Below are 144179 nucleotides of genomic sequence, written 5' to 3' on the forward strand. Positions count from 1 at the left end.
AGCAAGCCTATTTTTTTTTTTTTTTTTTTTTTTTTAATATTATTTGGTTTCTAAAGTCTCCCTGAAAAAAAAAAAAAACCTAAAAAAACAGTGGGAGAGTAATATTGCCCTTTCAGCTTGTGTGCCAGTCTTGACTCCTGGGTGTGCCACCTCTCTCCCTCTCATTCAGTGGGCCATAGAAAGCCTATTTATTTTTTTTTTTAAATATTATTGGGTTTCTAAAGTCTCCCTGAAAAAACAAAAAATACATAAAAAAACAGTGGGAGAGTAATATTGCCCTTTCAGCTTGTGTGCCAGTCTTGACTCCTGGGTGTGCCACCTCTCTCCCTTTCATTCAGTGGGCCATAGAAAGCCTATTTTTTTTTTTTTAATATTATTTGGTTTCTAATTCTCCCAGAAAAAAAAAAAAAAACCTAAAAAAACAGTGGGAGAGTAATATTGCCCTTTCAGCTTGTGTGCCAGTCTTGACTCCTGGGTGTGCCACCTCTCTCCCTCTCATTCAGTGGGCCATAGAAAGCCTATTTATTTTTTTTTTTAAATATTATTGGGTTTCTAAAGTCTCCCTGAAAAAACAAAAAATACATAAAAAAACAGTGGGAGAGTAATATTGCCCTTTCAGCTTGTGTGCCAGTCTTGACTCCTGGGTGTGCCACCTCTCTCCCTTTCATTCAGTGGGCCATAGAAAGCCTATTTTTTTTTTTTTTTTAATATTATTTGGTTTCTAATTCTCCCTGAAAAAAAAAAAAAAACCTAAAAAAACAGTGGGAGAGTAATATTGCCCTTTCAGCTTGTGTGCCAGTCTTGACTCCTGGGTGTGTCACCTCTCTCCCTCTCATTCAGTGGGCCATAGAAAGCCTATTTATTTTTTTTTTTAAATATTATTGGGTTTCTAAAGTCTCCCTGAAAAAACAAAAAATACATAAAAAAACAGTGGGAGAGTAATATTGCCCTTTCAGCTTGTGTGCCAGTCTTGACTCCTGGTTGTGCCACCTCTCTCTCTCTAATTGTGGGCCATAGAAAGCCTTTTTTTTTTTTTTTTTAATATTATTTGGTTTCTAAAGTCTCCCTGAGAAAAAAAAATAAATAAATTAGGTGGGAGATTAATATTGACATTAGTGCTTGAGTGACAGTCCTGCGTGTGTGTCATCTCTGTGATTTTGTGCCACAGAAAACAGAGTGTGTAACATTGTGCCTGATTTTCCTTGTGGTCTCACCAACCTGTTAAGGGATATTGAAATCATACTGAAGTTATAGCTCACCGTGTAAGTTGTTTGATAGCAACAAATAAAGTTACTTTGGTTAAGATTTTAAAACAATGAGGAAGTCTGGTGCAAGAGGTCGTCGTGGGCGTTCATTGTCAGCTGGTAATGATGGTAGTGGTAGTGGAGCATCAGGTGGTCGTGGGGATAAAAATATTCCACCTAAGTCTGGAGCTGTGGAGCCAGTTTCGTCGTCAGGCTACACAAGGCCTCGAACGCTCTCTTTTCTGGGAGTAGGAAAACCGCTTTTAAAGGCGGAGCAGCAACAGCAAGTTTTGGCTTACATTGCAGACTCAGCCTCTAGCTCTTTTGCCTCCTCTTCCGAAACTGGTAAATGTAAAAGCAGCGCGTCGCTTGTGGATGTTCACGGTCAGGGACAAGTCGCTTCCTTGTCCTCCTCAGCAAAAACTACAACAAGAGAGAAGGATGCAGCAGGCGACACAACGGGTCACTCCATGGAGCTCTTTACACATACCGTCCCTGGCTTAGAAAGTGAAACATTTAACAGGCCATGCCCATTACAAGTATATTCTGACATGGAGTGCACTGATGCACAGCCACAGCCAGAGTACTATGCTGCTCCTTTGACTCAGACCACCACATTGCCCTCTCAGGGTACAGATCCACAATCAGACCCTGATGAGACTATGTTGCCCCGCCACGAACGCTATACCACCGACCGACACAGTGACACAGACGAAGTTGCACACGAGCTCGAAGAGGAGGTAATAGATGACCCAGTTATTGACCCCGATTGGCAGCCATTGGGGGAACAGGGTGCAGGCGGCAGTAGTTCAGAAGCGGAGGTGGAGGAGGGGCCGCAGCAGGCATCAACATCGCAACAGGTTCCATCTGCCGGGCCCGTATCTGGACCAAAACGCGTGTCAAAGCCAAAACCTGTTGGAGCACAGCGTTGCCATCCGGTTAAAGCTCAGTCTGCAATCCCTGAAAAGGGATCAGAGTCTAGGAAGAGTGCAGTCTGGCATTTTTTTAAACAACATCCAACTGATCAGCGCAAAGTCATCTGTCAAAAATGTTCAACTAGCTTAAGCAGAGGTCAGAATCTGAAAAGTCTAAATACTAGTTGCATGCATAGACACTTAACCACCATGCATTCTCAAGCCTGGACTAACTACCAAACGTCCCTCAAGGTTGTAGCACCCTCGGCCAATGAAGCTAGTCAGCAACGCAACATCCCTTCCGTCACTGTAAGGCCACCATTTTCCGCACCACCGGCAGTATCTGTGCAGGTTTCTTTGCCAGCCAAAAGCAGTCAGGGTCAGGGAATCACCAGTTTTGTAGGAGGAAATATTGCATGTAGGGCACCGGCGGAAACAATACCGTCTCCAACCGTCTCTCAGTCTGCCATGTCCACCGGCACACCCGAAAGTTCCACGATCTACAGCTCTCCAGTCCAGCTCACCCTACATGAGACTCTGGTTAGAAAAAGGAAGTACTTATCCTCGCATCCGCGTACACAGGGTTTTAACGCCCACATAGCTAGACTAATCTCGTTAGAGATGATGCCCTACCGGTTAGTTGAAAGCGAAGCTTTCAAAGCCCTGATGGAGTACGCTGAACCACGATACGAGCTACCCAGTCGACACTTTTTTTCCAGAAAAGCCATCCCAGCCCTGCACCAGCATGTTAAACAGCGCATCGTCCATGCACTCAGGCAATCTGTGAGTACAAAGGTGCACCTGACTACAGATGCATGGACCAGTAGGCATGGCCAGGGACGTTATGTGTCCATCACGGCACACTGGGTGAATGTGGTGGATGCAGGGTCCACAGGCGACATCAATTTAGGGACAGTTGTGCCTAGCCCACGGTCTAGGAAACAGTTGGCTGTAGGCGTTCGCACCCCCTCCTCCTCCTCCTCGTCCTCCTGCAGAAGCTACAGCTCTTCCACAGAACGCAGTCGGCCAACCACTCCATCGGCAGATGACACTGTTGCACACCAGTTGTCCCATTATGGGCCAGCTACTGCCAAGCGTCAGCAGGCTGTATTGGCTATGAAGTGTTTGGGCGACAACAGACACACCGCGGAAGTTCTGTCCGAGTTCTTGCAACAAGAAACGCAGTCGTGGCTGGGCACAGTAGATCTTGAGGCAGGCAAGGTAGTGAGTGATAACGGAAGGAATTTCATGGCTGCCATCTCCCTTTCCCAACTGAAACACATTCCTTGCCTGGCTCACACCTTAAACCTGGTGGTGCAGTGCTTATTGAAAACTTATCCTGGGTTCTCCGACCTGCTCCTCAAAGTGCGTGCACTTTGCTCACATATCCGACGTTCGCCTGTACACGCCAGCCGTATGCAGACCTATCAGCGGTCTTTGAACCTTCCCCAGCATCGCCTAATCATAGACGTTGCAACAAGGTGGAACTCAACACTGCACATGCTTCAGAGACTGTGCGAACAGAGGCGTGCTGTTATTTATTTGTGGGAGGATACACGGGCAGGCAGTAGGATGGCAGACATGGAGTTGTCAGGTGTGCAGTGGTCGAAGATACAAGACATGTGTCAAGTCCTTCAGTGTTTTGAGGAATGCACACGGCTGGTTAGTGCAGACAACGCCGTAATAAGCATGAGCATCCCCCTAATGCGTCTGCTGATGCAAAGTTTGACGCACATAAAGGAGCAGGCGTCTGCACCAGAGGAAGAGGGAAGCCTTGATGACAGTCAGCCATTGTCTGGTCAGGGCAGTGTACAGGACGAGGTAGCGGGCGAAGAGGAGGTGGAGGACGAGGAGGATGATGGGGATGAGTATATTTTTAATGCGGAAACTTTCACGGGGGCACAGGAAATTGGTTGCGTGTCACGGCCGGGTTCTGGTTTTTTGAGGGACACAAGTGACGTAGATTTGCCTGCAACTGCCCCTCAACCAATCACAACCGGAGATTTGACAAGTGGAACTTTGGCCCACATGGCGGATTATGCCTTACGTATCCTACAAAGGGACACACGCATTACGAAAATGATGAACGATGACGATTACTGGTTGGCCTGCCTCCTTGATCCACGCTATAAAGGCAAATTGCAAAATATTATGCCACATGAGAACTTGGAACTAATATTAGCAACCAAACAATCAACTCTTGTTGACCGTTTGCTTCAGGCATTCCCAGCACACAGCGCACGTGATCGTTCTCACACGAGCTCCAGGGGGCAGCAGACTAGGAGTGTTAGGGGTGCACACATCAGAAGTGGCGTTGGACAGAGGGGTTTTCTGACCAGGTTGTGGAGTGATTTTGCTATGACCGCAGACAGGACAGGTACTGCTGCATCAATTGAAAGTGACAGGAGACAACATTTGTCCAGTATGGTTACTAACTATTTTTCATCCCTTATCGATGTTCTCCCTCAACCGTCATTCCCATTTGATTACTGGGCCTCCAAATTAGACACCTGGCCAGAATTGGCAGAATATGCATTGCAGGAGCTTGCTTGCCCGGCAGCAAGTGTCCTATCAGAAAGAGTATTCAGTGCTGCAGGGTCAATATTAACCGAAAAAAGGACTCGTCTGGCTACCCAAAATGTTGACGATCTAACATTCATTAAAATGAACCACAACTGGATTTCAAAATCTTTTGCCCCACCTTGCCCGGCCGACACCTAGCTTTCCTATGAAAAGCTCTTGCCTGTGAATTACTTTTCTAATGTCTAATTTGCTGCTGCAGATTGTACAGCATACGACATGTTTACACCTCCCTAAATGGCCAAACTCCCCACACGGGGCCGTGGTATCGCGACTTGGCGCAAGCACCCGTGAGACTGCTGTTTGTCTGAAGAGGTGGGTGTGCTCGCTTTTGGTTGACGGCATTGCTACTGGGTCCCTCATAGTACAATGTAGTGTCTCTGGCGGTGGTGGTGCGCACCCAACGTCAGACACACCGTTGTAACATGAGTGGCCCTGGGGCGGTCCCGCCGGCCTCAAGAGAGTTCCCCCCTACCCCAGCTCAAACTGGGCTCTACTACGTGCAAAATTATGTCGCACAGCTCCACCAATCTTTAGTCTATTCGCTGACATCATTCAATGTCTGGCACTGACAATACAAATTTGTAGACATCTATGATGCAACTTAAAGTAGTCTGTGTCTGTGTCCTATATTGGCACCATTAAATAGTTACTGCCAAATTACTATGTCAGAAACACAGCAGATGAGCCCACCCCTGTACCTAAGTATGCCATCTTTTTTTTTGTTTTGGTTGTTTTGCGAGACATTAACATCTATTTATATTTTGGGAGTACTGGGACAGACACTCCTTGCACTACTCCTCCACTCAGCACCAAGCTGCCTGCCCGTGTATCCATGTAACCGCTGTAAAACTGCCATGAGCCTATTGTTTGTTATTTTAGGCCTTTGATAGCCTGTCTGCGGTCCCTACTCCTCCACTGACCACCAAGCTGCCTGCCCGTGTATCCATGTAACCGCTGTAAAACTGCCATGAGCCTATTGTTTGTTATTTTAGGCCTTTGAAGCCTTTCTGCGCTCCCTCCTTCCACTAGTCCTCCACTGACCAGACCACTGCTGCCCGTGTACCCCTGGAACCAATTTTAAAGTGCCTACAGCCAGCCCATTTTATTGTGTTAGGCCTTCGAAGCCTGTCTGCGGTCCATACTTCCACTAGTCCTCCACTGACCAGACCACTGCTGCCCGTGTACCCCTGGAACCAATTTTAAAGTGCCTACAGTCAGCCCATTTTATTGTGTTAGGCCTTCGAAGCCTGTCTGCGGTCCATACTTCCACTAGGCCTCCACTGACCAGACCACTGCTGCCCGTGTACCCCTGGAACCAATTTTAAAGTGCCTACAGCCAGCCCATTTTATTGTGTTAGGCCTTCGAAGCCTGTCTGCGGTCCATACTTCCACTAGTCCTCCACTGACCAGACCACTGCTGCCCGTGTACCCCTGGAACCAATTTTAAAGTGCCTACAGCCAGCCCATTTTATTGTGTTAGGCCTTCGAAGCCTGTCTGCGGTCCCTCCTTCCACTAGGCCTCCACTGACCAGACCACTGCTGCCCGTGTACCCCTGGAACCAATTTTAAAGTGCCTACAGCCAGCCCATTTTATTGTGTTAGGCCTTCGAAGCCTGTCTGCGGTCCATACTTCCACTAGGCCTCCACTGACCAGACCACTGCTGCCCGTGTACCCCTGGAACCAATTTTAAAGTGCCTACAGCCAGCCCATTTTATTGTGTTAGGCCTTCGAAGCCTGTCTGCGGTCCCTCCTTCCACTAGGCCTCCACTGACCAGACCACTGCTGCCCGTGTACCCCTGGAACCAATTTTAAAGTGCCTACAGCCAGCCCATTTTATTGTGTTAGGCCTTCGAAGCCTGTCTGCGGTCCATACTTCCACTAGGCCTCCACTGACCAGACCACTGCTGCCCGTGTACCCCTGGAACCAATTTTAAAGTGCCTACAGCCAGCCCATTTTATTGTGTTAGGCCTTCGAAGCCTGTCTGCGGTCCATACTTTAAATACTCCTCCACTCACCACCAAGCTGCCTGCCCGTGTATCCATGTAACCGCTGTAAAACTGCCATGAGCCTATTGTTTGTTATGTTAGGCCTTTGATAGCCTGTCTGCGGTCCTTACTTTAAATACTCCTCCACTCACCACCTAGCTGCCTGTGTATCCATGTAACCGATGTAAAACTGCCATGACTGCCTACTGTTTGTTATTTTAGGCCTTTGATAGCCTGTCTGCGGCCCCTACTTGCAATACTCCTCCACTGACCACAATGCTGCCTGGAGTGCCTGCCTGTGTATCCATGTAACCGATGTAAAACTGCCATGACTGCCTACTGTTTGTTACTTTAGGCCTTTGATAGCCTGTCTGCGGCCCCTACTTGCAATACTCCTCCACTGAGCACAATGCTGCCTGGAGTGCCTGCCTGTGTATCCATGTAACCGATGTAAAACTGCCATGACTGCCTACTGTTTGTTATTTTAGGCCTTTGATAGCCTGTCTGCAGCCCCTACTTGCAATACTCCTCCACTGACCACACCAATGCTGCCCGTGTACCCCTGGAACCTATTTAAAAGTTCATAGAGCCTAGTTATATATTTTATTTACTATTAATAAGGCCATGATGGACTACGCTGTACCACGCTACAAGCTAACCAGTCGACACTTCTTTTGCGAGAAAAGCCATCCCAACCCTCCACCAGCATGTAGAAGACCGCATTGTCCATGCACTCTGGCAATCTGTGAGTACAAAGGTGCACCTGACAACAGACGCATGGACCTGTAGGCATGGCCACGGAAGATTACGTGTCCATTACGGCGCAATGGGTTAATGTGGTGGATGCATGGTCCACAGGGGACAGCCTACTAAGTCTGTCTGCAGTCCCTAATTCAAATTGTCCTCCACTGTCTAAATCGGAACTTCCACCTTCTGGCTTTCGGCCTATAGTATCAGAAATTAAACTGCATTTGGCCTTCAACTTTGGTTAGGGCCTACTAACGGCTTCTGCCCCTCCCTGGTGTTGCCCTCAACTAAATAAAGCTGAGCTTCAACCTTCCGGCTCTCATTATGTGGTTTTAAAAAAAAAAATGGTGGTTAGGGCCTACTAACGGCTTCTGCCCCTCCCTGGTGTTGTCCTCAACTAAATAAAGCTGAGCTTCAACCTTCCGGCTCTCATTATGTGGTTTAAAAAAAAAAAATGGTGGTTAGGGCCTACTAACGGCTTCTGCCCCTCCCTGGTGTTGTCCTCAACTAAATAAAGCTGAGCTTCAACCTTCCGGCTCTCATTAAGTGGTTTTAAAAAAAAAAAAAATGGTGGTTAGGGCCTACTAACGGCTTCTGCCCCTCCCTGGTGTTGTCCTCAACTAAATAAAGCTGAGCTTCAACCTTCCGGCTCTCATTAAGTGGTTTTAAAAAAAAAAAAAATGGTGGTTAGGGCCTACTAACGGCTTCTGCCCCTCCCTGGTGTTGTCCTCAACTAAATAAAGCTGAGCTTCAACCTTCCGGCTCTCATTATGTGGTTTTAAAAAAAAAAATGGTGGTTAGGGCCTACTAACGGCTTCTGCCCCTCCCTGGTGTTGTCCTCAACTAAATAAAGCTGAGCTTCAACCTTCCGGCTCTCATTAAGTGGTTTTTAAAAAAAAATGGTGGTTAGGGCCTACTAACGGCTTCTGCCCCTCCCTGGTGTTGTCCTCAACTAAATAAAGCTGAGCTTCAACCTTCCGGCTCTCATTAAGTGGTTTTAAAAAAAAAAAAATTGGTGGTTAGGGCCTACTAACGGCTTCTGCCCCTCCCTGGTGTTGTCCTCAACTAAATAAAGCTGAGCTTCAACCTTCCGGCTCTCATTATGTGGTTTAAAAAAAAAAAATGGTGGTTAGGGCCTACTAACGGCTTCTGCCCCTCCCTGGTGTTGTCCTCAACTAAATAAAGCTGAGCTTCAACCTTCCGGCTCTCATTAAGTGGTTTTAAAAAAAAAATGGTGGTTAGGGCCTACTAACGGCTTCTGCCCCTCCCTGGTGTTGTCCTCAACTAAATAAAGCTGAGCTTCAACCTTCCGGCTCTCATTAAGTGGTTTTAAAAAAAAAATGGTGGTTAGGGCCTACTAACGGCTTCTGCCCCTCCCTGGTGTTGTCCTCAACTAAATAAAGCTGAGCTTCAACCTTCCGGCTCTCATTATGTGGTTTTAAAAAAAAAAAAAATGGTGGTTAGGGCCTACTAACGGCTTCTGCCCCTCCCTGGTGTTGTCCTCAACTAAATAAAGCTGAGCTTCAACCTTCCGGCTCTCATTAAGTGGTTTTAAAAAAAAAATGGTGGTTAGGGCCTACTAACGGCTTCTGTTGTGAATTTGGATTCTGGGCTCCCCCGGTGGCCGCTTGTGGAATTGGACTTGTCATCCTCTTTCCTGTTTCACCTGTTTCCATCAGTAGTGGGTGTCGCTATTTAAGCTCATTTCTCTGGTGGTTTCTTGCCGGTCAACAATGTTATCTGATGCCTCTCAGTGCTTGTTCCTGCTTCTGACAACTACTAGATAAGTTGGACTTTTGTCCATGTTTCGTTTTGCATATTTGTTCCAGTTCACAGCTGAAGTTTTGTTACTGTGTCTGGAAAGCTCTCGTTGATCAGGGATTGCTACTCTGGTGTTATGAGTTAATGCCAGAGTTTAAGGTAATCTCTGGATGGTGTTTTGTTAGTGTTTTTCTGCTGACCATGAAAGTATACTATCTGTCTTCTGCTATCTAGTAAGCGGACCTCAAATTTGCTAAGACTATTTTCCTGCTGCGTTTGTTGTTTCATCTGAACTCACCGTCATTATATGTGGGGGGCTACGGTCTTCTTTGGAATATTTCTCTAGAGGTGAGCCAGGTCTTATATTTCCCTCTGCTAGTTATTTAGGTCTTAGGCCAGAGCTGGGCATCTAGCAATAAATAGGAAATGCTACCTGGCTATTTCTAGTTGCGCGGCAGGCTTAGTTCATGGTCAGTATAGTTCCATCTTCCGAGAGCTTGTCCCTCTATAGGCTTGCTATGATCTCTGCCTGCAGAGATCATGACAGTTTGACCGGCCAATAAAGTGTTAAAGACCCAGGTTGAGAAAGGAGAGTTATAAGAAGTCTGCTGGAATTTTTTTTTTTTTTTTTTTTCCTCCAGTTTGCCTTGCTGCAGTCTTTTTTCTCTCTCTCCTCCTAATCTCTGTATGGCTCTGTGTGCACCTGACAATAATGGATCTTCAGAGTGTAACTGCGGGTTTGAATAATCTCATCACGAAAGTACAAAATTTACAAGATTTTGTGGTACATGCTCCAGTATCTGAGCCGAGAATTCCTTTGCCGGAGTTCTTCACAGGGAATAGAGCTAGCTTCCAGAATTTCCGAAATAATTGTAAGCTTTATTTGTCCCTGAAGTCTCGTTCAGCTGGAGACCCTGCTCAGCAGGTTAGGATTGTGATTTCCTTGCTCAGGGGTGACCCGCAAGATTGGGCCTTCTCATTGCCAGCAGGGGATCCTGCGTTGCGCGATGTGGATGCGTTTTTTCTGGCCTTGGGCTTGCTTTATGAGGAACCTCATTTGGAACTTCAGGCAGAAAAAACTTTGATGGCACTATCTCAGGGGCAAGACGAAGCTGAGGTTTACTGCCAAAAATTCCGTAAATGGTCTGTGCTTACTCAGTGGAATGAGTGCGCCTTGGCGGCAACTTTCAGAGAAGGTCTCTCTGATGCCGTTAAGGATGTTATGGTGGGGTTCCCTGTGCCTGCATGTCTGAATGAGTCCATGACAATGGCTATTCAGATTGATAGGCGTCTGCGGGAGCGCAAACCGGTGCACCATCTGGCGGTGTCTATGGAAAAGACGCCAGAAAGTATGCAGTGTGATAGAATTCTGTCCAGGAGCGAGCGACAGAATTTTAGACGGAAGAATGGATTGTGCTTCTATTGTGGGGATTCTACTCATGTTATATCAGCATGCTCTAGGCGTACAAAGAAGCTTGATAAGTCTGTTTCCATTGGCACCATTCAGTCTAAGTTTATTTTGTCTGTAACCCTGATTTGCTCTTTGTCATCCATTGCCACGGACGCCTATGTTGACTCTGGCGCCGCTCTGAGTCTTATGGATTGGTCCTTTGCCAATCGTTGTGGTTTTGATTTAGAGCCTTTGGAGACTCTTATTCCTCTGAAGGGGATTGACTCCACCCCATTGGCTAATAATAAACCACAATACTGGACACAAGTAACCATGCGTATCAATCCGGATCACCAGGAGATTATTCGTTTCCTGGTGCTGTATAATTTACATGACGATTTGGTGCTGGGATTGCCATGGTTGCAGTCTCACAATCCAGTCTTGGACTGGAGAGCAATGTCTGTGTTGAGCTGGGGATGTAAGGGTATTCATGGGGACTTACCTTTGGTTTCTATTTCGTCGTCCATTCCCTCTGAAGTCCCTGAGTTCCTCTCAGATTATCAAGACGTCTTTGACGAACCCAAGCTTGGGTCGTTACCTCCGCACCGTGAGTGCGATTGTGCCATAGATTTGATACCGGGTTGCAAATATCCAAAGGGTCGTTTGTTTAATCTGTCTGTGCCGGAACATGCTGCTATGCGGGAATATATAAAGGAGTCTTTGGAAAAGGGACATATTCGTCCATCTTCTTCTCCCTTGGGAGCTGGGTTTTTCTTTGTCTCAAAAAAGGACGGCTCTTTGAGACCATGTATTGATTATCGGCTTCTGAATAAGATCACTGTTAAGTACCAATACCCATTGCCATTGCTTACTGATTTGTTTGCTCGTATAGAGGGTGCTAAGTGGTTCTCTAAAATTGATCTTCGTGGGGCGTATAATTTGGTGCGGATCAGGCAGGGGGATGAGTGGAAGACCGCATTTAATACGCCCGAGGGCCACTTTGAGTATTTGGTCATGCCTTTTGGTCTTTCTAATGCCCCTTCAGTTTTCCAGTCTTTTATGCATGATATTTTCCGCGATTTTCTGGATAAATTTATGATAATATATCTGGATGATATTCTGATTTTTTCTGATGACTGGGACTCTCATGTCCAGCAGGTCAGGAGAGTTTTTCAGGTTCTGCGGTCTAATTCTTTATGTGTGAAGGGGTCTAAGTGCGTTTTTGGGGTCCAGAAAATTTCCTTTTTGGGGTATATTTTTTCTCCCTCTTCCATTGAGATGGATCCCGTCAAGGTGCAAGCTATTTGTGACTGGACTCAGCCCTCCTCTCTTAAGGGTCTTCAGAGATTTTTGGGCTTTGCCAACTTTTACCGCCGATTTATTGCTGGTTTTTCGGATGTCGTTAAACCACTGACTGATTTGACCAGACATGGCGCTGATGTTGCTAATTGGTCCCCTCATGCTGTAGAGGCCTTTCAGGAGCTTAAGCACCGTTTTTCCTCTGCCCCTGTGTTACGTCAGCCTGATGTGAATCTGCCTTTTCAGGTTGAGGTTGACGCTTCGGAGATCGGAGCTGGGGCAGTGTTGTCGCAGAAAGGTTCCGACTGCTCCGTCATTAGGCCTTGTGCCTTCTTTTCTCGCAAATTTTCGCCCGCAGAGCGGAATTATGATGTTGGGAATAGGGAGCTTTTGGCCATGAAGTGGGCGTTTGAGGAGTGGCGCCATTGGCTAGAGGGGGCTAAGCATCGGGTGGTGGTATTGACTGACCACAAAAATTTGATTTATCTTGAGACTGCCAGGCGCCTGAATCCTAGACAGGCGCGCTGGTCTTTATTTTTTTCTCGCTTTAATTTTGTGGTGTCATACCTACCGGGTTCTAAGAATGTTAAGGCAGATGCCCTTTCTAGGAGTTTTGACCCGGACTCTCCTGGTAATGCTGAACCCACAGGTATCCTTAGGGAGGGAGTAATTTTGTCGGCCGTTTCTCCTGATCTGCGGCGGTCCTTGCAAGAGTTTCAGGCGGATAGACCGGATCGTTGTCCGCCTGATAGACTGTTTGTTCCGGATGATTGGACCAGTAGAGTCATCTCTGAGGTACATTCTTCTGCATTGGCAGGTCATCCCGGAATTTTTGGTACCAGGGATTTGGTGGCAAGATCCTTCTGGTGGCCTTCCCTGTCACGAGATGTGCGAGTCTTTGTGCAGTCATGTGACATTTGTGCTCGGGCCAAGTCTTGTAGTTCTCGGGCTAGCGGACTGCTGTTGCCCTTGCCTATTCCTAGGAGGCCTTGGACACACATCTCGATGGATTTTATTTCAGATCTGCCTGTTTCCCAGAAGATGTCTGTCATCTGGGTGGTCTGTGACCGTTTCTCTAAAATGGTCCATTTGGTTCCTCTGCCCAAGTTGCCTTCTTCTTCTGAGTTGGTTCCTCTGTTTTTTCAGAATGTTGTCCGATTGCACGGTATTCCTGAGAATATTGTTTCTGACAGAGGTACCCAATTTGTGTCTAGATTTTGGCGGGCATTCTGTGCTAGGATGGGCATAGATTTGTCTTTTTCATCTGCTTTTCACCCTCAGACTAATGGCCAGACCGAGCGGACTAATCAGACCCTGGAGACATATCTGAGGTGTTTTGTCTCTGCTGACCAGGATGATTGGGTTGCTTTTTTGCCATTGGCAGAGTTCGCCCTCAATAATCGGGCCAGCTCTTCCACCTTGGTGTCCCCGTTTTTCTGTAATTCGGGGTTTCACCCTCGATTTTCCTCCGGTCAGGTGGAATCCTCGGATTGTCCTGGAGTGGATGCGGTGGTGGAGAGATTGCATCACATCTGGGGGCAGGTTATGGACAATTTGAAGTTGTCCCAGGAGAAGACTCAGCGTTTTGCCAACCGTCATCGTCGTGTTGGTTCTCGGCTTTGTGTTGGAGATTTGGTGTGGTTGTCTTCTCGTTTTGTCCCTATGAGGGTCTCTTCTCCTAAGTTTAAACCTCGGTTCATCGGCCCTTATAGAATATTGGAGATTCTTAATCCTGTTTCTTTCCGTTTGGACCTCCCTGCGTCCTTTTCCATTCATAACGTTTTTCATCGGTCGTTATTGCGCAGGTATGAGGTACCTGTTGTACCTTCAGTTGAGCCTCCTGCTCCGGTGTTGGTTGAGGGTGAGTTGGAGTACGTTGTGGAGAAAATTTTGGACTCTCGTGTTTCCAGACGGAGACTCCAGTATCTGGTCAATTGGAAGGGTTACGGCCAGGAGGATAATTCTTGGGTCAATGCATCTGATGTTCATGCTTCTGATCTTGTTCGTGCCTTCCATAGGGCTCATCCTGGTCGCCCTGGTGGATCTGGTGAGGGTTCGGTGCCCCCTCCTTGAGGGGGGGGTACTGTTGTGAATTTGGATTCTGGGCTCCCCCGGTGGCCGCTTGTGGAATTGGACTTGTCATCCTCTTTCCTGTTTCACCTGTTTCCATCAGTAGTGGGTGTCGCTATTTAAGCTCATTTCTCTGGTGGTTTCTTGCCGGTCAACAATGTTATCTGATGCCTCTCAGTGCTTGTTCCTGCTTCTGACAACTACTAGATAAGTTGGACTTTTGTCCATGTTTCGTTTTGCATATTTGTTCCAGTTCACAGCTGAAGTTTTGTTACTGTGTCTGGAAAGCTCTCGTTGATCAGGGATTGCTACTCTGGTGTTATGAGTTAATGCCAGAGTTTAAGGTAATCTCTGGATGGTGTTTTGTTAGTGTTTTTCTGCTGACCATGAAAGTATACTATCTGTCTTCTGCTATCTAGTAAGCGGACCTCAAATTTGCTAAGACTATTTTCCTGCTGCGTTTGTTGTTTCATCTGAACTCACCGTCATTATATGTGGGGGGCTACGGTCTTCTTTGGAATATTTCTCTAGAGGTGAGCCAGGTCTTATATTTCCCTCTGCTAGTTATTTAGGTCTTAGGCCAGAGCTGGGCATCTAGCAATAAATAGGAAATGCTACCTGGCTATTTCTAGTTGCGCGGCAGGCTTAGTTCATGGTCAGTATAGTTCCATCTTCCGAGAGCTTGTCCCTCTATAGGCTTGCTATGATCTCTGCCTGCAGAGATCATGACAGGCTTCTGCCCCTCCCTGGTGTTGTCCTCAACTAAATAAAGCTGAGCTTCAACCTTCCGGCTCTCATTATGTGGTTTTAAAAAAAAAAAAAATGGTGGTTAGGGCCTACTAACGGCTTCTGCCCCTCCCTGGTGTTGTCCTCAACTAAATAAAGCTGAGCTTCAACCTTCCGGCTCTCATTAAGTGGTTTTAAAAAAAAAATGGTGGTTAGGGCCTACTAACGGCTTCTGCCCCTCCCTGGTGTTGTCCTCAACTAAATAAAGCTGAGCTTCAACCTTCCGGCTCTCATTATGTGGTTTTAAAAAAAAAATGGTGGTTAGGGCCTACTAACGGCTTCTGCCCCTCCCTGGTGTTGTCCTCAACTAAATAAAGCTGAGCTTCAACCTTCCGGCTCTCATTAAGTGGTTTTAAAAAAAAAAAAAATGGTGGTTAGGGCCTACTAACGGCTTCTGCCCCTCCCTGGTGTTGCCCTCAACTAAATAAAGCTGAGCTTCAACCTTCTGCTCCAAATTACCATTTTAAAAAATGCAATAGGCTTTTCCGGCCTACTAAAGGTGTCTGCCCCTCCCTGGTGTTGTCCTCAACTGAACAAAGCTGAGCTTCCACATTCTGGCTTTCGCCCTATACTATCAGATATTAAACTGCATTTGGCCTACTAGTGTGGTTAGGCCCTTGAAACAGTGTCTGCTGCTCTTGGGTTTGCTACTCCACTGAACAAAGCAATGCCGCCTGTTTAGTCCTGTTACCAATTTTGAACTGCATGTAGCCTACTTTATTCTTTGGCCCTATATCTGTTTCCTCCTCATCCTGCCCATTGCCCAGCCACTGCTAAATGAGTCTGCTGGTACATTGACCTAGACCACTACATTCCCCTTGTACTCTACACAGCCAGAATCTGTCCCTGCTGAAAGTAAGGTTCCCCTTCCCGCATGTTATACCACCTTACACAGGGACAAAGAGGAAGGTGCAGATGAAAGTGCAGGTTCCTTCATCAGGTGGGGGGGCATACTCGTTGGCGACGTCACTGGCACAGGGCCCCTCAGAGTACGCAAAAGTGTCGCTGCTGGTGGGAGGCGCCCCCGCCATGCAAACACACCGCCGTACTTTGAGGGGCCCTGTGCCAGTGGCAATGCGAACGAGTGGGCCCCCCCTGCTTGCTCAGGATCACAGCACTTGCAACTTTTAAATACTTACCTTTCCCTGCAACACCGCCGTGACGTAGTCCGCATTTCCTGGGCCCACGAAAAACTTGAGCCAGCCCTACTCCCCCCACAACTTTCCCCCAATTCCCTATGCCCAACTATTATTATACAGTTAATTAAGATTGGCAAGCTTCAGAAACAAGAATGGATGTTTTTGGCATTAAAATGGGCACTGTAGGTGTTTTCCTGGCCTCCACTCACTGCCGACTATGCTTCCCCATTGACTTGCATTGGGTTTCGTGTTTCGGTCGATCCCCGACTTTTAGCGATAATCGGCCGACTGCACTCGACTCGACTCTGGACAAAATCGGGTTTCCCAAAACCCTACTCGATCTTAAAAAAATGAAAGTCGCTCAACCCTAGTCACCATTCTTTTGTAATTCTGGGTTTCATCCTCGTTTTTCTTCAGGGCAGGTTGAGTCTTCTGATTGTCCTGGGGTGGACTCTGTGGTTGACAGGTTGCAGCAGATTTGGGCTCATGTTGTGGACAATTTGGTGTTGTCTCAGGAGGAGGCTCAGCGTTTTGCCAACCGTCGTCGGCGTGTGGGTTCCCGGCTTCGGGTTGGGGATTTGGTCTGGTTGTCTTCTCGTCATGTTCCTATGAAGGTTTCTTCCCCGAAGTTCAAGCCTCGGTTTATTGGTCCTTATAGGATTTCTGAGATTATCAATCCAGTGTCTTTTCGTTTGGCCCTTCCAGCCTCTTTTTCCATCCATAATGTTTTTCATAGATCTTTGTTGCGGAAATATGTGCTGCCCGTGGTTCCCTCTGTTGATCCTCCTGCCCCGGTGTTGATTGATGGGGAGTTGGAGTATGTTGTGGAGAAGATCTTGGATTCTCCTTTTTCTAGATGGAGGCTTCAGTATCTTGTCAAGTGGAAGGGTTATGGCCAGGAGGATAATTCTTGGGTTGTTGCCTCCGATGTTCATGCTGACGATTTGGTTCGTGCCTTCCATTTGGCTCGTCCGGATCGGCCTGGGGGCTCTAGTGAGGGTTCGGTGACCCCTCCTCAAGGTGGGGGGGTACTGTTTTGAATTCTGTTGTGGGTTCTGCTCTTAGGCTCCCTCCGGTGGTTATAAGTGGTAGTGCTGCTGTTTGTCCTTCACAACAGTCATCAGCTGCTTCCACTTTGGACAGGGCTATTTAGTCTGGCTCCTTCCTTTATTGAGTGCCAGTTGTCCATTGTTTTCTAGGGATCCACATCTCTGCTTGGTTTCTCCTTCTGGATTGTCCAAATCATCAAAGATAAGTCCTGGCTCTGTTTTTGCAGTCCACATGCGGTGGACTCAGGTACGGACTGGGGCTGAAATTCATTCCTGGCATTTGGAATCACACAGGCCCATGTTGTCCCCGTCCCCATGAATCAGATGGGATATATTACTAATATTATCCTGCATGGAGGAAAGGAAGATTTTCTACAAGACCAATATTTCTGATGACACCCGTGGCCTGGTGGGGTGATTGACGGAGTCAGCGACTTTGTGCTCCATCACAACTAGCAGTATGGGTGTCTGGAGCACACCGATTCTGTTAACAATGTAGCAGACAAGGCGGCCCATGACCAGACAGGCCCTTCTGGCATTTGCCAGAATTGCCCAATGGCCAGTCCGGCCCTGGGTGGACTTAATAGTTCTGTGAATTGCTATGTTTTTTCTTGTCCAGCTTTGTCTGTGTTAAGATTTACTCAGCCAAGTTGGAAGCTCTGGAGTCACAGAGTTACCCTCCATGCCTTTAGTTAGGTGTGGAGATTTTTGTATTCTCTGTGGTGGATTTTGTAGTATTTTTTATACTGACCGCACAGTACTCTTTCCTGTCTTTTCTTTCTAGGTAGCGTGGCCTCCTTTGCTAAATTCTGTTTTCAGTCTGCGTTTGTAATTTCCCTCTCCTCTCACAGTCAATATTTGTGGGGGGCTGCCTTTCCTTTGGGAATTTTCTCTGAGGCAAGATAGTATTCCTGTTTCTTTCTTTAGGTGTAATTAGTCCTCCGTCCATGACGAGGTGTCTAGCGAGTGACAGGAACATCCCACGGCTACTTCTAGTTGATGTGTTAAGTTCAGGGTCTGCGGTCAGTATAGAGGCCACCTACTCCAGAGCTCGTCCATGCTGCTCCTAGGCCACCAGTTCATAACTGAGCAAGCCCCCTCCCATCAGGCATCAGAGGCACGAGGACAGGCTCGAGGTACCCCCCTGCGAGGAGGAGGCATCCAATGCTGGGAATGTGGAGGACGGGGGCACCTTGCCAGAGACTGTCGGAACTATACTCAAGGCCAGCGGAAGCCTCCGTTAAACTACCAACCCCTGCAGTAGTGTGGCACTCTGTGGGGGAGGCGAGAAGAGAGGCCGCTCCATGTCATAACGAACACTTGATTGCTGGGAGCCCCATCCTACGTGTTGAATTCGAAGGAGTTCTAGTGGATTGCCTGGTAGATACCGGGTCACAAGTGACAACGATGCCAGAAGCATATTTCAAGCAGCATTTCCAGGACCTGGCCAAACCAGAAAAAGAGACATTGATCCGGTTGTTTGCTGCCAACCAACAACCGATTCTGGTCACAGGGGTCATGTGGATGAATATTCGAATCTGTGGGCAAGAAGTTGGGAGAAAAGGGATCCTGCTAGTCCCTGAGCCTATCAAGGAAGATGGGCCTGTAGTACTGGGAATAAATATCCTACGTGAACTCGATCAGATTATGTTTACCAAACGGGGACCTGGATATTGGAAGAAGGCTACTACACATCAGCCTACTCAAGAAGCCCTTCAACGACTGATCCGCTTCCGTGGCTATAATTAGAGTTAGGCATCCCTTTAGGGATACCAGTATACTCGCAGTTTGCCTCACCAGTATTGTTTTACTTACATCTATTATTTTATGGTGCATGGCTTATTTCAGATCTGATTTGCAATTGTGTTATTATATATATCAACTGCTTAACAGTGGCAGTTTATGACACTATAAATAATATGAGATACAGTTCTGAATGGGCATTAGGGCAAGCTGTTACTAATATGCCTTATTTCTAGCCATGGTGGTACATACCCCAGATGGATTGTGGTCCCTTTTGGTTCTTTGCTGATATACAGTCTGTCTTATTCTCCCCCTATTTTTAGGGTATTGTTATGTAATTGTATGCACATTTATATATTTTTTGCTATTTAGTGCTTGTATACATTGATATATGTGTGTTTAATAAATTTATACTTTTTTACATATTTTGCACCTTCCTTATTCTCTATTGGATCCATACAGGAAAGTCAATGCCTGCACTGTTCGAGACTCGTATCCATTGCCCCGCATCGAGGAATCCTTGACAGCATTGGGGAAAGCCAAGTACTTCTCCACCCTGGACCTAGAAAGCGGATACTGGCAAGTAGCCGTGGCAGAGAAAGACAAAGAGAAAACCGCCTTCATCCTCCCTATGGGGCTGTTCGAGTTTAACCGGATGCCCTTCGGGCTCTCCATTGCTCCAGGCACATTTCAACGGCTGATGGAAAAGTGTTTGGGTGACTTAAATTTTGAGGCTACCCTGATCTATCTGGATGACATCATTGTGTTTTCGGCCTCATTCGAAGAACACCTTGCCCAGCTTGGACAGGTACTTGGAAGACTGCGGGCTCATAACCTGAAAGTGAAGCCAAAGAAGTGCCACCTCTTCAAGAGAGAGATCGACTACCTGGGCCACATAGTGTCACAAGATGGAGTTCTACCCTCGCCAGAAAAAGTGGCTCCTATCCAGAAGTGGCCTGTCCCTCAAACAGTGAGAGAAATCCAGGCCTTCCTGGGACTCGCTGGGTACTACCGCCGGTTTGTTAAAGACTTCGCGAAGGTGGCAGGTCCTCTTAATGAGTTGTTGAGGGGGACCGCTGGAGTGCCGAAGACCCAGTGCATCCCCTGGGCACAGGGACAAGACGAGGCCTTCCGGGCTATAAAGAATGTCCTTACCTCAGCCCCGATTTTGGCCTACGGAGACTTCGATCAACCATTCCTGTTGTACACAGATGGTAGCCTTCATGGACTCGGTGCAGTACTTTCTCAGATACAGGATGGACATGAGAGACTCATCGGGTATGCTAGCAGGTCCCTGCGAGACAGCGAAAGAAACCCTCACAATTACAGCTCCTTCCGGTTCGAGCTCCTGGCCCTGGTGTGGGCCATGACAGAAAAGTTTGCAGGCTTCCTGACAGGTACCAAGGTTCAAGTTCAAACAGACAATAATCCCCTAGCCCACCTTGAGAATGCTAAATTGGGGGCCTTGGAACAACGGTAGGTGGCTCGCCTAGCCAAGTTCGACTTTACCATCCGTTATCGCTCCGCTACCGAAAACACAAATGCTGATAGGCTGTCAAGAGTGACTGTGGAGACTCCAGTGGGAGATCTTGATGAGCAACTCGAAGAGGAAGAAACCCCAGACTTTCATAAGTTTAAGTCCCCAATGGTTGCGGCCCAGTCAAGAAGGGAGGCCTGCGCATTACCCCGGTCCCTGGGGAGAACCAATGAGGAATGGGGACACGTTCAGGATGAAGACGAAGGGCTGAGACAGATGAAATGGTGGGTAACTAAAAAGCGGAAGCCTGGCAAACAAGAGAGAGATGATCTGGACTCTGAAATGAGGAGTGTGTTACACCAGTGGGATAGAATGGAAGTGCGCGAGTCAGTGCTATATCGTAAGAGGCAACAGCCGAAAGATATGGAAGTAAGGTGGCAAGTGGTCATCCCAGGAAGAATGGCTCAAGAAGTAGCTAAAGAAGCCCACGAATTTGGAGCACACTTCGGCCCCACAAAGACCTACCAATGGTTACAGCGATATGTGTATTGCCCCCGGTTGGAGTCTGTGGTGGAAGAGGTTTGCCGGCATTGTCGAGTATGCGACCTCATTAAGAGTACCGAACAGAGAGCACCCATCCAGACCATACAAACTAAGGAACCGCTAGAAGTCTTGATGATTGACTATCTCCTCATGGGACACTCGTCCCGGGGGCTACAGTACTGTTTGGTGATGACTGATCATTCGCAGTAGTTACCCCTACTAGAAATCAGACTGCAGAGTCGGCGTCGTGAGCCATCTGTCAAGACTTCATCCGGGTGTATGGGTGCCCAAAGCACATCCACTCCGACCAAGGCGCTTGTTTCCAAGGCAAGGTGATGGAAGAACTGTATCGTATGTATGGCATCGAGCGGTCCCATACCACCCCTTACCATCCTTAAGGCAATGGAGCATGTGAACGCTTCAACCGAACCTTACAACAAATGCTGAGAATGTTGGAGGAGGAGAAGAAGAAGGCGTGTTGGCCAGACTACCTGCCAGAGTTGGTCTGGACCTACAACAATCGGGTCCACTCCACCATGGGTTATACCCCCTATCTACTGCTGTTTGGAAGAGCTGGACGGGAGATCATTGAGCTGAATTTGGAACAGCCAGAGGAGCTGATGGAGTGAACGGTCACCTCATGGGTGAAAGAGCATCGGCAATGACTACAAACGATAAGGCGGTTGGCGGGTCAGCAGCTGCAAGAAAAAGAACATACGTGCCGCAAACCGACACAAGAGTTACCCCTCCAACCTGGAGACCGAGTAATAGTCAGAGAGAAACGCCCCAAGGGAAAACTAAGTGAGAGATGGGAAGTACAGGTGAGTGTATGCTAACAGCCCTGTCTACAAGGTACAGACTGAGAATGGGGCATCCGCCCCTAGAGTACTTCACAGAAATATGCTGCGGCCTTGCCGGTCTGAGGTCTGTTCTACGCCATTGTCGCCTGAAGGCGCTACTCCACTTCCTGAATCTGTCATGCCTGATGGTGAAATCGATGATGAGCGGTGGACTGTCCCTGACACAGTAGGGGGTCCTCAGCTGCACAGAGACGGTAATCCCATGGATGTACCAGTACCGCCATGTGAGGACAAGACCAGACAAGAGCTCACAATGTCTCCTGCAACAATTGTTCCTCTGGAAGATAGTCAAGCCTTGCCTGACAGCCAAGAGCTTCGGAGATCCCAGAGGTCTAATGCAGGGGTTCCACCAGTCCGATATGTAGAACAGTGTGCTCTGTCTGTTTTTCCAACTTTGTTGCCTCCTCTATAGGGGCTGTTTCCGCATTGCACGTTCCTTCATTACGCTTCGACCTTGATGCTGTGATGGCCGAGGACGACCATCATTAAGAAGGGAGGCATGTAATAGGGTGGTGCTGTTATGGACAGTAAGGAACACGCTGTCACTTTATGAGGCTGCACCCCCTTGTCTGGCGTGATGGAATGTTCTTCTCCCCTGCAATAGTCGGTGTGATGAACTAATCTGGCAGAGTGCAGGTGTGGAGCTGGAGCAGCGTGTGTGAGCTGAGTCTGCTGCAGAGAGGACTTTTTGTGCTGATAGCTGAAAGAGAGAAGAACTGTGTCCTGATATAGCTGCAAGAGAGCCACGAAGATACAGAGAAAGGGATTTACAGTTTCCAGGAGCATCCCTAGGATCCAGAAGCAAGGAGAAGACCACGTTTCACAGAGCTGACAGAAAGCCGTGCGCACCACCATATTAGACTGCTGGGGGCCCCCCTGGGACTGGAGCTGATTCTCCAACATCACCGTGAGTTTGTTCCTGTTTGGTGCACCTGTTAGGGCCCAGTGTAGGCTTCAATAGTCAGTACACGGGACCCATGTGGCCTGCTTAGTAAAGGCCAGGGAGGTTATACGTAGAGTAGCATCATCACCTGTTTATTGTTTACATTTGCTGGTAGACATATTTTGAGTCTGTAATAGTTGGAGCACCGTGCTATTTTACGGGAAAGATAACGTTTATAACTCTTGTAAATTGTCTTTTGCCATTGTATACCCCTATTTGCATCTTCCTCATTCACTTCATCCCTTGCCTTCCAATAAATCTACCCTTTGTTGTTTGCACCTTATCTTGTGTACAGTAGTCTTCCTGCACCGTGGTGGTCCCCCGGCCATCGCTTAATAACTCAGGATCAAAAAAGAAAAATTAAATAAACTGTCACCTAAAGACCGTGTTGATAAAAAAAAGTACTAGTGGGTATACCCTGTCCGGGAACTTATCATACATAAATTATGAACCATATACAAAAACGGAGTTCAAGTCCAAATTAGTATGTAAAAATATTAATTTTATTAATATTAAATACTAATAACTAGGGTTGAGCGAAACGGGTCGGCCATTTTCAGAAGTCGCCGACTTTTGGCAAAGTCGGGTTTCATGAAACCCGACCCCTGTGTGGGGTCGGCCATGAGGTCGGCGATCTTCTGAATCTGGTATCGGAATTCCGATACCGAGTTCCGATATGTTTGCGATATCGGGAATCGGTATCGGAATCAATATTTAAGTGTTAATTAAAGAATCAAAATAAAAAATATTGATATACTCACCCTCGGACGCACCCTGGTACTAATCGGCAGGCTTCCTAAGAATGAGCGCGTGAATGACCTGCGGTGACGTCGCGGCTTGTGATTGGTCGCGAGCGATCACATGGACAAGCCGCGACGTCATCTAAGGTCCTTCACGCGCTCATTCTTAGGAAGGAAGGCTGCCGGAAAGAAGCAGGGCACGTCCGAGGGTGAGTATATACATAATAGGAATATACTCACCCTCGGACGCGCCCTGCTTCTTTCCGGCAGCCTTCCTTCCTAAGAATGAGCGCGTGGAGGACCTTAGATGACGTCGTGGCTTGTCCATGTGACCGCTCGCGACCAATCACAAGCCGCGACGTCACCGCAGGTCATTCACGCGCTCATTCTTAGGAAGGAAGCCTGCCGATTAGTACCAGGGCGCGTCTGAGGGTGAGTATATCAATATTTTTTATTTTGATTCTTTATTTTACACATTAATATGGATCCCAGGGCCTGAAGGAGAGTTTCCTCTCCTTCAAACCCTGGGAACCATAGTATCCCATTGCACTGCATTGGGTTTCGTGTTTCGCCCGACCCCGACTTTTTTATAGGATCGGCCGATTTCACTCGACCCGACTTTTGAGAAAGTCGGGTTTCGTGAAACCCGACCCGATCCTATAAAAATAAATGTCGCTCAACCCTACTAACAACAATAATTATAAAATACCATATACCTAACATTACATGCTCAGCAAGGGAAAGCACCAACAGTGCCAGACCTGTATGACCTAGCTGTGCTGTGTGACCATCCGCTGCCTGCTATATGGGTAAGGAAACGTGCCAGGTGTATTATATCATGCTGATGTTAGATAAATAATGATACTTGATCCTGGGTCTCTTTTCCTTGTCCCATCAAATATGACAATAGCACTATGCACTTTATTTATGTTATGGCAGTGAGCAGTAGGTCATACAGGTCTGGCACTGTGGGTGCTTTCCCTTGCTGAGCATGTAATGTTAGGTATATGGTATTTTAAAATTATTGTTATTAGTATTTAAGATTAATAAAATTGATATTTTTACATACTAATTTGGACTTGAACTCCGTTTTTGTATATGGTTCATGCTTTGAGTATGGAGTGTCCTATTATGACTTGGTGGCCTAGTGTTCATTATTCATCTATGGTATGATGAACGAACATAGGAGCTGGATTGTATCCATTATGGGATTTAGTCATACATAAATTAGTACTCATTAAGGATTTTTTGTGAGGACACTAGCAGTGATCCAGTGTCCTATCACTCTACCCAAGGTACCTAATTTAATAAAGATAATGCCTATAGAAATACCATTTATCAGTGCCAATACAAATAAACAGGTAACCTTGGTTGCATTAATATCAGCAGTTATCACAGAGTAAAGGGGTAAGATCAATTGGAAAAATTATAAACACATATGTCATATTGGAACAATCTCACCAATTGCCGAGGATAGGTAGGGTGGAGCCACAGTTTGCTGAGGTGGAGAAATCCTTCAAGCCACAGCATCAGGAGACAATTCCCTGTCAGTCCCTGGGGGCTATCAATAAATCTAGATCCCCGAGCTCCTGCCCTTACAAGGACAGTCCACATCTACCCCTGAGGTACAACATGCCCTGCACTCTCCCTATTTCAGTGTCCCAACGCATTTCTTTGCAAGCAGGATCATCAGGGGACTAGCATGGGAGATAAAGTGCTTCAGTGCTACATATAGAGCTGCCACCCTCTATACTATACTGCAGTATGGTTATACATTCAAAGTTATGTTTTAATTCCTGCTTATGCTATGTTCTCAAGATTTTGGTGGGATCATTTGATACGTTGATTCTATTATATATTGCTGTTTTTGTATAGCTCAGGATCAGTAATGTAATGTATGTACACAGTGACCTCACCAGCAGAATAGTGACTGCAGCTCTGGAGTATACTACAGGATGTAAATCAGGATCAGTGATGTAATGTATGTACACAGTGACTGCACCAGCAGAATAGTGAGCGCAGCTCTGGAGTAAAATAACAGTATGTAATTCAGGATCAGTACAAATAAATAAATAATTCATCTAATGATCACCACACATCCCATTTCCTGATGTAATACTGAGGCTTTTACTGTCCTGCTCTTAGACATTTCCATTTTGTCTATCCCCTCCCTTCTCTGATTTTAATGGTATAACATTTTTAATCCAACGCCCTGTTATAAAGTAAATCTGAACACAGACATCACCGTAAAGTACTTGTTTGCAGATCATCCTCCGGGAACTCCAAAGTCATGAAAAGCTCATGTCTCCTGTTCTTCTGCATCTTATGGAGCATCTCATCTACAGGTGGGTACCTAGACAGGGGGATGATGGAGTGAAGTGATCTCAATGGTCCACAGCTATTATGTATTATTTGTTTTGTAAATCCAGTCAAAATCTTTGATTTATGTTAAATCCTAATAATAATAATGGCAGTTTAGTAAATAAATTTTTGAAATAAAAATAAAACATTTGCTACACTTCTAATCTTCTAATATTATACAGTTAGTAGTGTGCAGTCTGTTTTTTTCATTTTTTCAGTTTACTGATGTTCTTTATTATATTTATAATATATTCAAAATTGTATTGCTTTACATATTTCTATTATCAAAAAATGGAGATAAGCAAAAAAGTTTTTATACAATTCAAAATTGTTTAGAATCTCCCTCCCTGAAAATGGTGGTTGATGATAAAACTGCGTTCTCAGGATAGATGCAGGTCCCATTGATAGGACTTACATCTAATAAACATTTATGGTATGGGATTATTGGAATACATATTTAAAATAGTTATGGATTGGCAATGCTACCGGAACGTAGCAACGGGTGGAGGTATGATTCAGGAAAAAAGTCTAAGCCAAGCAGAACCAGAAGCATCATCGAAGATAGCAGGCTTAGTATCCAAAAAACAAGACAAGATCATATACAGTGGGGGAAATAAGTATTTGATCCCTTGCTGATTTTGGAAGTTTGCCCACTGACAAAGACATGAACAGTCTATAATTTTAAGGGTAGGTTCATTTTAATATTGAGAGATAGAATATCACAATAAAATCACATTGTATAAATTACATCAATTTATTTGCATTTTGCAGTGAGAAATAAGTATTTGATCCCCTATCAACCATTAACCCCTTAAGCCCCAAGGGTGGTTTGTACGTTAATGACCGGGCCAATTTTTACAATTCTGACCACTGTCCTTTTATGAGGTCATAACTCTGGAACGCTTCAACAGATCCTGATGATTCTGACACTGTTTTCTCGTGACATATTGTACTTCATGATAGTGGTAAAATTTATTTGATATTACCTGCATTTATTTGTTAAAAAAATGAAAATTTTGCAATTTTCCAAATTTGAAATTTTATGTCCTTAAATCACAGAGATATGTCACACAAAATACTTAATAAGTAACATTTCCCACATGTCTACTTTACATCATTGGACCCCAAATTTTTTTTTTTTAGGGAGTTATAAGGGTTAAAATTTGACCAGCAATTTCTCATTTTTACAACACCATTTTTTTTTAGGGACCACATCACATTTGAAGTCATTTTGAGGGGTCTATATACTAGAAAATAACCAAGTGTGACACCATTCTAAAAACTGCACCACTCACGGTGCTCAAAACCGCATTCAAGAAGTTTATTAACCCTTCAGGTGTTTCACAGGAATTTTTGGAATGTTTAAAAAAAAAAAGAACATTTAACTTTTTTCTCACAAAAAATTTACTTCAGCTCCAATTTGTTTTATTTTACCAAGGGTAACAGGAGAAAATGGACCCCAAAAGTTGTTGCACAAATTGTCCTGAGTAAGCCGATACCCCATATGTGGGGTAAACGACTGTTTGTGCGCATGGCAGAGCTCGGAAGGGAAGGAGCGCCATTTGACTTTTCAATGCAAAGTTGACTGGAATTGAGATGGGACGCCATGTTGCGTTTGGAGAGCCCCTGATGTGCCTAAACATTGAAACCCCCCACAAATGACACCATTTTGGAAATTAGACCCCCTAAGGAACTTATGTAGATGTGTGGTGAGCACTTTTACCCACCAAGTGCTTCACAGGAGTTTATAATGCAGAGCCGTAAAAATAAAAAAATCATATTTTTTCACAAAAATTATCTTTTCGCCCCCAATTTTTTATTTTCCCAAGGGTAATAGAAGAAATTGGACTTCAAAAGTCGTTGTACAATTTGTCTTGAGTACGCTGATACCCCATATGTGGGGGAAAACCACTGTTTGGGCGCATGGCAGAGCTCGGAAGGGAAGGAGCGCCATTTGACTTTTCAATGCAAAATTGACTGGAATTGAGATGGGACACCATGTTGCGTTTGGAGAGCCACTGATGTGCCTAAACATTGAAACCCCCCACAAGTGACACCATTTTGGAAAGTAGATCCCCTAAGGACCTTATCTAGATGTGTTCTGAGAGCTTTCAACCCCCAAGTGTTTCATTACAGTTTATAACGCAGAGCCGTGAAAATAAAAAATCCTTTTTTTTCCACAAAAATTATTTTTTAGCCCCCAGTTTTGTATTTTCCCAAGGGTAACAGGAGAAACTGGACCCCAAAAGTTGTCCAATTTGTCCTGAGTACGCTGATACCCCATATGTGGGGAGAACCACCGTTTGGGCATGGCAGAGCTCGGAAGGAGCGCCGTTTGGAATGCAGACTTAGATGTAATGGTCTGCAGGAGTCACATTGCGTTTTCAGAGCCCCTAATGTGCCTAAACAGTAGAAACCCCCCACAAGTGACCCCATATTGGAAACTACACCCCCCAAGGAACTTATCTAGATGTGTTGTGAGAACTTTGAACCCCAAGTGTTTCACTACATTTTATAACGCAGAACCATGAAAATAAAAAATCATTTTTTTCCCACGAAAATGTTTTTTAGCCCTCCAATTTTTTATTTTCCCAAGGGTTGCAAGAGAAATTGGACCCCAAAAGTTGTTGTCCAATTTGTCTTGAGTACGCTGATACCCCATATGTTGGGGTAAACCCCTGTTTTGGCACACGGGAGAGCTCGGAAGAGAAGGAGCACTGTTTTACTTTTTCAATGCAGAATTGGCTGGATATGAGATCAGATGCCATGTCACGTTTGGAGAGCCCTGATGTGCCTAAACAGTGGAAACCCCCAATTCTAACTGAAATCCTAACCCAACCACACCCCTAATCCCAACCACACCCCTAATCCCAACCACACCCCTAACCCTAATCCCAACCCTAACCACACCCCTAACTCCAACACACCCCTAACCCTAATCCCAACCATAACCCTAACCACACCCCTAACCCTGACACACCCCTAACCCTAGTCCCAACTGTAAATGTAATCCAAACCCTAACTTTAGCCCCAACCCTAACTGTAGCCCTAACCCTAACTTTAGCCCCAACCCTAACCCTACCTTTAGCCCCAACCCTAACTGTAGCACTAACCCTAACTTTAGCCCCAACCCTAACCCTAACTGTAGCCCCAGGCCTAACCCTAACTTTAGCCCCAACCCTAACTGTAGCCCTAACCCTAGCCCCAACCCTAACCCTAGCCCTAACCCTAGCCCTAACCCTAGCCCTAACCCTAACCTATACCTAACCCTAGCCCTATCCCTAGCCCTAACACTATCCCTAGCCCTAGCCCTAACCCTAATCCTAGCCCTAGCCCTAACCCTAACCCTAATGGGAAAATGGAAATAAATACATTTTTTTAATTTTAGTATTTTTCCTACCTAAGAGGGTGGTGAAGGGGGGTTGATTTACTTTTATAGCAGGTTTTTTAGCGGATTTTTATGATTTGCAGCTGTAACACACTAAAAGACGCTGTTTATTGCAAAAAAAATAGTTTTTGCGTCTCCACATTTTGAGAGCTATAATTTTTCCATTTTTTGGTCCACAGAGTCATGTGAGGTCTTGTTTTTTGCAGGACCAGTTGACTTTTTTATTGGTATCACTTTCAGGCACGTGACATTTATTGCTTTTTATTCCGATTTTTGTGAGGCAGAATGACCAAAAACCAGCTATTCACGAATTTCTTTTGGGGAGTGGGGCGTTTATACCATTCCACGTTTGGTAAAATTGATAAAGCAGTTTTATTCTTTGGGTCAGAATGATTACAGCGCTACCTCATTTATATCATTTTTTTATGTTTTGGCGCTTTTATACGATAAAAACTATTTTATAGAAAAAATTATTATTTTTGCATCGCTTTATTCTGAGGACTGTAACTTTTTTATTTTTTCGCTGATGATGCTGTATTGTGGCTCATTTTTTGCGGGACAAGATGACGTTTTCAGCGGTACCATGGTTATGTTGTGTTATTCCACTTTTTGTTCGGCAGTATGATAACAAAGAGTTGTTTTTTGTCTCTTTTTTTTTTTACGGCGTTCACTGAAGGGGTTAACTAGTGGGACAGTTTTATAGTTTTATAGGTGAGGTCGTTAAGGGCGCGGCAATACAAAATGTGTACTTTTATTTTTTTTTATTATTTAGATAGAGAAATGTATTTATGGGAACAATATATTTTTTCTATTTAGGATTTTTTTTTTTTTACACATCTAAATATTTTTTTTTTTTACTTTATAACGTTGTCCTGGGGGGGACATCACACTATAGGGTCAGATCGCTGATCTGACACTCTGCACAGCACTTTGTCAGATCAGTGATCTGACAAGCAGGGCTGCAGGCTCATTTTTTTTACAATGCTCCATCACATGCCTCCAACTACTCCACAGCGTGGCTGGCCAGTAAAGGTCTCAAAGAAGAAAAAATAATGACATGGCCCCCTTGTTCACCTGATCTGAACCCCATAGAGAACCTGTGGTCCCTCATAAAATGTGAGATCTACAGGGAGGGAAAACAGTCCACCTCTCGGAACAGTGTCTTGGAGGCTGTGGTGGCTGCTGCACGCAATGTTGGTCGTAAACAGATCAAGCAACTGACAGAATCTATGGATGGAGGCTGCTGAGTGTCATCATAAAGAAAGGGGGCTATATTGGTCACTAATTTTGGGGGGTTTTGTTTTTGCATGTCAGAAACGTTTATTTCTAAATTTTGTGCAGTGATATTGGTAAACACCTGGTGAAAATAAAGTGAGATGGGAACATATTTGGTTTTTACTAAGTTGCCTAATAATTCTGCACAGTAATAGTTCCCTGCACACACAGATATCCTCCTAAGATGGCCAAATCTAAAAAAACCCACTCCAACTTCCAAAAATATTAAGCTTTGATATTTATGAGTCTTTTGGGTTGATTGAGAACATAGTTGTTGATCAATAATAAAAATAATCCTCTAAAATACAACTTGCCTAATAATTCTGCACGCGGTGTATGACTCGATCATCTCCTAGTTCGAGAGAACACGCTGTGCTTTCTGTGACACACGAGCCTCGGTTTCAAGACTTTTTTTCAGTAACAAAATTAGAACTGAGATTTTTTTTTATAATCCCCTCCTTGTTTCCAGGGTGTGAAGAATAAAAAAGTGTTGTTACTGCAGTAAATCACAAATCAATCAATTCTTATTCTGTTACTCTATGGAATGAGCTGTATGCCCTGACTTTTATCCTTCTGCTGGAAAATTCTAAATTAGCATTCCTTGGCCTACCCCATATTTTTTAATGAATGAGATGGCCCCCTGATTGGCTGGGCTAGACCATGTGATGTGACCGCTGCAGGGAATTAGGGAGGATGCATGCCTTGCATCATTAGCCCCCCTCTCTGAGTCTTCACATTTGTTTGAAAGTTCACCCTCCTTAGAACGATCCAGTCATCTCTACTCACTATGGTAATACTGCCCCCTTTGGATAAGATCATCTAATTGCAAATGAAAAGGTTTCTCAAATATTTTGACATTTTTGCATTCATCCAATTGAAACTATGCCTGAACTTTCTCCGCGTTGTGTTGTCTCAGCTGTGTGACTCTTCTATCTGTTTTAGATGTGCCTATCTCATGTGTAACGTGTGTGGGAGAAAATGTAAACTCCTGTTATGGAAATGTACAGACATGTTCATCGGCCACTGAAGAGTGTATCTCAGTGTTTGAGGAAGCTACAGTAGGTAAGATATGTGTATATGTGTATATATTTAGGGGCTCATATAGTGGGTGGGGGCCCACCGGGGGATTCCCCCCTTCCCCTGTGGGCCAGTCCAAACCTGTATATTCACAAAAATACACCCAAATAATAAACATTAATAATACACATAAATACATACATACGTACACACACAACACATACCTAAATACATAAATGCAAATAAACACAAATATACGGTAAATACACAAACAAATATAAACGTGTAAACGCATGCAAACAGATCAATAGATAAGTATATACATGCACACACAAATACATGCACACATAAGCAATATATACTTATATACCTATATACTGTACATATACTGTATATAAACAGATACTTTACATACATATGTGCAGAATGATTGTGTATGTCCGTGTGCGTATCTGTGTGCATTTATACATATACATGTTTCCATTTTTCTGAGTTAATTTGTAGGACTGTATGTCTAACGGTATATTCATAACTGTATACTCAGACTTTACAGCACCTATGTTTAGATCCTGACCTATAGATCAGACCACCTAAACATCTACAGACCCCCCCAAAACCAGGCTCTGTATATTTATATACACCTCAGGACAAATGTACTTCATACTCCCCCCCAGACCACTTTTATAAATTTACTAGATGGCAGCCCGATTCTAAAGAATCGGGAGTCTAGAATCCATATATACTTTATTTATTCAAATGTAAGAATAATACAATTAATAAATAATAGTAAGAAAGAACAAAAAATGGCTGCACTCACCAGCTCTTGACAATTCTTGACAGTACGGCACATTTCTGATTGGTCGCTCGCGGCAGGCGGCAACCAATCAGAAAAGTGCCGCGCACCACGAAGGCATATATCTTTGTCCACCCTGAGCGGGTGTAGGACGCTGGTGACGTCACTTATCTCCGGACATTATCTCCGGACAAAGCCACGGAAGTTGGCACAAATTGCCGGAAGTAGTATTCTAGGCAATTATATATTAGATTTTAATGTTATCAGTGTTTACCTTTGAACGTTTATATTGTATTGTCCTGTCACCAGCCATGTGTACGATTATCGGCCGAAAGCCTCTCTGGAACCAATAATCACCCCATGTAAAGGTATCTTTATAAGTTAAAGATTCAGAATACTATGACTTTTATCATATCCTGAACAGTCAAGTTTTTTATGAACCGTTAAGGTTTTCTGGTTGAAGTAAAAAAAACTCTGAGTGTTTACAGTTTGAAACCATAAAATGTTGAAAAATTATGTCATTCTTGAGTATATCACTCAATGGTGCTCATAAACGTGTCAAATTTGATCTATAATATACTTTAATATATGTTACTTTAATCTTTAATATACTTAAGAACAGGGCCCCAGACATCACACAGGGGGTCTGAAACACCGCACAGTGGTCCAAAATATCGCTGTGCTCTGCCTGGGGCCCCATATGCTGCCTGGGGCCCCTGTGCTCTGCCTGGGGCCCCATGTTCTGCCTGGGGCCCCTGTGCTCTGCCTGGGGCCACTGTGCTCTGCCTGGGGCCCCATATGCTGCCTGGGGCCCCTGTGCTCTGCATGGGGCTCCATATGCTGCCTGGGGCCCCATAGGCTGCCTGGGGCCCCTGTGCTCTACCTGGGACCACTGTGCTCTGCCTGGGGCCCCATATGCTGCCTGGGGCCCCTGTGCTCTGCCTGGGGCCCCTGTGCTCTGCCTGGGGCCCCATGTTCTGCCTGGGGCCACTGTGCTCTGCCTGGGGCCCCATAGGCTGCCTGGGGCCCCTGTGCTCTGCCTGGGACCACTGTGCTCTGCCTGGGGCCCCATATGCTGCCTGGGGCCCCTGTGCTCTGCATGGGGCCACTGTGCTCTGCCTGGGGCCCCATATGCTGCCTGGGGCCCCTGTGCTCTGCCTGGGGCCCCATATGCTGCCTGGGGCCCCTCTGCTCTGCCTGGGGCCCCTGTGCTCTGCCTGGGGCCCCATGTTCTGCCTGGGGCCCCTGTGCTCTGCCTGGGGCCACTGTGCTCTGCCTGGGGCTCCATGTTCTGCCTGGGGCCACTGTGCTCTGCCTGGGGCCCCATAAGCTGCCTGGGGCCCCTGTGCTCTGCCTGGGACCACTGTGCTCTGCCTGGGGCCCCATATGCTGCCTGGGGCCCCTGTGCTCTGCCTGGGGCCACTGTGCTCTGCCTGGGGCCCCATATGCTGCCTGGGGCCACTGTGCTCTGCCTGGGGCCCCATATGCTGCCTGGGGCCCCTGTGCTCTGCCTGGGGCCCCATATGCTGCCTGGGGCCCCTGTGCTCTGCCTGGGGCCCCTGTGCTCTGCCTGGGGCCCCATGTTCTGCCTGGGGCCCCTGTGCTCTGCCTGGGGCCTCTGTGCTCTGCCTGGGGCCCCATATGCTGCCTGGGGCCCCTGTGCTCTGCCTGGGGCCCCATATGCTGCCTGGGGCCCCTGTGCTCTGCCTGGGGCCCCATATGCTGCCTGGGGCCCCTGTGCTCTGCCTGGAGCCCCTGTGCTCTGCCTGGGGCCCCATGTTCTGCCTGGGGCCCCTGTGCTCTGCCTGGGGCCACTGTGCTCTGCCTGGGGCCCCATATGCTGCCTGGGGCCCCTGTGCTCTGCCTGGGGCCCCATATGCTGCCTGGGGCCCCTGTGCTCTGCCTGGGGCCCCATAGGCTGCCTGGGGCCCCTGTGCTCTGCCTGGGACCACTGTGCTCTGCCTGGGTCCCCATATGCTGCCTGGGGCCCCTGTGCTCTGCCTGGGGCCACTGTGCTCTGCCAGGGGCCCCATATGCTGCCTGGGGCCCCTGTGCTCTGCCTGGGTGTAGGACACTGGTGACGTCACTTATCTCCGGACATTAGCTCCGGACATTAGCTCCGGACATTATCTCCGGACATTAGCTCCGGACATTATCTCCGGACATTAGCTCCGGACAAAGCCACGGAAGTTGGCACAAATTGCAGGAAGTAGTATTCTAGGCAATTATATATTAGATGCCCTAGACGAGGCTTTGATAAATCAATACAGACCTCACGCCAAATCTAAAACAGTTGATATATTTATGTTGTCTGTATAGTGTATATGTGTATGTTGTATGTTTATAGTGTATGTATGCTATTAGAATAGTGTATGTGTTCATGTATAGTGTATACGGGTATGTTGTGTGTATATGGTGCGTGTATACATTGCATGTATAGTTTATGTGTATATGACATGCATATATATAAGTATATGTGGGCATATTGGTGGCATAGTATATATGTGTATGTATAGTGTATATGTGCATGCAATGTGAATATGATACGTTTAGTGTATATGTTGCATATGTTGGGTGCATAGTGTAAGTGTGCATGTTGTATGTTTAGTATATATGACGCGTGTATAGTGTAGGTGTATTTATTGTATGTATTATGTAACTGTGCATTAATATGTACAGTGTCATGAACTGGGGGTGTTTGGTTGCCCCCAGTTCTTCATCTGGGAATTTATTGCATCCCATTTCCCAGTTTCGGTTTGGAACTTGCAGCTCTCTGGCGCCTGGGGCCAGGTCAGTCAGGGAACTGCACCTAAGAAAAATAGTTGCCAGGAAGGCTGCCTTGCTATGTTCTAGCTATTGGGCATGCTGCAGTGAGGGTGATATAACTACTACCACTCAGGCAAGAAATACAATTATCATACATCGTCTGTTAGAAGTCGAGTTCCTGCCGCTGCACAGGGGGAATCTCTAACCAGGTCTGCTGCGGTCTTTCATTCTGCATCAGCCGCAGTGGAGCCTGCTCAGTGGAGACGTTGGTCCCTGTGTCTCGCTCAGTCTGATTCTGTGCAAAGGGTTACTGCTGCCTTTCCAGGCTCTGCCGTTGTAGCCTGTACTGATCAGCGGTGAGCAGACGTCTCTGGGACTAAGTCCTGCTTTTCCTCTTCTGAGCATGTCCGAAGGAATACCTCTCTGTGGCGGTCTGGGGTCACATGCTCAGGCACTGCAGTAGCTCCTATTGGTCCTCTAGGAAGGTCCTGAAGTTGCTCAGTTACTGTAACAGTTCTCATTGGTCCTCTAGGAAGGTCCTGAACTTGCTGCAGCTATAAAAGGTTTGCATGGCTGCACGGCCATGCGCTAGTATACACTTGTTTATGTGTGTGTGTTGTGAGTGAAAGTTGCTCTTTAATCATCCCCTCCCTTGTGTTTGAATGCTCGTGTAAGGAGGGTGATTGTAATCTAGCGCCCGACTTCTTACCAACACTGGTACACAAATAGCGTCTATTGCTGTGACCGCCAGTGCGGCGCCATGCGCTATCACCGCGCTTTCCAAACCCAAGTCTAGGTGGTTAGTGGCGTCCGTCAGTGCGGCACCGCATGCACTCTCATGCTACTTAATTATTATTTCTGTTGCGTGCGGTACTGCGGCCCTGTGATGCAACAGAGTTCGCTTCTTTCACACAGGGTGAAGCTAACCCGTGTGTGTATCCTCATTGTACCGCCATATAGTCCGTCATTACTCAGCAGCAGGTTCCATCTCTGCACGGTGGACCCCGGTCTGCGAACGCACCTTATTCCTTTTCTCTAATTATTTGGTGCATTCCGCTAGCCCTAACACCATCTGTTGCTGCCAGTCTCCCCAAAAGCTCAGGACACTTCGCTGCCACCAGCTCCTATTTCTTATGATTAACCCCTTTCTGCCAGCTGATGGAATAGTACGTCAGCTGGCAGAACCCCCGCTTTGAGGCGGGCTTCGGCGGTGAGCCCACCTCAAAGCTGCGACATGTCAGGTGTTTTGTACAGCTGACATGTGCGCGCAAGGAGCGCGAGCGGAATCACGATCCGCCTGCACCCATTAACTAGTTAAATGCCGCTGTCAAGCGCTGACAGCGGCATTTAACTAGCGCTCCCGGCCGTGTGGCCGGAAGTGCTCGCACCGCTGACCCCTGTCACATGATCGGGGGTCATCGGTGCATTGCCATAACAACCAGAGGTCTCCTTGAGACCTCTATGGTTGTTGATGGCCGATTGCTTTGAGCGCCACCCTGTGGTTGGCGTTCAAAGCAACCCTGCATTTCTGCTACATAGAGGTGATCTGTGCTTCACCTCTATGTAGCAGAGGCGATCGAGTTGTGCATACTTCTAGCCTCCTATGGAGGCTATTGAAGCATGCCAAAATTAAAAAAAAAGTGTTCAAAAATATAAAAAAATTAAAAATATATAAAAGTGCAAATTATCCCCCTTTCGCCCCAATCAAAATAAAACAATAAAGAAAAATCAAACCTACATATATTTGGTATCGCCGCGTTCAGAATCGCCCGATCTATCAACAAAAACAAAGGATTAACCTGATCACTAAATGGCGTAGCGAGAAACAAAATCAAAACTCCAAAATTACGTTTTTTTGGTCGCCGCAACATTGCATTAAAATGCAATAACGGGCGATCAAAAGAACGTATCTGCAGCAAAATGGTATCATTGAAAAACCCCAGCTCAGCACGCAAAAAATAAGCCCTCACCTGACCCCAGATCACGAAAATTGGAGACGCTACGGGTATTGGAAAATGGCGCAATTTTTTTTTTTATTTTTTTTTAGCAAACTTTGGATTTTTTTTTATAACTTAGATAAAAGAGAACCTAGACATGTTTGGTTTTTATGAACTCGTAATGACCTGGAGATTCATATTGGCAGGTTAGTTTTAGCATTTGGTGAACCTAGCAAAAAAGCCAAACAAAAAACAAGTGTGAGAGTGCACTTTTTTTGCAATTTCATCACACTTGGAATTTTTTTCCCATTTTCTTTTACACGGCATGGTAAAACCAATGGTATCGTTCAAAAGTACATCTCGTCCCGCAAAAAAAAAAGCCCTCACATAGCCATATTGACGGAAAAATAAAAAAGTTATGGCTCTGGGAAGGAGGGGAGTGAAAAATGAAAACGAAAAAATTGAAAAAGCTCCAGGGGTGAAGGGGTTAATAATGGGTCAGGAGCCAACCCAATCAGTAGCGATGACTTAGTTCGGAAGATGTTGGGGTAAGTTTTAAAGCAAAGGAAAATGAAACTTGTAAACATTATCTTTTACTCCAAACAAGATTAGGCAGTGTTTACAAAAATATATAAAAGGATGTTACAAAAATGAGAAAAATACACTATGTACACAATGATTACAAAATAAAAGGGATTAGAGATGAAAAGCACTTACAGTTCTCTCAAACAATGGTAAGCCATGAGGTGCGGGAAGGGAGAAACATCCCAATGCATCAGGATAGCCTCGGGTAGCTGACTTCCTGGGCAAAGACTTTCTACTAAAATAAGGTTGAATCTCTTATACCCTCTGCTCATGACATCACTGAGGGGCTGGATATGCCCCATTGGAAAGTTATGAAAAACCTTCTATTAAACATAACTCTTGGGGGGAAGCTCGTAGAGGGACTACAAAAGTATTACAAGTCTTCTCACGAGATTAGCTTACATTTAAATCCAAACATGACTTGGCTTTGTGCCTCGGGTAAGCAGTAATACATATCTCAGATTCTACGGGTGCTGGAGCTTCGAAAATGCATGGGAGGGTAGCTCTACCGATGCAAATGCCAAAAATGTAAGTTTCGCACCTATATCAATAATCCATGCCATTATATGTAAGTTTGCACGAACAAAGAGATTACCCCCCGCTTTTGCACACGGCAGAGTGGGGCTGCTCACAACACATTCTTGAGGGAGGGGGAAGGAGTGTAGAATTACATGCAGGTAGAGTGAGGGGAAAAGCTGCCTTGTACCAGGCAAAGGGGGCTGTCATCACCCACAGGCAAGTGCCTGCAATATGGGCTTTGTGTTTGTACCAGCAAATGCAGTGGAAAATTCCAGAAGTGTAATTGGGACAAGACATTCTTCCTATTTCCTGACATACAGTATATTTGTGTGTTGCATATACAGTGTATTGTGTGTATGTAGTATGTACAGTATATGTGTGTATGTTGCATACATAGTGTGTGTGTATGGTGTAGGTGTATATGTTCTATGTATAGTATATATGTGTATGTAGTATGTACATAGTGTGTGTGTATGGGGTATCAGTGAAATGAGCTTGCTCTGTGTCTCTATGGTATAGTACAGTCAGTGTTCATATTAAAAATCTGCTGTTGCTCTTATGATTGAGAGTACGTTTTTGCTTCCTAAGAGCATCCTCCATGACTCGCCCTCATACTCACAGTATTACATGCACCTGACATTTCTCTTGGTAAAGTTTCCTCTGCAATGTAAATGGTTAAAGTTCTGAAAATCATTAGGAAGAAACAGGAAAGATTAAAAAAAGAAAAAAAGAGCGAGCAGACATTACCGAGGTTTGTGCTAATGAGAAAGCTATGAATTCCTGAAGGTACAACAGGACAAGGACAACAGGCTGCGGATCTTCTGAAGCTGCTAATTACAATACACAACAACATCGACATTGACTGTAAGGATTGCTACTAACCAAAATCAACCAAACTCAGATCTCACACTTTGCACTGATGAGGGGCAGTACCCTGAAACACAGTGTCTGCAAATTGAGATTCTGCTTTGGCTTTTATCCTAAATCATGTGACAAGGCTCGTTAAAGGGTCGACATTGACTGTTAGGATTGCTACTTCCGATAGGTGGCACTAGAGTTCTAGTCCTCTTCCTCTCTGAAGAGACAATTTGCATGTTTGTCAGAGGAGCCTCTCACACAACCAAATAAGATCTCACACTTTGCACTGATGAGGGGCAGTAACTTGAAACAGAGTGTCTGCAAATTAAGATTCTGGTTTGGCTTTTATCCTAAGTCATGTGACGAGGCTCGTTAAAGGGTCGACATGGACTGTTAGGATTGCAACTTCCGATAGGTGGCACTAGAGTTCTAGTCTTCTTCCCCTCTGATGAGACAATTTGCACATTTCCCAGAGGAGCCTCTCACACAGCCAAATGAGATTTCACACTTCGCACTGACGAGGGGCAGTACCCTAAAATATGGTGTCTGCAAATTGAGATTCTGGTTTGGCTTTTATTCTAGTCATGTGAAAACTAAATCTCCAAACACTAACAAATACTCGGAGACCACCTGAGCGTGCTCAGGAAAACAAACAGTTCCCCAAACTGTTCCCACAAAGCTGAAGCTACAATTGTCAACAATGTCTTGTGCTGAAGATTTAAGAGTTCCCTTCACTGGACCGAAGGTGCCGAGACCAACCCCCGAAAACAAGCCCATAGCATTATCATCCTCCACCATATACAGGGGGAACAATACAGTCAAAGGTAACATCCTCCTAGAATCATCAAACCCAGACTCCTCCATCAGACGCAGATAGAGAAGTGCGATCCATCACTGCACAGAATACGTCTCCTCCAGAGTCCAGCGATGGCGACTTTACACCACTCCATCCGACGCTCAGCATTGTGCTTGGTGATGTGCGGCTGGATGTAGATGCTTGGCCATGAAGCTCCCGATGGGGGTGCAGTGTTTCTGCTAATGTTAATATCAGAGGAGGTCTGGATTCTGCAGTTATGGAGTCAGCAGAACTGTAGTGATTTTTCTGCCATCTGCTCCTCAGCACTCGGCCCCCTGCTGTTTAAGGTTACAGGGTCTCCACTTCATGGCTGAGTTGCAGCAGTTCTCTCTCACAGGTGATGGTGGAAGATTCAGGAGAAAGAAATGTCCTGGACAGACTTGTTACCTGGGTGGCTCCTATTACAGGACTGCGCCGGTATCAGTGAGGGCTGCACCACCAGCGTATGGCAATGAGCAGTCGCGGCTACACGCCAATCATGCCAACAAGTCCCATGTCCTGTAACCCACAATAATTTCTATAAATCTTTTGCTTTTATTGATGTCATCAATTACTTTTAATATTTTGCACAGAAAAGACAATAACTACTCTCTTTATGAGATTCTGCGGTAACTGCTCGCAACAACAGAGGGGGTTTGTGCGGTTTGACAAAGGTATCCTAAAGATCAATGCGACCTGCTGCAAGAATGACAACTGCACTCCTCCTGTCCCCACCGGTAAGTAATAGATGGAATATTATTAAGTCATTTGCATGATACCAAATTTATAGAATGATTGCAATTCAGGATGTCATATTGCAATTCAGCATGCACAAAATACAATTATTCACATAATAGAATAATTTTCCTGTCTTACTAGCGAAAAGGAGAAACTAGCGTTAAGTTTTACTGTAGGCTGTAAACCAAAACTCTTTTTTGGAGTATGAACTCTACTGACATCTAGTGGTCAACATACTAATTGCAACTTTTTTTATTATCTTAACATAAAAAGTAGATGATGAAATTTAAACCCTGTTTATTGTGGTTTTTTTTCTGTCACTACAAGTTCCACGAGATAAACCTGTGATTAAGAATGAAAAATCCAAAGGCGATAGTATGATATGTAATACATGCTACGCTTCCAATGCTACAAAATGTGACTGTAAAACCTTTTTGGAATGCATCGAAGGAGAAACAAGATGTATTTCGTGGTACATATCTTCTAAAGGTCAGTTGTTCAGAAATATCTCCAATCTTTGCCACCGCATCTAAGCATTGATACTTTATCTTCTGGATGAATCTTGATGTTCTCCAAAATTTCTCCAGTTGACATCACATGAAAAAAATTCTGGCAAATCCTTCACCTTAGATTGTTGAATTAGGAAAATATGTTGGAATTAGATTTAGCTTCATGCAATGTTGTAAGATGCTTCTTTTGAGTAGAAGGACATCTAATGTAGCTTTGTCCATTCTTTCTCCACAGGGAAACACAACCATGAGGCCGTCGTTCGTGGCTGCACCACCATGGAGATGTGTGAAGTCACAAAAAGCACAGATACAATTATGAATTCAGATAACAACAATATAACATCCAATTTTTCATGCTCGAATGACAGTGACAGCGCCAACCGCAGTTTATCATTGCTTGTCCTTGCTGCCGCCCTATTCTCCAAGTTTATGGCAGCCGCATAATGTCCGTCAGCATTTCAAGAAAAGCAGCGCAAAACCCAAAGCTTCTAAAAAAGGCTGTTTAGTTTAATACATTTGCACTAACAAGCACATAAATAATGCACACAAATTTTTACTCAATGGTACATGCACAAGAAACTTTGCTAACACTGTATCCGAGGGGTTTCACCTGAATCTTTAAAAATTGAATACAAAATGGAGCCATAGTCAGCAATGATAAAAATAAAAATCAGATAATCAATTGTAACTCTATTTGTATTATTGCTGTCAGTGATTCTATCTGGGGTTTCATTTGAATTCCTTTTTAGGGCATTCATATGGAACCACAGGAAACACTGGACTTAGACTGGGCTCATCCTTGAGAGTACAAGCAAAGCTGCAGCAGATAATTATTAAATCAAAACTTCAGCAAGAAGCCTGATAAGTGGGAGTATTCATCAGTTGGCACCTGCACTCTAAATAAATAATAGCACAAAAAACTGTGTTGGTTCCTTTGTATTTTTGATAACCAGCCAGGCAAAACTGGTAGCTGTGGCTCCAACCCTCAGCCGTCAGGTTTAGCAAGATTGGTGATCAGCAGTGATGAGCGAACGTGCTCGCCGGTACTCCCCTGAGTATCACTGTCCTCCTTATTTTAACAGTTATTTGCTTGGTCACGCTGCAGACTACAGCCAGGTCATTCTAATCGAAGAGCATGTGCAGCGCCCCAGGGTCCTGGTCATTGCAGTAATGTCATTTTCCTCTAGGGGGGAGTGATGTTACGTTTGGAGGCAATGAAAGACAACTGAATCCAGGTATCACAAACATACAACACATTTCGCACTCCAGGCCACCAGGGGGAGCTATGCTCCTATTTATTAGGGCACTCTTCACACTTAGGTAAAACTGGTTTCCTGGATAGGAAGTTAGTTAGTTGCTGGCTGAGCTTCGCTCAGGTAGTTGGTCCCTGACAGGGGTGGGATCCTGTCAGAGGCTGAGACAGAAGGACACGGAGCTGCGCCTGCCCTGAGTGTGGCAGCTTCCAGAAAGAGACATTGAAAGAGAATTGTATTGTAGAGAGGGTGAAGAAGTCATAGCAAAGGAGTGGATATCAGAGGAGTTCTGCCCTGCACAGGCTGCCTCCTTCTGAGGCGCAAGATCTCAGTAGCCGGAACACCGAGGGAGCAACAGTCCTTTATGCCTTGCTCCTGAGACCGGCAGGACAGCTAATTTCACGTTACCTGTCCGCCCCTACACCCAGGAGGCAAGGTGGCACCGCTTAGAGGCTGGGGCGTGCTAGAGTCCCTGTAAAAAGCCTCAAGCCACCGGTCATACGGGTTTTTCCTATCCTATCCGGGGGACAGAGAGAGACACATTACATCTGTAACATCTTCAACAGTTGTGAGGGCCTTATGAGAAGCTTAGCAGTAAGGTACTACAACACATGGTGCTAGAGGAAGGCTACTGATTTCTACCTGGATAAGGGGACTCTGCATTTGCCACCAAACCGGCCGGACTCTGCCTGCCCTGTGGTCTGTGCTCTGGACTGCGGATGCTGAAACCTTCAGTAAAAAGTTAAAGAGACTGCAACCTTGTGTCCTCGTTCTTCTCTGCGCCTCTCACCATCCAGCATCTACACACTGGGAAGTCCTGGGGACATACCGTATATATTCGAGTATAAGCCGAGATTTTCAGCCCACTTTTTTGGGTTGAAAGTAACCCTCTGGGCTTTTACTTGAGTCATACCCAGGGGTTGGCAGAGGAGGGGGAGTGAAGCTGTGTAATCATACTCACCTGCTCCTGGCGCGGTCCCTGCATGTCTTTTCCCTGGCACCGGCAGCTTCTTTCTGTAGTGAGCGGTCACATGGTATCGTTCATTACAGTAATGAATGAATTCATTACTGTAATGAGCAGTACCATGTGACCGCTCACTACAGGAGGAAGCTGCGGCGCCGGGAAACAGACGTGCAGTGACAGTGCCAGGAGCAGGTGAGTATGACGGGGGGCAGTGCGTGATATTCACCTGCTCCTTGTTCCATCATCGGCACTGCAGCGACGCTCAGGTCAGAGGGCGCGGTGACGAGATTAGTGCGCGCGCCGCCCTCTGCCTGATCGTCGGTGCAGAGGATGGAAGACACAGTGGTACTGTGAATAATTATACAGTCTGTTATCTGTGTCTGCGGCCTGTAGTATCTGTGATGGAAAAATCATCGCTTTGAAGGCATACTGATCAAGTATAATTTTGCTCCAAATAAATACATTTGTGTTCAGCTTTTGAAATAGTGCAGTAGTCCATTTACAATGGGCAAGGCAAGGGGCAAGGGATGGGGAAGTGGATGTGATGCTGATGGTGCATGCAGAGGATGAGGCCGTGGCCAAGCTGAAAGTGGGCCACAACAAAGACCCACATCTCCTGGCTTGACCTTCATGTCCCAGTTTCGAGGGGATCGCAGCACCACACTATTGAAGCCAGAGCAGTGTGAAACGGTTGTTGGTTGGAAAGCGGATAAGCTTACAGTCATTTAGCCACCACCACCACCATGTCTTCCACACAGTCAAGTCTGAGTAGCCGTGAGTGTGGACTGGATATTCCTCACCCTGATCCTCCTTCCTCCCACCATGCCGAGTGCCCTGATCCCACAGTTGGACACTCCGAAGAGCTGTTCAGTTTTCCCTTTCAAGATTATGTACTCTCGGCTGGTCAACTTGAACTGTGGCCAGATGAGATCACATGTAGCGATGCCCAAAGCTTTGAGCAGCCACGGTCACATGAAGGTGATGGTGGGAAAGTGTCACAAGAGGTGGACGATGATGAGACACAATTGCCAGAAAGTCAGGAGGAGGTGCAGGGTGTGGATGTGGAAGACGAGGGGGTGGAAGACATAGTGACTGACCCAACCAGGCAGGAGGACATGCAGAGCGAGGACAGCAGCACACATGGAGAAGGAGGCATATCACCCCAACAGGCAGGAAGAAGCAGTGTGGTGGCCACAGACAGAAGGCATGCATCCGTTCCCCATCACACCAAATGAGGGAAGTTGCCATTCCAACTGTTAAATCTTATTTTTTAAAGACTTTGCCGTTAACCCCAAACAGGCCATTTGCAGCACCTGCCATGCCCGCATAAGCAGGGGTAGCAAAACTACCAGCCTGACCACCACAAACATGATCAGGCACATGGCAGCAAAGCAACTGACTTTGTGGGCCGAACCTTAGGCTCCAGGAACACTGCAGGTGACACCACTGCTTCTTCCACTGTTTTGCGTAGAAGCCAATCTCCAGTCCACGGTGCATGTGAAGATGCCTCAAGCCCTGCACCTGTTGTTGCCCACAGTCAAGTAGCACCATCATCAAGCCTGTCCACATCCTTGTCCCAGCAGAGCCTTCAGTTGTCTATACCCCAGTAAATGCAATGCAAACGGAAATACCCAACCAACGCCCCACAGGCCACAGTACTAAATTCTAACATTTCTATTCTGCTTGCGCTCGCAATGTTGCCTTTAAGGCTTGTTGAGACAGAAACTTTGTGCAACCTGATGGCGGTGGCCATCCCAAGGTACTCGGTCCCCAGTCGCCACTATTTCTCCTGGTGTGCCATCCCCGCATTACACCAGCATGTGTCCCACAACATTACCCGTGCCCTCAACAATGCTGTTATTGGGAAAGTCCACCTAACCATGGACAAGTGCTTGTGGGCAGGGATGGTACATCTGACTGATGGCACACTGGGTTAACATAGTGGAAGCCAGGACCCAGTCGGACCTTGTGATGGAACACATCCTCCCAACGCTGAGGATTGTGGACCCTACGCCAATCAGGGTTTGCCCCCACAGTGTACAGCTCCTGCACCACCTCCTCCTCCTCCTCCTCTTCAGCCTCCATCTCTGAAATCAACACATCAGTCAGAAGCTGGAAGCACTGCAGCACTGCCTCAGCCAAGTGGCAACAGGCTGTGCTGAAGCTAATCTGCATAGGTGACAAACCGCACAATGCAGAAGAGTTGTGGACAGCGCTGAAAGAGCAGTCAGATATTTGGATGACACCACTGAACCTACAGCCAACATGGTCGTGTGTGACAATGGCCGGAATCTGTTGGCAGCTCTGAAGCAGGGTGAGATCACACATGTACCTTGCCTGGCCATGTGCTTAACCTCGTGGTTTAATGTTTTCTGAAAAGTTACCCGGAGCTGCTGGATCTGCTAGTGAAAATACACCATCTGTCTGCCCATTTTAGAAAGTCAGCTACAGCTTAAGCCACCCTTGCCATGCTTCAGCAGCGTTTGCAGCTTCCGGCTCACCGACTGGTGTGTGATGTCCCCCACACATTGGAACTCTACACTGCATATGTTGGAAAGGATTTGTGAGCAGAAGAGGGCAGTTGTTGACTACCAACATCAACAAGGCCGTCGATATTCAGTTCAGACTCCACACATAAGACTTCAGGAGTGGACATGATTGTCAGACATATGTACCATCCTCCAAAACTTTGAGCACTGCACCAAGATGGTGAGTGGCGATGATGCCATAATTAGCATCACCATCCCACTTCTCTGCATTCTGAAAACCTCTCTGCTCACAATTAAAGAGGATGCATTGCAGGCAGACTACGAGGACATGGAGCAAGGAACCATACAAGGCGATTACACTCAGCCCAGCCTCATGTCTTCCCAATGTGGATTGGTAAGCAATGAGAAGGAGAAGGAAGAACAGGAGCTAATTTCATGCACTATAGATGGTACTACAAGCACAGCTGTCATACCGTCTGTTCAGCGAGGATGGCCTGAGGACAGGGAGAAGGAGGAGGAGGATGAGGAGGAGGAGGACAGCATGGTCAGTCGTCCTGTTGGTGAGGTCACAGAAGTCTTGCCTGTTAGCAGTCTGGCACGCATGGCTGTGCAGCGCTTCACGTGACCCTCGCATTCTAAAATTTTTTGGTGACATTCATTACTGGTTGGTGACACTTCTAGACCCATGCTACAAGGAGAAATTTCAATCTCTTCTGCCAGAGGCAGAGAGGTGTACTAAAATGTTGCAGTACCAGAGGGCCCTTGTAGTGGAATTACTTAGAAAATTCCCATGTAAGAACACTGGCAGCAGACGTCAGAGTTGTTGTACAACCAAGGAGTCCATGGAGAGACAGAAGTACAATCTAGCTCAGGCAGGGGAACAATGGCAAAGTTCTGGGACAGTTTTCTCAGACCCTCCCAGAGGCAAGGGGTGCTGTCACAAGAAGTGCAATGCTTGGGAAGATGCTGAGTGAGTACCTTGCAGATCGTACAAACGTCCTCTTTGATTCCTCTGTGGCTTTTAATTATTGGGTATCCAAGCTGGACACGTGCCATGAACTGGCTCTCTACGCCTTGGAGGTCCTGGCCTGCCCTGCTGCTAGCGTTCTGTCAGAGCGGGTTTTTAGTGCTGCTAGTGGAATTATAACAGAAAAGCGCATCCTTTGTCAACTGAAAATGCTGACAGGCTGACTCTTATAAAAATGAACAAGGGCTGGATTGGGCAAGTTTTCTGTACACCACCACCACCACCAGCAAAACATAACCTCTAATAGTCTAATACATTGTGTGTTTTGTGGCGGTGTATTGTCATGCACCTCTCCCTGACCACACATGGGTATCCGATTTCTGATTTTGTCTGTTTGGTGTTATCCTCCTACTTATCCTCATCCTCATCATCCAGAACCAGTACAACACCAGGGTGAAGGTATTCCGTGATGCAAAAGTCACTAAATTTTTGTGCAAGGATGTTTTTCTGATGCCTGGTACTAATTAGAAACCAAAATAAACTCCCTCAGGGGGAATTGTCATCAAAATGAGATGTATGTATATTTTCCCATTTATTCTGATATATTCCAGTTTTAATATCTCAGCACCCTCCTTTTATGACCCAGTGTATACTTCTACAATATGAAAATATTGAAATACTATTATATATTTTTTTTTATATCCCTGTCTCTGAGCTGTTGCTAGGGACAAACATATCTCATTGAGCACAATCTGGCATCATATATACAGTATATGAACCTGTGTTCACCCCTCCCTTTTGTTATTTACTTTCATCGGTGGATTCACATCCTTTATTTTTTTTTTTTTATTTCAGTATGATGTAGCTTCATTTCTCCTCATTCTCCACCACTAGATTACCAGGCTTAACATCTTCTGTGCTGCTACAGGCAGTCCAATTTTTGGCAAGGGTGTCTATGATGCCCATAATATATTTTTAAAAAATGTATCCCCCTTGGAGAAATGTTTGTCAGCCCATGCACTGCGTGTATGGGCATTACAAGATTACAAGTGTAGGAGACACACTCCTTTACATTGGGCCTAGTTTTTAATGAGGCCTTCAGCAATGTCTCCTCATTCTCCACCACTAGATCGCCACGCTTAACATGTTCTGTCCTGCTGTAGGCAGTCAAATTTTTGGCAAGGGTGTCTATGATGCCCATAGTATATTTTTTAAAATGTATCCCCTTTGCGTGTATGGGCATTACAAGTCTAGGAGACACACTCCTTTACATTGGGCCTAGTTTTTAATGAGGCCTTCCTCCACCCCTCATCATTTTCCACCACTAGATCACCACGCTTAACGTGTTCTGTCCTGCTATAGGCAGTCCAATTTTTGGCAAGGGTGCCTATGATCCCCATTAAATATTTTTTAAAAATGTACCCCACATGGGTAAATGTTTGTCAGCCCATACACTTAGTGTATGGGCATTACAAGTCTAGGAGACCCGCTCCTTTAAATTGGGCCTAGTTTTTAATGAGGCCTTCCTCCACATCTCATCATTCTCCACCACTAGATCACCAGGGATCACGTGTTCCGTGTTTCTACAGTCAATTTTTTGGCAAGAGCGTCTATAATCCCCATTAAATATTTTTTTTTAAATTTACCTCCCATGGGGAAATGTTTGTCAGCCCATGCACTTAGTGTATGGGCATTATCAGTCTAGGAGGCCCACTCCTTTGTAATGGGACAATTTTTTTATGAGGCCCTCCTCCATGTTTCTTCCAAGGGGGGATTGGGGTGCGTGCAAATTTGGGTCAAGGTGGCCCTTGCATTCAATGCATAAGGAAACAGTATGGCAGGACCAAATGAAGACTGTGAAGTGGGTTTTCCTGTTGCCATCCAGTAATTGGGTTCAAAGGCTTATTGGGGTGCATTTGACTGGATAGCAGGGCAGGCCTTGCAGTCAATACATAAGAAAACTGTATGGCAGGACCATCTGAATAATGTGAAGTGAGTTTTCCTGTGACCATCCAGTACCTGGGTTCAAAAGATTCTTGGGGTGCATATGACTTGATAGCAGGACAGGCCTTGCATTCAATGCAACATGTTTTCAGGAAGGGCTCCTGTACCTCTCGTGAAAGGGGTATTGGGGTGCGTTGTAATTGTTGGCAGCCCAGCCACTCACTGCATAGGCAATAACAGCATAGGAGACCCACTGTTTAATAATGGCCCTTTAAGAATATTAATGCCACCTGATGCCCCTCTAAAAGTAGGCTTTGTGACTTTAAGAGTCCCTCCTTCATAAATGAAACAAGATGTGTCTCCTTATGTGTCACACACCACATGGCCAGCTAGGGGTGTTAAATGTTACACAACAATAGTAAGTAACGCCAGCTCACCGAGTAACCACCGCAGGTGCAAAGAACTCCACGCTGATCAACGTAGTCACAGGAGAAAGGAAAAAAAAAAGAACTTGTTCCAGCTCCATATCTGTAAAATTCAGGCTTGAAACTTTATTTTGCCCATTTAAAAGCAGTGGAAATATGCTCTCCAGAAGCACAGTGGGACAAGAGCGACGCGTTTCGATCACTAAAGATCTTTATCAAAGCTATATACAATAAGTTCAATGCACAATATATAGATCCCACAGACCAATGAGAAACAATTAGATAGTCACATGATTAACCAAAGGTCCTTCAGATGTAAAAGAATCATAGTAAATGGCATAATAGCAAGAAAAAACAAATAAAAAATTTGCAAATATACAAGACTACAGACCTCCATATGAAAAACAGGAAAAAAGACAATAAAAAACAACAAATATATTAGAATTAAAAGCATGCTAGACAGGTGCATATGACATCAATAGTGATACATCAATTAATTACGTTTGTTGAGACCTGTTGGAAATCGAGTGTTAAGATAATAGATCCAAAAGGCTTCACGTGTGAGAAGAAACCGTCTGGCATCCCCACCACGTAAGGATCTATTCACACGTTCTATACCGCGTACTTGAAAAAACGTTGTGCTGCGAGCATGTTTCATAATGAAATGCTTAGAGGCTGCAGAAACAGTGCGAGTTGAGTCCCCAATGTAACCTATGTCATATAGGTGTTCGCTAATGCGAACCTTCAGTTTGCGCGATGTACACCTGACATAGGATAAATGGCATGCAGTGCAATTAATTTTATAAACAACAAAATTAGTATTACAATTAATATATTGTTTGATGTTGAAACTTTCTAAGTTGCTATAGTTATAAAACACTTTAGTAATAAGTGCATGTGCGGAAGTTTTGCAGTTTTTCGAACCGCATTTGAAAAAACCGCTGCAATCCAACCACGTCTTATTTCTATGTCTATCTGCACAAAACATACAGGGCGAAATTTTGTTACCTATGGATGGGGCTTTTCTGGCTACTACATTGATACCAGCTTTCAAAATTTTGGCCAGATTCTCATCTTCATATAAGAAGAAATTTATTAACAATTCCCTTGATTTGATAAAACTGTGGACTGAACTGAAAGCATACATAGGGTTTGTTGCCAATGTTGTTTTCCGAATTGGAAGATACCATTTCTGTGTTGCGTGCAATAAGGTCCTCACGATTTTTATGACTTAAAATTTTACTTGCTCTTTTTAAAGTCCAATCTGGATAATTACGGCGCTTTAATTTACCAGATATCAAATCAATTTCTCTGTCTAGATCGAGATTATTACTACAGTTGCGTTTTACTCTAACATATTCACCCACAGGAACTGACCGAATAGTGTGTCTAGGATGGCCACTGCTGACATGTAAAATGGTGTTGCCACTTAATGATTTGTGATATGTACTGGTTGAAATTAATCGATCTGCTGTACCACTTAAATTTAAATCCAAAAATTGAATGTGACCAGAGTCCTGTCTATAAGTAAAACGAATATTGTACTGATTAGAGTTGAGATAATTCATAAATTCTGGTATGGCAGATACATCGGTACCCCAAATTATGAGCAAATCATCGATGTATCTGCCATACCATACTAAACAGGAAAGAAACTTATTGGATAAAGAAAATATAAATTCATATTCCCAAAATGCCATTACAAGGTTAGCCAAATAAGGTGAGAATTTGGCACCCATGGCCACACCAGATTTCTGTAAAAAAAATTGACCATCAAAAGAAAAAAAATTGTGCGTCATTAGAAAAAAAGTAGCCTGTAAAATAAAGTTTTTTAAATCCACCAAATAATTACTGAATTTGTCTAGGTGAAACTGAAGAGCACACATAGCTAAATCATGTGGAATGCATATGTATAATGAAATAACATCACAGCACAACCAGGGATAATTAGAGAGCCACACTTTGTCCGAAAAAACTTTCAGCACCTCCTTAGAGTCTCTGATATATCCAGAGATTCAGCACACAAGAGGCTGCAGAAGTGAATCTACCCACTCGCATAAATGCTCATTAGCCGAGCCAATACCAGATACTATCGGCCTCATGGGAGGAATGGCATCGTTTTTGTGAACTTTTGGAAGTCCATGAAGGATCGGGCAAACAGGATTTTTTACCACTAGATATTCAACTTGTTTTTTTGTAAGCATGCCAAGACTATATCCCTCCTCAATAACTTTGTCAACCTGATCCTTAAATTGAATTGAAGGATTTGTTTTGAGCTTCTCGTATATAGATGTATCAGAAAGTAATTCCATAATTTTAAGACAGTAGTCTGTGGAATTTAAGACCACCACCATTCCTCCTTAATCAGACATTTTTATTACTATGTCCTTCATCTCTTTTAATTCCTGTAGTGTTTTCCATTGTTTACGAGAGAAATTACTATTATTGGGTTTATAGTCATTAGATGTTATCTCATTACTCAGGATTCTTAATTCCCTCTCCACCATTTCCTGGAACCTGTCCATGCACTCCAATCTCGTTTGGATGGGCTAAAAGTATGGATTTTTAGTTACAAAACTATACGATTGATCAATAGTTGGAATATCAGAATTATCTTCTGCATTAAGCAATTGTAAAGTGACCAATGAAACCTGTTCAAAAAAATCCATACCCAAAAATTCATTATTGGGAATTACACCTGTGCATGTACCACTATTCTGATCCTGAGCCTCTGAATTGTCCAAAAAATGCTTCTTGATAGTTAAGTTGCGGACAAATTTATTTATGTCTAAAATAGTAGAGAATAAATCAAATCTCTGCTTGGGCACAGAATTGAGACCCAAAGACAAGACTCCAAGTTGTTCCTGTGTCAGAACTTTCGAGGACAGATTCAAAACATTATCATTAACAGTGGTATTTATTTGAAAAGGCGTTTCCTGCGACGAGTCATGATTCCAGATCCTTCTGCGATGTTTTCTGCCGCCGCGCCTCTTACGTTTTTTGAATGACGAAAAAACTTTTTCTTTCCAACGGAGACAGTTTCGCATGGAGAAACATCAGACATACTGCGGTTAACATCCGATGAGTCTGGATCGGATGAATTGAAATTGACATGCGGTTTGGTTGTTATTTGTCTGCGGTTCGCCTGGCTACTTTTTAGAATGGATCTAGGGGTCCTATAGCCGTTCTCCCATTGACCCCACTCATAAACTTTTTTAGTGGAATAGTCATTCAAATCTCGAATGAATTTTTTCTTTTTTCTCTCCATAATATCCTCTTCCAATGCACTGACATTTTCATGCATTTTGGTGATGAGAGAATCAAATTGCGCCAATGTTTTAAATTGGACTAAAGACGAATTTACATCCTCCATTTGTTTTTGAACTTCTTGTAATTTCACATCTTCATATTTAACAATCAGTCTCATGAGATTCAAAGAGCAATTGCTCAGAATGTTGCTCCACTCATCCACAAATTCAGATGAATAAACAGTGGTGGGTAACTTTTTAATACGTAGTCCTCTAGGGACCATGTCTTTAGATATATAGTTATTTAAAGTGGTTTGATCCCACCACACTTTAGTCTCTTGCAGCAAAAGTTTTTCCAAATTATTTAAACCTTCATATAAATCAGGCATAGCATTGGAATCATCTGTTTCATTAGAAAAGACATGTGCAGCCTTTTGAGATCTGTCTCTGGATAAATTCATAGCCATAATGAAAAAATATAAAAAAAAAAAAAAAGGGGGGGGAAGAGGATTTTTATCCCGTGTGCTGTGTTTTAAAATAAAACATCAGTATGTAGCATATAAACTGGGAGCAAAAACAAGGGAGCAACGGCAATCAAAAATGTAGGACACAACAATAGTAAGTAAAGCCAGCTCACCGAGTAACCACCGCAGGTGCAAGGAACTCCACGCTGATCAACGTAGTCACAGGAGAAAGGAAAAAAAAAGAACTTGTTCCAGCTCCATATCTATAAAATTCAGGCTTGAAACTTTATTTTGCCAATTTAAAAGCAGAAGCACAGCACGACAAGAGCGACGCGTTTCGATCACTAAAGATCTTTATCAAAGCTATATACAAATAGTTTAATGCACAATATATAGTTCCCACAGACCAATGAGAAACAATTAGATAGTCACATGATTAACCAAAGGTCCTTCAGATTCTTGGGGTGCATATGACTTGATAGCAGGACAGGCCTTGCATTCAATGCAACATTTTTTCAGGAAGCCCTCCTGTACCTCTCGTGAAAGGGGTATTGGGGTGCATTGTAATTGTTGGCAGCCCAGCCACTCACTGCATAGGCAATAACAGCATAGGAGACCCACTGTTTACTAATGGCCCTTTAAGAATATTAATGCCACCTGATGCCCCTCTAAAAGTAGGCTTTGTGACTTTAAGAGTCCCTCCTTCATAAATGAAACAAGATGTGTCTCCTTATGTGTCACACACCACATGGCCAGCTAGGGGTATTAAATGTTACAATGACATTTCACAGTGAATGCATTTGTAGTGGTTTAAAGCAGTGTTAAAGTTGAAAAACGCTTCGAAAACTCTGCGTGTGAACATGGCCCAAGTGGTGGAGGAACATTTTAGTCTGGGGTAAATTATTTTGCCTTACACACAAGTCATTAGCCTGGAAAGGATGTACCTTAACATATTTCCCAGCAAAATCCATTTTGGTTGCGTTATTGTATGTTTGTTGGTGCACCTGTAAAAATGGTGTGAAACTCTGACAACATTGCTTACAGCTGTGACCTAGGAGTCAGGAATGCTTCCAGGGGCGATCCCCATGATGTGCCTGTGTCATTTGAGCAGTGTTTCCATCATTTTCTGACATTTTTAGACCTTAAAAGGACCCCCGGGGGGTTGTGGCAAAAATACTCGGGTCTCCCATAGACTTACATTGGGCTCGTTGCTCGGGTTGAGTACCCGAGTATTCCAATCTGCTCAACCCGAGCAACGAGCACCCGAGCATTTTAGTGCTCGCCCATCACTAGCAAAAAGTTAAGAAACTTGTTGAAAATATTTGCCGTAATAACTTTGTTGCAAGATTTCAAAAGCTCAAAGAAATTTGCAATGTGATCCAAATATATGGCATAAAAATACTAACACCTTGTCCATGTGTCAGCACTGAGAACAATTGTCTTTGCGCAGTTTGACATCCTTTGTGGTGCTGCTTTTCATTGTTACCATGTTGAGTTTTTGCCCTAAAAGTGGCCCTATTTATTATGGAGCTGTGATTTCATCGCCAGCTCATTTGCTTGTGTGCATTGTGTGATAGTTCCTTAATTGATGATGATGGATTTGGCCCACGTACCATAACGACCTGAATTATTTATTGCTTGTGATTATGCATCTGGCCAGAGCTTTCTGCTACTTTCTCAGAATATATCTGTGAATGCCAGCTATGATCATCAGAAGTGGGGGCCCCCGACGCTAAACGTCCAATTATCGGAGAGTCCAGAGCAAAGGCAAAGCGTTGTAGCTGACCTAACATTGTAATACCTTGCCTAAGGCAAAATGGCTAGATGGCATCAGATTAGACTCGTCTCTGTAAAATAACTTGCCGGTTGATCAAAAGAGGAGCCAGGAAGGACCCCAATTCATGCTTCTCTCATATTGGGGGATGCATTCCCCTTACCAGCTACAAATGTCAAAATGAAGCCAATATATCTAGATGGCGGTGCATCACAGTAACTTAGTGCCATATGGCGACCACCTATTAATACCTTATTAATTCACACTTTTTAGCTATTTTTGGTTTTGTACCCATTGATAAGTAACAAAATATTAACTATATGTAACAATGTAACTCAAGAATTTCCACCATGAATATCAATCATGAGTCCAAGTATATTCTAAAATTGTATATGTAACCTACTGGGAGTCAGTGCCACATTGGATTCTAATTCTTTGCCAGTTTCATTGTCACGATTATGTCCTACCAGCAGATCTCGGCTACTGGCTATGTAAACTACTTGGAGTCAGTGCCACATTGGATTCTAATTCTTTGCCAGTTTCTTTGCCATGATTATGTCCTACCAGCAGATCTCGGCTACTGGATATGTAAACTACTTGGAGTCAGTGCCACATTGGATTCTAATTCTTTGACAATTTCTTTGTCACAATTATGTCCTACCAGTAGATTTCGGCTACTGGATATGTAAACTACTTGGAGTCAGTTCCACATTGGATTCTTATTCTTTAGCAGTTTCATTGTGATGATTATGTCCTTCCAGTAGATCTCGGTTACTGGATATGTAAACTACTTGGAGTCAGTGCCACATTGGATTCTTATTCTTTGACAGTTTCTTTGTCACTTTGTCACCATTATGTCCTTCCAGTAGATCTCGACTACTTGATATGTAAACTACTTGGAATCAGTGCCACATTGGATTCTAATTCTTTGACAATTTCTTTATCACGATTATGTCCTACCAGGAGATCTCGGCTGCTGGATATGTAAACTACTTGGAGTCAGTGCCACATTGGATTCTAATTCTTTGGCAGTTTATTTGTCACGATTATGTCCTACCAGCAGATCTTGGCTACTGGATATGTAAACTACTTGGAGTCAGTGCCACATTGGATTCTAATTCTTTGTCAGTGTCTTTGCCATGATTATGTCCTACCAGTAGATTTCATCTACTGGATATGTAAACTACTTGGAGTCAGTGCAACATTAGATTCTAATTCTATGTCAGTTTCTTTGTCACGATTATGTACTACCAGTAGATCTTGGTTACTGGATATGTAAACTACTTGGAGTCAGTGCCACATTGGATTCTAATTCTTTGGCAGTTTCTTTGTCACGATTATGTCCTACCAGTAGATCTTGGTTAATGGATATGTAAACTACTTGGAATCAGTGCCACATTGGATTCTAATTCTTTGACAGTTTCTTTGTCTTCATTATGTCCTTCCAGTAGATCTCGACTACTTGATATGTAAACTACTTGGAATCAGTGCCACATTGGATTCTAATTCTTTGACAATTTCTTTATCACGATTATGTCCTACCAGCAGATCTCAGCTACTGCATATGTAAACTACTTGGAGTCAGTGCCACATTGGATTCTAATTCTTTGTAAGTGTCTTTGCCATGATTATGTCCTACCAGTAGATCTCAGCTACTGGATATGTAAACTACTTGGAGTCAGTGCCACATTAGATTTTAATTCTTTGTCAGTGTCTTTGCCATGATTATGTCCTACCAGTAGATCTTGGTTCCTGGATAAGTAAACTACTTGGAGTCAGTGCCACATTAGATTCTAATTCTTTATCAGTTTCTTTGTCACGATTATGTCCTACCAGTAGATCTTAGCTACTGGATATGGCTGTGCCATGGTATCTAGTGTGGACTTTATTGTAGACAGTCTATATACATCCTCTTGTTATGACTGAGCCCTAACACTTCCATAGAAATTAATAAACCAAGGAAGATATTCAACCTGCACACCACAAATTACTGTACAGACTAGGCAAGTCCCTACCTCATTGAGGAGGTCGGCACCCTATAATTACTCAATGGCACCCCCAATTAAATTTGACTGACACTGAACCCTCAGCTATACCCAAAACATCAACAGCAGAACTCGGTGCTCACAGACAGGGGATGAAGCCCTGGGCTAAAGACGTGTTCAAACAGTCATACATGACAGACACAAGAAAAGGAAAGGAATGAAAAAAACAGTATAAATGAAAACTCCTACACCCTATATGTAGCAAAATAAGAAGAGTTCTGGAAAAAGGAACATGCAAAAAAACAACAACAGGAAAAGCAATAAAGAAAACATCAGGGAGATAATTCTTGACTGGGGAGCTGGGACTTTGCGAATATCAATCTAACTTTGTATATAGCCAGGAAACACTGAATATGCCAGGAGGAGTTTATAAATAGCTGCACCCAAGATGCCATAGATCAAACCAAACAAGTGAAAACACCTGCGCAGAAGTAAAATAGCAAAGCAATGGAAAAGAAAGAGAAAAGCATTAGCAACAGTTGGATAGAGACAACACAAGCTGTGGTAAAGCAGAAAGGGAAACCGACCACACAGACATAGGTCACCAGATAAAGCTCCGGAGTCGAGCCATCACTACTCTCTTGGTCTACAGTCCACTTGTGAATTTCAGATTAATTTTGCTTCTTGTTACAAGTACAGTAGTAATGCTTACCAGTAGAATCCCATTTATGACCATTACTGAACGTTCTCTTTCCATGACCAGGAAGGATCAAGCCAAAAAGCTCAAGCCCAGAACAGACAATATTCACTGATTACATGCAATCTGTATATAACTATATTATGTTTTATAAAGAGCCTGAGCTGTGCCCCCTAACCGCCAGCTTGTGTTAATTCTGATGTTAATACCCCACCAAACAAAGCTGTTGTACAGTAAGTGATAGCAGTAAAACAGAAAAAAAAGTTAAAAATCTGTTTCCAGTATGACATGTAGTTCCAGATTAGTCGAGAGGTCATTGGTTTCCCCCTACTAGTCACCCCAGTGATCATGCTAACACTCATCTACGGGCTTGATAACATGAGTTGCAAAAGCCAAGTTTACTGGTGTCTGCAAGTCTTGCACATGAGATTTTCATCATCTCATGCCCGTGCGCAGTGATGGAAGGTGTACGTTACACAGCACAGTGACTGCACCAGCAGAATAGTGAGTGCAGCTCTGGAGTATAACACAGGATGTAACTCAAGATCAGTAATGTAATGTATGTACTCAGTGACTGCACCAGCAGAATAGTGAGTGCAGCTCTGGGGTATAATACACGATGTTACTCAGTATCAGTAATGTAATGTATGTACACAGTGACTGCAGCAGCAGAATAGTGAGTGCAGCTCTGGAGTATAATACAGGATGTAACTCAGGATCAGTAATGTAATGTATGTACACAGTGACTGCACCAGCAGAACAGTGAGTGCAGCTCTGGGGTATAATACAGGATGTAGCTCAAGATCAGTAATGTAATGTATGTACTCAGTGACTGCACCAGCAGAATAGTGAGTGCAGCTCTGGGGTATAATACAGGATGTAACTCAGTATCAGTAATGTAATGTATGTACACAGTGACTGCAGCAGCAGAATAGTGAGTGCAGCTCTGGAGTATAATACAGGATGTAACTCAGTATCAGTAATGTAATGTATGTATACAGTGACTGCACCAGCAGAATAGTGAGTGCAGCTCTGGAGACATTTATCTACAAATGTTAGGATGTATTAATTTGATATATTCCAAATATAATGTTATATTTTGATGTCTGTAGAATGTTACAATATTCATGTTAGCCTTATTGTCTCCATCTTTTCTCTTCTGTTTTACTGCTGGTTCTCCCTGATACATAATGACATTACATTCCAGCTGTTTCTGTGCTCGCTGGTATTTCTCCAGCTCACAATCATCGCAATAAGACAGCAGACATCCCGATCCCTGATAGTTCAGACACGCCTGATGTAATACTGAGGCTTTTACTGTCCTGCTCTTAGCCATTTCCATTTTATTTATCCCCTCCCCTCCGTGTTTTTATGGCATAATCTTATGAAGCCAACGCCCTGTTATAAAGTAAATCTGAACACAGACATCACCGTAAAGTACTTGTTTGCAGATCATCCTCCGGGAACTCCAAAGTCATGAAAACCTCATGTCTCCTGTTCTTCTGCATCTTATGGAGCATCTCATCTACAGGTGGGTACCTAGACGGGGGGATGATGGAGTGAAGTGACCTCAATGGTCCACAGCTATTATATATTATTTGTATTTGTTTTGTAAAATGCAGAAAAAGTCTTCAATACATTTATATAAAATCCTAATAATAATAATAATAATAATAATAATAATCATTGCAGTTTTTATTTTCATGGTTTGCATCTATGTCTTTATTAAATACATTGAAAAGGGTAATATAAAAAAAATAAACATATGTTGCATTTTTTAATTCAAATCCATTCAATTTATGAATTTTCTTTTTCTTAAACCAAATCAAATTTGTTTAGAATTTATGCAAAAAAAAATCAGGCAAATCCAATTTTTTTTTTTGCAATTCAATTTGCACAAATCCAGCAAGATGAGTTTAAAGTATTAATCTTACATCAGCCCAACTTCTTGGTTGCCATTCGTTTAGATTTTGGGGGGCAGAGAAGGGGTTAAGAAATGTTTTGGTTACGTTCACCTCTGCAAAGTACTCCTCAAACCTGTCATGACTCAGCCGCTGTAATGGGGTCTACTGTGCTGTAGTACCTCTTTAGGTACCACCCCGTGTTTCAGGAGGTCCACTCTGTTTTGGCTGGATTCTGAATGAAGGACGCTGGCTGGAATTCCTTGGTTACATGGGTGCATATAAAATCTCACTGCTTCTCCACGTATTTCCTGTCTAACAACACTTTATTCACAGCACATAGAATATATAACACAGATACAGAGGGCAGGCCAATAGAAAAACAGCAGGCCAGACATACATTACAATAGCCGCAGGTGGCCGGAGCCTGACGATATTTACTGTGGGAATTACAAAGGTGGGGGAGGTCAGAAGGAGAATATCTTGTCCAGAGGCGCAGCCTGTGGACTGATGCATTTCACATGGAACCTATTATACATACATATACTGCATAACATATTCTTGGTGCTGAGGGGTTCTGTAACAGCCGCTCCTTCTGCTTCTTTTTGTTCGGGATCCTAAGCACCTTGCTGCCTTGTGTGCAAGCAAGAAATGTGGTCGAGGAGTGTTACATCCTTTGTGACTATGTGGAATGCGACGTACATTATTGACACGCCCCATGTAACAGCGTAAGGATTGGTTAATGGTGGCGGATGACATGGAGGAGGAAGAAGGATGACGAATTAAATGCAGTCGCGAGTGGTGGTCGGTCAGGTATGAGGAGGACCAAAGAGAGGTGAGACTGATAGCTTATAATTTTTACCCTGGGAAACCTCTTTCAGTGCTTCTTAGAGATTTCTTTATCAATCTTCAAGATTATAGGGGTGTTCTTTCCTTACACAAATGATATGACATAAATAATTCACATCTTACAGATCCTTCTACTAGGAACCACTTCGATCTCGAGAACGGAGCACAGTTGCGTCCCGTTCTTGGATGGATAGTTGGCCGTGCTTTTGCAACTCTCTTTAGAAGCTTTGAAACGTAATGGAGATGCCTTCAAAAGAATAGCAGAAGACCCACATTCATTTCCAAATTGTTTTTAAGGGAGTTGTATCATGTCTCGCAATGTAGACTTTAAGACAAAGTCCATTTTAAACAAAGTATTTTTGGCAACAAGGAGACATTGAGTTGGAGTTTTTCCAAGGTATGATTCTTAAAATACTCATGAATTGGTGATGCGTCAAAAAAGTAGTGCAGACCATTACCAGGAAAGCAGAAAGGAAGTGACAGGCCTAAAGATGAGCTATGAACAATGTCTGAACTAAGCAGAACCATAAGTATTAGCACAGGTACCAGGTTTTCCTTCCAAGCAACAAGGCAAGAACATAATCAGGGACCGGAGTAGTACTACGGGTATCAGCAATTATTTTCCAAGGACAAGACTGTAGTCAGGAAATTTGGCCAAAGTCAAAAAGGAGAGCAATTAACAATCGCAACAAATCAGAAAATCTGTTGCATTTGGCCTGATGACATTTTCTGCTGCAGGCTGCTGCAGCAACCTGAAGCCACTGTGTGCAGAAAACATTAACGGAGTACTACCACAGATATCGGGAATGGTTTTCCAAGGACAAGACTGTAGTCAGGAAACTTGGCCAAAGACAAAAAGAGGAGCAATTAACAATCCCAACAAATCAGAAAATGAGTTGCATTTGGCCTGATGACTTCTTCTGCTGCAGGCTGCTTTAGCAACCTGAAGCCACTGTGTGCAGGAAACATTAAAGGAGTACTCCCAAAGGTATTGGCTATGGTTTTCCAAGGACAAGGCTGTCGTCAGGAAACTTGGCCAAAGTAAAAAAGAGGAGTAATTAACAATCCCAAGAAATCAGAAAATGTGTTCCAGTTGGCCTGATGACATCTTCTGCTGCAGGCTGCTTTAGCAACCTGAAGCCACTGTGTGCAGGAAACATTAACGGAGTAGTACTACAGTTATCGGGAATGGTTTTCCAAGGACAAGACTGTTGTCAGGAAAATTGGCCAAAATCAGAAAGAAGAGTAATTAACAATCCAAACAAATCAGAAAAGGTGTTGCGTTTGGCCTGATGACTTCTTCTGCTGCAGGCTGCTTTAGCAACCTGAAGCCACTGTGTGAAGGAAACATTAACGCCTTGGTGTTAACCTATAAGATAGCAGTGAAGATAAGCCAAATGAGAAGAAGCATCTTGTTGACTGGTGACCATTGGAATGAGTTGTGAAGGGATATGCAACTTGTCAGAGATTGCCACATGGCAATGAGCTGATTGGTGTTAGTCCAGTCATCTAAGTAGACATTACCTCTTCAGGGAAAATTGACTCCTGATTTTCTAAATATTCTTTTGTCATTTTTTCCCGGTATTACTCTCATCATGCACAGATTTTTTCCTCTTCAGGGAGCTCTCTCCTATGTTTTGTTTGTAGCCCACGGGATGAATAAACTGCCAGGGAAAACAAATTGATGTCTACTCATCACAAACTATAGCACCTAAGCTAAATCACTACTCACTAATGCAACCCCAAAGATATTTAGAATTAATTTGCAGAATAGAGGCCTTTGTCAACTAGTTTGACATTTTCTGCAATCACCCGATTGACTGTATGTAAGAATTTTCTCCAAGTTGTGTTTTCTCAAATGTGTGACTCTCTTGTTTTAGATGTGCCGATGTCATGTGTAAAGTGCGCGGGACAAAATGAAAACTCCTGTCATGGAATTGCACAGAAATGTTCATCAGCCAAAGATGAGTGCATCTCACTGCTTGAAGTAACCAGAATAGGTGAGTTAAGAGTCCAATTACAACTGGTAAATTTGCAGTCATGCGTGTAAATCTGTATGTGTGTGTATGTTTGTGTGGTGTATATGTGCAGCATGTATTAATGTGTTGCTGTATGCATTTATATGTGTACAACATACATATGTTTGAAACTATTTATGTGTGTATGCAGTTATGTGTTTGTATGTATTCATATGTGAATATATTGATTTATGTGTGTAAGTGTCATAAGTGTGTCATGTCTTCCTGGGAGATCTGGGGTTAGAAGATTGTGAATAGCAAATCTTCCATTTAGCCTGTGTGTTTGTGTGCAATATTAAATGGATTTGGTTTCCTTTGGTGCTGAAGAGGTTAATAACCCTTTCTAAGCTGGTCAGAAACCAGAAGCTCCATTTCAGCTGCTTCTGATCTGTTCATTTCCTCTCCCTATAAAATCTGGCTAGACCCTCTCTGTCTTGCCAGTGAAAGCTTTGCTTCCTAGCTCCTTGGAGATGCTCTGCTGAATTGGAGATTGTAGTTGCTACTGGAGATTGTTGAGTGCTGTTTTTGGGTGTATGCTTTCCTTATTGTCCTATTTCCAGCTAGTATGTACATTCATATCCTTCCCTATAGACCTCCTGACTTTTGTTGAGAGTTTACTGTATATGTTTGTTGCTTTTTGTTACCCTTGGTTACCCTTGGTTCTGTTTCTTGTTTACCTTACATTCCTGTCCCATTCCTCATAGGGTGGAGAAAGGGACAGATCAAGGTTTAATGTGGGCATAGTAAGGTTGGAGACTCAGGCTTCTCTACCTTCAAGAGTACCCCTGGGAAAGGGATAGTTAGAGTCCCAGTTCCAGGGACAGTTTGAGGCCGCCCTTCCTTACCGAAGACTTCACAGCGTGACAGTAAGTATATATTTACATACATAGTCAGACTAGGGTGTCAAGGGCCCGCCAGTAACATCAACTTCAGGGGCTTACCGTTTAGCTACAAGCAAATATGACTTTTTCCTCATTCACATATTTATAAAGCAAGGAACTGGGTAGAGTGTTAAATGAATAAGATGCTGCCTTTGTCTGTACATAGTGAATTAAGTGTATTGTGCCAAGTGCTGCTCATATAAGACGGTAAAAGGGTTGTGGCCCACTCCTGCACTGGGGCTCACCAGAGAATTATCCTATTCTCCTGTGGGCCAGTCCAAGCCTGTTTATATATGTGTATTTATGAATGTATTTTTGTGTGTGTGTATGTATATATTTATTATTATTATCATTATTAATATTATTTATTTAGCACCATTGATTCCATGGTGCTGTACATGAGAAGGGGTTACATACAAATTATAGATATCATCTATAGTAAACAAACTAACAATGACTGACTGGTACAGAGTGGTGAGGACCCTGCCCTTGTGGGCTTACATTCTACAGGATTATAGGGAAGGAGACAATAGGTCGGGGGTTACAGCAGCTCCGATGGTGTTGAGCTGGCGGTGTGGTCATTGCAGGTTGTAAGCTTTTTAGAAGAGGTGGGATTTCAGGTTCTGTCTGAAGAATCCAAGTGTTGTGGATAACCGGATGTGTTGGGGCACAGAATTCCAGAGAATGGAGGATATTCAGGAGCAATCTTGGAGGCGATTGGGTGAGTTAAACACAAGCATAGAGTCTAAATCACGTGAAGTAATCTCCTCTACTCCTCCTTGGTCAGAACTCATCTGTAATACTGTGTCCAGTTCTGGGCTCCACATTATAAAAAAGACATTGAAAAACTAGGGAAACCTCAGAGAAGAGCTACCAGGATGGTGAGTGTATTACAAAGTACGTCCTACGAGGAATGTTTAAAGAATCTGGGAATTAGCTTGTAAAAAAGAAGGATAAGAGGAGACATAATAGCTGTCTACAAATATCTGAAGGGCTGTCACAGTGTAGAGGGATCATCATTATTCTCATTTGCACATGGAAACATGAGAAGCAACGGAATGAAACTGAAAGCGAGAAGATACCGATTAGATAATAAAAAATACTTTTTGACAGTGAGGTCAATCAACGAGTGGAACAGGCGGCCACGAGAGATGGTGAGTTCTCCTTTAATGGAAGTCTTCAGACAGAGGCTGGACAGAAATCTGTCTGAGATAGTTTAGTGACTCCTGCATTGAGCAGGGGGTTGGACCAGATGACCCAGGAGGTCCCTTCCAACACCAAAACTCTAGGATTCTATGATTTTTATGATTCTAAGAAAGAGATACATAGTGCATAAGTGTATTGTGTTTCTTTTGTGCGTATGTTTATAGTGTATATACTGTATGTATATTGTGTGCATAGTGTATATATGTACAGTGCCTTGCGAAAGTATTCGGCTCCCTGGAACTTTTCAACCTTTTCCCACATATCATTCTTCAAACATAAAGATACCAAATGTAAATTTTTGGTGAAGAATCAACAACAAGTGGAACACAATTGTGAAGTTGAACGAAATTTATTGCTTATTTTACATTTTTGTGGAAATTCAAAAACTGAAAAGTGGGGCATGCAATATTATTCAGCCCCTTTAATTTAACCCTTCGTCACATACAACTGATCTGACAGGCGCTTCTCTTTTACTTTCATTTCTCCTTCCTCACCAGATTGTGAGGAAAGCCTTCCCTCCAGGTAGTCTCCTGTCTCTTGAAGGTCTGTGAAACCTGATATCACAGTTGGATTTCAGAGCTTCAGGGGAGAGGATATAGCTGCACAGATCTCTCAGGCTCATTGTATGTGAATACGTCACATTCAGTAAGGTTGGTATTTTATGTTTTTATTCATCACAATAGTTTATTTAGCTTGTTTTATGAATGTATAGCACAAAATGTGAGGATATTTCATAGAAATAAGGGAGATTTTATAAAAGAAAGTGTGCTGCTCAGGCATATACAGTAGTTCCCTAACATATTCCTTCTCTTGCTTCAGATTATCTGCTGAAATGGAGAGGAAAATGTACAATTTATCCAAACAACTTGATGTTGAGGAAGTAACAAACATGCTGTTAGATGATAGAGACCTCACACTGAATGAGGATTTAGGAGAGGAAAGTGAGATTGATTCTCATGATGAGGTGGAAGAATGTGTCCTGGATTCTGAAACAGAGCAAGATGGTGACAGTGGTGAGGATGAAGAAGTTGGATCATATTATATTGGAAAAGATAAAAATACTAAATGGAACAAGAAGCCATTCCAGAAAAAACGTAGGGAACCTTTAAACATTATTACTCACCTTCCTGCAGTAATAGGAACTGCACGTAATGCAAAAACTGCAGTTGAATGCTGGAACAGTATATTTACAGATGACATTCTGGACTCTATTGTCACATATACCAACCAATATATAGACATTATAAAGGACAAGTACATCTGCAACAGAACCATCAAGCCCACAGATGAAATAGAACTACGTGCTTTTTTTGGATTACTGTACCTTGCAGGAGCTTATAGGGCAAATAGACAAAGTTTGGAGGAACTTTGGGGTAAAGATGGGGATGGAGTTGAAAAATTTAGCCTTGTTATGTCCATAAACAGATTCAAGATTCTAATTCGTTGCCTTCGGTTTGACGACAGAACTACCCGAACCGAACGCAAAACACATGACCGACTTGCTCCAATTCATGATATATTTCAAAGATTTGTTGTAAACTGTAAACAAAGTTATTATCCTGGAGAGAATCTCACTATTGACGAAATGCTCCCTGGTTTTCGTGGTAGATGTGCCTTTCGTCAATATATTCCATCAAAGCCAAACAAATATGGAATAAAAATTTATGCCCTTGTTGATGCCAGTAAGACCTACACTTACAACCTGGAAGTTTATGCAGGAAAACAACCAGAAGGTCCTTACTGTGTGAGCAACAAACCCATTGATGTTGTAAAAAGACTGGCTGAACCCTTATTTGGATCGGGTCGCAATATTACAGCTGACAATTGGTTTACAAGTTGTGATCTGATTGATTATCTGAAAATTCAGAAGCTGTCATATGTGGGAACTGTAAGAAAAAACAAAAGGGAATTGCCGCCACAGTTTGTAAGTGTGAAAGAGAGACAACAGTACAGCAGTATGTTTGCATTCCATAATGGAAAGGCTTTAGTTTCCTATGTACCACATGCCAAAAAATTCGTACTTCTTCTATCAACACTTCATGATGATGCTGCCATCGATCCTGGGACTGGGGCAGAAGAAAAACCAGAGATAATTACATTTTACAATGCCACCAAAGGGGGTGTGGATACAGCAGATCAGATGTGCTCCACTTTCAACGTCAGCAGAAACATCAAACGCTGGCCAATGGTCATATTTTTTGCTATGTTGAATTTGGGTGGTATAAATTCACAAGTGATTTATCTTGAAAACAAGCTTGAACCACTCCGTAGACGATTGTATCTGAAAAAATTGGCCCATGAACTAGTACTTGGAGAGCTACGCAGGAGAAGCGTGAAAACAATCGGTATCCCCTCTCGCCTTCAAGTTCAGCTCAAAAGGCTCCGCCCAGAAGATGATGGTGAAAAGTCACCATCTGCACCACCTCACAAAAGAAGGAGATGCACCACCTGCCAAACGGAAAGCGGAACCAGAAGGCTTTCAAATTATGAATGTCTCAAATGTCATAAAGCAATTTGCCTGACACATGCAAAAATGGTGTGTAATTCTTGCTATTTGCTCTGCAAGTGTGACTTTTCTGGGGAAACCTCAGCATCTACTTCTGATTGAATATGTTTTTAATAGTACTTAAGGTACCTTAAAATTAAGTTTGTGTTCAAAAATTTTCTTTGTACATTTTTTTGAGAGAGTCGAACTGGGGACTATTTGGCGGGAGTTTTGAAAAGTTAGTATTTCATAGTTATTAGTTTTATGTTAAGTAAATGTTTTTTTTTGCAACTGATTATGTGTAGTCTCTTTTATTACATCCCTATGAAGGTCACTGATCACTTTTAGAGCACTGAAATTGCAAACATTAGATATTATAGGTATTTTTCCAGCAGGCGCCTGACAGGCACATTGTATGTGAACTCGTTAGTCCGAATATTGTATGTGACGGAGGGTTAATATATTGTTGCACCACCTTTTGCTGCGATTACAAGTCGCTTAGGGTATGTCTCTATCAGTTTTGTACATCGAGAGACTGAAATTCTTGCCCATTCTTCCTTGGCAAACAGATCGAGCTCAGTGAGGTTTGATGGAGATCGTTTGTGAACAGCAGTTTTCAGGTCTTTCCACAGATTCTCGATTGGATTGAGGTCTAGACTCTGACTTGGCCATTCTAACACCTGGACACGTTTATTTGTGAACCATTTCTTTGTAGATTTTGCTTCATGTTTGGGATCATTGTCTTGTTGGAAGACAAATCTCCGTCCCAGTCTCAGATCTTTTGCAGACTCCAACAGGTTTTCTTCAAGAATGGTCCTGTATTTGGCTCCATCCATCTTCCCATCAATTTTAACCATCTTCCCTGTCCCTGCTGAAGAAAAGCAGGCCCAAACCATGATGCTGCCACCACCATGTTTGACAGTGGGGATGGTGTGTTCAGGGTGATGAGCTGTGTTGCCTTTACGCCAAACATATCGTTTGGCATTGCTGCCAAAAAGTTTGATTTTGGTTTCATCTGACCAGAGCACCTTCTTCCACATGTTTAGTGTGTCTCCCAGGTGGCTTGCTGCAATCTTTAAACGACACTTTTTATGGATATCTTTGAAAAATGGCTTTCTTCTTGCCACTCTTCCATAAAGGCCAGATTTGTGCAGTATATGACTGATTGTTGTCCTAGGGACAGACTGTCCCACCTCAGCTGTAGATCTCTGCAGTTCATCCAGAGTGATCATGGGCCTCTTGGCTGCATCTCTGATCAGTCTTCTCCTTGTTTGAGATGAAAGTTTAGAGGGACGGCCGGGCCTTGGTAGATTTGCAGTGGTATGATACTCCTTCCATTTCAATATGATCGCTTGCACAGTGCTCCTTGGGATGTTTAAAGGTTTGGAAATCATTTTGGCTTTAAACTTCTCCACAACAGTATCACAGACCTGCCTGTTGTGTTCCTTGGTCTTCATGATGCTCTCTGTGCTTCAAACAGAACCCTGAGACTATTACAGAGCAGGTGCATTTATACGGAGACTTGATTACACACATGTGGATTATATCTATCACCATCAGGCATTTAGGACAACACTGGATCATTCAGAGATCCACAACGAACTTCTGGAGGGAGTTTGCTGCACTGAAAGTAAAGGGGCCGAATAATATTGCACGCCCCACTTTTCAGTTTTTGTATATCCACAAAAATTTAAAATGACCAATAAATTTCGTTCAACTTCACAATTGTGTTCCATGTGTTGTTGATTATTCACCAAACATTTACAATTGGTATCTTTATGTTTGAAGCAGGATATGTGAGAAAAGATTGAAAAGTTCCAGGGAGCCGAATACTTTTGCAAGGCACTGTATGTTGTTTGCATAGTGTATATATATGTTTTCTGCATAATATATTTATTATGTATTTACCGTATATATTCAAGTATAAGCCGAGACCTCTAATTTTGCCACATAAGGCTGGCGTCACACTAGCGAGTTTTACGGACGTATGAGCGCATAAACTACGTCCGTAAAATACGCATTACACACGGCCCAATGAATCTCTATGGCCCAGCTCCTATCTGCCGTATATTACGCATCCGTAATATACGGTCTTGTACGGCCGTAGAAAATCGCAGCATGCTGCGTTTGTCACCGTATTGCGCAAAAAAATCGCCAATGAAAGTCTATGGGGGCGAGAAAAATATGGATTCCACACGGAACAGCAGTGTGACTTGCGAGAAATACGCATCGGTGTTAGTGAAAAGCCGGTAATTCAATTGCCGGCTTTTCATTTCTCCTTCACAAACCCGACATGATATGAGACATGGTTTACATACAGTAAACCATCTCATATCCCTTTTTTTTTGCATATTCCACACTACTAATGTTAGTAGTGTGTATGTGCAAAATTTGGGCGCTGTAGCTTGTAAAATAAAGAATTAAATGGCGGAAAAAATTGACGTGGGCTCCCGCGCAATTTTCTCCGCCAGAGTGGTAAAGCCAGTGACTGAGGGCAGATATTAATAGCCAGGAGAGGGTCCATGGTTATTGGCCCCCCTGGCTAAAAACATCTGCCCCCAGCCACCCCAGAAAAGGCACATCTGGAAGATGCGCCTATTCTGGCACTTGGCCACTCTCTTCCCATTCCTGTGTAGCGGTGGGATATGGGGTAATGAAGGGTTAATGTCACCTTGCTATTGTAAGGTGACATTAAGCCAGATTAATAATGGAGAGGCGTCAATTATGACACCTATCCATTATTAATCCAATTGTATGAAAGGGTTAAAAAAACACACACATTATTAAAAAGTATCTTAATGAAATAAACACACAGGTTGTTTTAATATTTTATTGCTCTCTCAATCCACCTGAAGACCCTCGCTCTGAAAAATAATAAACCAACAATATACATACCTTCCGATGATCTGTCACATCCCACGAAGTAAATCCATCTGAAGGGGTTAAATCATTTTACAGCTAGGAGCTGTGCTAATGCACTCGCTCGTGCCTGTAAACCCCCGGGTACTGAAAGGAAAGCTGGGTGATCTGTAGTTACCTTGAGTTGTGGTGAGGCGCCCTCTGCTTGATGTCCTCATGAACTGGAGCCTTGGAAAAGTTCCCACGCTCGGGTTCATATGAGGACATCCAGCAGAGGGCGCATCACCACAACTCAAGGTAACTACAGATCACCCAGCTTTCCTTTCAGTACCCGGGGGTTTACAGGCACGAGCGAGTGCATTAGCACAGCTCCTGGCTGTAAAATGATTTAACCCCTTCAGATGGATTTACTTTGTGGGACATAACGACGGAAGGTATGGAATATTGTTGTTTGTTTTTTTAACTTTGTTTCAGGACGATGGTCTTCAGATGGATTAAGAGTCTAATAAAATATTACAACAACATGTGTCTTTATTTCATTAAAATACTTTGTAATCATGTGTGTGTGTTTTATTAACCATTTAGTACTATTGGATTAATAATGGATAGGTGTCATAATTGACGCCTCTCCATTATTAATCTGGCTTAATGTCACCTTACAATAGCAAGGTGACATTAACCCTTCATTACCACATATCCCACCGCTACACGGGAGTGGGAAGAGAGTGACCAAGTGCCAGAATAGGCGCATCTTCCAGATGTGCCGTTTCTGGGGTGGCTGGGGGCAGATGTTTTTAGCCAGGGGGGGGGCAATAGCCATGGACCCTCTCTAGGCTATTAATATCTGCCCTCAGTCACTGGCTTTACCACTCTGGCGGAGAAAATTGCGCGGGAGCCCACACCAATTTTTTCCGCGATTTAACCCTTTATTTTACAAGCTACAGTGCCCAAATTTTGCACATACACACTACTAACATTACTAGTGTGGAATATGCAAAAAAAAAGGGATGTGAGATGGTTTACTGTATGTAAACCATGTCTCATATCATGTCGGGTTTGGGAAGGAGAAATGAAAAGCCGGCAATTGAATTTTACCGGCTTTTCACATATATCGCGCTGAATTAAATATAAATACAGAATATATATATATGTGTCTCAATTACATATATATATATATATACACTCACCGGCCACTTTATTAGGTACACCTGTCCAACTTCTTGTTAACACTTAATTTCTAATCAGCCAATCACATGGCGGCAACTCAGTGCATTTAGGCATGTAGACATGGTCAAGACAATCTCCTGCAGTTCAAACCGAGCATCAGTATGGGGAAGAAAGGTGATTTGAGTGCTTTTGAACGTGGCATGGTTGTTGGTGCCAGAAGGGCTGGTCTGAGTATTTCAGAAACTGCTGATCTACTGGGATTTTCACGCACAACCATCTCTAGGGTTTACAGAGAATGGTCCGAAAAAGAAAAAAAATCCAGTGAGCGGCAGTTCTGTGGGCGGAAATGCCTTGTTGATGCCAGAGGTCAGAGGAGAATGGGCAGACTGGTTCGAGCTGATAGAAAGGCAACAGTGACTCAAATCGCCACCCGTTACAACCAAGGTAGGCCTAAGAGCATCTCTGAACGCACAGTGCGTCGAACTTTGAGGCAGATGAGCTACAGCAGCAGAAGACCACACCGGGTACCACTCCTTTCAGCTAAGAACAGGAAACTGAGGCTACAATTTGTACAAGCTCATCGAAATTGGACAGTAGAAGATTGGAAAAACGTTGCTTGGTCTGATGAGTCTCGATTTCTGCTGCGACATTCGGATGGTAGGGTCAGAATTTGGCGTAAACAACATGAAAGCATGGATCCATCCTGCCTTGTATGGAGCATCTTTGGGATGTGCAGCCGACAAATCTGCGGCAACTGTGTGATGCCATCATGTCAATATGGACCAAAATCTCTGAGGAATGCTTCCAGCACCTTGTTGAATCTATGCCACGAAGAATTGAGGCAGTTCTGAAGGCAAAAGGGGGTCCAACCCGTTACTAGCATGGTGTACCTAATAAAGTGGCCGGTGAGTGTATATATATATATACTGTATATATGTTTTAATGAACATTTGAGCACATAAATCCATTAGATGTCGGTTTTGCAAGCCTTCGAGAAAATATCGCAGTATGGATGCCATACGGATTACATACGGAGGATGCCATGCGCAAAATACACTGCCACACCCTGCCTACGGATGACATACGGATCACTATTTTGGGAACATTTCTCCGTATTACGGCCGTATTACAGCCGTAAAAAACGGACCGTATTGTCTGACGCTGAGTGTGACGCTGGACTAAAACTGGGAAAACTTAATGACTGGAGTATAAACCTAGGGTGGAAAATGCTGCAGCTACCAGTAAGTGGCAAAAATAAAAATAGATACCAATAAAAGTAAAATTAATTGAGATATCAGTAGGTTAAGTGTTTTTGAATATCCTTATTGAATCAGGTGCCCATATAATTCTCCACAGAGTTCATGATGGGCCTCATAAGATGCTCCACATTAAAATATGCCCCATATAATGCTGCACAAATGCTGATTATGGCCCCATAAGATGCTCCATAGAAACATTTGCCCTGTATAATGCTCCACAAATGCTGATTATGGCCGCATAAGATGCTCCATAGAAATATTTGCCCCATATAATGCTGCACAAATGCTGATTATGGCCCCCTAAGATGCTCCATAGACTATTATGCCCCATATGCTGTTGCTGCGATTAAAAAAAAAAAATGACATACTCACCTCTCGTCGCTCAGGCTCCCGGCACTTGCTATAGTCACCTGTCCGCATTCCACCGCCTGGCGCCGCTGTGTCTACCGCGTCCTCTGCACTGACTGTTTAGGCAGAGGGCTTGAGCATCACTGCAGAGGACACGGAAGATGGAGCGGCGCCCGACGGTGGAACGAGTACAGGTGAATATCGCTCACTGCCACAGTCATACTCACCTGCTCCTGACGAGGTCCCTGCACGTCCTTGGTTCTCCGGGTGCTGGCAGCTTCTTCCAGTGTTGAGCGGTCACATGGTACCGCTCATTACAGTAATGAATATGCGGCTCCACCCCTATTGGAGAGGAGTCTGGTCCATATTCATTACTGTAATGAGTGGTACCACGTCAATACAGGATGAAGCTGTCAGCGCCCGGAGAACCAGGGACATGTAGGGACCGCACCAGGAGCAGGTGAGTATGATTAGACAGCTGCTGCTCCCCCTCCCCTGCCAACCCCTGGGAATGACTCGAGTATAAGCCGAGAGGGACAATTTCAGCCTAAAAAAATGAGCTAAAATTCTCGGCTTATACTCGAGTATATACGGTATGTATGCTGTGTGTATAGTGTACATGTGTATGCTGTGTGCATAGTTTATATACAGTGGGGCAAAAAAGTATTTAGTCAGTCAGCAATAGTGCAAGTTCCACCACTTAAAAAGATGAGAGGCGTCTGTAATTTACATCATAGGTAGACCTCAACTATGGGAGACAAACCGAGAAAAAAAAATCCCGAAAATCACATTGTCTGTTTTTTTAGCATTTTATTTGCATATTATGGTGGAAAATAAGTATTTGGTCAGAAACAAAATTTCATCTCAATACTTTGTAATATATCCTTTGTTGGCAATGACAGAGGTCAAACGTTTTCTGTAAGTCTTCACAAGGTTGCCACACACTGTTGTTGGTATGTTGGCCCATTCCTCCATGGAGATCTCCTCTAGAGCAGTGATGTTTTTGGCTTTTCGCTTGGCAACACGGACTTTCAACTCCCTCCAAAGGTTTTCTATAGGGTTGAGATCTGGAGACTGGCTAGGCCACTCCAGGACCTTGAAATGCTTCTTACGAAGCCACTCTTTCGTTGCCCTGGCGGTGTGCTTTGGATCATTGTCATGTTGAAAGACCCAGCCACTTTTCATCTTCAATGCCCTTACTGATGGAAGGAGGTTTGCACTCAAAATCTCACAATACATGGCCCCATTCATTCTTTCATGTACCCGGATCAGTCGTCCTGGCCCCTTTGCAGAGAAACAGCCCCAAAGCATGATGTTTCCACCACCATGCTTTACAGTAGGTATGGTGTTTGATGGATGCAACTCAGTATTCTTTTTCCTCCAAACACGACAAGTTGTGTTTCTACCAAACAGTTCCAGTTTGGTTTCATCAGACCATAGGACATTCTCCCAAAACTCCTCTGGATCATCCAAATGCTCTCTAGCAAACTTCAGACGGGCCCGGACATGTACTGGCTTAAGCAGTGGGACACGTCTGGCACTGCAGGATCTGAGTCCATGGTGGCGTAGTGTGTTACTTATGGTAGGCCTTGTTACATTGGTCCCAGCTCTCTGCAGTTCATTCACTAGGTCCCCCCGCGTGGTTCTGGGATTTTTGCTCACCGTTCTTGTGATCATTCTGACCCCACGGGGTGGGATTTTGCGTGGAGCCCCAGATCGAGGGAGATTATCAGTGGTCTTGAATGTCTTCCATTTTCTAATTATTGCTCCCACTGTTGATTTCTTCACTCCAAGCTGGTTGGCTATTGCAGATTCAGTCTTCCCAGCCTGGTGCAGGGCTACAATTTTGTTTCTGGTGTCCTTTGACAGCTCTTTGGTCTTCACCATAGTGGAGTTTGGAGTCAGACTGTTTGAGGGTGTGCACAGGTGTCTTTTTATACTGATAACAAGTTTAAACAGGTGCCATTACTACAGGTAATGAGTGGAGGAAAGAGGAGACTCTTAAAGAAGAAGTTACAGGTCTGTGAGAGCCAGAAATCTTGATTGTTTGTTTCTGACCAAATACTTATTTTCCACCATAATATGCAAATAAAATGCAAAAAAAACAGACAATGTGATTTTCTGGATTTTTTTTTCTCAGTTTGTCTCCCATAGTTGAGGTCTACCTATGATGTAAATTACAGACGCCTCTCATCTTTTTAAGTGGTGGAACTTGCACTATTGCTGACTGACTAAATACTTTTTTGCCCCACTGTATGTATGTTGTATTTATACTGTATATATGTATGTTGTGTTTATAGTGTATGTATGTATGCTGTGTTCATAGTGTATATATGTATGTTGTACTTATAGTGTATTTATGTATGTTGTGTTTATAGTGTATACATAGAATAAATTTCGCTATAATAATAAAATCATAATAATATGTATGTTATGTATATATGTATGTTGTATTTATAGTGTATGTATGTGTGTTGTGTTCATAGTGTATATCTGTATGTTGTGTCATTGATGTTCATGTGTATGTTGTGTATTACATGCACCTGGGATTTCTCTTGGTAAAGTCTCCTCTATAAATTAAATGGTTTAAGATCAGGAGATCATTAAAAAGAAACAGGAAACATTTAAAAAAAAAAGGAAAGAAAGAACAGACATTACCAAGGATGGTACTAATCAGTGAGCTCTGACTTCCTGAAGGTAAGGACATCAGGCTGCGGATCTGGAGTCTAATTACAGTAGACACAACAACATGAAAAATTAAATTAATAGAAGGAACTTTTCTCATGGATGAAGATTAGTGACTGGTGAGCCAGCAGATGTTCGGATTTGTCGAGTTCAGCTGAACATTTCATAAAAGTTTGGTTCAGATAACAGAAAGGTAACTGAACCTGTGTAATAAATTTAAAAAATGACCTGCGGTCAGCTCTATTTTTGATAACCAGCGCAGGTAAAGCTGAAAGCTGTGGGCTGCAGCGACAGTGATTTTTCTGTCCTCTGCTCCTCAGCTCTCGGCCCCCCGTTCTGTAAATTTACGTGGTCTCTACTTTGTGGCTGAGTTGCTGCGATTCTTTCCGCTTCTCAATAATATCGCTCACAGGTGATGGAGCAAGATTTAGGAGGAAGAAACGTCATGAACGGACTTGGCTCATATTATAAGACCATGTTGGGGCCGAAATGTTGTAAACCTGAATGGGGAGTGGGGCGCCAAAGGAACTGAATGAAATACATGATTTCAATAATTAATGTTTTTATTTACATACATACAAGATTCTTTTCTTCAAATCAATTTTTATTTTTATATTTTACAAGGTCAAAGGGAAATTTCTTTCTTTATGAAATTCTGCGGTAACTGCTCACAGCAAAAGACGGGATTTGTTCGGTTTGACAAAGGTATCCTGAGGATTAATGTGACCTGCTGCAGCACTAACAAGTGCACTCCTATCAGCCCCACCAGTAAGTCATAGACGAGATGTCATTATGTAAGTTGCATGCATTATATGATACAAAATCTATAAACTTATTACTCTTCAGGTTAGGACTCACAGAGCTGCCTGGCTGCTCCAAAATAAAACTGCACTGACGCACGCACCGTTAATTCCAGAACCACTTTTTCTTTTCCTTTTTCACATAGTCCCCCTCATCCAATCAGCACCATAGCCCCCAGTATTTAAACCGACATGCCCCCTGCCCTGACACGCCTTCCAGAAAAGCATAGCGAAACACGCGTCGGGGTAGAGGGACGCCGGGAGATTTCCATGTGGCCAATATCAGGTACATTATGCCATTTTGGTACTAACTAATTTAGGCAATGTTATTACATCAGTGCAGCTAATATGTGTATATAGTGGCAGTATAGGACTTATTAAGGAACATGACATCTGACTCATAGTTATCCACTTGCTGACAAGCACATCAGTATAGCCATTATTAAAATAGGCACATGATGTTTTTTCAAGGATCTGTTTCTAATATTGTCAATATTTATTTCATATTTATGGATTTCATACACCCAAGAATTGTTTTGTAGTACACTTTGCACTGTATGCCAATTTATACATTGTCTTATTTCTACCTCATTTGTGGTCATTGTTTTGGAACACCCCATGACATTTAGGTCCCTCTTTCATTGGATCTAGTACCTTTTCAATTTGCATGTTTTAAAATTGTTTAATCAATCAAAATAATATTTTAATTTTAAAGCACCACGTTTCGGGATCATTTTCTACTTTTGGTCGCCAATATAGTGAATTATCAAGGCTTCAAAATAGTGCATTATTGTGTCCCAATACACCCATAGTGGGATTAGTCATAGAATAGAATCATTACTTTGTCTTATTAGTGATAAGGAGAAAATAACAGTAAGTTTTACTGTAGGCTGTAAAGCAAAACTCAATTTTGGAGTTAGAGCTTTACTGACATCTAGTGGTCAACATATGAATTGCAACTTTTTAAAATTATTTTAATATGAAAAGCTGATGATAAAATGTAACCCTTTTTTGTTTTCTTTTACTACAAGTTCCAACAGATAAAGTTTTCTCTAAAGATGAAAAAGTCAAGGGCAATGGGATTAGGTGTAAATCGTGCTTCGCTTCCAACGCTAGAAACTGTGATTGTAACGCCTATGTGAATTGTATTGCTGGGGAGACACGATGTATTTCACGCTATATGTCTGCTACAGGTCAGTTCTGCACAGATATTTATAATTATTGATACTTTGCTTTTTTAGATCATTATGATCAGGTTTTGCTTTGTATAATGTTGGAAGATGCACATTTCGGGAAATTAAAGGACACACACTGAAGCTTTTCCCATTTTTTCTCCATAGCGGGGCACGACCATGTTGCTACAATGCGAGGCTGCACCACCGCGGACATGTGTGAAGTCATCGAAACTTCAGAAATAGGCATGAAATTAAATACCACCCGGATAAAATCCAACTTTTCATGCTCGAATGAAAGTGACAGCGTCCACAGGAGTTTACTATTGCTTGTCTTTACTGCCGCCCTATTCTCCAAGTTTACGACAGCCACGTGATATCCGTCAGAATATGATGACTTTTGACTCTTAAAAGTATTAAAAATAGTATTATTGCAAATTTACACATTACTAGTAATGAGAAAATGTAACATTTTCTTCTCCACATATATGCAAAGCCTAATCTGCTTCTTTCTCCACTTAGGAGCCTCTTCTTCCACCCTTAAGAGCCACTTTCTCCAAATCCAGGATATAAATCATATAATGGTCAGAAATAGTGTTATTCATCATGGACACATTGGGCAGCTTATTTTGACAGGTGAACAACAAACCATTAAAACAATGGACAATGCACTATTACAGAATAACGTAACAACTATGAACGTACAACAACGTGTTCACACTCAGAAAATTCACAACAGACTTTCCATTGGAGAAATGAAGACACTGAAGTCAGTTGTAAAAGGGTTGAAACCATTTTCAAAGAAGAAATGTCTTCAAGGAATAGAAAAATAGCAACCAAATGTGAATGGGACGGACAATGAGGGCAGTCTAGGGTCATCCTGGTGAATACCTTTCCATGGTTAGCAAAAACCAGGTCAACATCTCCATATATACAGTAGTACGTAGGTAAAATGACCTGTAAGAACCTCGCTGACTGTATATACTGCATGCGAAGTAGTGGAGGTTACACTGGAATATTAATAAATATATAGAAAATGAGTAAGAACCTTGTGATGCCCTGTTATTTCTCCCACAGAAAAGGTGTAGGAGAAGGGAAAGAAAGAAAGAAAGAAAGAAAGAAAGAAAGAAAGAAAGAAAGAAAGAAAGAAAGAAAGAAAATGCATAGATAGATGGATAATAGATAGATAAATAGATAGATAATAGATAGATAGATAGATAGATAGATAGATAGATAGATAGATAGATAGATAGACAGATGATAGATAATAGATGATAGATAGATAGATAGATAGATAGATAGATAGATAGATAGATAGATAGATAGATAGATAGATAGATAGATAGATAGACAGATGATAGATAATAGATGATAGATAGATAGATAGATAGATAGATAGATAGATAGATAGATAGATAGATAGACAGATGATAGATAATAGATGATAGATAGATAGATAGATAGATAGATAGATAGATAGATAGATAGATAGATAGATAATAGATAGAAAGATAGATAATAGATAGATAGATAGATAATAGATAGATAGATAGATAGATAGATAGATAGATAGATAGATAGATAGATAGATAGATAATAGATAGATAGATAGATAGATAGATAGATAGATAGATAATAGATAGATAGATAGATAATAGATAGATAGTAAATAGATAGATAGATAATAGATAGATAATGAATAGATAGATAGTTGATAGATAATAGATAGATAGATGATAGATGATGATAGATAGATAGATAGATAGATAGATAGATAGATAGATAGACAGATAATAGATAGTTGATAGATAATAGATAGATAGATGATAGATAGATAGATAGATAATAGATAGAGAGATAGTAGATAGATAGATAATAGATAGATGATAGATAGATAGATAGATACATAGATAGATAGATAATAGATAGATAATAGATAGATACATAATAGATAGATAGATCGATAGATAGATAGATAGATGATAGATAGATAGATAGATAGATAGATAGATAGATACAGTAGATAGATAATAGATAATAGATAGATAGATAGATAATAGATAGATAGATAGATAGATAATAGATAGATGGATAATAGATAGATAGATAGATAGATAGATAGATAGATAATAGATAGGTAGATAGATAGATAGATAGATAGATAGATAATGGATAGATAGATAATAGATAGATAGATAATAGATAGATAGATAGATAGATAGATAGATAGATAGATAGATAGATAGATAGATAGATAATGGATAGATAATAGATATATAGATGATAGATAATAGATAGATAGATAGATAGATAGATAGATAGATAGATAGATAGATAGATAATAGATAGATGGATAATAGATAGATAGATAGATAGATAGATAGATAGATAGATAATAGATAGATAGATAATAGATAGATAGATAGATAGATAGATAGATAATAGATAGATAGATAGATAGATAGATAGATAGATAGATAGATAATAGATAATAGATAGATGATAGATAGATAATAGATAGATAGATAATAGATAGATAGATAATAGACAGGTGATATATAGATAGATAGATAGAAACATAGGTAGATGATAGATAGATAGATAATAGATAGATAGATACAGTTGAAACCAGAGGTTTCCATCCACTATATCAAAAGACACATCTGCATGTTTTTCTTTTCATGTAAGATATTGGGACACACACATGCAGATGTCTATTTTTATATAGTGGATGGAAGCTTCTGGTTTCTCATTTATGCGATAAGTTTCCACCATAGACATAGCTATAAATACCAGTAGAGACTTATAGTAAAATCCATGTTTCTGGTCACACACACCACTTTATAGTGCTAATTACAGAACTAAAGTCAGAACTGACCTGATATCAGATAATTAATGAACGGACGGCCGATGCATCACATTATTCACCATCATTGTGGCTGTAACTGGAAACTTTGTGTGGATGAGATGTCTATATTGTGACTGCTGACACAATTACAAAAAAAAATAATTTTGAAGTTCCTAGTTTATCATGTGCTGATTTTACATGGGACTGCTGAAAGCTAGTTGAATTTCCCTTTTTGATTCGTACAAATCTGAGATGCGCACAGACGACTGAGTCATTATGGAAAACCAACGCCCTGGTTTCTTAAAAAAAAACTATCAGTCTTCTGCTGTAGGTCGCGCAGTTGTTCTCTTATAATCCTCCTGGAATCATGGACGTCGCTGAGCTCCTGCTTCCCTTCATCCTATCCACCCTGATAGCCACAAGTAAGTAACTCTTTATGTATCCTGGATCTTTCTGTAAATATTATTTACTCTTTAATTTTACATAAAATAAACAATAAATAAAGTAATAGAGTAAACAATAAAGTAACAATAAATGTAAATTTAAAGGTAATAATATAAATATTGATTTTGCTAGAAACATAATCTCTATTTGTATCTTTTTTTATTTTCAACATTCTGTTCTCTAAAGATAAGTTTGTTTTTAAGACGAGGTCTGTTTCTAATTAAACGTTGCAAAAACAAAAACCAAACTGTCTTTGAATTTATTATGGAAAATAAGGAAACAAAATCCTATTCTTTGTTTTAACCTCTGATTATATTTCAGTAAGTGTCATAATTCAACACTAGTTTCGTGCACATTTCGAAAAAGTTCAGTTTTCTTGCCTCCCCGAAGTTAGAACGTTTCATTCCTTAAGAGGAAAAGAAAAAAGGACTCGCTTCCATTTTTGGCTAAAAAATATAGGAAAATCTGACACATCGAAATGCTCTTGATTCTCTCACTAGTTAACTGCGAGAGTCCCTGCTCCTTATTCTTGTCAATATACAGCCTGGAGTAAATTTAGAAACTTTGGCAAGTAACCCTAGGAGAGGAATGTCATCTCCTGCAATGCCAGGGCCCTACTTATACAAGAATGCAATGCAGGCAGAGTGGAGGGGTAAAGTATTAAAGCAGAGAACAACTTTTTTTTAATGCCATTTCCATGTCAAATTTTTACAACTTTTTTTTTTTTAAAGTGAATTAGGCTTAGGTGCAGTACCCAAATCAACCACATAGTAAAAGGGGCGCTGTTTTTGGCTGACCATGCCACATGCCTGACAGGCAATGGCTGTGTGTAACAGCCAGGATCTGCCTTTTTAACCTGTGAAATGCCATGGTCAATATACAGTGTCTCTGTAAAGTCATGGTGCACGTTTGACCAGTCAATGGAAAGCAACTTAAGACGATAGAAATGTGCAATTTGCTCCAAATAAAAGAAAAACTCTCCCAGTTACATACCTATTCAGTGCAGTTCGATATGGGCTCCATTTGTTGCCCTAGACATATCCAAACAATAGTGGTTGCATGATGTCACAGACCTGGCAGTGTATTAATCAGAGTTCAGTTTATCAGGGGTTAATCTGACTGGGGCTCAGCAACAGCTTCAGGCCATGTGCACACGTTCAGTATTTTTAGCTTTTTTTTCCGCTTTTTTTGCTATAAAAACGTGATAAAAACGCGAAAAAAACGTGAAAAAAACGCTTACATATGCCTCCCATTATTTTCAGTGTATTCCGCATATCTTGTGCAAATGTTGCATTTTTTTCCGCGAAAAAATCGCATCGCAGGAAAAAAAGCAACATGTTCATTAAATTTGCAGAATTGCAGGGATTCCGCACACCTAGGAGTGCATTGATCTGCTTACTTTCCGCATGGGGCTATGCCCACCATGTGGGAAGTAAGCAGATCATGTGCGGTTCTTACCCAGGGTGGAGGAGAGGAGACTCTCCTCCACGGACTGGGCACCATATAATTGGTAAAAAAAAAGAATTAAAATAAAAAATAGTGATATACTCACCTTCGATGGCCCCCGCAGTCTTCCCGCCTCTCATCGGTGCATGCTCTCTCTTCCGTTCCTATAGATGCTCTGTGTGAAGGACCTTCGGTGACGTCGCGGTCATGTGACCTTGACGTCGCGGTCATGTGACCGCGACGTCATCGCAGGTCCTACACACAAAGCAACAGCTGAGGAGATCGGGGGCCATCAGAAGGTGAGTATAACCATTTTTTTTATTTTTTTATTATTTTTAACATGATATCTTTTTACTATTGATGCTGCATAGGCAGCATCTATAGTAAAAAGTTGGTCACACTTGTCAAACAGTATGTTTGACAAGTGTGACCAACCTGTCAATCAGTTTTCCAAGCGATGCTACAGATCGCTTGGAAAACTTTAGCATTCTGCAAGCTATTTACGCTTGCAAAATGCTAAAAAAACCGCAAAAAAACGGGAAAAAACGCAAAAAGAAAAATGCGGATTTCTTGCAGAAAATTTCCGGTTTTCTTCAGGAAATTTCTGCAAGAAATCCTGACGTGTGCACATACCCTCAATGAGTTTGTGTTGTTTGATTGATTCTTGTGATCTTTTCTCATGATCATGGCCTGATATGATTGAGCCAGAGAAAGGGCACCAAAAGTGCACCATGACTACAAAACTGCACCATGACTTTATGGACACACTGTATAATGGGGCATTAGCAAGAGGCATCATTCAGCATGATGAGTTTTTTTTGAAGACCTATCATCTCTGCCTGTGGCTCAGCTTCAAAGGAGAATGTGATTTTTACTATATACAGCAATAATCATGTATCGCCCTATATAGTGTAAATGATGAGATGATTGCAGTATCAGATCTCCTAAGAGGACTAAAAAAATACACTTAACAATAAAAGAATATAATTTCTAAAAAATAAAAAAAAATGAAAACATAAAAATCCAAATGAAAAGAATTGACCAACTAGCAAAACTCATTGTTGTGCCAATACATGAAACATGGCAATGAGAAAGTTCAACAAAACAATTGAAAGATACTATGACTTGATCAATATGTGACACTTGATAAAAGGATTCTGTCTTTGGTGTTCTCCACTGGTCATCAATGACCTCTGATACTTTATGACTATGGTCTGTAATGCGGATTGCAGCAGCGTCACTGCTCTCTTTATCTTTCACTGCCGCAATCCGTGTTACTGATGAAGGCCGTGTGTTGACCGCAATGTCTATATTTCAGTTTCGGATTGCTTGCACCTCATAAATTACATTAAGTTTAATATATGATTTTTTTAGGGGATAGTATGTATGTATATACAAAAAATGGATTTTGCAGTTTTCATATGGCCAATTGAAACTCATTGCAGGCTGAAATTTCTTGTTCTGTAGAGATTACTTCTCATCAGTTATCTTGTCATCATCACACATTGGGTAACAATGAAAGGTATCGAATATAATACAAGATCCACCATTCACAGTAGGTGATGTCACAGCTCACCTCCTCCTCCTGTACAATGACTGATAACACCTCTATATACAGTAGATAACACAGGATCCACCATTCACAATAGGTGATGTCACAGCTCACCTCCTCCTCCTGTACAATGTCTGATAACACCTCTATATACAGTAGATAACACAGGATCCACCATTCACAATAGGTGATGTCACAGCTCACCACCTCCTGTACAATGAATGATAACACCTCTATATACAGTAGGTAACACAGGATCCACCATTCACAATAAGTGATGTCACAGCTCACCTCCTCCTCCTGTACAATGACTGATAACACCTCTATATACAGTAGATAACACAGGATCCACCATTCACAATAGGTGATGTCACAGCTCACCTCCTCCTCCTCCTGTACAATGACTGATAACACCTCTATATACAGTAGATAACACAGGATCCACCATTCACAATATGTGATGTCACAGCTCACCTCCTCCTCCTGCACAATGTCTGATAACACCTCTATATACAGTAGATAACACAGGATCCACCATTCACAATAGGTGATGTCACAGATCATCTCCTCCTCCTGCACAATGACTCATAACACCTCTATATACAGTAGATAACACAGGATCCACCATTCACAATAGGTGATGTCACAGCTCACCTCCTCCTCCTGCACAATGTCTGATAACACCTCTATATACAGTAGATAACACAGCATCCACCATTCACAATAGGTGATGTCACAGCTCATCTCCTTCTCCTGCACAATGACTGATAACACCCCTATGTACAGTAGATAACACAGGATCCATCATTCACAATAGATGATGTCACAGCTCACCTCCTCCTCCTGTACAATGACTGATAACACCTCTATATACAGTAGATAACACAGGATCCACCATTCACAATAGGTGAAGTCACAGCCCTCCTCCTCCTCCTGTACAATGACTGATAACACCTCTATGTACATTAGATAACACAGGATCCACCATTCACAATAGGTGATGTCACATCTCACCTCCTCCTCCTGTACAATGACTGATAACACCTCTATATTCAGTAGATAACATAGGATCCACCATTCACATAAGGGGACATCACAGCTCACCTCCTCCTCCTGTACAATGACTGATTACATATTTATATACAAACTAACACAGAATCCACAATTCACAGCAGGTAATGTCAAAGCTCACCTATTCCTTCTTCCTGAGCAATGACCTCTACAAAGGTCACAAAGTTTTCCCACAACACTCTCCCAGTAGGTCATCTCCAGTCTATTTTAGACTTGTCTCTAAATCATAGCAACTGCAGCTCAGACATGATGTCTGCTTCATAAGCATATACAGATGGATGCAAATGGAATAAAAATCTACAGCAAGTACAATAGATAGAAAAAAAGAGAATATTTATTGCTATCTGGATTCTTCCTTTTTACAGGATGGATCCCAAGCCTTATCTTCCTCTGCGGTCTCTCATTCACTACCGACCGCAGTGGATGCTGCTCAGTAAAGTCGTCAGTCTCCTCGTCTTGCTCTCTCGCTCAGACTCAGTCTGTGAGAATGGTTACCACTGCCTCTCCAGGTTCAGCTATGGTAACTAATAAGTGACTGCATCGAGCGATCTCTTCTGAGACTAAGTCCAGATTTCGCTCTACTGGGCATGCTCGTGAGGCGGCTTCTCTTTGGTGGTCGGCCTTCACATGTTCAGGTCCTGGTCCGGCTCCGGACTGGCCCATGAACAAGGTCTTGTCTGATTGACAAAATCTATAAAAGGATCTTTGGGGCGCCCATCGGTGCGCTAAGATCATTTATGTTCTGTGTGTGTGAGGAACCTAACGGTACTGTGGACTCAGTTGTATGTGCTCAGGGCAGGTCTAGTGCCTTTAGAATTCCGGCTCCTCCGGAGAGGAGATTGTGTGTCCGAATTCAGGGCTGGCATTAGGCCTTTAGAATTCTGGTTTCTCCGAAGAGGAGTTCTGTGAGTGCTTGGAGTCCACTACCGGTTCCCCTGCCCCAGTGGGGCTTGCGTACACCTGTGAAGATAACAGGGTTCGCTTTTAGCGCCATTACCAATCTGCAGCTGTGTGCCTATGAACACAGCTCTGCTACAGAGTTTCTTTCCCGTCGCTGAGTGACTGAGTTAGCTCAGTGCAAGTCAGTTACGCTCTCTGCTTGTTTCGCCATTGTCCTCTTAGCTGAAGTATACCATCTCTGCATGGTGGACCCCGGGTGGAAAACGCACTTTATTATCATACCTTATTTAGTGTGTCCGCCGACACTAACAGTATCTTAACACCAGGGTCTGGCTAACAGTGGTGGATGAACAGCAATTGCGACCGTACATCCAGCAGCTTGAGGGCAGGTTGTCTGCTCTGGAGCATTCAACTTCAGCTGTGGATGTTGCCACAGTAGCAATTCATGCAGCCTCTGAAGCTGCATCTCGAATGTCCACTGCAACCTCTGTTCCCTCCCTCTCTCATCACCCGCTGCCCGATAAGTTCTCAGGTGACAGTAAGACCTGTAGGTAATTCTTGAACCAGTGTTCTATTCATTTGGAGCTACTGGCGTCTCGTTTCCCATCTGAATGGGCCAAGGTGGGATTCGTGATCTCCCTGTTGTGGGACAGAGGGTTAGAGTGGGCAACACCACTGAGAGAGCGCAATGATCTGGTGGTGCAGAGCGTCTCGTCTTTCCTGAGAACTCTGAAGCAGGTTTTTTGGGGGCCTCACATCACTCATGATACCGTGCTCCAATTGCTGGCTTTAGCCCACGGCTCAGCTATGGTCAGCCAGTACGCCATCCATTTCTGGACTGATGCCTCTGAGTTAGAGTGACCGGATAGAATTCTTATCCCTGTTTTCTGGAAGGGATTGGTTGACCACGTAAAGGATGCTGTAGCCGTTATGGAGATTCCTGCCTCACTGGAGGAGTTAATTTCTGACTCCACACATATCGACCTTCGTCATACTGAGCGAGGGTTGGAGCAAATCCTGTGTCAGTAGAGGTTTCGGCTGGCACCAAACTTTGCCAAGCCTCTAGAATCTCCGGTCCGGGTTTTAGAGTCGCAGGACGCATGGAGGTTTCTTGTGCGGCTTCCAAGTCTTATCCCACTTGAGCATCTCCAACCTGATATGCTTGTCGACAACTTGGTCATTTTGCCAACAAATGTCCTCAGCGGCAGGGAAACGACCGCGTCTAGTGGCTATAGGAGGAGGCTCACTAGACACGGCAAGTTTTTCCTTCAAAATTACTTTCAAAGTGAAACTGTCCTATGGCTCAATACCTCTATTGTCACAGGCTAGCGTGCATTCCGGGGCAGAGGGTAATTTTATGTCCTAATTTTTCGCCCTTCGGCACGCAATACCTCTGGTCATGCTCTCCAATCCAGTTACAGTTAAGGTACCGTTACACTAAACGACTTACCAACGATCACGACCAGCGATACGACCTGGCCGTGATCGTTGGTAAGTCGTTGTGTGGTCGCTGGGGAGCTGTCACACAGACAGCTCTCTCCAGCGACCAACGATCAGGGGAATGACTTCGGCATTGGTGAAACTGTCTTCAACGATGCCGAAGTCCCCCTGCAGCACCCGGGTAACCAGGGTAAACATCGGGTTACTAAGTGCAGGGCCGCGCTTAGTAACCCGATATTTACCCTGGTTACCATTGTAAAAGTAAAAAAAAAACACTACATACTCACATTCCGATGTCTGTCACGTCCCCCGCCGTCAGCTTCCCGCACTGACTGTCAGTGCCGGCCGTAAAGCAGAGCACAGCGGTGACGTCACACACGCCGATCCAGCGAAGACAGAGGGTGATCAGCGACCAAAAAAGGTCCTGATCATTCCCTACGACCAACGATCTCCCAGCAGGGGCCTGATCGTTGGTCACTGTCACACATAAGATCGTTAGCGGGATCGTTGCTACGTCACCAAAAAGCGTGACATTGCAACGATATCGTTAACGAAATCGTTATGTGTGAAGGTACCTTTAGAGTGCTGAATGGTTCTACGCTACCCTCTCAGATCACCCATCAAACCACACCACTCTCCCTCGAAATGTCTCGTAACCATCAAGAGTTAATTTCTTTGCTTGTCATCCACAAGGGTATTAATGAGGTCTTGCTGGGTATGCCCTGGTTGCGCCACCATTCACCTCATATCGATTGAGCAACAGGGAGAATACTGGGTTGGAGTAAGGCATGTCAAGGACAGTGTCTCAGGTCTCAGGTCCAGGTTGGTTCATCTGAGCTTCCAGCAAATCTAGCCGCGCTCCCCTGGCACTATTAGCAGTTTGCTGACATTTTTGTTCCCAAAAAAGCCACAGAGACTCTTCCTCCCCATCGTCCCTATGATTGCCCTATTGATCTGATTCCTGGATTTGAGTGTGTACCCTTTGTCGCTACCCGAGACAGAGGCAATGTCTTATTATATAAGGGAGAAACCGGACCATAGGCTTTATTAGAAAACCTGCGGGAGCTGGATATTTCTTCGTTCAGAAGAAAAATGGTGAGCTCCGGCCATGTATAGACTACAGGGGTCTGAATGCAATTATCATCAAGAATAAGTATCCTATACCTCTCATCTCAGAGCTCTTTGAGGGTTGAGGGGAGGTAGGGTATTTGCTAAATTAGATTTGCATGGCGCGCATTACTTGATGCGGATATGTGAGTGAGAGGAATGGAAGACCGCGTTTAACACATGAGATGGGCACTATGACTACCTGTTGATGCCCTCCTGTCTGAGTAACACCCCAGCTGTCTTCCAAGATTTTATCAATTACATTTTCTGGGAGTTGTTGTCCACCTCTGTGGTTGTCTATCTGGACAACATTCTTATCTTCTCCCAAGATATTGAGACCAACCGGAGCGATGTTTGCAAGGTCTTTGAACTCCTGCGTGCCAATTCCATGTACGCCAAGCTAGAGAAGTGTGTGATTGAGCAGGAGTCCTTCCCTTTCCTAGGCTATATCATCTCGGCCAAGGGTTTGACCATGGATCCTGCCAAACTAGAGACCATGATGAACTGGCAGGAACCACATTCCCTTAAAGTGGTGCAGCGCTTTATTGGGTTCATCCCACATTTCTCTACCTTAATATTAAAACACATAAAATATTATAGATGGGGAAAAAAGGGAAAACAAGTACAGGAAAGGAAAGGCGGGTATGGCATCAAAGTGGCATAGTCTATATCAGGTGCATAGAGGGCTATAGTACTCAGTGTTCAAAAGAAATTATAGTGAATATACAAATGTTTTGTCTGTATAAATATTGGGACACATATTAGATGCATACAATCCATCAGCTCAAACTGCAAGCAGTAGGAATCAGGCACCATGTAAACATAAGGAGCATACTCTTAATAGTATATATGTATATTGCGCATAAAAATACATACAAAATGTATTAACCCCTTCAAGACCTTGCCCTTTTCCATTTTTACTTTCTTGTTTTTCGCTCCCCTCCTTCCCAGAGCCATAACTTTTTTATTTTTCCATCAATATGGCCATGTGAGGGCTTATTTTTTGCGAAACAAGTTGTACTTTTGAACAACATCATTGGTTTTAGCATAACGTGTACTAGAAAACTGGAAAAAAATTCCAAGTGCGGTGAAATTCCAAAAAACGTGCAATCCCACACTTATTTTTTGTTTGGCTTTTTTGCTAGGTACAATAAATGTTAAAACTGACCTGCCATTTTGATTCTACAGGTCATTACAAGTTCATAGACACCAAACATGTCTAGGTTACGATTTATCTAAGTGATTAAAAAAATTTTCAAACTTTGCTAAAAAAAACAAACAAAATTGCTCAATTTTCCAATACCCGTAGGGTCTCCATTTTTCGTGATCTGGGGTCAGGTGAAGGCTTATTTTTTGTGAGCTGAGCTGAAGTTTTTAATGATATCATTTTGGTGCAGATACGTTCTTTTGATCGCCAGTTACTGCATTTTAATGCAATGTCGAGGCGACCAAAAAACGTAATTCTGGCGTTTACAATTTTTTTCTCGCTACGCCGCTTAGCGATCAGGTTAATCCTTTTTTTATTAATAGGTTGGGCGATTCTAAACGTGGCGATACCAAATATGTGTAGGTTTGATTTTTTTATTGTTTTATTTTGAATGGGGCGAAAGGGGGGTGATTTAAACTTTTATATATTTTTTATTTCTTTCATATTTTTTTAAACTTTTTTTTACTTTTGCCATGTTTCAATAGCCTTCATGAGAGGCTAGAAGCTGGCACAACTCGATCGGCTCTGCTACATAGGAGCGATGTATAGATCGCTCCTATGTAGCTGAATTACAGGCTTGCTATGAGCGCCGACCACAGGGTGGCGCTCATAGCAAGCCGGCATCAACAACCATAGAGGTCTCAAGGAGACCTTTAGTTATGCTGACACATCGCTGACCCCCGATCATGTGACGGGGGTCGGCGATGCGCTCATTTCCGGCCCGATGGCTGGAAGCGGTAGTTAAATGCCGCTGTCAGCGTTTGACAGCGGCATTTAACTAGTTAATAGCGGCGGGTGAATCGCGATTTCACCCGCCGCTATTGCGGGCACATGTTAGCTGTTCAAAACAGCTGACATGTCCCGGCTTTGATGCGGGCTCACCGCGGAGCCCACATCAAAGCGGGGGTACCGACCTCCGCCGTACTGGTACGACGGAGATCGGAAAGAGGTTAAAGAAGGTGCCAGAGCACTACCGTGAGCAGGGCTGAAATATACATAGACAATAAGACCCTAAATGCAAAACATGAGATCTAATTTCCTTATAACAGCCAACAGCCAGTGACCTACCACACCCGACGCACGTTTCGCTATGGAAAGCTTCGTCCATTAGGAATTTAGAATTTCGGCTTCTCCAGAGAGGAGTTTTGTGTGTTCTTGGAGTCCACTACTGGTTCCCTTGCCCCAGTGGGGCTTGCGTACACCTGTGACGCTAACAGGGTTCACGTTTAGCGCCATTACCACTCTGCGGCTGTGTGCCTATAAACACAGCTCTGCTGCAGAGTTTCCTTTCCACATGCTCCTCTGCTGAGTAACGTCTAACTCAGTGTGAGTCAGTTACGCTCACTGCTTATTTCATCATTGTCCTCGTAGCTGCAGTATGCCATCTCTGCATGGTGTTCCCCGGGTGGCGAACAGTGCTTTATTATCGTATCTTATTTAGTGCGATCCGCTGACCCTAACATCTGGTTTTAATAGATTTTTAAAATATCTGCAGTACACAGCTGATGCATTTTGTAACAGCACACCACGTGGTCAAGTGTGGTATTGCAAGTAAAAAGTAAAATATTCTAAAGCATGCTAGCATACAAAAGGGGATATTTAATCTTAATCTACATCTCATTTCTTTGCAGAATCATGTACACCAGGTAAAGAACTGCTTTTATCATGAATTTAAGATAGCACCGATCTATGGATCTATATTGTGGTAATTGTCATCATTTGTATCTTTCAGCCTTTTCTCTATCTTGCAATGAATGTTCTGGGTTAGCTGCCAAATCCTGCCATAGAGTCAAAGTCACTTGTCCTCCAGACTTTAATGTTTGTGTTGCAACCTTAGAGAGTGACATTCCAGGTAAGACATAAAACATAATTACCAATATTGTAATATTCAATAGGGAACATATATTAGAGAGTGAAGATATCACAAAGGTTTTTTTTCCATGAGACCCTCCCCATTTAGATGGAGCAACAGGCCATGAGGAATCTTCCTCTCTTTGGAGGGTTTGGCTTAGCCAAATATTATAAAGTCATGCATCTATTTTAATAGTACATTGTAATGCTACGTTTCTCCTGTAGAGGCCGCTGCAGTGAAAAGGTATGATCTGTTAAAACATTCCTAGCATTGTTTGTTGTTGGGCTAATTTGCCATGAAGAGGAATCCAGCTGTTAAATGCTGGACAGTACGAAAGTTTAATTTGATTGATCACCATGGTCCAAACACTGAATGTATTTCCTAATATATAAATGAGTTTTAAAAAAAATTACAAGGTCAAAGGTGTCCATTTTTTTGTTTAGATTTTATTCCCACTGCTCCACCGAGTATTCCACTCTTTTATTTTTTAATATTTACCATATCTTTCCAGAGATATGGGACTTTTTATTTAAAGCTATTTTTTCTTCACAAAGGGATAGTGCTAGCAGGGTAATTATGCAGAGCAGCCTTAAGACACGCCCCAGAGGAACCTGTGCTTTAAAAAAAGCCCTATTTCTGGAAATGTATATCAGATTTTAAAAAAAGAAAAAAAATGTAATATTCATGGGATTAATGGGAATAAAGTAGGAACACAAATTGGTAACGTTTAACCACGTAGCATGTTCTCTTTATAGGGACCGCTTCAAAGTCAAAAATAAAAAATATATATATTCTCAACTACCAGTTACCTACCTTTCCTCTTACTCACAGTAAGTCTCCTTCCATGACCAACACACGTGACCCGAGGTCACGTGATGTTTCTAATAGAAGAGGTAGTAGTACATCACTAGGTGAATATATATATATATTATTTTTTTTTTACCAGCTTCTAAAAATAAATATATAATGGCTAGACATGCCTTTTAAATCTACTTTTAAAATATTTACATTGAAACCTCCAGGATACAATTCACAATCTATACCAAAGTTCCCAATAATCATGTCGGGACTTTCATAGTACCAGTGACCTTCTATGAGGACCGTCAAAAATTAGGTCAAGGTCAGTTTGTACTCTCAAATCCTCAGCGGCATGCCTATAGGGATGAAGAGGAAAGATTAGCTACATAGGAAGCCACCAGTATTTTATGTGGTAGATGTGAGAAAGTGCAAGGATTTTGCACTGGGATTTAGAAGCTCCTCGATCCTCCAAAATATCTGGAAAATGGTTGAATTTTCTTTTCTTCTATGTCAGATGTTCTTTTATTTCTCTTGTAGATGGGAAACAGGAAATGACGTTGTACAGAGAGTATTGTGGGAAAAGTAGCATGTGCTCCTATACTGGAAGTCTGACCACCCATTTTGCTGGGAAAAAAATGAGCAGCACCTGCTGTTACACTAGTAACTGCTCTCCACCATTGCCAAAGTGTAAGCATCTCCTACAGGGATAGTACACCTTAACATGACTACTAAAAGGAATTTCTGCAACCCTTGAGAAAAATAACTTGGTGAAGACTTAAAGTGGTGGACTATCTATCCTTCCTTCCTTCCTTCTATCTATCTATCTATCTATCTATCTATCTATCTATCTATCTATCTATCTATCTAATTATCTATCTATCATCTATCTATCATCTATCTGTTATCTATCTATCTATCTATCTATATATCACCTGTCTATCATCTATCTATCATCTATCTATCATCTATCTGGTATCCATCTATCTATCTATCTATCTATCTATCTATCTATCTATCTATCTATCTATCTATCATCTTTCTTTTATCCATCTATTATCTATCTGTCTATATCTATATATTTATCTATCAATCTTTTTCATTGATGTATTATTGAGGGCATGATGATTAAATATTTGCATTGTCATCTAACATTCAATCACATTACAAAATGTTCTGTTCTTGTTAAGTCCCAGAAGAAAAAACTGACAAAAATGGGGTCTCCTGTAAATCCTGCAGCGATTTGAAGGAAGCATCCTGTGAATCAACCACCACCATAGATTGCGTTGGGGACGAGAAGAAATGTGTAGCTATGGCCATCACAAGTAAATCAGGTACAAATCTTCAGTGCTGTCATGTGTAATGTCTAGGGATGAATGAACCCGAACTGTAAACATCAGAATTCATACACATGCTGCAGCACAACCAATCAACGAGCTTTTAAGCTGTGGGCACTTCTGGAGCCATCATACCCATGCCAAGTATTGACATGACTGTGATTGGCCGGCACCACCCGAGACCCGACCTTTATAACTGCGAGATCTCGAGAGGCGATGCTACTCAAGTGAGAAACAGTATAAAAAATTATTAAATGATTTAAAGAATGACGTGGGTTCCCCATTATTTTTAGTAACCAGTCAAGGGAAAACAGACAGCTGTGAGCTGGTCTTATTATGCTTCAAATGTGCAACTATCCTTGGACCTTCGAAGTCTATTAATATCAGTCCCAAGCGGTCTATTTTGTTTTTGCTGGTTATTAAAAATGGGGGGACCAAAAAAATGACATAGGGCACCCACTATTTTTAACAACTAGTTAAGGCAAAGCAGAATGCTAGGGGCTGATATTAATAGGCTGGGAAGGTCCATGCATATTGGACCATTCTCACTCTAATAACACCAGCCCTCAGCCAACCCAGAAATATTTAATATCCATCAAGGGCAAAGCAGACAGCTGGGAGCTAATATTAATAGGCTGGGAAGGTCCATGTATATAGGCCTTTTCATAGCATAATAAGGCCAGCTCACAGCTGTCTACTTTCCCTTGGTTGGTTATAAAAAATAGGGGGGCCCTACATCATTTTAAAATTTATTTATTTATTAACAAATCCAGTAAACTACAGGCACTGCTCCACTCCTCCTCTTGGACCTCTACCTCCTGGTTCAAGATTAGTGATGAGCGAACTCAAACTTTAAAGTTTGGGTTCATACTAGACTCCTAGAGTCCGTGCACTAGACCACGAACATGGACTTTTTCCCTGACAGCTGTCATACTGTTTGGGTTTGCCAGCCGAATAAAGCTTGTTGAGAGGCTGCTGCTCAGCCAATCAACAATCCTTTAGGATGTGGTCACTTCCAGAGCCATCAAAGCCCATCATGGTTCTCTGGCAAAAATCCTATTGCTCTGTTGCATAAAGATTTGTACTCTTTGAAAAAAAAAAAACGGTACTCTGTGCCGTAAAAGCCTGTTGCTCGGTGGCTTAATAGCCTTTTAGTAGCGTATCCAAATCCAACCTTTTCCCCGCAAGGTATTTTTCTAAAGGGAAAAAACATGAGGAGAGCAGCAAATAGGGGACGTGGACATGGTCGTGGTGCTGTTAGTGGTGCTGGTGCAGCTGCTACAGGGAGAGGACGTGGTCGATCTGCACCTGTTACGTGTCCAACTGCAACATTTTACTCAGGTGAATGCAGGCAATACGACGTTTGGTGTTATTTAGTAGGCCCCAATACCACAGAACAAATAGCGAGGCCAGAACATGTGAAGGCCATGTTAGATTGGATGGCTGAAAGTGCCTCCAGTTTCTTCACATTTTCTTTCACCCAGTTCCCTGGAGAAGGCGTTCAGTTCGTTCAGTCGACACCTGCGTGCAGGGCTGCCACTACGAAATTCGGGGCCCCATACTGGCAAAATTTTGGGGGCCCCCTTAAGACTCCACCCAGGCTCCACCCCAGCCCCGCCTCCACCCATTGAACTGTCCACAGCCCCACCGCTGTCTCTTGGAAAAACTCCACTTCTCACCAGTCACACATTAACATTTCCAATCACCAGATCACACACATAGCCAGCAGATTTTGTTTTGGCGAAAAGGTTTTTTTAATCTGCCACGACGACAAGGTAGACTCTTTTGGCCGGGCCCTACTCTACTCTAACTTATTAAACATTTGTTAAAATATGCAATACAATTTAGGTATATTTTTATTTATTTTTCAATTTTCAAATGACCAATAATACCACATACAAGGGACAAATACCACAACACCATGACCAGACACCATATTATCACCACAGTGACCTATAATACGATCTACAAGGAACAAATGCCGCCACACCATGTGCAGACCACATATTACCACCACAGTGACAGAACAATGTCACATACAAGGGACAAATACCACCGCAGCATGTACAGACCACATACTACCACCACATGGTGACCAACTACATACCAGGAACAAATATCAACACAACATGACCAGACAACATACAGTATTACCACCACACAGTGATCGAATAATAGCACATACAAGGAACAAATACCACCACACCATGACCAGACCACATATTACCACTACATAGTGACCAAATAATAGCACATACAGGGAACAAATTCCGCCACACCATGGCTGGACAACATATTACCACCACATTGTGACTGAATAGTACAATACTGATCATTAACCCCTTTCTGACCTTGGACGTACTATCCCGTCCGAGGTCAGAAGCCCCGCTTTGATGCGGGCTCCGGCGGTGAGCCCGCATCAAAGCCGGGACATGTCAGCTGTTTTGAACAGCTGACATGTGCCCATAATGGGCGCGGGCAGAATCACGATCTGCCCGCGCCTATTAACTAGTTAAATGCCGCTGTCAAATGCAGACAGCGGCATTTAACTACCGCTTCCGGCCGGGCGGCCGGAAATAAGCGCATCGCCGACCCCCGTCACATGATCGGAGGTCGGCGATGCTTCTCCATTGTAACCATAGAGGTCCTTGAGACCTCTATGGTTGCTGATGCACGGTAGCTGTAAGCGCCACCCTGTGGTCGGCGCTCACAGCACACCTGATTTTCTGCTACATAGCAGCGAACATAAGATCACTGCTATGTAGCAGAGGCGATCGCATTGTGCCAGCTTCTAGCCTCCTATGGAGGCTATTGAAGCATGGCAAAAGTAAAAAAAAAATTAAAAAAAAATATGAAAAAAATAAAAAAAATATAAACGTTTCACCCCCTTTCGCCCCATTAAAAATAAATCAATAAAAAAAAAATCAAATCTACACATATTTGGTAACGCCGGGTTCAGAATCGCCCGATCTATCAATAAAAAAAGCATTAGCCTGATCGCTAAACAGCGCAGAGCAAAAAAAATTGAAACGCCAGAATTATGTTTTTTTGGTCGCTGCAACATTGCATTAAAATGCAATAACGGGCGATCAAAAGAACGTATCTGCACCAAAATGGTATCATTAAAAACACCAGCTAGGCACGCAAAAAATAAGCCCTCAACCGACCCCAGATCATGAAAAATGGAAACGCTACGGATATCGGAAAATGGCGCAATTTTTTTTTTTTTTTTTTTTTTTTTTAAGCAAAGTTTGGAATTTTTTTTCACCACTTAGATAAAAAAAGAACCTAGTCAAAATAGGTGTCTGTGAACTCGTAATGACCTGGAGAATCATAATGGCAGCTCAGTTTTAGCATTTAGTGAACCTAGCAAAAAAGCCAAACAAAAAACAAGTGTGGGATTGCACTTTTTTTGCATTTTCACCGCACTTGGAATTTTTTTCTGGTTTTCTAGTACACAACATGCTAAAACCAATGATGTCGTTCAAAAGTACAACTCGTCCCGCAAAAAATAAGCCCTCACATGGCCAAATTGACAGAAAAATAAAAAAGTTATGGCTCTGGGAAGGAGGGGAGTGAAAAACGAACACGGAAAAACGGAAAATCCCAAGGTCATGAAGGGGTTAATAAAAAAATAATAATAATATCACCATAAGTGCTATTATACACAGGAGATCTGTACTTAGTATGCAGTGTCTGTGTACAGGTAATACAGTGGTCACCGATGCCATTATACACATGAGCTCTATATATAGTGTCAGTGTTCAGGTAATACAGGGATCACCAGTGACATTATACACAGGAGCTCTGTATATAGGGTACAGTGTACATGTAATACAGTGATCACTAGTGACTAGTGTTGAGCGATACCGTCCGATACTTGAAAGTATCGGTATCGGAAAGTATCGGCCGATACCGGCAAAGTATCGGATCCAATCCGATACCGATACCCGATACCAATACAAGTCAATGGGACTCAAGTATCGGACGGTATCTTTGATGGTTCCCAGGGTCTGAAGGAGAGGAAACTCTCCTTCAGGCCCTGTGATCCATATTAATGTGTAAAAGAAAGAATTAAAATAAAAAATATTGCTATACTCACCTCTCCGACGCAGCCTGGACCTCACGGAGGGAACCGGCAGCGTTCTTTGCTTAAAATTCGCGCATTTACTTCCTTCCGTGAAGTCCCGGCTTGTGATTGGTCACGTGCCGCCCATGTGGCCGCGACGCGACCAATCACAGCAAGCCGTGACGTAATTTCAGGTCCTTCAGGATTTTAAAATTACGTTCTGGCTTGTGATTGGTCGCGTCGCGGTCACATGGGCGACGCGACCAATCACAAGCCGTGACGTCATGGGAGGCAGGACACGCGCATTTTAAAATGCGCGCATGTCCTGCCTCCCGTGACGTCCCGGCTTGTGATTGGTCGCGTCGCCCATGTGGCCGTGACGCGACCAATCACAGCAAGCCGTGACGTAATTTCAGGTCCTTCAGGATTTTAAAATTACGTTCTGGCTTGTGATTGGTCGCGTCGCCCATGTGACCGCGACGCGACCAATCACAAGCCAGAACGTAATTTTAAAATCCTGAAGGACCTGAAATTAAGTCACGGCTTGCTGTGATTGGTCGCGTCGCGGCCACATGGGCGGCACGCGACCAATCACAAGCCGGGACTTCACGGAAGGAAGTAAATGCGCGAATTTTAAGCAAAGAACGCTGCCGGTTCCCTCCGTGAGGTCCAGGCTGCGTCGGAGAGGTGAGTATAGCAATATTTTTTATTTTAATTCTTTCTTTTACACATTATTACATTAATGTTGTTTCGATACCGATACCCGATACCACAAAAGTATCGGATCTCGGTATCGGAATTCCGATACCCGCAAGTATCGGCCGATACCCGATACTTGCGGTATCGGAATGCTCAACACTACTAGTGACATTATACACAGGAACTCTGTATATAGTGTAAAGTGTACAGATAATATAGTGATCACCAGTGACATTATACACAGGAACTCTGTATATAGGGTACAGTGTACATGTAATACAGTGATCATTAGTGATATTATACACAGGAGCTCTGTATATAGTGTATAGTGTACAGATAATATAGTGATCACCAGTGACATTATACACAGGAGCTCTGTATACAGTATACAGTGTATGGTGTTAGTGTACAGGTAACATACTGACTCACCAGTGATGTCTCTAGCTGAAGTCCTTCATCTTTGCGTTTCTTTTTAATCCAGCTCAGACCGCCATCACTTCTTTCAGCCAGGACTCGTCTCTGCATAAAATAACACAGTTATCTAGAGCACCACTTCCAGAGCACATTCCCCACTTTTTTCCTTTCTTCTACACTACACATCTGAATACAGACGTTCACCCACCATTAATATATAATTGGTTATTATGCAACCCACCATTCCAAATATAAATTATAATCAGCCACTGTGCCCCCACTATCTGTACATAGCCACTTTCCCCATTTAATATATAAATTAATTAGCACCTGTACTCTGTCCCCCAATTTATTTCCAGTCACTTTATCCTCAACAACCCCACTATGTACCTCCCGCTCTAACCCTTACCCCTATTCATTATAGTTACATGCCCCTTCTGCCTCAATTCATTGTCATGTCTTCTCTCTCTCCCATTCTCTATTCATTATCAACTGCTCTTCCCCACTCTCAAAATTCATTATTTGCTCTCCCCACCTTCAATACACCATTTGCTCTCCCACCCCCACCTTCAATTCAATTGCTGTCCAGGTCCCTCACACTCACTTGATGTGCAGTCCCTATCACCCCCACATCATCATTTGCAGTCCCCATCACCCCACTTCATCATTTGCAGTCCACCTTACTTCATCATTTAGTCCCCTATCCCCCTTCACTTCATCTGCAGTCCCCTTTGCTTCATCATTTGCATAATTTCATCATGTGTAGTACCCCCTCAAACACAATTCATCATCTGCAGTCTCCATCACTCCCACATCATCATTTCCAGTCCCCATCACCCCCACTTCATCATTTGCAGTCCCCATCACCCCCACATCATTTGCAGTCCCCATCACCCCCACATCATCATTTGCAGTCCCCATCACCCCTGCATCATCATTTGCAGTCCACATCACCCCCACATCATCATTTGCAGTCCCCATCACCCCCACATCATCATTTGCAGTCCCCATCACCCCCACAATATCATTTGCAGTCCCCATCACCCCCACATTATCATTTGCAGTCTCCATCACCCCTGCATCATCATTTGCAGTCCCCATCACCTCACATCATCATTTGCAGTCCCGATCACCCCCACATCATCATTTGAAGTCTCCATCACCCCCACATCATTTGCAATCCCCATCATCCCCACATCATCATTTGCAGTCCCCCATTCCACCTTCACTTCATCTGCACTCCCCCTTACTTCATCATTTGCAGCCCCCTATCATTTCATCATGTGCAGTACCCCCTCAAACACACTTCATCATTTGCAGCCCCCTATCATTTCACCATGTGCAGTACCCCCTGAAACACACTTCATCTTCTGCAGTCTCACTCCCCCCCACCTCACCAATTAAAACAAACAAAAAATGTTTTTTATACTTACCTCAGTCGTTCCCCGGGGTGTCTAGTGTTTTCAGCAGTGAAGCAGCAGCTAGAATGTATGGGCTGCTGAGAGAACCTGACAGGAGCCCATACATTCTAGCACATTCACTACTGAAACTGCTAGAATGTATGGGCTGTAGTCAGGACCTGCAGGGAGCCCATACATTCTAGCTACAGCCGAGCAGGAGCTGCGCAGCTGCCGACTAGGTAAGACGGCCATGCACAGCTCCAAAAAGGTTCCTGGGCCCCAGCGCCGATGTGTGTGCCGCAGTGCACAATATTTTAGTGCATGATGGGGCCCGATCAGTAGAAGCACAACAGTGGGGCCCCAGATCTGCGGGCCCCTCTGTGTACTGCTGCTGACCAGGTCCCATGCAGCAGTAAGGGCAGTAATGCCCTGATGGCGGCCCTGCCTGAGGGTCTTAGTCATCGTTCTTCCACCTCACCTCCTTGCAAATCAGCCTAGCAGTCTGAGTTCATGCAGCAGTTTATTCTGCTTTTTGATGAGTTCACTGGCTGGGGTTCAGTTGCCCATCCACTTGGCCCTGCTCCAGAAATGGAAGTGCACTAATGCCCAACCACTCGTTCTGTTGGAGGATGAGTACGTGGGAGGGCCAATGCACACGATCAGAGTACCACCGCAGCACATCTCAGAGGATGAGGAAACACAGTTGCCAATTGCTGCAGGTTTCTACAGTGTGCTGACCATCAAGGATGGAAGCAATCAGGACTGGGGGAAGATGATGTGTGGGATCATGAGACCCTTGACCACACATGGATCGAAGGGCCTCATAGTGACATGTACAGCTCGGAGGAAAAGGAGGTAGTTATGCTTCCCGATCACAAGAGAAAAAATTCCAATTACCCATTGTAAACTAAAACAAATTGGAGCTAAAATAAATTTTTTGTGAAAAAAAGTTAAATGTTCATTTTTTTTAAACATTCCAAAAATTCCTGTGAAATACCTGAAGGGTTAATAAACTTCTTGAATGTGGTTTTGAGCACCTTGAGGGGTGCAGTTTTTAGAATGGTGTCATACTTGGGTATTTTCTATCATATAGACCCCTCAAAGTGACTTCAAATGTGATGTAGTCCCTAAAAAAAAATGGTGTTGTAAAAATGAGAAATTGCTGGTCAGCTTTTAACCTTTATAGCTCCCTAAAAAAAAAAAATCGGTTCCAAAAGTGTGCTGATGTAAAGTAGACATGTGAGGAATGTTACTTATTAAATATTTTTTGTGACATAGCTCTGTGATTTAAGGGCATAAAAATTCAAAGTTGGAAAATTGCGAAATTTTCTCAAAATTTCAGTTTTTTCACAAATAAACGCTGGTAATATCAAAGAAATTTTACCACTATCATGAAGTAACAATATGAAGCATTCCAGAGTTATAACCTCATAAATGGACGGTGGTCAGAATTGTAAAAATTGGCCCAGTCATTAACGTGCAAACCACCCTTGGGGGTAAAGGGGTTAACTGAACAATGAACATTTGATCATGTAACAAATACACAAGACCCACATATGTGGGTCCCACCATTGGGTCTCTAGTATGGGCCCCTAATGATGTGTTAGGAATGAAAAGGTGACCACACACGTGTGACTCTTTCTATTAATTTTTATGGGAGCTTAGAAGTTTGATAAGAAACCGTGATCTGCAGTTCTCATAGATTTCATGGAAATCAATGGCGAGAGGTATGCATGCCTATGAGCCTGGTAGCATGCTGGGGAGCGTTCAGAGCTCCCATAACAAATCAATGGAGAGAGCTACTCACATGTCCAAGAGCCTAGTAGCGTACTCAACAATATTCAGACCTCACAAAGAAATCAATAGAAAATTACTCATATCTAAAGGTTTGAAAGAAAGCTCTGGAGTTTTCAAAACTTTCATTATTGTGAAAGGAGAGAGCTATGTATGTGCGCACCTCTGATTATTATTAAGATATTAGTTGTTGAAAACATTGCTTAATAAAACATATTTTTTCACAGAAAAAATGTCTTCCACGTATTCTCTAAGTGGCTGCGGAACACCAGGATTGTGCAATTTGACGGAAAGAGAATATCAATTTGTAGGACAGACAATCAAAACCACCTTCACGTGCTCCAGTGGGAGCGACATCCATCCTCTGGGTCTGCCTCTTCTGCTGTTGGTTACATTCGTTTTTTTCAAAGTCCTCTCTTAAACCCTCAGATGTGTTTTTTTTTCTGCAAAAAGATGCAGTGTTTCAGTGATATTAGATTTTCCAGTATATTTATTCTACCAGTTTCTCATAGTTTTCAAGATGTTTGCTTACTGTCATCCAATAGTAATAGTCATTGTATACCATTGAAATATGTGACAACCAGAATATCCCTCCAAGAATAATACTCACATAACTTCGACAATATCCATTTGTCGATGGAGAATGTGCACACAATGGTAATTTCATGAAAGCTCTCTGGTGTTCTCACTTTCCTTCTAGTTTTGTTTTTGGAGGACCATAGATGACCCAACAAGGTCTCCAACGGGTCCATAGAAAACTCATCCAAAGTTTTTCTTAAGCCCGAGTAATTAAAGATGGGGTTGAGTGTCCCTTTGCTTCCTAAGATCTGGCAGAGGAATGGAAATGTACATGGGGACCCAATGGTGAGAAATTTTGAGAAGTTCTTCTCAGTCCTTCCTTCTTAAAGCAGATATGAAAGTGGTTTTGGTGGTACTTTGCATATCCTGGTCAATGGCTAATGTTAATGCTTTGCTTACCTACATTCTATAAAGCTTTTATCAGGTCTAAATTCCCAAATATGGTATTTCATAGAGGCAAGTGCCTTAACTCTCTATGACTCCAGGTTTACAGCTATGGATAGTATCACATGATCTTTCTCAGGAAATTAGCAGCCTTATATAGAGATCATGCGATACCAGCAGTAACTGCAAAGAAGCAGGAAGTGCAGATGCGGGTAGTGCAGAAGTGGCAGCTGTACTCAGACTTTATCGTAGGTACACTTAAAGTAGGAGACAGAATCTAAAAAAAAATCTAGAAAAATTACATTGTAGGATTTTTACACAATTAATTAGCATCTTACTGAAAGAAATAAGTATTTGATGCAATAGAAAAACAGAACTTAATTTTTGGTCCAGAAACCTTTGTTTGAAGTTACAGAAGTCAGATGTTCCCTGTAGTTCTTGACCAAGTTTGCACACACTGCTGCAGGGATTTTGGCCCCCTTGTCCATACAGATCTTCAGATCTTTCAGTTTTCGGGGCTGTCGTTGGGCAATATTGAGTTTCAGCTCCCTCCAAAAAGTTTTTTATTCGGGTCTGGAGACTGGCTAGGCTACGCAAGGACCTTGATAAGCTTCTTACGGAGACGTTCCTTAGTTGTCCTGGCTGTGTGTTTCAAGTCATTGTCATGTTGGAAGATACAGACAATGCTCTTATTGAGTGAAGGAGGTTGTTGGCTACAATCTTGAGATACATGACCCCATTCATCCTCCCTTCAATACGGTGCAGCCGTCCTGTCCACTTTTTTTTGTAGAAAAGCACCCCCAAAGTATGATGTTTCCCCCACCATACTTTACGATTGGGACAGTGTTCTTGGGGTTGTGCTCATCCTTCTTCTACCTCCAAACACAGAGAGGGGAGTTGATACCAATAAGTTCTAATTTGGTCTCATCTGACCACGGAACATTCTCCCATGGCTCTTCTGGATCATCCAGATGTCATTGGCAAATTTCAAATGGGTCTGGACATGAGCTGGAGTGAGCAGGGGGACCTTGTGTGCCCTGCAGGATTTTAATCCATGATGACATAGTGTGTTACTAATGGTGATGTTTGAGACTGCTTGTCTATTGTCCTCTACAATTTTGTCCCTGGTGTCCTTAGACAGCTCTTTGGTCTTAACCATGGTGGAGAGGTTGGAGTGTTATTGAGTGTGTGGACAGGTGTCTTTTATACAGGTAACAAGGTCAAACAGGTGCAATTAATACAGGTAATTAGTGCAGAGTAGGAGAACTTCTTAAAGAAAAACTAACAGATCTGTGAGAGCCAAAATTCTTGTTGGTTGGAAGGTGATCAAATTCTTATTTAATGCTATAACATTCAATTTAATTATTTATAAATCATATAATGTGATGTTCTGATTTTGTATTTTTAGATTCTGTCTCTGACAGGTGACGTGTACCTATGATAAAAATTACAGATTTCTCTATTCTTTGTAGGTGGGAAAACTTGCAAAATTGTCAGTGTATCTAATCATTATTTTCCCCACTGCAAATGTTAGGTCGATTTCCAGACATTACATTTCTAAAATAATAGTTGTAACTGCGCCTATTAAATGAAATATTCTAGGAAATCACACGGACATACTTAAATTATTAGGTTTCTCATGACCACGGTTTCTCTTGTACAACATAATGCCAATTGTGTCCCATAAAAAAATAAATAAATATGAAAATGTACAGGAAAATGTAACTGCATATTTTCATTTCCCATTTTATGTAATAAAATGTTTTTCCACCAATGTTTCGGAATGTTATTTGCACTACAAACCTACAACTCTTTGTTCTACAAGGTGTGTGTGTGCGGGACAAATTTGAAGACCTTATCCTGGCATTAGACTAGAAACTACAGAAAATATTTAATATAACCCATAATCATCATAAATATGATCCATGTGGCAAATAAATTCCATTTTTCACACCAACCACAGGAAATTATAATGTTTCCAGCTTTATGCTTTTCTGTGTAGAGTGAGACATAATCAGCTGAGTTATTTCATTATTATCTTATAGCTTAGTTGGTAGTGGAAGAGGAAAAGGAATTAAGAGGTAATCTAATCCTTCAAATGAATAATCAGTATAAGGCCACGTTCACATGTTCAGTATGTGGTCGGTATTTTACATCAACATTTCTAAGCCAAAATTAAGAGTGGATCAATCAGAGTAAAAGTAGAATAGAAACACATCACCACTTCTACGTTTTTCACTGACTCCTGATTTTGTCTTACAAATACTGATGTAACATACTGAGTAAATGATGAATGTGTGAACATGACCTTAGTTTGATGGAAGTTACACAACAGGAACCCCCTCTGATAGTAAGAAGAGCAGGAACGAATCTTATTTTTCACAACTTATCTCTAATTAATGGCATTTTTCAAAATTTTTATCCTCTTAACATATTGCAGTCATCGTGTAATAATTATAGGGGATAATTCAGGAGACTCTTTGCGTGGAACAAGACAACAGGACACAGTTTTATAAGTGGTAAAGTTTATATTATCACACGGTGATTCAAACAGGTGCAGAGAGAAACTCAAGTCCACAACACTTGGTGCAAATAATAAACGCAGCTTAGCAGTCAATAGGAAACTTCAGAGGTAGATGCAAACAAACAGAAAGTCTATGAAGCACAGTTATTCTTGAGGAAACTTGACACGAATAGATCCTTGACTTAGTCCAGACACAGAAAGATATGCTATAAGGTAGTTCAAATCATATCTTAGCTCAACCAGGGAGGCCTAGTTAATAGTCTCAGGTTTTGCAGAGCAGCAACAGCTTACATGTCCAGCAAATGCAGATGGAAGTAACATGATCAGCAGATGAAGGAGGATTACTGAACACTGGTGTATGCAGCAGGAACTCAGAGCAGAGTGGCAGGATCTCCAACACAGGTTCACAGGAGCAGGTGCAGGTGCAAGGCCAGGGAGTAATCAGGAGCTGGATGCAAAGCAGAATAATCTAGCACAGACTGAAGGCTGGGGTGGAGTTTTATAGCAGGAAGACAAGTGCACATGAGACCAAAGACGCCATGTTGGAAAAGGGCAGTAATGCACAAAAGGTAAAAAATGTTCAGAGTCCTGACACATCATATTGTACAGCATTGTGTACCTACAATTGCTTATTTTGACTTTCTTCCCAATTTATTCCTCTCTTATCCATTAAGTCTATGACATCATGTGATTAGAAACTGACTAACTGAATCCTTCTTACCTCTATGTAGAAAAAGGAGGACAATTTTCCCTGCATGAGTGATGGCAAACGTCTCTGGCAGGAGGGAGAAGGGAGCAGATAAGTAAGGAGTTGAAAGGTACAGGGAAAAGAGACTTCCTGTTTCTACATAGAGTGTAGAAAAGACAAGAATTAGCTGGGTAGAAAGATAAAATGAGCAATTGTAAGTACACAGTGATTCATAATATGATGACTGCAATATATTAAGAGGATAAAAACTTTGATGGGAGTGGATAGCCCCCCAAGGGCCGTGGGGTACTCGGTACCAGGTCCTGCAGTTCACAGGGGGATATCACGGTGGCTGACCTGGTCCGTGGCCCTGGGACATCCGTGTAAAGGGAGAAATGTCTTTAAGGGGAATGTTCGTGACGCCACCTGTGGTATTCGGTCAGGGTGACCAACGCTGCTTTATGGGGTCCGCTGGGGTGATGTTATGGCAGCTAGATGATATACCTTCCCACAGGTGAAGTGTATCCCCAAGGCTTCCCAGAGTGTAGATGGTGAATGGTGAGAGGCGCAGTGAAGAACGAGGACACAAGGTTGCAGTCTCTTTACCTTTACTGAAGACTTCAGCATCCACAGTCCAGGGCACCAGATCACAGGGCAGACAGAGTCCGTCCGGTTTGGAGTCAAGTCCAGAGTCCCCTTGTCCAGGTGGAAATCAGTAGCCTTCCTTTGCGCTGTGGTGGTATAGTCCCTTACTGCCTATGGCTTCACATAAGGGTCTCACAGATGTGGTGTTCCATTCTCTCTGTCCCCCATATAGGATAGGACAATACCCATATGACTGGTGACTTGAGCCTGTTTATAGGGTCTCTTACATAACCCGGCTCTGTAGGTGTCACTGTGCCTCCTGGGTGTAGGTGTGGACAGGTAGCCTGCAATTAGCTGTCCTGCCGGTCTCTGAAATAAGGCGTAGAAGTCCTTACTCCATCAGTGTTACGGCTACCAGGATGTTGCACCTCAGAAGGAGGCAGCCTGTGTTGGGCTGGTCCCCTTCTGGTATCCTCTCCTTTGCTCTGACTTCCTTCATGCTCGCTGCAATACAGTTTTGCCTTTCAATGTCTCTTTCTGGGAGCTGCAGCTCTGAGGCCATGCACAGCTCCTTTAACCTTCCATCCTCCTCAGACTCTGGTCTGGAACTGACAGAACTCCTGTCTGGAGCTCTGCCAGGAACTGAACTCTGTCTGGAACTGACTAACTTTCCCTACAGACTACCAGTTATATATATATGGGGAGTGACCTAATAAATGGGGTCAGGAGCTCCCCCTTGTGGTCTGGAGTGTGAAATGTGTTGCATGTTTGTGATACCTGGATGCAGTTATCCTTCTTTGCCTCCAAATGTAGCATCACTCTCCCCAATCCCCAAGAGGAAAGCAATACCACTGCGATGACCAGGACCCTTAAGGAACTTAACTTAAAGGGAACCTGTCACCCCCCAAAATCGATGGTGAGGTAAGCTCACCGTCATCAGGGGCTTATCTACAGCATTCTGTAATGCTGTAGATAAGCCCCCGATGTTACCTGAAAGAGGAGAAAAAAAGGTTATAATATACTCACCTGGGCGGTCCCGCTGTGGTCCGTGGTCAAATGGGCGTCTCAGGTCTGCTCCGGTGCCTCCCATCTTCATTCCATGACGTCCTCTTCTGGTCTCCACGCTGTGGCTTTGGCGCAGGCGTACTTTGCCCTGGTGAGGGCAGAGCAAAGTACTGCAGTGCGCAATCGCCGGGCCTCTCTGACCTTACCGGCGCCTGCGCACTGCAGTACTTTGCGCTGCCCTCAACAGGGCAGACAAAGTACGCCTGCGCCGAAGCAGCGGCGCGGAGACCAGAAGAGGACGTCATGGAATGAAGATAGGAGGCGCCGGAGCAGACCTGAGACGCCCATCGGAGCGGGACCACCCCTGGGTGAGTATAATCTAACGTCTTTTTCTCCTCTTTCAGGTAACATCGGTGGCTTATCTACAGCATTACAGAATGCTGTAGATAAGCCCCTGATGCCGGTTGGCTTAGCTCACCATCGATTTTGGGGGTGACAGGTTTGCTTTAAGGAACAAAAGATTGGTAACACCTGATGATAAATGTGTATGTGCACTTTAATAGTTATAAGGCTTTACTTTACATGCACATACGGAGCAATAATACTGTGGCGCATGACAGATTTAACCCCTTTCTGCTCTTTATTATAGTAATAAATCCTGTTTAGTGAGTTTTTACTGCTATAAGGTGTTATCACATATACAGTATACACTCACTGGCCACTTTATTAGGTACACCTGTCCAACTTCTTGTTAACACTTAATTTCTAATCAGCCAATCACATGGCGGCAACTCAGTGCATTTAGGCATGTAGACATGGTCAAGACAATCTCCTGCAGTTCAAACCGAGCATCAGTATGGGGAAGAAAGGTGATTTGAGTGCCTTTGAACGTGGCATGGTTGTTGGTGCCAGAAGGGCTGGTCTGAGTATTTCAGAAACTGCTGATCTACTGGGATTTTCACGCACAACCATCTCTAGGGTTTACAGAGAATGGTCCGAAAAAGAAAAAAAATCCAGTGAGCGGCGGTTCTGTGGGCGGAAATGCCTTGTTGATGCCAGAGGTCAGAGGAGAATGGGCAGACTGGTTCGAGCTGATAGAAAGGCAACAGTGACTCAAATCGCCACCCGTTACAACCAAGGTAGGCCTAAGAGCATCTCTGAACGCACAGTGCGTCAAACTTTGAGGCAGATGGGCTACAGCAGCAGAAGACCACACCGGGTACCACTCCTTTCAGCTAAGAACAGGAAACTGAGGCTACAATTTGTACAAGCTCATTGAAATTGGGCAGTAGAAGATTGGAAAAACGTTGCTTGGTCTGATGAGTCTCGATTTCTGCTGCGACATTCGGATGGTAGGGTCAGAATTTGGCGTAAACAACATGAAAGCATGGATCCATCCTGCCTTGTATGGAGCATCTTTGGGATGTGCAGCCGACAAATCTGCGGCAACTGTGTGATGCCATCATGTCAATATGGACCAAAATCTCTGAGGAATGCTTCCAGCACCTTGTTGAATCTATGCCACGAAGAATTGAGGCAGTTCTGAAGGCAAAAGGGGTCCAACCCGTTACTAGCATGGTGTACCTAATAAAGTGGCCGGTGAGTGTATATGACCTATCCAATGCTTAGACGATGTGTGTAATTGGGCAGGTATAGGCTAATGGGAAACCCTCTGATCATGAGAACTGGGTCCCAAAGTCCCCAATTTGGTTGACACAGTAATGATCTTTTGTGACCTTTGCTCCATTCACTGTCAATAAGTGTATCAGTCGCTCTCGCTTACTACTGCTCTATCCACACAGGGAACTTTGCATTCTCCATTCTCAGAATTGGTGGCATTGTTAGAAGCCAGATCATCACCAGTGATCATACATCATATTTATCATTTTTTTTAATTATTTTTAGATAATTATCCACTGTGGTGCAGTGACCCCTGTGGCAGCTAGGGGGCGCTGTGTGTGCTCTTTGGGATATGCATGGAGGCATATTTGTTGTTATAATGGTGGTGGATAGTGTTGAGTAGTGTTGAGCGATACCGTCCGATATTTGAAAGTATCGGTATCGTAAAGTATCGGCCGATACCGGCAAAGTATCGGATCTAATCCGATACCGATACCCGATACCAATTCAAGTCAACGGGACTCAAGTATCGGACGGTATCCCTGATGGTTCCCAGGGTCTGAAGGAGAGGAAACTCTCCTTCAGGCCCTGGGATCCATATAAATGTGTAAAATAAAGAATTAAAATAAAAAATAGGGATATACTCACCTGTCCGGAGGCCCCTGGACTTTACCGCCGTAACCGGGAGCCTTCTTTGCTTAAAATGCGCGCGTTTAATGGTTTCCGTGACGTCACGGCTTCTGATTGGTCGCGTGCCGCCCATGTGACCGCGACGCGACCAATCACAACAAGCCGTGACGTAATTTTCAGGTCCTGATGCCTAATTCTAGGCATTCAGGATTTGAAAATTACGTCACGGCTTGTGATTGGTCGCGTCACGGTCACATGGGCGGCACGCGACCAATCAGAAGCCGTGACGTAATTTTAAAATGCGCGCGTTTACTGCCTCCCGTGACGTCACAGCTTGTGATTGGTCGCCTGCCGCCCATGTGACCGCGACGCGACCAATCACAAGCCGTGACGTAATTTTCAAATCCTGAATGCCTAGAATTAGGCATCAGGACCTGAAAATTACGTCACGGCTTGTTGTGATTGGTCGCGTCGCGGTCACATGGGCGGCACGCGACCAATCAGAAGCCGTGACGTCACGGAAACCATTAAACGCGTGCATTTTAAGCAAAGAAGGCTCCCGTTTACGGCGGTAAAGTCCAGGGGCCTCCGGACAGGTGAGTATATCCCTATTTTTTATTTTAATTCTTTATTTTACACATTTATATGGATCCCAGGGCCTGAAGGAGAGTTTCCTCTCCTTCAGACCCTGGGAACCATCAGGGATACCGTCCGATACTTGAGTCCCATTGACTTGTATTGGTATCAGGTATCGGTATCGGATTAGATCCGATACTTTGCCGGTATCGGCCGATACTTTACGATACCGATACTTTCAAGTATGGGAACAGAGTCTGGCGGTGTTGTGAATGGCCGATATGTGTCGCAGAGGGAGTCTGCGTAGTAAGTCTGATGTAACGTGGTTGTTCTGGGACCTGTAGTCCCTCGAGTTTGTGTAATTGTGTATAGTTAGTATGGGTGACTTACTAGGCTAGTTGTGTGAGATGGGCGGGACAAACTAGCCACACATCCACACTCCCATCCAGGGGAGTGGTTTAGGGTATATAATGTGACCAGGGTGTGGGTCACATGTTCTTGTGTGGTCGCTGTGTAAGTTCCTGTGTTGGAAGACCTGGGAGGAGGCTTCCTGAAAGCAGATGCTGGTGTTGGGAGGTCCTGGGAGGAGGACCGGATCCCTGAGCAGCGTGGGAGGTCCTGGGAGTAGGACTGGATCCCTAAGCGGCGCACCGTGAAACTTGGGGAAGCTACAGTCCTCCGGAGGGTCTGGACTGACTAAGATATGCCGCCCAGGCAAGTTGGTGATCCCCGTGAGGCAGCTTACCCGGAAAAAGACGTCTGACAAGGAGTCAGCAGGTGGAGCAGGAGCTCCCGTAAGGTACCTCCATAACCTGTTGGTGCTTATTCTATGAACTGTGTGGTCTCCCATGGCAACTGAACGGAGTGAGGTTCAGCGTGTTTAGAGACTGTGACCCAGAGTCATGTGTGCTGTCTGTGACTTGGGACATTGGTGAAGTGTACGGCGTACGGACACCCATGGTAACTGGGCGAAGTGAGAGGTCCAGCATGTTTAGTGTCCGTGAGTCAAAGCCGTAATTGAAGTGTTTAAAGCTGCAAGTTAATATCACCAGTTGGTGCCTGTTGTGTTTCATGAGGTGTACATAATGAACTGTGCATAACCCGGTTTATGAGGCTTAATAAACCGTATGGACTGCTTTGTTTGAAAAAAACCTGTGCCCGTGTGCTTGAATCCCGCGCCAAACGAGTGTCCCCCAATACACTCAGTAAGAGCAATCTTACATATGGTGCTCGAAGCGGGCAATGGTCCAGAAGGCACACGTGGGAGTTAATTGCTGTGGCTCGGCGGGGCCACGAAGATTGCGTCTGGCTGTAACTCGGCGGGGTTACGAAGCTGACAAGCGTCTGGCTGTAACTCGGCGAGGTTACGAAGGGGACAAGCGGCGTCCTGTGGATCGGCGGGTCCACGAAGTCGGCGGTAGAGCCTTGTGGAGCGTAGCTGCAGTTGCAGCAAGAGGTTCCACAGCAGGCGGAGCTGCAGTGGCTTGTGGTTGGCAGCCGGAGGTGCCGGTTGTATGTGACTGCAGCGGGAGCTGTGGCAGTACCAGCAGGAGCTGGTGAAGTGACATATAAAAGAAAAAAAAAAATTTAATTTTTTTTTCTCCCTTTTCTTCCAAGTGGTGCTGACTCTTAAAGGGCCAGTACAAGCCCAGAGACAAAGGGGTGTACTGTGCGAACTGGGGCCTGAGTGCCGTGGGGAAGTCCACGGGGTGTATCCCAGGGAAGGGAGTGTCCCTAAAAGGGGCGGTGACCCAAATGGGGATGGTTGCCCAAAAGGGGGCGGAGTCCCAAAAAGGGGCGGTAACCCAAATAGGGGTAGTAGCTCAAAAAGGGGTGGAATCCCATAAGAGGGCTGAATCCCGAACAGGGTTGGTGTCAAAAAGCGGAGCACTTGCCCAAAAGGGGGCGGAGCCAAAAAAAGGCGTTGTAGCCCGAAAAGAGGTACCGCAGACAAATGGGTACCCAGGGCATGTAAGTTATGTGTGTCCGGTATGTTGTGTGAACTATCCACCTGGTGAAAGTTTACGGGGGTGTGCCCTGCGGGTGCATGACATGGAAATGCATGGACTGGTCGATTCTGGGAGCCCGGTGACTCTGGTGAGAGTTGCACCTGAGGGATTTGAAATGCCCGGTAGGAAGGTCGGGGTCACCTGCATCCATGGGCATACTAACGGCTATCCAGTGGCCAGATTGGTCCTCGAGACGGCCAGGGATAGTGCAATCCATGATGTCACCATAGTCTCAAACTTACCCTGCCCAGTGGTAGTTGGCCGGGACTCTAGGTTGTTCACAGACTTGTGGGAGAGGGGAGCTTCTTTACAACAGGAAAATGGAGGGCTCTCAGCTGGTGGGGTTGCATACCTTAAAGCATTTGTGTCTCCCAAAGTTGAGGGGTCAGACATATTGGTGACCAGAGGTAAAGGTGCGACTGCCCAACTAACTGACCTGACGTCACCTGAAGTGTGCCACAATACGACTGGTAGTGGTCTGGTGGATAAAACAAGTGGAGCTGACACCCAGACAGAGAGTGACTTGCGGGGTCATCATACTGTGGGGTGTGACACAGACTCTGGGGGTGACTGTGACAAGTCATGGCCAATAACAAGCGCTAGAGCGGAGTATGACGCTGTGCTATCAGACGTACTGACAAAGAGAAATGACAGGGCTCCACAGGCTGAAGTCATGATAGCGGTGGCAGCCATTCCAGAAAATGTGACCTGTTTAGATGGGGACGGCTGGTTCCTGGATGACCGATCGGGTGGTGGTGACTCCCATTCAGACGGTGACGAAAGTGGAAAAGAGGGCAGTAAGACTGACTCTGGTATAAGTAGGAAAACTTCCTCACCGTCGCCGAAGACGTAAAAGAGGCAAAGGGGCTGAACCAGTTGCACCTTGTGAAGATATGTCGGAAGATGCTGAGGACCTGGAGTGTGTGAAGTACTCTGAAGTCCCTGTGAATGTGGACGAGGCTAAGGTTGTCACTACTGACGCCCAAGAGAGGGTTGAACCTGTTAATGAAGAGATAGGTAAAACTCTGAAGCGGCAGAGTGTGGGTGAGCAAGCTGGCCCATCTGAAAATATATTTAAAGAAGTGATAAAGCGACATGTGTTAGCCAAAAGAGAACAGGATCATGAAATAGCGCTGATTAAAGAGACAGTGAAAGAACATGTCGAATGAGAAAGGGTCCTGAGACAAGCGGCTGAGCACAGGGTGGATGAGCTGGAGAAGGAAGTCTCTGAGCTCAGAGGTCACCTGTTCACATGGCAAAGTATGTATAAGACCCTCAAGGAAGACATGGAAGTGCTCAGAGAAGCACTAAAAGGCCCTCTACAAGAGAAAGAGGTGGTGGTCGCAGACTTACCGTGCCAGTACCAGAGTGGTAACGAGGTGAAGCTGCTAATGCCCATCTTGACCAGGGGTCTGGAAGAGGGTAAAGCCGAAGAAGAGTGTGCGCTAAGAGCCGAACAAAATAGTCACCCGGTTGTGGCAGATGTCTCGAGGGAAAGGTCCATGGCAAAGCAGGAGCCATCCGTTCCTGAAGAAAGTGAGACTCCGCTCTTCAAGTGCGTGATAGATGTACCCGAAGAGGCGCAAGATGCATGTACCAGTGAGGGTGTGCATGAGGCCTTTAAAAAGGCAGTAGAAGCGTGTAGTGTGCACTGGGCACTGGAGACAAAACAGTTGGTGATACTGTCTACTAAGGAAGTCACAGTGAAGAGGGTGGCTGTCCTGTGGGACTTGCACCTACAGTGCCTCCGCACGAAACAGATGATCCTGTTGAGGAATAATGAGGCCACTCGATGTTTGGAGCAAGCCAGGAAAGCTCAAAGTCGTCTGGGCTTGGTAGAGGACACAGTCCAAGTGCCCAAAGCTCTGGTAGTGAAGGTCATTGGCAGATTTGGGAAAGTGATGCAGGAGATGGTGAATATATCCGGCGTGAAGAGACTGAGGATTCCGGCTGATGACAAGGCCCAGGTGGGTGAAGATGGGATAGTTCCATTCCTTGTTGTCGGGTCCAAGGAGAGTCTAGGGAATATCAGGATGCTCCTGGGGTATCGCGTGGCATACCTGAAAGAAATAGAGCAGCTAAGACTGAACAGTCGGCAGGTCAATAAACAGCTGCAGAACATAAGATGGCGGCCACCTTCTTCCCAAGGGAAAGGGAACAAAAGGGACCCTCCAAATAATGGAATTGCTGACCGCCAAGGACGTTCAGAGAGACAAAGTGGTCGAATATCTGAAAGTGGCAGTTCTACTCCCAGTACAAAGCTAAGGGACATGAACAGTAGTAGACGTGGTGATGGAGGGTCAGACTCAGATCAGTCGCTAGCCTCGACTGTAAGTAGGACTCATGACCGCACCAACCATGGGTGGCGGCCATGGAGAGACAGGTCAGGTAAAGCAACAGACTTGGAAAATGTGGTGACTAAAGGTTTGACACAGACAGACTGTGACTTAAGGGCCAAAGCTCAAGGCCTACATGTTGACCGCTGGGGGCGGGGTAAACCCAACAACGGGATAATTGTGTGTGATGCTCAAAACCGACTGAGACGGTTCTCTCGACTGGTAGGGCAAGGTAACGTGCGTGACCTGTCTCGTGACCCCATGTATGTGACAGGTGTTCAACCCTACAAGTTTGAACAGAGGGGGAGGGTATGTGGTGCAGTGACCCCTGTGGCAGCTAGGGGGCGCTGTGTGTGCTCTTTGGGATATGCATGGAGGCATATTTGTTGTTATAATGGTGGTGGAACAGAGTCTGGCGGTGTTGTGAATGGCTGATATGTGTCGCAAAGGGAGTCTGCGTAGTAAGTCTGATGTAATGTGGTTGTTCTGGGACCTGTAGTCCCTCGAGTTTGTGTAATTGTGTATAGTTAGTATGGGTGACTTACTAGGCTAGTTGTGTGAGATGGGCGGGACAAACTAGCCACACATCCACACTCCCATCCAGGGGAGTGGTTTAGGGTATATAATGTGACCAGGGTGTGGGTCACACGTTCTTGTGTGGTCGCTGTGTAAGTTCCTGTGTTGGAAGACCTGGGAGGAGGCTTCGTGAAAGCACATGCTGGTGTTGGGAGGTCATGGGAGGAGGACCGGATCCCTGAGCAGCGTGGGAGGTCCTGGGAGTAGGACTGGATCCCTAAGCGGCGCACCGTGAAACTTGGGGAAGCTACAGTCCTCCGGAGGGTCTGGACTGACTAAGATATGCCGCCCAGGCAAGTTGGTGATCCCCGTGAGGCAGCTTACCCGGAAAAAGACGTCTGACAAGGAGTCAGCAGGTGGAGCAGGAGCTCCCGTAAGGTACCTCCATAACCTGTTGGTGCTTATTCTATGAACTGTGTGGTCTCCCACGGCAACTGAACAGAGTGAGGTTCAGCGTGTTTAGAGACTGCGACCCAGAGTCATGTGTGCTGTCTGTGACTTGGTACATTGGTGAAGTGTACGGCGTACGGACACCCATGGTAACTGGGCGAAGTGAGAGGTCCAGCATGTTTAGTGTCCGTGAGTCAAAGCCGTAATTGAAGTGTTTAAAGCTGCAAGTTAATATCACCAGTTGGTGCCTGTTGTGTTTCATGAGGTGTACATAATGAACTGTGCATAACCCGGTTTATGAGGCTTAATAAACCGTATGGACTGCTTTGTTTGAAAAAAACCCGTGCCCGTGTGCTTGAATCCCGCGCCAAGCGAGTGTCCCCCAATACACTCAGCAAGAGCAATCTTACACCACATAAAAGAAATATATAAAATTGCAATTTTCACACCTAATGATAAAAATTACACAATGTTTCCAGTTTTTTGCTTCTCTGTGTAGGCTAGGATGGGAGCAGCTGAGTTATAACATTATTTTAAGGAGTAGTTAGCAGTGGATGATGAAATATAATACTTAAAATAGATCATCAATATTAGTTCGGTGGGGGTCTTTATGTGCATGTGAATTAAAGCTCCATCTTATGAATAAGCATTAAATATTTATGTAATAGTCTCTTTATAAAAAATCTGCTACTAGGATTTCCCATTTAATCTGAGAGCAGCATAATGTAGAAAGAGAGACCCTGTATCACTAACTGGGCTGCTTGTTGTAGTTCTGATACAAACACTGTTTTATCAGCAGGAGGTTATCAGTAGAGGACTGTTGTGAACTATACTTTTTGGCTCCCTCTTGTGGTCACTAGCGGTATGGCACTTGGATATTCTTTCCCCAGGTTGGTAGTCACCTGGTTTGTTAGACCCTGGGTGTTCCTATTTAAACTTTCTGGATTCTTAGTCCATTGCCTGGCATCAATGTAATCAGTCCTTGTCTGGTTGCTCCTGTCTACTGGTCCTGATTTTTGCAAGATAAGCTAAGTCCTGCTTTCTTATTTTTGTTCATTTGTATTGTTTTGTTTTTTGTCCAGCTTGTTCATAATGTGATTCCTGATTTTGCTGGAAGCTCTAAGGGGGCTGATATTCTCCCCCCACACCGTTAGTCGGTGCGGGGGTTCTTGGATATTCAGCGTGGATATTTTTGTAGGGTTTTTCGCTGACCGCATAAGTCCGCTTTCTATATTTCTGCTATTATATAGTGGGCCTCTCTTTGCTGAATCTAGTTCATACTTACGTTTGTCCTTTCTTCTTACCTCACCGTTATTATTTGTTGGGGGCATGTCTTTACTTTGGGGTACCTTTCTCTTGAGGCAAGTGAGGTCTGATTTTCTCTGAAAGGGTTAGTTAGTTCTCCGGCTGGCGCGAGACGTCTAGAACCAACGTAGGTACGTTCCCCGGCTGCTATTAGTTGTGGGTTAGGATCAGGTATGCGGTCAGCTCAGTTACCACCTCCCTATGAGCTGTTTTTTTATGTTTGCAGACTTTGCTGAAAACCCTGAGATCCTCTACCACTGGGATCATAACAGAATGCCAGTCCGAGTGAATAGTTAATGCATTGCAGAAGTGGGATTAAAAGAAAAGAAGTTCTGAGTTTTTTTTTTTTTTTTTCTTCCTCCCCTTTATCTCTGAGTGGCTTGAAGCTCTGCTGCAGACATGAATGTTCAGACTCTGATTACTAGTGTGGATCAGCTTGCTGCATGTGTGCAGGGCATTCAGGATTTTGTTATTAGCAGTCCTATGTCAGAGCCTAAGATACCTATTCCTGAGCTGTTCTCTGGAGATCGATTTAAATTTAGGAATTTTAGGAATAATTGAAAATTGTTTCTATCTTTGAGACCTCGTTCGTCTGGAGACTCAGCTCAGCAAGTTAAAATTGTTATCTCCTTCTTGCGGGGCGACCCTCAGGATTGGGCTTTCTCATTGGCGCCAGGAGATCCGGCATTGGCAAATATTGATGCGTTTTTTCTGGTGCTCGGATTGCTTTATGAGGAGCCCAATCTTGAAATTCAGGCAGAGAAAGCTTTGCTGGCTATCTCTCAGGGCCAGGATGAAGCTGAAGTGTATTGCCAAAAATTTCGGAAATGGTCCGTGCTTACTCAGTGGAATGAGTGCGCTCTGGCCGCAAATTTCAGAAATGGCCTTTCTGAAACCATTAAGAATGTGATGGTGGGCTTCCCCATTCCTACAAGTCTGAATGATTCCATGACGCTGGCCATTCAGATTGATCGGCGTTTGCGGGAGCGCAAATCCGCTAATCCTCTGGCGGTGTTGTCTGAACAGACACCGGACTTAATGCAATGTGATAGAATTCAGACTAGAACTGAACGGCAAAATCATAGACGTCAGAATGGGTTGTGTTTTTACTGTGGTGATTCTACACATGTTATATCAGCATGCTCTAAACGCCTAACAAAGTTTGTTATAAAATAAAAGACCTTGCACTCAACTTAAATGCTCAAGTGCGATATTTAATGTAGTACTCCACAAAACGTTTCGGTCCAACATACAGGACCTTCATCAGTTACTACAACCAAAGGTGAGACACCACAATTATATACATGAATATAGATACCATACTAAAAAGAAAAAAAGGAAGAAAAAACAAAGTATATACAGAAACATGATAATAGGTATAATGTCTCTGAGCAATAGGAAAACTCGTCATGATTAGACCATAGAATTTATGGACCAGTCGTCCTGCAAGAAGAGAAATACCACCAATATCTGGCACTGATATAGGTAGAAGGTGAGTAAGGGGGGAAAAAATAACAAAATATAGCTCATAATAACGTACCGTACTGCTAGAAAAGTTGTGGATAGACACGACTAGCGTGTCTCTAGGCACTTGTGTACACAGCGTCTGTGACAAACAAAAGTATAGTGGTGACCCCAGCTATAAGTATTATATATACGTGTGCTGACAAAGAGTCAGTGGGGAGGCATACCTGTAATAGGATGTAATGAGAAAGCCAGACCTTCTGTAATGGGATAAGTGAGAACAATTTAGACCTGTCATGAGCAGGATCTAAAGCGGCAAGTGCCGCTAGTGAGGTGCATCTCATTAAGCGTCATTACCTGGTGTCCGATGTATCGTAGATGTGTGCCCGATTCAGACGCGGTATCCCCCGCTCGTCTGGTGAGTGTTGTGGGCGTGCGCGCTATAATAAAGAAGGGGGCGTTCCCAGTGGCGCCTCCCGGCGAATAGGAGTATAGATGTGTGGGCGGAAATGACGTCGTCGGTAGCGTCCGAGCGTGTCACTCAAGACGCTATGTGTAACATACCAATGCGGCCGAACCGGCGGGTGTGACAGGTCCGGACGAAATAGCGTCCGTGTGGTGCCTAACTGCGGCGGTAATAGTTCCGCCCAGACGGGGATACGTCCATGGAAAGGGGAGATTTCCTAGAGGGGAGGTGCATAATAGTAAAATAGACAGTATGATGATAATCCGAGTACGTGAGGCACAGCAGGTGTAGGTGGACTATGCCAGTGGACCGGTGTTCATGCGAAAAGGTGACAGCAAGAATGGTGCATAAAAAGGCTTCAGTAGAGGCGGCTCTAGAATAAAGAGAACTATATGTTAGAAGAGGGAACACATTGAATACACCATATCTTAAATCATCCTACCAATATAAACACATCCTGCAGGTCCTTTAAGCAGTCTAAGAAAATATGATATAAGCAGATATTTAGCAAAAAATGGTACAAATGCAACAGAGTATCAGCTAAGGACGGGCTATAATGCAACCATGGACATACCACGCATCAATTATACAATTGGCTGAAACAGATAATGCGCTGGTACATAGAGAAACAGCTGTAGGAATGTGGTACCTGGATATGTAACGTAAGGTATAGGGGTGCCAGAGTCCCATCATGTCTCTGGAGCCTTAAGTGTAACATAATCAAAGTACAGATATTGTTATGGAAAGAATAAACGTTATTACAAAAAGGCTGCCAAATCGTAATCCCTGTTAAGGCCCTTCGGGTAGAGTGTTTCCAAGGTATGGATCCAGAAAGCCTCCCTGCGCTTGAGTCGAGTTATCCTGTTGCCTCCCCTTCTTGGTGGAGGTATGTGCTCTATAACCTGGAATTTGAGTTGAGAGATGCTGTGGCCTAAGGTGATAAAGTGTGAGGGGATGGGTAGCAGCAAGTGCTTACAGCGTATGGTAGATTTGTGTTTGGAGATTCGATCGCGGATAGCCTGCGTTGTCTCTCCCACATAAAGCAAGCCACATGGGCATTTTATTAGATAAACAACCCAAGATGAGTCACAGGTAAAGAAATCAGGGACATGAAATGTTTTGCCAGAATGTGGATGATGGAACGTAGGGCCTTTGAGGACATTGTGACACTGGGAACAATGGAGACAGGGGAAAGTTCCCTTTCGAGGATTTTGTAGGAATCGTTGGCGTGGTATAGATTTATTGGTACCTACGTCCGCTCTTACTAATGAATCCTTGAGGTTAGGGGCTCGTCTGAAGCAGGGGAGAAAAGGCTCCCGGAATTCAGGGACCTCTGGATGGCCGTTGGTAAGCAAGTGCCAATGTTTGCGTATAGACTTATGCAGAACATAGGCAAAAGGGTGAAAGGAATGGACAAATGGGACCCGATTGGAACCTCTGCTAGGTCTGGGTAGAGAAGGTGTTAGCGCGTTTTGGAGTACTGTGGTGGGGTAGCCTCGTTGGGAGAATTTGGACGCCATTTCTTGTAGTCTGCTAGGACGGAGATCAGGATCTGAAACTATCCTATTGACTCTGTGAAATTGTGATTTAGGTATGGATCTTTTTGTGGAAGGAGGGTGGAAGCTAGAAAAATGTAGTAAACTATTACGGTCCGTACTTTTTGTGTATAGATCCGTAGTAATGGAACCGTCCGGTTTCAGAATTACCAATGTGTCCAGGAAGTTTACCCTATGTGGGTCATGCGACATCGTGAATGAGATGCCTGGCCAGGCCGTGTTAAGCCACTCAAAAAAGGAAGCGAGGGCGTCCAATGAGCCCCCCCATATGCAGAAGATGTCATCTATGTAGCGTCTCCAAAGGAGAACGTTGGAGACAAAGAGCGGATTCTTATAGATGGTACTCTCCTCGAAGTCCGCCATGTAGCAATTTGCATAGGGGGCGCTACATTGGAGCCCATCGCGGTGCCACGGATCTGGAGGTAAAAATCATCCTGAAACATAAAATGGTTGTACGTGAGAATGATGGTTAAAAGCTCTATACACAGGTTGACCTGATCTTCTTGTAGGCCCGAATGGGTAAGAAGCTTATGCACAGAATTAATGCCCTCAATGTGTGGAATCGACGTGTATAGATCTTTAACGTCCATGGTGACAAGGAACGCATTGGGTGGTATGATGGGCAGGTCCTTCAGAACCCCAAGTAATGCCCCTGTGTCAAGAATAAAGGACTTGGATCTTTGTATTATTGGCGTGAGGATTTTTTCCAGAAACACAGCCAAAGGGGAAAGTATAGAGTCCGTGGAGGCCACTATGGGCCTACCCGGTGGTTTTTCCAGGTTCTTGTGTATCTTGGGGATGGTATAAAACACCGGAATGACCGGATTAGAGTTGGTGAGAAAGTCACATGTCTTAGTATCTAGAACGCCAAGAGATGTATATCTCAGAAGAACGTCTGAGATTTTTAGGCGTATAGATGCCGTGGGATCCCTTGGGAGTTTGTGGTAAATGGACGTATCATTTAACTGTCGGGAAATTTCACTTAAGTAATCGGTTCTGTTCATAACCACAAGGGCACCCCCCTTATCGGCTGGTTTTATAACTATACTATTGTCCTCCTGAAGGCCTCGTAGGGCCTGACGCTCGGTAGTTGTCAAATTCTGAGGGTAAAACAGTCTACCCCTGTCTATGTCCTCCCTTAGTTGGTGAAAGGAATCTTGAACAAATCCAATGAAAGCCTCCATAGCGTGCAAACCCTGTGGGGGCCTAAAGTGGCTTTTCTTATGTAACCCCAGACTATGTGAAGACAGAATATTGGGGGAGGTAGTAATTAAAGTGGAAGACGAGATAGTGTCTGGAATGTTAGAAAAATATGCTTTCAGTCTAAGTGAACGAAAAAAGCGTTGGAGGTCCATCTCCAAATCAAAGGTGTGACACCGGTATGTAGGACAGAAGGACAACCCCTTTTGTAAGACCTTGTACTCTGCCACCCCCAAAGTTCTGTCCGAAATGTTGCTTACCAATAAGTTGGTACCTGAGATCTCGTGATCCTCATTGGGTCTGGGGTTCGTCCTGCGTCCATGGCCCCGCCTCGTTGTCTTCTTCGTGGAGGGCGTTGTCGTAGACCTAAAAAACGGGAAGGGCCTGTTGAGGTTGCGTTCTGCTCCTGTTCTGAACCGGAGGTGGAATAGTCGAGGGAAGAACGAGGAATAGGGCGAGATGGCTGTCGCCGAGTAGAAGAGTTGTCCTGCCATCTGTAAATCTGTTTAGATTCGTAGTCCTCAGTGTCTCTATTAAATGTTGGACCGAAACGTTTTGTCACACCTTTGATTTGGAGATGGACCTCCAACGCTTTTTTCGTTCACTTAGACTGAAAGCATATTTTTCTAACATTCCAGACACTATCTCGTCTTCCACTTTAATTACTATCTCCCCCAATATTCTGTCTTCACAAACCACAAACTCCCAAGGGATCCCACGGCATCTATACGCCTAAAAATCTCAGACGTTCTTCTGAGATATACATCTCTTGGCGTTCTAGATACTAAGACATGTGACTTTCTCACCAACTCTAATCCGGTCATTCCGGTGTTTTATACCATCCCCAAGATACACAAGAACCTGGAAAAACCACCGGGTAGGCCCATAGTGGCCTCCATGGACTCTATACTTTCCCCTTTGGCTGTGTTTCTGGAAAAAATCCTCACGCCAATAATACAAAGATCCAAGTCCTTTATTCTTGACACAGGGGCATTCCTTGGGGTTCTGAAGGACCTGCCCATCATACCACCCAATGCGTTCCTTGTCACCATGGACGTTAAAGATCTATACACGTCGATTCCACACATTGAGGGCATTAATTCTGTGCATAAGCTTCTTACCCATTCGGGCCTACAAGAAGATCAGGTCAACCTGTGTATAGAGCTTTTAACCATCATTCTCACGTACAACCATTTTATGTTTCAGGATGATTTTTACCTCCAGATCCGTGGCACCGCGATGGGCTCCAATGTAGCGCCCCCCTATGCAAATTGCTACATGGTGGACTTCGAGGAGAGTACCATCTATAAGAATCCGCTCTTTGTCTCCAACGTTCTCCTTTGGAGACGCTACATAGATGACATCTTCTGCATATGGGGGGGCTCATTGGACGCCCTCGCTTCCTTTTTTGAGTGGCTTAACACGGCCTGGCCAGGCATCTCATTCACGATGTCGCATGACCCACATAGGGTAAACTTCCTGGACACATTGGTAATTCTGAAACCGGACGGTTCCATTACTACGGATCTATACACAAAAAGTACGGACCGTAATAGTTTACTACATTTTTCTAGCTTCCACCCTCCTTCCACAAAAAGATCCATACCTAAATCACAATTTCACAGAGTCAATAGGATAGTTTCAGATCCTGATCTCCGTCCTAGCAGACTACAAGAAATGGCGTCCAAATTCTCCCAACGAGGCTACCCCACCACAGTACTCCAAAACGCGCTAACACCTTCTCTACCCAGACCTAGCAGAGGTTCCAATCGGGTCCCATTTGTCCATTCCTTTCACCCTTTTGCCTATGTTCTGCATAAGTCTATACGCAAACATTGGCACTTGCTTACCAACGGCCATCCAGAGGTCCCTGAATTCCGGGAGCCTTTTCTCCCCTGCTTCAGACGAGCCCCTAACCTCAAGGATTCATTAGTAAGAGCGGACGTAGGTACCAATAAATCTATACCACGCCAACGATTCCTACAAAATCCTCGAAAGGGAACTTTCCCCTGTCTCCATTGTTCCCAGTGTCACAATGTCCTCAAAGGCCCTACGTTCCATCATCCACATTCTGGCAAAACATTTCATGTCCCTGATTTCTTTACCTGTGACTCATCTTGGGTTGTTTATCTAATAAAATGCCCATGTGGCTTGCTTTATGTGGGAGAGACAACGCAGGCTATCCGCGATCGAATCTCCAAACACAAATCTACCATACGCTGTAAGCACTTGCTGCTACCCATCCCCTCACACTTTATCACCTTAGGCCACAGCATCTCTCAACTCAAATTCCAGGTTATAGAGCACATACCTCCACCAAGAAGGGGAGGCAACAGGATAACTCGACTCAAGCGCAGGGAGGCTTTCTGGATCCATACCTTGGAAACACTCTACCCGAAGGGCCTTAACAGGGATTACGATTTGGCAGCCTTTTTGTAATAACGTTTATTCTTTCCATAACAATATCTGTACTTTGATTATGTTACACTTAAGGCTCCAGAGACATGATGGGACTCCGGCACCCCTATACCTTACGTTACATATCCAGGTACCACATTCCTACAGCTGTTTCTCTATGTACCAGCGCATTATCTGTTTCAGCCAATTGTATAATTGATGCGTGGTATGTCCATGGTCGCATTATAGCCCGTCCTTAGCTGATACTCTGTTGCAATTGTACCATTTTTTGCTAAATATCTGCTTATATCATATTTTCTTAATAGACTGCTTAAAGGACCTGCAGGATGTGTTTATATTGGTAGGATGATTTAAGATATGGTGTATTCAATGTGTTCCCTCTTCTAACATATAGTTCTCTTTATTCTAGAGCCGCCTCTACTGAAGCCTTTTTATGCACCATTCTTGCTGTCACCTCTTCGCATGAACACCGGTCCACTGGCATAGTCCACCTACACCTGCTGTGCCTCACGTACTCGGATTATCATCATACTGTCTATTTTACTATTATGCACCTCCCCTCTAGGAAATCTCCCCTTTCCATGGACGTATCCCCGTCTGGGCGGAACTATTACCGCCGCAGTTAGGCACCACACGGACGCTATTTCGTCCGGACCTGTCACACCCGCCGGTTCGGCCGCATTGGTATGTTACACATAGCGTCTTGAGTGACACGCTCGGACGCTACCGACGACGTCATTTCCGCCCACACATCTATACTCCTATTCGCTGGGAGGCGCCACTGGGAACGCCCCCTTCTTTATTATAGCGCGCACGCCCACAACACTCACCAGACGAGCGGGGGATACCGCGTCTGAATCGGGCACACATCTACGATACATCGGACACCAGGTAATGACGCTTAATGAGATGCACCTCACTAGCGGCACTTGCCGCTTTAGATCCTGCTCATGACAGGTCTAAATTCTCACTTATCCCATTACAGAAGGTCTGGCTTTCTCATTACATCCTATTACAGGTATGCCTCCCCACTGACTCTTTGTCAGCATACGTATATATAATACTTATAGCTGGGGTCACCACTATACTTTTGTTTGTCACAGACGCTGTGTACACAAGTGCCTAGAGACACGCTAGTCGTGTCTATCCACAACTTTTCTAGCAGTACGGTACGTTATGAGCTATATTTTGTTATTTTTTTCCCCCCTTACTCACCTTCTACCTATATCAGTGCCAGATATTGGTGGTATTTCTCTTCTTGCAGGATGACTGGTCCATAAATTCTATGGTCTAATCATGACGAGTTTTCCTATTGCTCAGAGACATTATACCTATTATCATGTTTCTGTATATGCTTTGTTTTTTCTTCTTTTTTTTCTTTTTAGTATGGTATCTATATTCATGTATATAATTGTGGTGTCTCACCTTTGGTTGTAGTAACTGATGAAGGTCCTGTATGTTGGACCGAAACGTTTTGTGGAGTACTACATTAAATATCGCACTTGAGCATTTAAGTTGAGTGCAAGGTCTTTTATTTTATACATTGTAAGGTGTGGGAACCTACCTTTGCACCTCTAACTGGTTGTGCACACGCTCCCATTATTTAACAAAAGTTTGTTAGTCCTGTCGCCATTGGTAACTTGCAGCCTAAATTTATTTTGTCTGTGACTTTAATTTGTTCATTGTCTTCCTACCCTGTTATGGCGTTTGTGGATTCAGGTGCTGCCCTGAGTCTTATGGACTTGTCGTTTGCCAAGCGCTGTGGTTTTGTCCTGGAGCCTTTAGAAAATCTTATTCCTCTTAGAGGAATTGATGCTATGCCATTGGCGGAGAATAAACCGCAGTATTGGACACAAGTGACCATGTGCATGACTCCTGAACATCGGGAGGTGATTCGTTTTCTTGTTCTGCATAAGATGCATGATTTGGTCGTTTTGGGTCTGCCATGGTTACAGGCCCATAATCCAGTTTTGGATTGGAGGGCTATGTCTGTGTCAAGTTGGGGTTGTCAGGGAATTCATTGCGATTCCCCGTCGGTGTCTATTGCTTCCTCCACTCCTTCAGAAGTTCCTGAGTATTTGTTTGACTATCAGGATGTATTCAGTGAGTCCAGGTCCAGTGCTCTTCCTCCTCATAGGGACTGTGACTGCGCTATAGATTTGATTCCTGGTAGTAAGTTTCCTAAGGGACGATTATTTAATCTGTCGGTACCTGAGCATGCCGCGATTAGTGTTGAGCGATACTTTCCGATATCGGAAAGTATCGGTATCGGAAAGTATCGGCCGATACCGTCACAGTATCGGAATCCAATCCGATACCGATACCCGATCCCAATGCAAGTCAATGGGACGAAAATATCGGAATCAAAATAAACCCTTTATACACTTGTAGGTTCATTCTACATGAAGGAAAACAACTAAGAATATTGTAGGATGTATTGGGGGACGTGGCGGAGATATTAAAGGGACAGAGGTTTAGCCCAATGTAATAGAATAGCAGGATTTTTTATTTTTTTTTATGAAGTTCGGCGTTAGAAAGAATTTGACTATGTTTTTTTTTTTTTTTTTATGTCAGATATTGATGTTTCACTACTTCCACGCCCTTCACCTTCTTTTTTACTTCTCCCACGCTTTCTTCTTAATTATCCTCATCATCAGCTTCTTTGACATCAACTTCTTCACCTTATTCATCTTCTTCTTCATCTTCTACCTATTATTTTTTGGGTTACATTGTTCATATTCTTTTTATTTTACTATTATCTTCATCATATTCAACTTCTTCATCATATTCTTATTTGTGACAGGCATTCCCGTAGTTGTTATCTATAAAAGTTTGAAGATTACACCTTCCGTTCTGCCTGTCACAAAACAGTTACATTTGTCCGCGTTCAGTTTGGCCTGCAGCATCAGGCTTTATCCAGGGGCACCACGAGGAGGAACGGACTCACCCCCATACACTGCTTAGTCTTCTTCTGCTTATAATTTACATAATATTTTTTGCTCTGATATTTTGTGTTATGCTTAATGTCCTTCTGCTCTTTGTTCTGCAGCCTCTTGTTCTTCTGCTTCTCGGTCTTCCAGGTCGTCGTCGTCTCCAGGGTCGTCGTCTCCGGGGTCGTCGTCATCGGGGTGGTCTTCAGGGTCGTCGTCTCCGGGGTCGTCGTCATCGGGGTGGTCTTCGGGGTCATCGTCTCCAGGGTCGTCGTCATCACGGTGGTTGTCGTCTCTGGTGTCGTCGTCATCTTAGGGGTGGTCTTCTGGGTCATTGTGTTTAGTCTCTTGAACTTGGAAATGTAGCAGAAGGTACAAGAAGGCTGAGAAAATGCCGAGAACCAGCTGATGGAACTGGAACTCGGATGGCTACCCGAAGGTCCAAGAGCCAATGGAACTACCGAGGACCAGCTGACGTTACTGGAACCCGGTTACTAAGCAGGAGGTACCTGTGCTGAAAGCACTACCAAGGACCACCTGACGTTGGTGGAACTCGGATACCCAGAGGGAGGCACCTAAGCCAAAGGCTCTGCCCGGAACCAGCTGACGGTACTGGAACCAGGATGGGGAGCAGAAGGTACAAGAGCAAAAGACACTGCCGAGAACCAGCTGACGGTGCTGGAACCCGGATGGGTAGCCGAAGGTCCAAGAGCCAATGGAACTACCGAGGACCAGCTGACGTTACTGGAACCCGGTTACTAAGCAGGAGGTACCCGTGCCTGAAAGCACTACCAAGGACCACCTGACGTTGGTGGAACTCGGATACCCAGAGGGAGGCACCTAAGCCAAAGGCTCTGCCCGGAACCAGCTGACGGTACTGGAACCAGGATGGGGAGCAGAAGGTACAAGAGCAAGTGTCTGCGTGGCTTTTGCAGGACACGATGCCGGCTGCACAGCAGGGGAACAGCTGGCGGTGCTGAACCCCACTGACACATTGGCTGGTGTTTTTCTCTGTGCAGCTAGCAGTACCGGGCCCCAACTGGCGGTGTTGGAGCCCAGGGCTCTGCAGGGGGAGCAGAGTGTAGGCCGAAGCCTAATCGAACCAATTTCAAAGGTAACCTTTAACCCCCCCTCAGGGGTTACAAAGTAGAAGAGCCACAGCTTATGCAGCAGTAGTGGTGCACAAGTCAAAGGTTGCTCTTTTAATTTGGCTCCTTGCACACGCTGAATGGAACACGTATAACATTTAGCCCTTTATACAGTCAAACTGTGTTGGAGGCGCGAGTTCCCTTTGTAATGAGACGCAGCACAGATGTCAAGAATCCCACCTTGGTGCTGGGTGCAGCCTCCTGAGCGTTGTTATTTGCTGTACAGGAGTCTGCGCTGTCGTGTTATCCCCCGGCCTAGCGCTGTTAGCGCTGCCCATCTTCTGACCTCATTTAATGTTGGCTGGTGCGGTTCGCGATGCCCATGAATCACAGCCCCGCAGTGTATTGACATAGTTAAAACACTGCGGGGCTGGGATTCATGGCCTGGCGCAGTACATATGTTCGCCTCTCGCTTGGGTTCTTACACCTGCTTCAGACTGTGTGGCGTCAGCTGATCCCTTATCGCATGCCACGGCCATGAAGCCGCACAGTCTGAAGAAGGCGGAAGGAGAGGAGGGACAGGCGAACTGATGCACTGCTCATGCCCATCAAACACACCCTCGCAGTCCCAAGAAATAAGACACCGAGGGGCGTTGTGTGGGTCAGGGCGGCCGCAGAGGCGCAGGCAGCCAAACAATGATGCCAGAAGACGGGCAGCGCTACCAAGGGGGTTGCAGCGTGTCATTACAAAGGAAAGTCACACCACCGGGACGGTTAAATGGTCACACAGAGGACACATTTTAGACGTGTTTTCCGTTCCACATGTGCGAGGAGAATACGTTTATGAGCCACCTTGCACACATGCAGCATTACCGCTGTACAAGGTGGCCTTAAAAACGTACAAACGCCTGGGGGAGGGGGGACAGGTTCCCTTCAATTTCAGTTCTTGTGTCTGCGTGGCTTTTGCAGGACACGTTGCCGGCTGCACAGCAGGGGAACAGCTGGCGGTGCTGGACCCCACTGACACATTGGCTGGTGTTTTTCTCTGTGCAGCTAGCACATCTGGGCCCCAACTGGCGGTGTGTTAGAGCCCAGGGACAGCAGGAGGAGGAGCAGGAGGAGGAGGAGCAGGGGGAGGGGAGTGTAGGCCGAAGCCTGCACTGGCGGCAGCTTTGGGTCTGTTGTGTCTGCGTGGCTTTTGCAGGACACGTTGCCGGCTACACAGCAGGGGAACAGCTGGCGGTGCTGGACCCCACTGACACATTGGCGAGGTGTTTGGCTCTGTGCAGCCAGCACTTCCGGACAGCAACTAGCGTTGTTGGAGCCCGGGCTCTGCAGGTGGAGCAGAGTGTAGGCCGAAGCCTAATTGAACCGATTTCAAAAGTCACCTTTAACCCCCCCCTCAGGGGTTACAAAGTAGAAGAGCCACAGCTTATGCAGCAGTAGTGGTGCACAAGTCAAAGGTTGCTCTTTTAATTTGGCTCCTTGCACACGCTGAATGGAACACGTATAACATTTAGCCCTTTATACAGTCAAACTGTGTTGGAGGCGCGAGTTCCCTTTGTAATGAGACGCAGCACAGATGTCAAGAATCCCACCTTGGTGCTGGGTGCAGCCTCCCGAGCGTTGTTATTTGCTGTACAGGAGTCTGCGCTGTCGTGTTATCCCCTGGCCTAGCGCTGTTAGCGCTGCCCATCTTCTGACCTCATTTAATGTTGGCTGGTGCGGTTCGCGATGCCCATGAATCACAGCCCCGCAGTGTATTGACATAGTTAAAACACTGCGGGGCTGGGATTCATGGCCTGGCGCAGTACATATGTTCGCCTCTCGCTTGGGTTCTTACACCTGCTTCAGACTGTGTGGCGTCAGCTGATCCCTTATCGCATGCCACGGCCATGAAGCCGCACAGTCTGAAGAAGGCGGAAGGAGAGGAGGGACAGGCGAACTGATGCACTGCTCATGCCCATCAAACACACCCTCGCAGTCCCAAGAAATAAGACACCGAGGGGCGTTGTGTGGGTCAGGGCGGCCGCAGAGGCGCAGGCAGCCAAACAATGATGCCAGAAGACGGGCAGCGCTACCAAGGGGGTTGCAGCGTGTCATTACAAAGGAAAGTCACACCACCGGGACGGTTAAATGGTCACACAGAGGACACATTTTAGACGTGTTTTCCGTTCCACATGTGCGAGGAGAATACGTTTATGAGCCACCTTGCACACATGCAGCATTACCGCTGTACAAGGTGGCCTTAAAAACGTACAAACGCCTGGGGGAGGGGGGACAGGTTCCCTTCAATTTCAGTTCTTGTGTCTGCGTGGCTTTTGCAGGACACGTTGCCGGCTGCACAGCAGGGGAACAGCTGGCGGTGCTGGACCCCACTGACACATTGGCTGGTGTTTTTCTCTGTGCAGCTAGCACATCTGGGCCCCAACTGGCGGTGTGTTAGAGCCCAGGGACAGCAGGAGGAGGAGCAGGAGGAGGAGGAGCAGGGGGAGGGGAGTGTAGGCCGAAGCCTGCACTGGCGGCAGCTTTGGGTCTGTTGTGTCTGCGTGGCTTTTGCAGGACACGTTGCCGGCTACACAGCAGGGGAACAGCTGGCGGTGCTGGACCCCACTGACACATTGGCGAGGTGTTTGGCTCTGTGCAGCCAGCACTTCCGGACAGCAACTAGCGTTGTTGGAGCCCGGGCTCTGCAGGTGGAGCAGAGTGTAGGCCGAAGCCTAATTGAACCGATTTCAAAAGTCACCTTTAACCCCCCCTCAGGGGTTACAAAGTAGAAGAGCCACAGCTTATGCAGCAGCAGTGCTGCGCAAGTCAAAGGTTGCTCTTGTAATTTTTCTCCTTGCACACGCTGAATGGAACACGTATAACATTCAGCCCTTTATACAGTCAAACTGTGTAATGGAGGCGAGAGTTCCCTTTGTAATGAGACGCAGCACAGGTGTCAAGAATCCCACCTTGGTGCTGGGTGCAGCCTCCCGAGCGTTGTTATTTGCTGTACAGGAGTCTGCGCTGTCGTGTTATCCCCTGGCCTAGCGCCGTTAGCGCTGCCCATCTTCTGGCATCATGTAATGTCGGCCGGTGCGGTTCGCGATGCCCATGAATCCCAGCCCCGCAGTGTCTTAACATTGTTAAAACACTGCGGGGCTGGGATTCAGGGCCTGGCGCAGCACATATGTTGGCCTCTCACACTCGGGTCCTTACACCCGCTTCAGACTGTGCGGCGTCATCTGATCCCTTATCGCATGCCACGGCCATGAAGCCGCACAGTCCGAAGAAGGCGGAAGGAGAGGAGGGACAGGCGAACTGATGCACTGATCCTGCCCATCAATCACACCCTCGCAGTCCCAATAAATAAGACACCGAGGGGCGTTGTGTGGGTCAGGGCGGCCGCAGAGGCGCAGGCAGCCAAACAATGATGCCAGAAGACGGGCAGCGCTACCAAGGGGGTTGCAGCGTGTCATTACAAAGGAAAGTCACACCACCGGGACGGTTAAATGGTCACACAGAGGACACATTTCAGACGTGTTTTCAGTTCCACATGTGCGAGGAGAATACGTTTCTGAGCCACCTTGCACACATGCAGCATTACCGCTGTACAAGGTGGCTGGATAACGTAAAAACGCCTGGGGGAGGGGGGACAGGTTCCCTTCAATTTCAGTTCTTGTGTCTGCGTGGCTTTTGCAGGACACGTTGCCGGCTGCACAGCAGGGGAACAGCTGGCGGTGCTGGACCCCACTGACACATTGGCTGGTGTTTTTCTCTGTGCAGCTAGCACATCTGGGCAAAAACTGGCGGTGTTAGAGCCCAGGGTCAGCAGGAGGAGCAGGGGGAGCGGAGTGTAGGCCGAAGCCTGCACTCGAGCAAGTTGAAAGGAAACCTTTAACCCCCCCCCCCCCCCAGGCGTTTGTAGCTGAAAGAGCCATTGTGTACAGCACTAATGCTGGAAAAGGTAAACTTAGCTCTTTTAATTATGGTCCTTGTACATGCGGAACCTAACATTTATGAAATGTGTCTCCTCACAGCGTTAAACCGTCCGGTAGGTGGAACTTTCCTTTGTCGTGTGACGCAGCACAGCCATCATTTTTACCCCCTTGGCGCCGTGCGCCGCCTCCTCAGCGTTGTTTGAATCTGTCCCGGAGCCTGCGCTGTTAGGTTAGCCCTTGGCCATGCACACATGTTGCGCTGCCCGTCTTCTGACCTCATTTGGTGTCAGGCTGGCTGCGCCTGTGCGGGTGCGCTGGCCGAGATCCCGCCTCGCAGTGTCGTCTAATGTAATCCCACCGCGGGCCTGTGATCCGTGCCCGTGCGCAGTGCATATCCTCTCCTCTCACTCCCCTCCCTACGGCTTTTTCAGACTGTGCGGTGTCACGGCCGTGGCATGCTATTAGGGACCAGCTGACATCGCACAGTCTGAAGAAGCCGTAGGGAGGGGAGTGAGAGGAGAGGATATGCACTGCGCACGGGCACGGATCACAGGCCCGCGGTGGGATTACATTAGACGACACTGCGAGGCGGGATCTCGGCCAGCGCACCCGCACAGGCGCAGCCAGCCTGACACCAAATGAGGTCAGAAGACGGGCAGCGCAACATGTGTGCATGGCCAAGGGCTAACCTAACAGCGCAGGCTCCGGGACAGATTCAAACCACGCTGAGGAGGGGGCGCACGGCGCCAAGGGGGTAAAAATGATGGCTGTGCTGCGTCACACGACAAAGGAAAGTTCCACCTACCGGACGGTTTAACGCTGTGTGGGGACACATTTCATAAGTGTTAGGTTCAGCATGTGCAAGGAGCATCACGAAAAGAGGCACTTTTTCCCTTTGCATCATTACTGCTGCACAAGGTGGCTCCTTCAGTAACAAACGCCTGGGGGGGGGGGGGTCAGGTTCCCTTACATTTAACTTGTTGTGTCTGCGTGGCGGTCGCAGTACACGTTGCCGTATACACAGCAGGGGAACAGCTGGCGGTGCTGAACCCCACTAACACATTGGCGAGGTGTTTGGCTCTGTGCGTACAGCACTTCTGGACGGCAACTAGCGGTGTTGGAGCCCAGGGACAGGTGGAGGAGGAGGAGGTTGGAGGAGGTTGGAGGAGGTAGGAGGGATTGCCACACACACAGCAGGGGAACAGCTGACGTTACTGAACCCCAATAACAGAGGAGGGACTGTTGACTGTGCGTACAGCACTTCTGGACGGCAACTGGCGGTGTTGGAGCCCAGGGACAGGTGGAGGAGGAGGAGGTTGGAGGAGGTAGGAGGGATTGCCACACACACAGCAGGGGAACAGCTGACGTTACTGAACCCCAATAACAGAGGAGGGACTGTTGACTGTGCGTACAGCACTTCTGGACGGCAACTGGCGGTGTTGGAGCCCAGGGACAGGTGGAGGAGGAGGAGGTTGGAGGAGGTAGGAGGGATTGCCACACACACAGCAGGGGAACAGCTGACGTTACTGAACCCCAATAACAGAGGAGGGACTGTTGACTGTGCGTACAGCACTTCTGGACGGCAACTGGCGGTGTTGGAGCCCAGGGACAGGTGGAGGAGGAGGAGGTTGGAGGAGGTAGGAGGGATTGCCACACACACAGCAGGGGAACAGCTGACGTTACTGAACCCCAATAACAGAGGAGCGACTGTTGACTGTGCGTACAGCACTTCTGGACGGCAACTGGCGGTGTTGGAGCCCAGGGACAGGTGGAGGAGGAGGAGGTTGGAGGAGGTAGGAGGGATTGCCACACACACAGCAGGGGAACAGCTGACGTTACTGAACCCCAATAACAGAGGAGGGACTGTTGACTGTGCGTACAGCACTTCTGGACGGCAACTGGCGGTGTTGGAGCCCAGGGACAGGTGGAGGAGGAGGAGGTTGGAGGAGGTAGGAGGGATTGCCACACACACAGCAGGGGAACAGCTGACGTTACTGAACCCCAATAACAGAGGAGGGACTGTTGACTGTGCGTACAGCACTTCTGGACGGCAACTGGCGGTGTTGGAGCCCAGGGACAGGTGGAGGAGGAGGAGGTTGGAGGAGGTAGGAGGGATTGCCACACACACAGCAGGGGAACAGCTGACGTTACTGAACCCCAATAACAGAGGAGGGACTGTTGACTGTGCGTACAGCACTTCTGGACGGCAACTGGCGGTGTTGGAGCCCAGGGACAGGTGGAGGAGGAGGAGGTTGGAGGAGGTAGGAGGGATTGCCACACACACAGCAGGGGAACAGCTGACGTTACTGAACCCCAATAACAGAGGAGCGACTGTTGACTGTGCGTACAGCACTTCTGGACGGCAACTAGCGGTGTTGGAGCCCAGGGGCAGGTGGAAAAGCAGAGGAACACAATGTAGGCCGAAGCCTGAGAAAGTCAAAAGGGAACCTTTAACCCCCCCCCCAAGGCGTTTGTAGCTGAAAGAGCCAGCTTGTGCAGCACAAAAGATGCAAAAGGAAAAGGTGGCTCTTTTCATCATGCTCCTTGCAAACACAGAACTAAACACTTATAAAATGTGTCCCCTGAAGCCGTGAAACCGTCCCGGAGGTGGGACTTTCCTTCGTAATATGACGCAGCACAGCCATCATTACTACCCCCCCGCCGCCGTGCCCCGGCTCCTCAGCGTTGTTTGATTCCGTCCCGGAGCCTGCGCTGTTATGTTATCCCGTGGCCAGGCACACTTAGCGCTGCCCATCTTCTGACATCATTTGGTGTCAGGCTGGCTGCGCCTGTGCGGCCGCGCTGGCCGAGAGCCCGCCTCGCAGTGTCTTCTGATGTAATCCCACTGGGGGCCTGGGATCCATGGCCATGCGCAGTGCATATCCTCGCCTCTCACTCCCCTCCCTACGGCTTCTTTTCCAGACTGTGCGGTGTCACGGCCGTGGCATGCTATTAGGGACCAGCTGACACCGAACAGTCTGAAGAAGCCATAGGGAGATGAGTGAGAGGTGGAGGTTCAGATATGCACTGCGCATGTCCATAGATCCCAGGCCCCCAGTGGGATTAAATCAGAAGACACTGCGAGGCGGGCTCTCGGCCAGCGTGGCCGCACAGGCGCAGCCAGCCTGACACCAAATGATGCCAGAAGACGGGCAGCGCTAAGTGTGCCTGGCCACGGGATAACATAACAGCGCAGGCTCCGGGACGGAATCAAACAACGCTGAGGAGCCGGGGCGCGGCGCCGGGGGGGTAGGAATGACGGCTGTGCTGCGTCATATTACGAAGGAAAGTCCCACCTCCGGGACGGTTTTACGGTATCAGTGGACACATTTTATAAGTGTTAAGTTTTGCGTGTGCAAGGAGCAAAACCAAAATAGCTACCTTTTTCCTTGTGCAGCATTACTGCTGCACAAGGTGGCTCTTTCAGTAACAAACGCCTTGGGGGGGGGGGGACAGATTCCCTTACATTTCAGTTGTTGTGTCAGCGTGGCGGTCGCATGACACATTGCCGGCTACACAGCTGGGGATCAGCTGACGTTACTGAAACCCAATAACACTGGGTCGTATGTTTTCACTGTGCAGACGGCACGTCTGAGCCTCAACTGGCGGTGTTGGAGCCCAGGAATTTAAGTTCAGGTGGTAGAAAGATGAACACAACAGGAGACCTGGATAACGTATACAGTGACCTAATTTTTTAATCAGGAGGAGGAGTGGCAAATTCCTGCGAGATCCAGGCCTTGTTCATTTTCAGGAAAGTAAGCCGGTCAACGTTATCGGAGGATAGTCGCATGCGACGGTCAGTTAGTACACCACCTGCAGCACTAAAGACACGTTCCGATAATACACTGGCCGCAGGGCAAGACAGCACCTCCAATGCATACTGGCTTAGCTCTGGCCATGTATCCAGCTTTGAGACCCAAAACTTGAAAGGGGAAGAGCCGTCTGGGAGTACAGCAAGAGGGCAAGACATGTAGTCTGTCACCATCTGACGGAACCGTTGCCTCCTGCTGACTGGAGCCGTCTGTGATGGTGTAGACTTTTGTGGGGGGCACACAAAACTGTGCCACAGTTGGGCCATACTGGTCTTGCCTTGGGCAGAGGCACTGCTTCTGCTCCCTCTTTGTGCAGAGCCTCCACCACTGCCTGGACGCACTGAGCTGCTTTGGAATGCAGTAGCAGCACTTCTCTCAGTTGGAATGGAGAAGATGATGGAACTGACCAGTGTGTCTTGGTACTCCCGCATTTTTCGCTCCCGGTTCAACGGTGTGATGAGGCTTTCTACGTTGTCCCGGTAGCGAGGATCGAGGAGGGTGAACACCCAATAATCAGACATGTTGAGAATGTGGTCGATGCGGCGGTCGTTTCTCAGGCACTGCAGCATGTAATCCACCATGTGCTGCAGACTGCCAACTGCCCAAGAAACGCTGTCCCCAGCTGGAGGCGTGATCTCTGCCCGCTCGTCATCACCCCACCCTCGCTGTACACACTGAGTACTGGACAATTCGGGAACTCCCTCCTCTGGACGGATGTCTTCCTCCTCCATTGACTCCTCCTCATCCTCCTCACAAACTGTCCCCTGCCTACGCGTTTGTGAGGAACCACGTGGCGCTGACTGTCCAGAAGATGATGGAAGTGGTGAATCCTCATCCTCCACCTCTTCCACAACATCATCCCTTAGCGCTTGCAGTGATTTTTCAAGCAGGCAGATAAGGGGGACAGTCATGCTGACTAGTGCATCATCTGCACTCGCCATCCGCGTGGAATAATCAAAGGGACGCAAAACCTGGCAGACATCCTTCATAGTGGCCCACTCTGTGGTTGTGAAGTCTGTACGGCGCTGACTGCGACTTTTTTGCGCCTGATACAGCTGGTACTCCATTACAGCTTGCTGCTGCTCACACAACCGCTCCAACATATGTAACGTGGAATTCCACCTGGTAGGTAGGTCACATATGATGCGATGTTCCGGCAGGCGGTGTCGGCGCTGCAGAGCCGCAATGCGCGCTTTTGCCGTGCTGGAACGCCGCAAGTGAGCACACTCTAGGCGGACCTTGTGCAGCAGTGCATCAAGATCCGGATAGTCCCTCAAAAAACTCTGCACGACCAAATTGAGCACATGTGCCAGACATGGGATGTGAGTGAGGTTGCCGAGGCCCAGGGCTGCCACCAGATTTCGGCCATTATCACACACTACCATGCCTGGCTGGAGATTCGCTGGCTCAAACCACACATCGCTCTCCTGCTTGATGGCATTCCAGAGCTCCTGCGCTGTGTGGCTACGATTCCCCAAAAAAATTAATTTCAAGACGGCCTGTTGACGTTTGGCCACGGCTGTGCTCATGTCGGTCGTAACAGGTACACGTTCATCACGGGTCCATGTGGAGGTGGACTGTGACGGCTCCTGCAGCGATGATTCTGAGGAACTGGTGTAAGAGGAGGAGTCAATGCGTACAGAATGGATTCCTGCAATCCTTGGAGTGGGCAGGACACGTCCTGCGCCACTCGCACGGTCTGTACCCGGCTCAACTACATTAACCCAATGGGCAGTGAGGGAAAGGTATCGCCCCTGTCCATGTTGACTGGTCCACGCATCGGTGGTGAGGTGGACCTTGCTACCGACGGCGTTCAGTAGCGCGTGTTTTATGTGTCCCTCAACATGCTTGTGCAGGGCAGGGATGGCTTGCCTGCTGAAGTAAAAGCGGCTGGGCACACTGTACTGTGGGACTGCCAATGACATCAAGTCACGGAAGCTGTCAGTCTCCACCAGCCTGAATGACAGCATTTCCAGTGACAGAAGTTTGGCAATGCCTGCAGTCAGAGCCTGTGCTCGTGGGTGGTTTGACGAGAAAGGCCGCCTTTTCTCCCATGCCTGTACTACCGATGGCTGTAGACTGGGCTGGGAGTGTGTGGTTGACTGGGAAAGTGGTGCTGCGGGTGGAATGACAGCGGGTCTCTGGACAACAGGGCCAGAGGTTCTTCCACGGCGATCCTGGGAGGAAGCCGAACCAGCTGCGTGTGAGCTAGAGGAAGAGGCAACACGAGCTGAAGAGGTGGTAGCTGCCGCTGTTGGTTGGCCTAGCTCTTCAGTGTGTTTGTCTAACTCCGCCGGGTGCCTGTTGCGCACATGTTTCCACATGTTGGAGGTATTGAGGTTGGCGACTTTTTGACCTCTTTTGATTTTTTGATGACACACCTTGCATCTGACATAGCAAATGTCATCTGCAACTGTGTCAAAAAAGGACCAGGCACTGCAAGTCTTGGGAGCCCCCCTTTTGACTTTTGGAAGAGACATGCTCCTTACGGGTGCCAAAGCGGAGGCTGCAGGATCCGCAGTCTTCCCCCTCCCTCTCCCTCTTTGGGCCGTACGGGGAATCTCTTCCTCAGAGCTGCTCCCACCACCTTCCTGTCCCTGACGCCAAGATGGGTCAAGGACCTCATCATCTACACTACCCTCTGCCCCCAACTGCTCCTCCTGGGTAGTCTCAGCAGCAGAGCACGCACCAGTAAGTGGCACCTGAGTGTCATCATCAGCTGATGCGGCCTGCGAGGTGGTGACCGGAGCCACTGGCCCACCCGCCTCTTCAGAGGAAGACAGAAAAAGCGGTTGGGCATCACTGCACCCTGCCTCTTCTTCCATTTCTCCAATGCTGCTTGGCTGGCCCCCTGTTTCCAAGCCAAGAGATGATTCAGAGAACAGAAGTAGAGACTGCTCCTGTCCTGGGATCTCTGTCTGCCTGGGCAATTTTGCAGGTGGTGAAGAGACAGATGGCTGCTCTCCAGTGCTCTGTGTCTGAGAGGATGTGGCACTAATGGAAGTTGATGCATTAGCTGCCATCCATCCCACAACGGCTTCAATTTGGTCTTGACGCAGCAGCGGTGTACGGCGCTCGGCGACAAAGCTGCGCATGAACGACTGTTCCCTTGTGAAAGTGGGTGCTGATGACTCACCGGTGCCCGCAGCAGGCACAGAATCCCCACGTCCCCTCCCTGCTCCGCGCCCACGCCCACGCCCACGTGCCTTACTCACTGCCTTCTTCATCTTGGTTGACTGATAAAGATAAGCAGAAAAGTACTAACGGCTTTATGTGCTTATTCCTGAGCAACTCCTCCTAACAGGTATAAGACACACTAATTTTCTAAAGTGTGGACTAGACTTGAATATGAGCTAATGTGGCCTACACAAATGTAAAGTGGTGTAACTGGTGTGTTTGGTGAACTTTATTATTTATTTATTTTTTGGGGGCTGAACTGACAACGGATAGAGCTGCAGTCACACGGAGACCGTGCAGACAGCCGTAAACGGCGCTGCAAGGCCCAAAAACCCTCCTCTACTTTATCCTATGTAGTGTTTTTCCACAAATTAGCTGGAGACGGGTGGAAAGACACTAATAGGATTTTTTTAAATTAATTAGCAGCAGACTACACTACTTGAAAACAAAATGAAAATTGATTTGGCGGTATGACGCAGTGAACAACCCTGAGCTGGAGACAACCAAGCTACGGCTGCTCACAGACTACAGGGCGAGCTGCAGTCACACGGAGACCGTGCAGACAGCCGTAAACGGCGCTGCAAGGCCCAAAAACCCTCCTCTACTTTATCCTATGTAGTGTTTTTCCACAAATTAGCTGGAGACGGGTGGAAAGACACTAATAGGATTTTTTTAAATTAATTAGCAGCAGACTACACTACTTGAAAACAAAATGAAAATTGATTTGGCGGTATGACGCAGTGAACAACCCTGAGCTGGAGACAACCAAGCTACGGCTGCTCACAGACTACAGGGCGAGCTGCAGTCACACGGAGACCGTGCAGACAGCCGTAAACGGCGCTGCAAGGCCCAAAAACCCTCCTCTACTTTATCCTATGTAGTGTTTTTCCACAAATTAGCTGGAGACGGGTGGAAAGACACTAATAGGATTTTTTTAAATTAATTAGCAGCAGACTACACTACTTGAAAACAAAATGAAAATTGATTTGGCGGTATGACGCAGTGAACAACCCTGAGCTGGAGACAACCAAGCTACGGCTGCTCACAGACTACAGGGCGAGCTGCAGTCACACGGAGACCGTGCAGACAGCCGTAAACGGCGCTGCAAGGCCCAAAAACCCTCCTCTACTTTATCCTATGTAGTGTTTTTCCACAAATTAGCTGGAGACGGGTGGAAAGACACTAATAGGAATTTTTGGAAAAAATGTGCAGCAGCCTGCACTACTTCAAAAAAAAAAAAAAAAAGGACAGTATGAGGCAATGAACCACCCTCCCTGAACTGAATACAACCAGCTATGGATGGCCTATGTGGCTGCACTCAGACTAGAGAGTGGGCTGCACTCACACACACACACAGAGAGACCTTGCAGATCGCTGTGAAAACAGCGCTACAAGGCAAAAGGAAGGTGATTAGTAGGTGAACACAGCGGTTGCTAAATTAGCCTTTGGAAAGCACAAAGAAGCAAATCGCTATCTCTAAACTGTCCCTCAGTCAGCAAACAGCGTCCTGTCACTAACTGAATTCACAGCAGAGTGATCGCAAAATGGCGCCAGCGACTTTTAAACTGCATCATGACATCATTTAAGCAGCCAATCACAGCCTTGCCAGTAGTTTCATGCCCTCCATGCTAAACAGGATGTGCCCACACTTGGAATCTTTCTCATTGGCTGAATTTCTGAATTTTGAATCATGGAACTTCCGATTCCGGTATCCGATACGCGCCAAGTATCGGAATCCCGGTATCGGAATTCCGATACCGCAAGTATCGGCCGATACCCGATACTTGCGGTATCGGAATGCTCAACACTAGCCGCGATGCGTTCTTATTAGTGTTGAGCATTCCGATGCTGCAAGTATCGGGTATCGGCCGATACTTGCTGTATCGGAATTCCGATACCGGGATTCCGATACTCTTGTGGTATCGGGTATCGGGTATCGCAACAACATTAATGTTAAAATGTGTAAAAGAGAGAATTAAAATAAAAAATATCGCTATACTCACCTCTCCGACGCAGCCGGGACTTCAGCGAGGGAACCGGCAGCGTTGTTTGTTTAAAATTCGCGCTATTACTTGGTTACGTGAATTCCCGGCTTGTGATTGGTCAGGTCGGCCATGTTGCCGGGACGCGGACCAATCACAGCAAGCCGTGACGAAATTACGTCACGGCTTGCTGTGATTGGTCCGCGTCCCGGCAATATGGCCGCCCTGACCAATCACAAGCCGTGACGTCACGGGAGGCTGGACACGCGCCCATTTTAAAATGAGCGTGTCCAGCCTCCCGGCTTGTGATTGGTTGACCGCGGCGCAACCAATCACAAGCCGTGACGTCACGGGAGGCTGGACACGCGCCCATTTTAAAATGAGCGCGTCCAGCCTCCCGGCTTGTGATTGGTTGACCGCGGCGCAACCAATCACAAGCCGTGACGTCACGGGAGGCTGGACACGCGCCCATTTTAAAATGAGCGCGTCCAGCCTTCCGGCTTGTGATTGGTTGACCGCGGCGCAACCAATCACAAGCCGTGACGTCACGGGAGGCTGGACACGCGCCCATTTTAAAATGAGCGCGTCCAGCCTCCCGGCTTGTGATTGGTTGACCGCGGCGCAACCAATCACAAGCCGTGACGTCACGGGAGGCTGGACACGCGCCCATTTTAAAATGAGCGCGTCCAGCCTCCCGGCTTGTGATTGGTTGACCGCGGCGCAACCAATCACAAGCCGTGATGTCACGGGAGGCTGGACACGCGCCCATTTTAAAATGAGCGCGTGTCCAGCCTCCCGTGACGTCACGGCTTGTGATTGGTCAGGGCGGCCATATTGCCGGGACGCGGACCAATCACAGCAAGCCGTGACGTAATTTCGTCACGGCTTGCTGTGATTGGTCCGCGTCCCGGCAACATGGCCGACCTGACCAATCACAAGCCGGGAATTCACGTAACCAAGTAATAGCGCGAATTTTAAACAAACAACGCTGCCGGTTCCCTCGCTGAAGTCCCGGCTGCGTCGGACAGGTGAGTATAGCGATATTTTTTATTTTAATTCTTTCTTTTACACATTTATATGGTTCCCAGGGCCTGAAGGAGAGTTTCCTCTCCTTCAGACCCTGGGAACCATCAGGAATACCGTCCGATACATGAGTCCCATTGACTTGTATTGGTATCGGGTATCGGTATCGGATTGGATCCGATACTTTGCCGGTATCGGCTGATACTTTCCGATACCGATACTTTCAAGTATCGGACGGTATCGCTCAACACTAGTTCTTATATAAAGGAGTCTTTGGAGAAAGGACATATTCGTCCATCCTCTTCCCCTCTTGGTGCGGGATTCTTTTTTGTGGCCAAGAAAGACGGGTCTTTGAGACCTTGTATAGACTATCGGCTTCTGAATAAAATCACGGTTAAATTTCAATATCCTTTGCCACTATTGTCGGATTTGTTTGCTCGGATTAAGGGCGCCTGTTCGTTCACCAAGATAGATCTTCGTGGTGCGTACAACCTTGTGCGCATTAAGCAGGGAGATGAATGGAAAACTGCATTTAATACGCCCGAAGGTCATTTTGAGTACTTGGTGATGCCTTTTGGGCTCTCTAATGCCCCTTCAGTGTTTCAGTCCTTTATGCATGACATCTTCCGGAAGTATCTAGATAAATTTGTGATTGTTTATCTGGATGACATTTTAGTTTTTTCTGATGATTGGGATTCTCATGTAAAGCAGGTCAGGATGGTGTTTCAGGTTTTGCGCGATAATGCTTTGTTTGTGAAGGGCTCAAAGTGTCTCTTTGGAGTGCAGAAGGTTTCCTTTTTGGGTTTTATTTTTTCCCCTTCTGCTGTGGAGATGGACTCAGTCAAGGTCCGAGCTATTCATGATTGGACTCAACCCACGTCTGTTAAGAGTCTTCAGAAGTTTTTGGGTTTTGCTAATTTCTACCGTCGTTTTATTGCTAATTTTTCTAGCGTTGTTAAACCTCTGACGGATATGACCAAGAAAGGTTCTGATGTTGCTAATTGGGCTCCTGCGGCCGTGGAGGCCTTCCGGGAGCTGAAGCGCCAGTTTACTTCGGCGCCTGTTTTGTGCCAGCCTGATGTCTCACTTCCCTTTCAGGTTGAAGTAGACGCTTCTGAGATCGGTGCAGGGGCTGTTTTGTCGCAGAGAGGCTCTGGTTGCTCTGTGATGAGACCATGTGCTTTCTTTTCCAGGAAGTTTTCGCCTGCTGAGCGGAACTATGATGTTGGTAATCGGGAGTTGTTGGCCATGAAGTGGGCATTTGAGGAGTGGCGTCATTGGCTCGAGGGAGCTAAGCATCGTGTGGTGGTCTTGACTGATCACAAAAATCTGATGTATCTCGAGTCTGCTAAATGCCTGAACCCTAGACAGGCTCGTTGGTCATTGTTTTTCTCCCGTTTTGACTTTGTGGTCTCATACCTGCCTGGTTCGAAAAATGTGAAGGCTGATGCTCTCTCTAGGAGCTTTGTGCCTGACTCTCCTGGAGTCTCAGAGCCGGCTGGTATTCTTAAAGAGGGAGTAATCTTGTCGGCCATTTCTCCTGATTTGCGACGTGTGTTGCAGAGATTTCAGGCTGGTAGACCTGACCCTTGTCCACCTGACAGACTGTTTGTTCCTGATAAATGGACCAGCAGAGTTATTTCCGAGGTTCATTCCTCGGTGTTGGCAGGGCATCCTGGGATTTTTGGTACCAGAGATTTGGTGGCTAGGCCCTTTTGGTGGCCTTCCTTGTCACGGGATGTGCGTTCTTTTGTGCAGTCCTGTGGGACTTGTGCTCGGGCTAAGCCTTGCTGTTCTCGTGCCAGCGGGTTGCTTTTGCCCTTGCCCGTCCCGAAGAGGCCTTGGACACACATTTCCATGGATTTCATTTCAGATCTTCTGGTGTCTCAGGGAATGTCTGTCATCTGGGTGGTGTGTGATCGTTTTCCCAAGATGGTCCATTTGGTGCCCTTGCCTAAGTTGCCGTCCTCTTCCGATCTGGTTCCTTTGTTTTTTCAGAATGTGGTTCGTTTGCACGGCATTCCTGAGAATATCGTGTCTGACAGAGGATCCCAGTTTGTGTCCAGATTCTGGAGATCTTTTTGTGCTAAGATGTACATTGATCTGTCGTTCTCGTCTGCCTTTCATCCTCAGACTAATGGCCAAACGGAGCGAACTAATCAGACGCTGGAGGCTTACTTGAGATGTTTTGTTTCTGCGGATCAGGATGATTGGGTGACCTTTTTGCCATTGGCTGAGTTTGCCCTCAATAATCGGGCTAGTTCCGCTACTTTGGTTTCGCCATTTTTCTGCAACTCTGGTTTTCATCCTCGTTTCTCCTCAGGTCATGTTGAGCCTTCTGTCCTGGGGTGGATTCCGTGGTTGATAGGTTGCAGCGGACTTGGAATCATGTGGTGGACAACTTGAAGTTGTCACAGGAGAAGGCTCAGCGTTGGCCAACCGCCGCCGCGGTGTGGGTCCCCGACTTTGTGTTGGGGATTTGGTTTGGTTGTCTTCTCGGTATGTCCCTCTGAAGGTTTCCTCTCCTAAGTTTAAGCCTCGCTTTGTTGGTCCTTATAGAATATTGGAGGTCCTTAATCCGGTGTCTTTTCGTTTGGATCTTCCTGTGTCGTTTGCCATTCACAATGTGTTCCATAGGTCTTTGTTGCGGCGGTACATTGTGCCTGTGGTTTCTGCTGTTGACCCTCCTGCTCCGGTGTTGGTTGAGGGCGAGTTGGAGTACGTGGTGGAGAAGATCTTAGATTCTCGTCTCTCTAGACGGAGGCTTCAGTATCTGGTCAAATGGAAGGGCTATGGTCAGGAGGATAATTCCTGGGTGGTCGCTTCTGATGTTCATGCGGCCGATTTGGTTCGTGCCTT

At 44.9% G+C, this 144179-nt stretch overlaps 2 protein-coding genes and 1 pseudogene across 3 annotated transcripts; all 3 read left to right on the forward strand.

Annotated features, from left to right (window-relative positions):
- Positions 1 to 31231: 31231 nt before the first annotated feature.
- LOC143770478 (uncharacterized) lies at positions 31232 to 41739 on the forward strand. Its single transcript, XM_077260121.1, has 4 exons — positions 31232 to 31361; positions 40203 to 40346; positions 40675 to 40836; positions 41092 to 41739. The coding sequence occupies exons 2-4, from the start codon at positions 40226 to 40228 to the stop codon at positions 41298 to 41300; spliced, it is 492 nt and encodes a 163-aa protein (XP_077116236.1). The 5' UTR covers positions 31232 to 31361; positions 40203 to 40225; the 3' UTR covers positions 41301 to 41739.
- A 16711-nt stretch (positions 41740 to 58450) lies between these two features.
- On the forward strand, positions 58451 to 77852 carry LOC143768713 (uncharacterized; annotated as a pseudogene). Its single transcript, XR_013213997.1, has 5 exons — positions 58451 to 58597; positions 61697 to 61816; positions 75349 to 75492; positions 76556 to 76717; positions 76865 to 77852. The product of XR_013213997.1 is annotated as an uncharacterized LOC143768713 (transcript).
- Positions 77853 to 79852: 2000 nt separating this feature from the next.
- LOC143770487 (uncharacterized) lies at positions 79853 to 103808 on the forward strand. The gene is made up of 5 exons (XM_077260149.1): positions 79853 to 79966; positions 90444 to 90563; positions 91899 to 92048; positions 92549 to 92692; positions 101299 to 103808. The coding sequence occupies exons 1-5, from the start codon at positions 79912 to 79914 to the stop codon at positions 101490 to 101492; spliced, it is 663 nt and encodes a 220-aa protein (XP_077116264.1). The 5' UTR covers positions 79853 to 79911; the 3' UTR covers positions 101493 to 103808.
- The last annotated feature ends 40371 nt before the right edge of the window (positions 103809 to 144179 follow it).

Source organism: Ranitomeya variabilis, chromosome 4 (genome assembly GCF_051348905.1).
Source record: "Ranitomeya variabilis isolate aRanVar5 chromosome 4, aRanVar5.hap1, whole genome shotgun sequence".
In the NCBI taxonomy this organism is placed as follows: Eukaryota; Metazoa; Chordata; class Amphibia; order Anura; family Dendrobatidae; genus Ranitomeya; species Ranitomeya variabilis.

Excerpts from the sequence above, each read along its gene's own strand:
- LOC143770478 (XM_077260121.1), top strand. The coding sequence starts at position 40,226 with ATGAGATTCTGCGGTAACTGCTCGCAACAACAGAGGGGGTTTGTGCGG. Across the intron at positions 40,347-40,674 it reads CACTCCTCCTGTCCCCACCG|TTCCACGAGATAAACCTGTG; the intron begins GTAAGTAATAGA and ends TGTCACTACAAG. Across the intron at positions 40,837-41,091 it reads GTGGTACATATCTTCTAAAG|GGAAACACAACCATGAGGCC; the intron begins GTCAGTTGTTCA and ends CTTTCTCCACAG.
- LOC143770487 (XM_077260149.1), top strand. The coding sequence starts at position 79,912 with ATGGACGTCGCTGAGCTCCTGCTTCCCTTCATCCTATCCACCCTGATA. Across the intron at positions 90,564-91,898 it reads CTTAGAGAGTGACATTCCAG|ATGGGAAACAGGAAATGACG; the intron begins GTAAGACATAAA and ends TTTCTCTTGTAG. Across the intron at positions 92,693-101,298 it reads GGCCATCACAAGTAAATCAG|AAAAAATGTCTTCCACGTAT; the intron begins GTACAAATCTTC and ends ATTTTTTCACAG.